Here is a 124,757-nt window from a genome sequence, read left to right on the forward strand (position 1 = left end):
GGTGTGATGCTCCCAGTTAGATGTCTCGTCAGAGCCGGGGCAGGGCCGCTCCAGTGTGGAACCTGGAGACGGAGGCCGCTGAGGCCAGCGCGGGCGCTGAGCCGGGACACAGAGGAGCCCCCTCCCCACCCGGACGGAGCTCGCCCCGGCCACGGGGGGGGCTGCCTTTGCCACGTTTCACCCCTGCTGTTGTCCCCCCAGCCCAGGCCCGGCCCCCTCCGGCGCCCTCCACCCCGGGGCCTAGGCCTGCCTTCCCTGCGGCCCCCCTCCTGCCTGGGGGCTGGGGGCTCTTTCCTGAGGTCCCGTTTGGAAGCAGACTGGCCACAGACGTCCGTTTCCCCTCTGTCCCAAGGCGGGTGGAGGGGGCGGCCCAGCGTCCCGGCCCGATGCAGGCCTGCGGCCCCTGAGCAAGGCCCACCTGGCCGCCCTCTCCTCCGGGGACCTCACTGGCCCTTCTGTAGGACGGTGGCGGGGGAGGAGGGCCTGGCTGCTCCTCTGCCCTGAGACCCCCTGACCCCACCGTGTCGGAGACGCATGCCCCCGAGTGTCCTCAGACTTCAGGGCAGGAGGCTGACCTTTCCTGATGCCCTGCACACAGCGATCAAGGGGCTGTTCAGGCTGCACCCCGGGGTCCTGGGATGGACATCAGGATACCACCCACCCGTACAACGGCGGGGCTGGGGGTGGTCGTGCACCTGCTTCCTGGATTGTCCCAGAGGCGGAAGGAGCCTCCCCTGCCTGGCTCCCCTCAAGGGCCGCGGACACCGGCTGTCTCAGGACACGGGGGCTCCAGGAGGCCCGGATGTGACTGCTTTTTGGAAACAGGGAAGCAGTATTTGCATTTCAAGGCTCTCAGCCCTGGAAGCCAAATATTTTATTTTGGGATCAGGCCAGGTGCGCCACAAGCCGACACCCAGAGCCCACCTGGGGGAGGAGGTGGGCGAGGACCTAGCCGGCCCGTCCCCTCCCAGCACCGACCCCACGGCGGGGCAGGAGGATGCACACCCTGCACATGATGGGAGCCGCCTTTGACCAGCAACCGGAGGACTGTCCGTGAATGGGGCACTGCAGTGGTCCTGGGTCCCTTCCGTGGCCTTAGTGCCTGGCCTGGCCCAGCCTCCTTCACTTCCTGCTGCGCCCCCGCTCGCCCACCCAGCACATCCACCCGGCCGACTTCCCTGGGAAGCCTTCCCGAGAACCCTCTTGTCGGAGTCTGCTTCCGAAAACCAGCCTGACACCGACCTCGACATCCCTGTGCCTCGGTTTCCCCCTCTGCTCCTCCCCAGCTCCGTTGGCCTCTGCACGGCTGCTGTGTGCAGAGACCCACTCCCCACTGTAGCCCGTGCTTGGGAAAAACACCAAGACATAAGTGCCCTGTCCCTCCCGGGGTTGAAGCCGGGTGGGAAAGGGGTGTGCGGTGTGGGTGCTCAGAACGGGGGACTCGCTGGGTCAACCCCCTGAGAGAGACAGCTGGGAGTCCTGTCCCCAGGCTGGGCCAGCCTGCAGCCCATGGTGCTCACTGCGCAGGCCTCAGCAGTGGAGGGGGCCCAGCCCGCCAGGCCACCAGTGGGGCAGGCTTGTCCTGGCCTCCCTCCTCCCAAGTGCCCAGCCTGGGGGGACAGAGTGACCCAACTGATGCTGGCCTCCCCCTGCCTGCCGCACCTCCCCCCAAGCCTCCAAGGAGTCCCGGGCGAGACACCAGGGCTGGGGGCCTGCAGGGCAGAAGACAGACACTCCGTAAAATGCACGGACCTCAGGGCACAGAGGAGCCAGGGCGGCGGGACCGTGAGCAGTCTCCTGTGCGGAGGCCGGCAGCGTCCAGGAATCTGGGTCACGGCTTTCCCGGGCTTTGCAGCCTCCCCACATCCAAGGCGGGGGTGGGGGGAGGCTGTGGAAGACCCCCAACAGCCAGGCCTCCTCTCCCCCTGCTCCCCTCCTCCTGCCCCTGGCCTGCCCTTCTCCGTCTGTGTGTCTACCCCTCCAGCAGGAGGCCCGAAGAGCTGACGGGAGCACCGGCCCCAGCACTTTGCTCCTGTTTTATGGGCCCACGACCACCTCTGCAGCATGAACAGCGACTGGGCCGGTCTTGCAGACGAGGAGATCGAGGCTCAGATGGGTGAGGTGTCCCTGCTCTGGATCCAACCCCCACCTCCATGAGGATTCAGCCTCTGTGTCGGCCCCTCCCTGCCCGCTCTGGTTTCTCCTACAGCCTGGCCGTGCCCTCAGGTCCAGCCCCAGACCTGGACTGACTCAGGAAGCCGGGGTCGGCCTGGAATACCGCCGTGGTCCCGGGCTGGGGTGTGGGCTCTGTCTGTCTGGGCCCCTGGGGTCTGCAAGTCATCACCGGGGCCCGGCCGCCCCGTGCTTTCTCCTGCACCGAGTTGACATTCTGCAGACCCGGCTCGGCCGGTCCACGTGCGGTGCCGCGTGTGGGAGGAAACCGCCAGCCGGCCCCGGGGGCCCCGCCGCCCGGCAGGCAGTCGGGGGAGAGGGACGCGGGGCCCCAGCTTCCCCCGCCTGGCAGGGGGCGGCCGTCCCGCTGCCCAGAGCCCTCCAGCCACAGAAGAGGCCCTAAGATCCCAGCGTCCTGGGCTGCAGGGCCTTGCCAACCGAGGAGTTGATGCGGTCCCGGTGAGGCAAGACACTTTGCCGAGAGCCCTGGGGGGGACCCCGGGCCCTGCAAATGGACAGCCACCTCCTGCCAGCCACAACGGTCAGGGGACCACACACACACACATGCCCTCCCCCCAGCCTGGCTGTCCTATCTCTCCCAGATCCCAACTCAGGACACCCTTGCAGGGAGCTGGGGTGGGGTGGGGTTGGTGCCACCTGGGAATTCTAGAGCAGCCTCTCCCACTTTGCTAGTGCTTTCCGGTGGGAGGGGGGCAGGTGGGGGGCCCCAGGCCGACGTCTTTGACCACCCGAGGAGGTCTCTGCTCCCCACTCTCGACTCCGTGGACTTGGGGTCAAGAGCCGGTGACCACAGGCCAAGCCCCACCTGCCCAGCCGCATGGAGGGGTCGTCACGGGCTCTGGAGGGGCTGGGGACACCTGCTCCCCACCTCCCCGGGCCCACCCCTTAGCCCGCCATTGGTGGGGGTGACCCCAGGGTGTGGGGCAAATTGTGTCCCCAAAACGTAAGTCCACATCTTAACCCCCAGTGCCTGCAAATGGGACCTTATCTGGAGACGATCGAGGGTCTTTGCAGACGATTGAGTTAAGATGAGGTCATCTGGGTGGGCTCTAAGCCAGCAGCTGGCGTCCTTCTAAGAAGAGGGGACTTAGACACACGCCCACAGGGAGGCAGCCGCGTGACCGTGGAGGTACAGGTCGGGTGCTGAGGCCACAAGCCACGGAAGGGCCATGCCGGAGGCTGGGGAGGCAGGAAGAATCCTGCCCTGGATCCTCCAGAGGGAGCGCGGCCCTGGGACGCCATCACCACAGCTCTCCGGCCTTCGGACTTCAAGGTGGCCCCCCCAGGAAGCCCACACCTGGGTCCTCACACTGCTCCCTGTGGCTGTCCCTCGAGCACCCGCCCCCAGCCAGCCTCCCCAGCAGGGACAACACGGTCGGAGCCAAGTCTGGCCCCACCGTGTCCCTCCAACCTGTGCAGCGTCTCGGACACGAGTGGGTCACGGGCTTCAAGCCCAGCGCCCCAACTCTGTCCCTGCCCGAAGACAGCCGGGGGCAGGGAGGCGTCGGGGACAGGGCTTTCCCGGCAGCCTCTCGTCCCCCAGCCAGGTCACCTGTGCTGTCTGCTGGGAGCCCCAGCTGAGGCAAGGAGCCCCTTGGTCAGGGACAGGTGCTGAGCACTGACTGCATGCGGGGCACTGGCCCCATAAGGACAGCCATGCATCTGTCCCCAGAGCATCCGGTGCACTGGAGCCAAACTCAGCCTCACGTACATCCTGACGAGTGACAAGGGTGTAGGAGGGTCACAGTGTGTGTGATGCAGAGCTGGCTCAGTCCAGGAAGACTTTCTGAAGGAGGCAGCCACTCATAACCTCCTGAGGGTGCCTGCAGGGCAGTCCTATCCCCCAGCCCTGCTTGGCATACAGTTGGCGCTCAGAAGGGCCAGCTGGAGACATCCTGGGTGCACATCCAGCGGAGAGCAGGAAACCCCCTGTCAGCCGCCATAACTGGAAGGGGGGCCTGGGTGTCTGAGGCCCTCCCTCCCCGGGAGGGTGGGGCCTGCCCCGCATCTGCAGACCCCGTCTGCTGCCGTCTCCCGGGGCTGCCGTGCTCCCTGTCATCTTGTCCTGTTTAAATATTTAATCCAGTTAAATATTAAACGTCTTCCAAGTCCCAATTACAACTGGATCGATTCTGTGCTGTATCTGGGCTGGCACTCTGCCTCCCCAACATCAGAGGAGCCTGGGGGCGGGGGAGGGCCCTCACCCCTGGGGTGCTGAGCCGGCCACGGTGCCTTCAGAGCCCCTGTTGGAGGCTGGGTGGGAGGCAGCCGGGCCGGTGCCCTCCCTGGGGCTCCCCGAGCTCCCAGGGAGGCTGGACGGCCGGGCACGCGGAGAACGATTCTCTCTACTCGGAACAAGCTTCTATCCTGAACTCCGGCACGTGGCATCACGTGAGCCCACGCGACCTTGCCAAGGCCAGGCGTGGGTGGAAGCATTCCCGCCAGGCGGGGGGTGGGAGCGCCCCACTGAGGGAGGACACCTCTGTTTGAAGCCAGTTTCAAATGATGAGCTATTTCAAGCGGGACCAACAACGCGGAGAATATCCGAGTTCGCCCCGGACCTTCCTCGGAGACGAAACTCTCCCGCAGCACGCCGCATGCGCACGGACACGGGCGCACTGCGTGCACGCTCCGCGAGCGGCCTTTTGCGCTCCACGTGCGAGGGTCACCGGGCAACTCACAAAGGTCTGTTGTGTCTAGGGACCCGCCGCGACGGCTTCCCAACGCTGCCGAGACAACGCGGAGCACACAGTTTGCAAATGCAATAAAACGCGCGGCAGTCTTCCTCGTGGTCCCCCGCGGCCAGCCGTTCCCGGGACGCCCCCCCGCCCCCGCACTCGTCCCGTGCCCGTGCCCAGAGCCCACCCGGACCCAGCCCCGTGCCCCCAGGTGTGTGATCATTAAATCTGGCACGCGGCCCTCCGTCCAACCGTTTGTCACCCTGCACGGGTGATGCTTGCTGGGCTGAGCGTGGAGCGCTCGGTCCGTGCACGGCTCCGCTCCTTGTGCCGGCCGCTTCCACCACCAAATTCTGGGACACGTGACCCTGGCCCACACGGGCCAGCCGCGGGCGGCTCCGGCCAGACACCTGCTGGCCCGAGCGCTCACCCTTGGAGGCCTCCTGCTGGCGGCCCATCCAGCCTCCTTCTCGGGCTTGGCTGCGCAGGTGCCCTGACGACTTCGGCGCGACGGGAAATCCTGGCGTCTGGGCGAGGGGACCGCCCTGTGTCCTTTCCGGGAACGGGCTTGGCTACCCCCAGCCCTCATCCATCCGAGACGTTGTGGGCTCAGCTGGTCCAACTCACTGGACATCCGTTAGGCTCCATGGAGGCGGACGTGAATTTATAGAGCAGTTTCGGCAACATCTCCGCGTCTGCCACGTGGAGGCTTCCCGTCCACGCGGATCAGAGCGCCTGGTTTACTTAGATCTTCTTTTGTATCTTCTTTGAATAAGGGTTTTGCCCTGTTCTGACGTGGGCCCCCTCCCGGCCTGGGCTCGTCTGAGCGGCTTCCTGTCTGCCGGGCGCCCGTCGCGGCCTCTCCCAGCTGATGCCGGCTCTGCGATCTCTCTCCTGCCAGACCTCAAACCGGGGGACTCTCTCTGCCTGTCCCCACGACCTCTCTTCGCGTGGCGTCCCCAGGCGGCGTGCGCTTGAATGTGTTGGGGATTTGCCACGTTTCCGACTCTGAGCCTCCACACCCTTCACCCACGGCTTGGCTACTGCCTGCCCTGTTTCCAACCATGTGCTCTCCTTCCGAATGTCCTTGGAGAGCAGGAATCCGAATGTTCTAGGCTGGGGGGTGGGGGTGGGCAGAGGGTCTCTGTGGCACCTACTCGCCTCTTGGTCTCACCGTCTGCCAGGGAGACCCTGCTCCCAGCGCGGACGGTCTCCCGGCCCATGTGTGTGACGTTTGGACCCTCACCCCCGCCCCTGCCCCCGGATCCTCTCTCCCCCTATTCTCTTCACCGGCATCTCCAGGCGCTGTTGGTGGAGATTTTCAGGTGAACCTCTTCTCCCCACTGCTGCTGCCCTGGGGCCTCCAGCGTGCTCCCCGAGGGTTCCCGCCGCCCTGGTCCGGGGCCCTCAGCCGGCTCTCGACGCCCCCCGAAGACCACGGGGATGGGGAAGCCGTGGCTCCACACATCAGCAGCCCACGCGGGCTCCGGGGACCCAGAACAAGCATTTTCAACCCGACGGGACCTAAAACGTAATCTGTGTTCCAGCCGCTGCGAAAGTAAGAGAGAGGGAGGTGCCAGTCCCGGCAGCGCGAGGAGGTCCCCGGCCAGGCGGCCGCGGCAGCCGCTCAATAAAGCCGCAGGGAAGTTGCAATGAAGAAGACGGCTGGTGAGAGGAAGGCTTTCCCCGGGGACACCTTCCCGGGGCCACAGACCGGGCTCTGCGAGGGAGGCGGACGGCCAGGTCTGCAGGGATGAGTGGGCACAGGAGGCCGGTCAGGCGATGGACCGCCCGTCGGGCAGGGGCCTCGGGACCCTGGGACCGTGACATGGGCCAGGTGGTAGCCCCCCCAGGAACGTGGCCACGTCCTGACCCCTGCAACCTGTGGATGGGACCCCATTTGGAAGCAGGGTCCCAGACGTGAGTGAGTGATCTCGAGATGCGGTCATCCTGCGTTATCCAGGTGGGGCCTAAATCCAACGACGGCGTCCTTAGGAGAGAAGAGGCACACGCTGTGTGCTGCCCCGCCCCCACTAACATCCGTACCGGGGCTCGCTGGTGTGCGGTCGAGTCCGCAAGATTCCCCATACCATCATGACGCCTGCGTGTAAAGACAGTTTTTCTTGTTCCTTCCCATACTCTCAGCATTTTTATGTATCTATTTATTTTTGAGAGAGAGAAAGAGAGCAAGCCCGAGTGGGAGAGGGACGGAGAGAGAGGGAGACACCGAATCCGAAGGAGGCTCCAGGCTCCGAGCTGTCAGCACCGAGCCCGACGCGGGGCTCGAACTCACGGACCGTGAGATCATGACCTGAGCCGCCGTCGGACGCCCAACCGACGGAGCGCCCCCAGGCGCCCCTAAACTTTCAGCCTTTTCTCTCTTGTTGCCTGACGGGCCTGGCGGAGCCTCCAGGACGAGATCGAGTGGAAGTGACCATCCTCGTCTTGTTCCTGGTCTTCCGGGAGAAGCTTCGGTCCTTCGCCATCGAGGGTGATGACTGACGCCTTGATCAGGTCCCGGGTGGGCCACGTGGCCCCGGTGGGAGGCCGCCCGCCCCGGCCCTGCTGTGCCGCATGGAACGAACGGCACCGGTGTCCGTCCGCGGGGCCGGCCGCACGTCCCCAGCGGAGCCTGACGGTGATGGGCTCCGTCCTTATCTCAGTAATGAAGCCACAGAAGAGGCCATAAATCCAGGAAAATTAAAGCGTCGGCATCTGCTGAACAGAAACCCGTGCCTCCTGCAGCTGCTCTCCGGCCAAGGGAGGGGTCAGGAGCCAGAATCGGCATCCGAGAGGATGTGCCCCCCACCCCCACACTGGCCCTCCTGGACTGTCCAGGGGCCCTGTCCCGAGGGTCTTGCCGGTACGGGGGGCGGCCTTGTCCCGGGGCCTCTCCGACGGAAGGGGAGGCCCCTCCGAGGGGCTGTGCTCCTGGCACCAGCCCCAACCTCAGCCTGGGCTTGGCCCCAGCTACCTCTGGCTCCAGCTCAGGTGCTCATATGCTTGTCCTCCCCGCCCCGAGCCCCAGCCTGGGGGTAGCTCTGGGTGCCAGGGAACCCCCTCTTTACGTCGTGAGGTCGTCCCGGACCTCCTCCCTGGAGCGCTTGGTTCCTGACTCCAGCTGGACGCTGCGTGTGGCCTGGCCCACTCTGCCACCTCATGCCCTCCTTTCCCCCGGGGGGTGGGGGTCCCCGCAGGCCCAATCCAGCCTGGCCCCAGCAGACCCCAGTGTGTGCCCCGCAGCAGGCCCTGCCCCTGAGCCGAGGCGGGTCCTCCCCGGGGCTGGGGGCAGGTCCCGGTGGAGACCAGGCCGAGAGCAGGTTCCGGGTGGGGGGCGGGGGGTTCTTCCTGGTTATTCTAAGCACCCAGACAGCTGCTGACAGATCTGAGAGGTGGCTCGGTGATACAGGCTCACGTCTGGAGGGACAACGGGGCAACAGCAGGGACTGGTGGTGTGGGAATGCCCCCTCCCTGCTCCCTGGGCACCAATCTCTCCCACTGGCTGAGAAGCAGGTGCCCAGGCAGGGACGGGAGGTTGGGCGCTTTCTGGGGCTGTGTCTCTGGGCTGCCTGCCTTTGCCACAGGACCTCTGCGTCCTGCACCTCAGCCCTTGCTGTGGCTCCCGTGGGCTCCCATGGAAGGCTGGCGCTGCCTGGCGCTTTCTGAGGCTTGAGAAGCAAGGCTGCCCCTTTCCACCACACGGCGGTGACATTAGCTTTTGAGGGCCACAGTGGGGGCTGGTGTGGTGTGTGCCATGTCACCGTGGCCTCAGAGAATGCAGGGTCCATGCGGGCACCGGGAACCCTGGGGCACTAGTCCAACACTCCCTTATTCCCCGCCGCACCTGCCGGAGGCCTCTCCTGGCTGGGCCTACACCTCCACCTGCTGTCTCCATGCCGCCCCCCCCCCCCCCCCCGGCTAGTCCCACCAGGGTGTCCCCAGGCATGTGGCAAGAAGAGGAGCCTGGACACAATCCAGGCCTTAGCCAGGAGTTGGTGCTGTCCCGGCGAGGAAGCAGGAGGGTTCTGGAAGTCTCCACTTGAAGCTGGAATCCTCTGGCTGCTGGCCTGCCCACAGTCTGGCTTCAAGGACATGGTTTTCTTCAGGGACAGGTTGGCTGTGTCCTGCCTCATCTCCCTCGAGGCCCTCAGGGCCAGACTGCCGCTTGCCACAGCTCAGCTCTCCCAGGCGGGGTCTGGGGCCATCTGAAATTCTCTCCGGGGGAGGCAGGCGTCCCCCGGGGCCGGGCGGGCTGGCGGCTGTGGTGCGTCAGCCTCCCTCCCCATCTAGAACCGAGCCCTGCCTGCCACGTCCCGGCGGGCGGGTGCTGGGGAAGCCAGTGTTAAGGGGAATCAACGGAACATTAAACAAAGCAGGAACGCTTTACCGTAAGTGATGTGAATGCCTTCGGAGCCCCGGCCTCTGCCAGGCCCCCGTGGTGGCCTGGTGTGGGGGCACCTCACCTGCTGTCTCAGTCCCTGTCGCTGCAGCTAGAGCGGGATTCCCTATCCCTGTCAGGAAGGGCTGCTCAAATCTCCATTTAACTGTACAGATTAAAAAAAAAAAATGTGCCCTGGGGTGAATGCATGAAAGGAGACAGGAATCAGAGGCGGCCTGGCCTCCTGGCAGGGTCCCCACCGTCCCTGCAGCCCGGCATCCCCACCCTCCGACCCGACGGCTGAATGAAGCCGCCGGCCCACCTCGGCCGCAGGGCGCTCGTGCATCACCGGCCTGCCCGAGGCGGGCTCACCCTTCACATGTCCCCAGGCAGCTGGTGGCAGCTCCCGGAGGGGCTGAGTCACGCTGGTCTGAGGGGCTCCTGCTGGCTGGGCCATGAACCCCAAGCGCTCGGCCCGCGGGGGTGGGAGGGTGAATCCGGGAAAGAGGTCAGCATGCAGACCACATTTCAGGGTTCTCAGTCCCCAGCGGGTATGAGTCGCCTCTCCTGGGTTCTCGAGGGGCGTCCATAGGGGAGTCACTGCCTGCCAGGCGGAGGAGGGGCTGGCAGTGTTGACCTCTGAGGGTCTCACTCCAAGGCCTGAACTTTGGCGGGGACCCTGTGAGTGAGTCTGCCGGGCCCAGGCTCCTTGCAGGCAGGGGGGCCGGCCGCGCAGGGGGGCCGGAGGAGGAAATGGGGGCGGGGGGTGGGAGAGAAGCCTGACATCTGCCTCGGGTGTCCCGCTTTCCCACGGCCCCATCAAAGTCCTCTGGGGAAGCACCCTGGCCAGTTACCTCCCCCCCTCCCATTTCCTCACCCCACGTCGGCCAAGGCCCCTCCCCCTCGGGTGCGACCTTGTTGGGGGGCACTCCCCCTGGCTCCCCTGCACACCCAGGGGGCTGCACCCCTGGATTCAAGGCTGGGACGCACCCTCCAAGGAGATCCCACCCAAACCACCCAAGAGACGCCCCGACTCCTTCCCGCGAGTCCACCCCTGCCAGATGCTGCCGCAGGGCCGTCTCCCCAGGCCCTAGGCCGCCAATGATCCCAAGGGATGGGCAAGCGCCGGGAGGCCACCCCCGAGGGCGTCAGGTCGCTGAGGACGGCCCATCATCGTGGGCCTCCCTCTAGCCCCGCGGCTTCCGGAGATCCGACTCACTCCCCCCGCGCCGCACCCCTGGAGTGTAGAGCGTGCGGGCGGTTCCCAGCACATTCACAAGGATGTCCGATTCTAGAACAATTCTAGAACATTTCCATCACCGCAAGGACGCTCGTCCCCGTCCCCCTCCCTCCAGCCCGTGGCGACCTCGCTGCGGCTGCGCCTGTTCCGGACGCTTGGTGTAGACAGAACTGCAAGGCAGATGCTTCTCCCACGTCCACCCACGAGGTCGCCGGCCAGAGCCACACTCCTGTTCGCGGCTGAGGGATGCTGCATCGTGTGCATGGTCTCCGTCCCCTCTATCAGGCCCAGGGACCTTGGGGCTCGGGAGACGTTCCAAACCCCTCGGTGGGTTGTGCCCACAGCACGTCCTGGGCAGGGCAGGGCTCCCGCAGACGGGAGTGAGACTCGGGCCTGGAGCAGCCGTGCCCCCCACCTTCTCTCCACCCTCCTGGAGCTCCGCGTATTCGAACAACAGCGACAGGAGGAGGAGAGGGACGGGAAAGGGTAAGCCCCACACGCGGTGATGGTGAGGGTGTGTAGACCCTCCACCACCTTTCAACCCACCTGTAACAAAACGGACAGATTCTGTGCTCAGCTCCATTTAAGACTCCATCATCTAATATGGAAACCTTACCGCTCCCAGTTGAGACTCGAAGCCACATCCGAAATGCTGAGAGGCCCTGGACCACCCCCCCCCCCCCCGCCAACTGCCAGCCAGTCCCCGGGCCCCCGGCCCCGTGGTGCACATGCACAGCTTGGCAGGTGGGTGCCCCAAATCGAGCGCGGGCACCTTCGGCCTCCAGTGGGCGCCCGCCCCTCCGTGCACGCTGTGCGCCAGGCACCTCGCAGCCGCCCCACCTGCTCGGGCTCTAAGCCCCCTCTGCAGCTGTGCACCTGCAGAATGAAGGTCTGGAAGGTTCCACACTTCGGAGTGACCTGCTTGTGGAGACTGGGGGGCCGAAGCCACACCCCACGGCCTCCAGCCCCCCTCCACAGCGACCCCAGGTGACCTGAGCTGGCAGGCCTGGGGCTGGAACCGAACCGTCTGAGCCTGTAGCGTGTGAGCAGGTAGGCGAGGGCCAGCTCGCTGGTGCCAGTCAGGTGCCCCCCGCCCGCCCCAGCACAGCACCCCCTTCCCCGGTGCCTATTTCAGAGTGCACGGACTCCTGGGGTGAGCACCCTGGGGCCCCACGGAAGGCGCCTGACTCAGTCCTCCCGGTCTGCCTCCCAGCTCTGTCACACCTCACCTCCTGCTGCCGGCAGGAAGGTCACCAGAGAAAATATAGAACACCCAGTTACATTTGAATTTCAGACATAAACACTGTTTCTAGTACAAGTACGTCCCATACGTTACATGGGATATATTTGTACTAAAAAGTATTCATTCTTTGCCGTTCCAAGTTAACTGGGCAACTTGTTCTTTTGTTTTTTTCTTAGGGAGGAGAGCGCATGAGCAGGGAAGGGGCAGAGAGAGCCAGAGAGAGAATCCAAGCAGGCTCCACGCTGAGTGACCCTGGGATCGTGACCAGAGCCGAAATGAAGAGTCGGTCGCTTAGCGGACCGAGCCCCCGCCAGGCACCCCGACGACCTGTATTTTAACATGGGAAGCACCTGTCACTGGAGGCCGCCTGGCTGGGCAGGGGCCCGGGCTGCCCGTCCCGAAGGCCACCCTCTGTGGAGCCTGGCCCAGCCGCACGCACAGTAAGGGGAGCACCTGTGGGCCTGGCTTTCGGCGTCGGGCTCGAAGGGGCTGGGGGAGGTCAAGGTGGGTCGGCCGCCTGCCGGCCCAGGCCCCTGCTTGGAGGCCTGAGCTCCCTTCAGCACCCCAGAGGGCTCAGTGGGGCTCACCTCCACTCGTGCCCGACAGCCACCAAGCGGCCGCGCTGCGAGGACCCCGGCCCGGCACACTCACCTGCCGGGTGACCCAGGTGTCACCTCCCCAAGCCTTGGCTTCTGGCCATGGCTCTTACCAATCTCGTGTGGGCTAAGCCCTTCCTGTCCACCCACCTGGGACAGGCACGGGCCAACCCCACGGGAAGCCACGGTCTGGCCCAGAAAGCAAACAGGGCCAGCAGACGGCAAGGTGAGCACTGCAGAGGCAGCTTTGGACAGGCCCCTGAGCTCCGGAGGCTGCCCCCGGGTCCTGACAGAGGTGGCCACACTGCCCCCTGCCCCGCAGCCCGGACTGTCAAAGCGGAGGGCCCCCCAAGGCAGGCGGAATGTTCCACAGCCACACACCTCAAGGGGCTGAGGCCTTCTCCCAGGGGGGCGGAGCCTGTTTCTACTTTCCTCCCACTGAGCTAAGGGGCCATTTCCCCCACACCCCACGCACACGCCAGATCTTTGTCCAGGAAAAGCTTTGCCCTTAAAAAAACAGAGTAAATAGCAAAAAGCAGAACCAAATTTTCCAGAGGCCTGGAGGGTTTAAAAGACAATACATCTGAACACTCTGTACAGTTTAATTAAACAATTTTAATGCCAATTTCCAACTCGTCCTATGCCTCGTGTCTCCTGAACATTCCTTTCCGGCAACGTGAACGTATTACCGTCTCGGCGTTTTCAGCGTCATTTTCCCTCCCGGGCGAGGCTACCCCCTCGTGGGGCAGACCCCCTCTCGCCGATGACGGCCGGCCTCGGCTGTGCTACCTTGAGCGTCATGGAGGCCCGGTGCAAGCCCGTGGCTTCCTGGGGGCAGTCCCGCTGGACGCCGGGAACGCGGGAGTCGGTGAGCACCAGTCCGGGGGACGCAGAGCCTTGGGAGGCCGGTTCTGGCGGGCCCTCAGCTCGGTCAGACGGAGTGGAAGATAGTAGGAGGTAGAAAATGCCCCTTCGAGGGACGGCACGGCCCCGCCCGTCTGTAAACGGGCCACGGGGTTTCTGAAGGCTATGGGCCTTGTCAGGTTACAGATGTTGTCTTTAAAAAATAATGTCTATTTTAAAAAATCCATGGCTCTGCCCTTTCTGCAGACATCCAGAGGACAGAGCGTGACAGAAAAGGGTGACAGTCTGTCTCGTTCAGAATGACATGCAGCTTTCTCCCTGTGCCAAGGGACCCGTGGAAACTGTGCCCTGCCCTCCCCTTCCCCAGCACCCCACCTCAAGGCTGGCCTAGCACATAGGTACCCCAGGCTCTCTCTGGTTTTTTCTACTCCTCAGCCATCTCCTGTGTGCCACAGGGCCTTTGCACAGGCTGCTTGCCCTGCTGGGAATAACCCTCTGTTCCTCTTCTGGCTGCTTTCTTGTTCTCAATATGTCTCCTGCTCCCCATCTTTCTCAGCTCTCCATGGCACTTAACACAGTTTGTAAATGTTTTCATCCTGCATCCAAGGATGTGTTACTGGCTGCCTCCTTGCTGGAATGAAGCTTCGGGGAACAAGAACAGCGCCTGGACTGGTCCCTGTCGCTGGGTCCCCAGTTCCTCCCAGGGCCCGGTACCCATTTGACCTCTCGCTAATTTTTGTCCAGCAAACCACGAAGAGCCTCCAGCTGAAACCCATCTGGAGCTTCCCCCTCAATTGTAAGGAGTGTGGAGAACAGGGGATCCAGGGACCCTTGCCCAAGGACCTGCTTCGGCTTCTGTGTCTGTCCCATCCTTGCAAGCTTCCCTGCAGGGCTGAGGTCTAGGCCCCTGGGCTCTTCCAGAGCCTTCTTCCTCGCGGCCAGAGCCCTAATTGCTGTCTGAGGACTTTAATTACTGGTTGTGGCCCTCGGCCGCTAAGTAGCCACATTAAAATAGAGTAAATCTTTTCCTTTTCCTGAAAAGTTCATATATACAAGAGGGGGTGCCGCTCAGCGGTGAGCAGCCTGCGCAGAGGGCACCGCCTGGGGCCTGCCCGGCAGCTACTGTGGGCACGCCTTCCCGTACCTTCGTCCACCCCACAGAGTGCTGTGCCTTTCCCAGGGCGCAGCTGCCCCCAGGGCCTCCCCGAGACCTCGCACAGCGCCTTCCCCCCCTGCAGGTGGAGAAGCCCAGGGCGGCAGCCGTGCCAGGTCTGGGAGTCCCCAGGTGGCCTTCACTCCCTGCCACCCCAGCAGCCGGTGAGGCCTAAGGCTCCTGGAGCAGCATGTGAGGACCGGCCAGCTGCCTGCTCTTTGTCCGGAGGTGGTGGGGCTCTGCACGCTAACTGGGGTGGGGGGTGGGGGTGGGGGTGGGGGGGCGGGAGGGCTTGGCAGGAGCGAGGGAGCCGCCCCTCCGAGGAGGCTGGCTGGGGGGGTGGGGAAGGTGCTCCCAGAGCAGTAGTCCCATGGTGACCCGTGGTGACCGGTGGTCCTGGTTCTGACTCCAGGCGGGGCACTGGGGTGGGGAGGAGTCAGGAGCCGGCCCGGCCCCCACCCCCTCCGCTGACACCCGGAGGGGAGGTCTCCCTGTGTGCCTGGTGGGGGCCTGCCTTCCTGGTCTGGTCCAGGCGCTAAGGTAGCGACGGTCCCACGAGGACTCCTCTATGGAAGGACCCCTGGAACACAGGAGCTTCAGTGACCTGTTCTGCGTGTGCCCAGTGTGAGAGACTGGGGGCTGCAGGAGGGCCCGGCCCGGCCGCAGGGTCTCACGTGTCCCCACCCAGGAGGGGTGGGCACGGGACAAGTTCGCAGAAACTGCCACATGTATGCGCGCGCGCGCGCGCGCGCGCGCGCGCGGGTGCTGGGGGAGATGCGGCTGCGGGCGCACCCAGAATCCCACCCACGGACACAGCGGCACATCACACGGGCACGGTCACACCCAAAACACACACGCGGAGGGGGAGGGGCACGCAGCCTAGCAGTCACGGCCGCGGCCGCCCACGCCCGCCCGGCCCCGCCCCCTCGGCGACCCCGGCCCGCCTCGCCCGGGTGTAGGGGGCGGTGCGCGGCGGCGGGGAGGGGGAGGGGGAGGGGAGAGCCCGCCTCCGCGGCTCGGGCCGCCCCCGCAGCGGGGGGCGGGGAGCACGTTGGCGCCGCTCCCCGCCCCCCGCCGAGCCTCTCCGCGCGCGCCCCCTGGCGCACCGCGCGCCCGGAGAGGGGGTGGGGGGCGCGGAGGGGTCCAGCCCCGCCCTCCCTGCCCCTGGGAACGGGCGGGTGCCCCCCGCGATGGGGGAGGGTCGGTCGCGCGCGTGCCTCGGGGCGGGGGCGGGGGCGGCCCCTCCCTCTCGGCGCCCCTGCGGCCCCGCCCCCGCGCCGGCCCCGCCCCCGCCCTCCGCCGCTCACTCCGAAGTTTCCTGCGCCGCGCGCGGACACGCTCCGGGCTTGCTCGCCGCCCCGCGCCCCCGCCCCGCGCCCCCCGGCCCCGCGCCCCGCGTCCCCGGCTCGTCAGCCCAGCGGTCCCCTTCCGCCCCGGGGTCGCCGCCGTCGCCGCCGGGCCAGCCGGAGCGGGAGCCGAAGCCGGCGGGCCGGGGCCGGGGGCGCGGGCCGGGGGCGGCGCGCTCCAGCCGGGGCCGAGCGCCGTGCCGGGTCCGCGGTGACCGCGCCGCCCGGGCGATGCCCGCGGGGACGCCGCCGGCCGCCGGAGCGAGGTGAGACACGGCGGGGGACGCGCGCCCCACTGCGCGGCGGGACCCTCTTCAACTTAGCGGAGCCGGCGAGGGCGCCCTTGGGGCCCCCCCGCCCCGGCGATGGGGGAGGGGCGGCCCAGCCCTCGCCGGAGGGAGGGGGCGGGCGGGGGCGGGGGGCGCATTTGTCTCTAATAAGGGAAGACAAAGACATGCCGGCGACCGCGGCTGTTCCCGCAGCCCCGCCGTTCCCCAGGCGGGCGAGGAGTGTCGTTCCCGGGTCGCGGTCACCGCCTGTCACCCCGCAGGTGCTGCCCGTTGCCACCATGACCGAGGGCGCGCAGGCGGCCGACGAGGTCCGAGTGCCCCTGGGCGCTCCGGCCGCGGGCTCGGCGGTGGCGACAGGGGCGTCCCCGGCGAGCCCCGGGGCGCCGGGGCGGGAGGCGGAGCCGGGGTCCGGGGCCGGCGCGTCGCCCCCCGAGAGCCCGGCGGCCGAGCGCGGCGCGGAGCTGGGCGCCGACGAGGAGCAGCCCGTCCCGTACCCGGCGCTGGCGGCCACCGTCTTCTTCTGCCTCGGGCAGACCACGCGGCCGCGCAGCTGGTGTCTCCGGCTGGTTTGTAACCCATATCCTTCCAGGGCAGCCGGGCTGCAAGGCGTGGGGTCCGGAGCGCGGGACCTCCTCTGTGTGGCCCCTGCGAGGCCGGAGCGGGCTGGGCGCACGGGCAGCGTAGGGCACGGGAGTGGGGGCACCAGGGGCGTCCCCGCGTGCCCGAATGGAGTGTCCCGGGTCCAGAGTCCGTCCGGGATGGGAGAGGGTGGGAGAGAAGCGGCGAGGCCATCACGGACTTGGAGAGGAGAGGGGTCGGCGGGGCGGGAAGTCGGAACTCCCAGGGCTCCCGTGGGTGGCGGCCAGGAGGGGAAGGCCGCCCCCGGGGCCGACAGAATGTCCATCAGAGGCGGGACCCTTGTCGGGGAAGGGGAGGGGGAGGCCGGAAGGAAGTAGAGTAAGGGGAGCAAAGTTTCCAGCCTGTGCTTTGCGCCTCCGAGCGAGCGTCGCGGGAGATCGACCGGTGGGGCCGGAGGCGGTGCGCGGCGGCCGGCCCTTTTCCAGGGAGAGATGCCGTGACGTTGGTTGTGAACTCGCCTCTCCAGGCTGAACTCGGTGCTGGGGCTGATTTAAGTCATGCGCAGCTGGGGGTGGGGGGCAGGGACGCAGCTGGCTCTGCACTGTGGAGTCCCTTCTTCTAGTGCTTTCCCTGGGAAGGGGCCCCTTTTCTGTTCTTGGCCAGAGTGGCAGAGAAGGTTCTAGACTGGCGTTGGGTCGGCACTTCTGGGATGCAGATAGCTGGTCTGGTGGCCCCCCAGCAGATGACCTTTGGGGACTGTCTCAGTGGGGTCCTGTCCATCCTGAACGTTGGCTCTTACTGGTGGGAAGTGGTTTCCAGGTGGCCGGGCTGTGGGCGCCCTGCCTTCCTGCCCTTCCACAGGGAGACACTGGGCAGACAGGGTCCGTGGAGTGGGGGACAGGGCCGAGGCCAGGAGGCTGATGGAGGTGGGGACCAGCCTGTAAACTTTCCCTGTCAGAATGGAGACCGAGGTGAAAATGAGCAATGTGTGTGTATATTTTTTCTACCTTGTGTGTTTAACTGTGTAAATATTAAACGTGAAAGAAGAATCTGTACGGAAGAAAAGTAATAAAACCCATGCTCCTCTTTTCCGAAATCTAAACATCGGCTGAGTCCAGTTTACCTTCTGGTTGTCAAGAAGGTCATCATCGTCCCAAGGCCCAGGGCCGGCCTCAGGCATGGCGGCAGGCTTCAGAGCCTGCCTGTGTCCTGCACCCGTGATGGCCTTTGGGGGGCACCCCCCCCCCAGACATCAGGCTTGTCTTCCCGCACAGCATCCGGCCTGGCCTTCTCTCCGGGACTCTGACCTGGAGATGGCCAGGTCACCTCACTTTGCCGGGAGTGGTGGGTGTGGTGGCGGGTTGTGCCCTGAGGCCCTGGTTTGGGACGGGACCGGCTTCTCCAAGCTCGTGCAGAGACCAGCTAGGGAAAGAGTCTGCGAGGCCTGCACTTTGTCTCTTCTGACAGCCCCCGTGCCTGGCTGCGGTGTTCTCTGGAGGCTGACCCCGGGGGTGCTGGGTGTCCCGGGCCTTCAAGGCAGGCTGTGTCCCTGAGGGCGTCTGACGAGGTTGTTTGTGTTATTGGGCGCAGGGAAGGTGCGGTGGGGAGCCGTGCGCAGGTGGGCTGCAGCCCAGAGGGCCGTGGGGGCTGGGACTGGCAGGGCTGGGTTAGTGTCCTTGTGTGTGTGCTCCCCGTGACCACCCTGGAGGGGGAGGGTTTGTCAGCCGGGGGAGCTCACTGTCTCCTCCAACTGTGGGGGGGGGGCGGTCAGGGGTTCAGATCCTGGGATCATTTTACCTCTGTGCAAATTCTGCATCTGTCATGCGGGGTGGGCACATCACGGCCTTTGGTCTCGGGGATGGCCGCTGACCTCCAGCAGATACAGGGCCGCGTCTTGGGGGCGTGTGTCAGCCCTGGGGGGCACTCAGAATAAGCTGGCGCGCTTGGACAGGGGGGGCTCGGTTCTCTCCAAGGGTCTGCGGGGCCTCAGCACGGCTGCTCAGAGCACTTGAGATTCTCTGGGTCAGCAGGGCCGGCCCTGGCCGGACAGTGGGGCGTCCTGTAGCCACGGGGCACTTCCGCCGCCTCCGGCTGCTTCCCTCCCCATCCTGGGGAGCCTCTCACGCTGCAGAGGACAAAGTCAAAGGGAAATGGGGTAATTGGGTTTGCTCTGGGAACCCACACTCCGTGCAGCAGCTTCTCGCTTTCCAGACGCTGGCAGAATCCCAGCTGACGTCCGTGGAGCCCGGGCCGAGCCCGGATCCCGTCAGCGAGTGGAATGCAGGAAGGGGCCTTCCTTAAGCCCCCCGACCTTTTGGGAGCACTAAGTGGATGACCCCGGCGCAAATGACCGCGCCTGATCTGTTTTTGCCTTAAGGGGGCCTCCGACGCAGAGCGAGGGAGCCTGCAGGGGCAGCCCGTGCCCTCATTGATTTACTTTGCTTTTCGAAAATATAACCGTGCTGGAACTTTTGGGGCAAGTGCTGTCTCTCCTACACAGGTTTATTTATAGAGGGAGGTGGGTGGGATCTGTGTGTTGTAGCCCGCGTGGCTGGGTTATGTTCTGCCCGGGCTCCCCCAGGGTTCCTGACTCCGAGGCGCCTGCGACGCGCGACGCAGCTGCTGTGGTCCCAGCACCCAGGCCGGGCGGGGCCTCCGGGGACGCTTACCGGTTGGGAAGGGGGCCCCCGGGGAGGCCAGCTGCAGCCCGGCAAAGGTGTCGAGGGACTAGGCTGTGGTCGAGGAGGCACTTGGGGGCTCAGGGGTGGGGTGCACCTCCAGGGGCCGGGGGCCGAACACACCTCGGCACAGAGCTCAGAGAAGCCAGAGGGACGTGTCAAGGTCACATGGCTGCTGGAGGGCAGAGCTGGGTGAGCCCTGTGTGACTCACAGGTCCCAGCGTTTGGCAGGGGCGTGAGGCCGGACAAGTCCAGCGTTTTGAAGGTGTCTGGTGAACCCCGTGCTTCCGGCTGTTAAACCGCCACCCGTGCCTGAGGCTTATGGTGGGTGTGGGTGTCCTGGCCAGGACACTTGGGGCGTTGACGCGGGGCAGCCCCCCCTCCGTCCCGCAGCCCGCTGTGTCCCCACCAACCTGACGGGAACAGGACAGGTGCACCTTCCTGAGCTTGTGGCTGTGATCCCCTGAGCACTTTGTCTTACGCACACACGGGGCTTTCTGCGTGTGCTCTGGGGATGCAGGCCTGGGGTGCCTCTTCTGAGCTCCTTCTCATCCCAGTGTGCTGTTCCTGGATTCGGGCCCTCGTCTGGCACCAGTGTGTCTGTTTCCCTGGACTTGGTGTGCCTAGGCCGGCCCTTCCAGGGGAACGGGCATCTTCCCAGAGGCCGGGAGGGGTCTCGGACAGGCACTAAACCCGCCTGGGGGGGCAGATGGGAAGGCCATCCTGGCCCGGGTAGAATTAGGGGACACAAAACAGAAATGGTGTGCACAGTGTGGGGGCCTCGCCCCTCTGGGCCGGCCGGGCTGTAGCGTATCTGCCCCAGGCCCACGGTCACCAGCCTGCAGGCCAGGTCCCTGCGGCCCTGAGACTGAACCTCACGGCTCGTGAAGAAGGAGGTCCCGAGGGCATACGTTCACGCCGAGCATCTCTCTGGGGCTGGGCGGAGGGGATCAGATGCAGAGACACCTGCCCTCTCCCAGCTGAGACAGGGGTATCGTGGTGGGGGCTTCACGGGGAGGTGGTGTTGTCCCCGAGACCTGAGAGGGCAGCGGTGGAGAGGCGGATCTCGGAGTACTCGTCAGAGGCAGGGCTGGGGGTGTCATGTTCTTAGTGTGGCTGCTCCTGGAGGGTTTGAGGGGGAGGGCTCTGAACACTGACCTGAGCTCCCGTTTCTCCTAAGTGAGAGTTGGGCCGTAAGGTGTCACCTCCCTGGGTTCTGTGGGTTGCTAAGGAGGGCTTCTTGGAGGAAGTGAGGTTGGCTTGGGCTGTGTGGATGGGTAGGAGCTGGTGGTAGAGAAAGAAAAGGAAGGCTTTTATGGGTTTCTGGTTCCCACAGGAAAGCAGCCTTTGAGGGGGGGCAGGCCTCGGAAGGAGAATTAGTGTGAGTTGAGTTTTGTCCGCCTTCGAGGGACCAGGCCGTGTCCCCATTGCTTTTGGTGCCCTGGGGCTGCCCAGAAAGGGATTCGGCCGAGAGCTTGTTTTCTCTGCAGTGGCCTAGACTTCAGGCTTGTCCAGGGCCCGCACCTCAGCCCTGACGGGGTTTTGAGCTAGGGCAGCATTTGGTGTTGGTTGAGCTCACTGGTGGCCTGATTCGTTGGCGGAGGCCAGGAAGCACAGAGTCAGTGCTGGGTGCGTGTGTCACGGTGAGACCAGGTGTGGCCATTAGCCATTCTGCAGCTGAGTGTGGCTGGACTGATCTCAGTGAAGGCGTTGGGGTGGGTGGGCCAGGTGGAGGCTGTTGGGGCCTGGGGGTCAGGGGCGCGCTAGAAGCTTAGTGGACAGGGACTTGGGTGGGAGGACGTGGACAGGAACGTCCTTGGCTGGGGAGCAAATGGCACAAGCAAAGGTCCTGAGGCAGGGGGAACGTATCCGTGAAGCTTGGAGCCGTTGGGGGTTTGCGAGGAGGCCCAGGTAAGGAGAGGCAGGAGGCCAAGGCTAGGAAAGCCTTGTGGGCATGGCAGGCAGGATGGCGGGCTGGCCTGGGTCTCAGGGAACGGCTCTGCCTCCAGCTGGCCTTGGGGCTTATTTCTCAAGGTCGGGGCAGTGTGGAGACCGGGCTGGGGGAAATGGTGGTGAGGTAGGGAGAGAAGAGCAGGTCCAGAGCGCCCTGGGGGCAGAGGCCTGGAGGCGGGACTGAGGTGAGGGCGTAGCCGGCACCAGCACCCAGACCGAGCCCTTGGACTGTGTGGGTGTCGCATTCGGACCCCCCAAATCTGGTCTGGCCGAGGGAGGCCTTGGGCGCCCTCCCTGGCATGGTGGAGCCCTCGGGGTGGTCCAGGGTCGCTCCCCGCGCCTGCCGGTGGTGCGGCAGGCCAGACAGCGGCCTCCCGGGGTTGCTGGCAGGACTCCCGAGTGCAGAGTGAGGATGTGAAGGAGTGCGGGGGATGGGCCAGCCTGTCTGGCATCCCAGGGGTGGATTCAGGGCAGCCAGGCTGGGCCCCAAGCAGTGAAGGTCGGGGCGTCCAACGTGGTGTCCTGTTTGTGTCCAGAGCCCGCCCTGGAAGGGGGCGGCACAGCCTGGGAGGCCCAGTTAGGAAGGTCCTTTTTCTTTCTGCTTGCGAGTGGGTATTTGAGCGGGCGGGGTGGGGGGGAGCCTCAGAGGAGCCAGATACCCCCTTTCTCCCTCGGTGGTTAATTCTGACACCGCGGCGACACCCAGGAGTTGCGCGGGCCCAGGTCGACTCCCCGGCAAGTGGACCTGGGGGGTGCAGTCAGGCGAAGGCCCCACGCGGTGATCCGGAGCCTTGGATTCCCAGACAGGATGGGGTGCAGGGGAAGACAGCCTGGCCCTCGAGAGCTGGCAGCGGGTCTGGGCACCATCCCCAGAGCGCCGTGCCTGCCGCGGGTGACAGATGGGGGCCACTCTGCCGCGCTGTCTTCCCCGAGTGAGTAGCAGCTCGTTCTGCCCGGGGCGGGGCCGCACGGAGCAGACGCACGCCTTGCGGGGGAGGTGGGGGTGTGCTTCCCTGAGTCGGGCCGCCGAGCCCTCGCCCTCGTCTGCCGCGGGAACGGGCTGGCAGGGCCCCGGGTTGTGATCAGCGGGGCAGCTGATGAGTGTGCGAAGTCAGAGCGTGCGGGGGGGAGGGGAGGCGGAGGAGGGGGGGGCCGCCTGTGTCCTCGCCAGCAGCAGGAAGCTCTGTGTTGTGAGCCGCCTGCGTCTCTGGCTGGGGGCCGCTCCTGGCTCTTGGGGGGTGTGGGCCCTGGACGAGCCCCTTTCCTTGCCTGCGACGCGTGTGAGGACCAGGTCCGTGTCCCAGAGCAGACCTCCCCAGTCCCCGGCCTCCACCACGGCCTTTCTTCGCCAAAGCTGAGGGCAGAAAGGGGACCGCAGAACCCCCTGCCCGGGCTCCTGAGGTTTGGGTGTGGCTGGTGGTCTCCAGGCCTGGCTGCTCACGCGTGTCGGATGGACCCAGGCCAGGCCGCAGCTTCGTCCGTCTGGACGGTTTAGGCCAGGGAGGGAGTGGACGTTCCCGATGCACCTGCCTGTGTGGGCACGCACGCGCACGCTGGTTCTCCTCGGTGGGCGCACGGCCCATCCTGCTGGAACACGGTAGAGCCTGACCCTGGCCTTGGCACAAAGACGCGCCGGGCCAGGGGCAGCAAGCCGGTGTGGTCACGCTGTCCTCTCTGTTCTGGACTCTGTTTGCCCTCCCCCCCTGCTGAGGCTGACGTCCAGGGGAAGTCAGAGTACGGGCACAGTGGGGACATCGGGGTGGACAGGGCTCAGCATCTGTTCTCTGGACCGGACCTCAGTGGTCTTCGGCAGGAGCCCTGTGTCTCAGCTCCTCTTTGGCCTGGGGGCCGCAAGGGCGGGGGGACAGCATCTCTGCAGGGGGCAGGCCTGAAGCCAGTGTCCCCCCACTGGAGGAAGGCCCCAGGGCCTTCTACGATTCCTTGGCTCTCCCTGGCCGCCAAGGAAGGGGGTTAATGGTCCCTTCGTGCAGGTGGTGGTGGCCCCATGCTTTCTTTGGTTTCCCCTTGTGTCACATCTGATCGTCCTTGTTGGTCATTGATAATGTGGGGTTCACTGGGGGCCCCGGATCGGGTGCTGAAGGGCCCAGTCCAGTCTCCGGCTAGCCGACGACAGGGCCTCGAAGACCCTGGACTTGCTCTCCATCCCGTCCCCCGTCTGCACATGGGGTGTGCAGTCTGGGACACGCTAACGGAGGAGGGAGAGGCGGGGGTGTTTCCCAGTAGGCAGCAGAGCCAGTGGTGTGGACGGGATTCGGGTCCTTGGAGTCCAAGGCAGCCAGGCGGAGGTGGCCTCTGAGCCTGGGGCATGGGGTGGGCGTCTCTCTGATGCCAGGCCCCACCATTGTATCAGAGGTGGGGGCCACTTGGGCCACCACCCTGAGACCATCGTCTGGACCACTGGCCGAGTACGGCACGTCCCCCGGGAGGATGCCCGACAAGCCGGCCCGGAGGGACCAGCCCCTCCAGCCCCTGACCCTCCAGGTGGTGGCTGTAGGAGCGAGCCCCCCCCCCGGACCCCCTCCCCCTGCCCCCCGCCCCAGGCTCTCCAACGCTGGGCATGGAACCACATGGCGAGTGTTGCTGGACCCAGGCCCGAGGCCGCCACCCACCCCACCCACTCAGTGCCCCGGGGGCGACCTTTGAACCCCTACTGCTTCTGGGGCAGCCCAAGTGGCCAGCCTTCAGCTGACCTTTTCCACTCGGTTACGGCGATCCCTGTGTTGGTAAAAGGGGTGCGTGCACATCCCTCAGGCCGTGTGTGCGTTTTGGCCTCTGCCCTTGATTCCGGCCTGGGGACGGGTCCTCGCTGGCCCCAGGGAGACCGTGAAGGGGGTGAAGGGAAACAAACACGAGGGCAGCGGTGTTGGGGCGAGGCGAGGAGGCACCCCTCCTGTGCACCGGGGCAGGTGCTCGAGTCGGGCAAGCAGGGTGTGTGCTTACGGTGGGCAGAGGGCGGGCGCAGCGTCCACACTAGCTGGCACGTGTGAGCCGCCGTGCTGGCTTGAATAGCGTCCCCCAAACTCACGTCTCCGGGGAAGCTCGGAACGTGGATATGTGTGCAAGTCGGGCTTTTGCGGTTGAGGTGAATCTGGAGAGGGGGGAGCCCTGGGGCAATGGCTGTGTCCTCAGAACCAAGACTGAGGTCCTGGGAAGATGCAGGCAGATGTTGGGGTGATGTGTCTGCAGCCCAGGGCTGCCCAGGGCTTCCACAGCCATCAGAACCTGGGGGCACCTGGACCCCTCCTCCCTCGTGGTCCCCAGGGCACCTGCCCCAGCTGGCACCCCCCCCCCCAACTGGGCTTGCCTTCTGCGGTCCCCCTGGGGGCAGATCCTCGAGGTGAGGGACGTCTTAGCGGGAGGGAGTCCTTTTTAGGATGAATCACAGTCACCTGTGCCTCGTCAGGCTCTGCAACAAGGAGCCACCCAGGGAGAGGGAAACCCAACAGTGAAATCAGTCATTCTGAGCGATTTGGGGTGGACGGAATATGTGTTCCTGACGTCTGAGGCAGCGAGGCAGGCATGGGCTCCCGGCCTGGGGTGTCCCTCCTGCTGTGGGCCCCACCGTGAGGACGGGCAGGGAGTGGCCGTGGCTGTGTGTTCCTGTCCTCGGGGGCTCCTGGGGGGGCTTCCCCCAGGGAGTGTCATCCGTGGTGTCGAGCACATGCCCTGGACCATCCTTTCCGCTGCTCGGGGCTCTCCCCGCAGGACAAGGGAGACTCTCCGAGAGTCTGAGGTCCCCACTCAGCCAGGGTCCCCCCCCAACCCCGTGTTCTCAGGGGCTCTCGTGCATCCCCGGGGGTACAGTTAGGTCCCACGGCCACAGTGGTGCCGGGGCTGACGGTATCGGGGCCGGATTCCCAGCTGGGGACCCGTTCTGGGGCAGTGGGGATTCTGGGGGGCCTTGGCACATTGTCATCTGAGAAGCCACAGAGTGGCCCTGCCCACGGGGTGGCCAGAGAAGAGGTTGCCTCCGTTTTGGGGTGGGCTCCCACGACCCCAAGAGCCCAGCCCTCACTTCATGGGTGAGGACAGTGCTGCTCCCTGCCTTTCAGGCACAGGACCCCTAGCTTCCCAGGGCCTTGTTCGGGGTGCCAGGGCAGTGCTTGGCTGTGTGGCGGGGGCAGGTAGGTGAGACCCGGGCCCTGCTGCGGCCGAGGACAATCTGGACAGTCCCCTGGGGGAGGGGTGCCTCCGGGTGCTGGGGTGGCCATGAGTAGGCGGTGGGGTCAGGGACCTGGCACAGGGTTGGGGGGCAGAGAGCCCCGGCTGTTCCCTCTAGATGGGGGCGCCTGGCATATATGCGGCCTGGGTGTCCACTGAAACAGCTGGCCCTGCCCACTGCTTCTTGAAGCCCCTGCCCTGCCACAGAGATGGGAACCCGTGTCTGGAAGCACAGAGGGCGTCCCCTGGGCCAGGTGGGGGCCACGCGCCATCGTCCGCCCCGCCGTGCGGCCCTTTGTCTTTGCAGCGGTCGGTCGCCAGCCGGCCGCAGTCCGATGAGTCAGCCTGCATTAGCGCCTCGTGGAGGGGGACTAGGACACGGCCCGGAGCCCGGGCCACTGGCAGGGCGGCCGTGCTGGCTTGGCCACAGGGAGGCACCGTGCGTCCCATGGTGTTGAGAGGGGGACCTGTCTGGCGAGCCCTTGATGTGCCCTCGGGCATGGCAGGCCGGGCGCCTGAGGTTCTGAGCCCATGGGTGCCCTGCAGGTGTGGGCCAGGAATATTTGGTTCAGGGGCCGTTCCAGGACCCAGAGGACACCTCACACAGCCCATCCGTGCGGGGACCTGAGGTGCTGGCGGGGGGGGGGGACGGCAGGAGGAGTCACGGTGAGGAGGACGCCGAAGGTGGGGGCTTGGGGCAGGGACATGGGGCCACCCCCTGGGAACGGTCCACCTGGAGGGTGGGGAGTGTCCTGGGAGCCCCCTCAGCTGTGGTAGTTTGGGGGCTGGGGGCACGTGCCACAGTCTGAAGAATGTGATCGGAGGTCAGAAGTGGCACGGGGGGCGCGGCTGGCTGGCTGGGCCTGCGGCACAGAGGCTCACAAAGTGAAATCTGCCGACTACGGTCTCGTTTTAGAACTGGGCATTCCCGACGCTTCTTCCTCAACGTTCCAGAGCCTTTTTTTTTTTTTTTTTTTTTTTAATCTACCATGAAATCTGGGTCACTTGAACAAGGAGGGGGGATACAGACCCTGGGAGTCTTCAGGCAGAGGCTGGGCGGACTCGGGGAGGGGGTCTGGCCCTGCACGCGCCGAGCCTTGGTCAGGCCTGGTGGGGCGGGGCCCTGGGGCAGAGAGGAGGGGTGTCTGGGCCCTGGGGGCTTGGGGGGGCCCAGGCTGACCCCTCAGCACGCACAGGGGCCACCATCACTACGCATCACGGTATCCTGGTGTCCAGAGTCCAGCGACGTACCGGCCTCCCGCCCGTCCCTGCCGTGTTTGCGATCTCCCTTCGGGGCTGGAGCCGTCGCCCGCCTGCTCAGTGGGACAGAGTGACAGAGCAGCCCCTGGGTGTGTGGCTGCTGATCGGGTCATGGGCTGCACTGTGGCGTGGATGGCGGCGCACGGCCGGAGCGTGGAGCAGGCTGGTGTGCCCCGGGTGAGGACTCTCCCCGTGTGTCTGCCCCAGAGCCGCCTCCCAGACGCGTGCCCCCAGGATAAGCGTTCCGTCTCCCCGTCCAGACCCAGCGCGCTGCGTAGTGGCAGGGGTTCCCTGCACTTGCCGGTGTTCTGGGATGGTGCCAGGACGGGCCAAGGGGAAGACCGCCCTGCACAGCCAGCACGGAGGTGGGGGCCCGTGCTGGGTTGCCAGTCGTGTTCCCACCTGCGGCAGGTGGGTGTGCCCTGCGGGTCAGGCACCGGTCCCCTCTGACCCTGGGGCAAAGGGACAGGGGTGGGGAACCGCCCCGTTTGCTGTGCGGAGCCCCTCGCCGGCGTCACCCGAGTTCTGTGTCCTGGGAGAAGCTGAGGCTCAGGGCAGGTCTCTGCTTGGTCTCCCGAGTTCGGAGCCCAGACGCTCGTTCCTTCACAGACGTGTCGACGTGTAATTTACACCTCACGCACCTCGCGTGCAGAAGCACGGAATTCACTGGTTTTTACTGTCTCTGCAGAGCCGTGCAGCCATCACCATCATTTTTGGAACTTTGTCCTCACCCCAAAAGGAGACCCCGTCCCCTCCGCCAGCCCCCACCGGTCAGCGTTCTGTCCCCAGATTTGCCTCTTCCGGGCGTTTCACAGAAATAGAATCCCTCGCCGTGCGGCCCTTTACATGTTGTTCTGTCCGCGAGGTCACGTCCTCTGGGCGGGTCCACACAGCGGCGCCTGCCAGGGTTTCGTTCTCTTCGGTGGCCGTACCCTGTCCTGTTGTGTGGACGCACCACAGCGAGCCCTGGGGGCCCTGGGGCTGCCTCCGCCTGTGGGCATCGCACGGTCGTATGCGGGTTTCCGTTTCCAGTCTTCGGGGTGCACAACCGAGAGCAGAATTGCTGTGTCCCGGGGGACGTCCCAGGGGCGTGCGTGCTAACCCTCTGCCCCACCAAACTTGGGCTCTCTGAGCCCGAGGCTCTGCCGTAACTTTGGCGGTCCTCCCAGAGGAGGCAGCCGGGGAGCACCTGACGCCCGGTGAAGCAGGACCCTCCCCGCCTTCCTTCCTGCTGATGGGAAGGACGAGCATCCCCTGGGAGGTGGTCTTGGCAGCCCCCCCACCCCCACTCGGGGTCAGAACGACACTTCTGAGCTGGGTCTCCCTTTGAGGGGTCGCCCAGGCAGGGCAGGGCCACTGGGCCCACGCGGGTCCCGAGCGCCGTGTCCTGGCACACAGACGGGCGCACAGGTGGGGTGAGGCGTGTGCTGGTGTGGAGCCCCGGGCGGGGCGGCGCCGGGCAGCGTGTGTGCGTGTGTGTGTCCGTCCGGCTTCCGTTCCCGTTCAGCTCTCTGGAGAATTTCAACACCCACACTTGGAATAAGAAAAAATTATTAATGAGCTTGGTGCGGTTGCCATGGGACCCTGTTGCTAATGAATCTCTGGGGCTCCTTTTACCTCTGCTGAGCTGAGCTGCACTCCCAAACACGACGTGTTTCCCACTAATCAGGTTGCCATGGCGACGCCTGTCACTAATCCCCAGCCGGGCTCCGGTTTCCTGGCCTGGCCCGAGTTACATAAAGCAACTTAGCGAATCTGGTCAGCCCCCGGCCCACCTCCTCGGACGCCCGTCTCCATGAGCATCCCTGCCACCTGCCATCCCCCCTCCCCCGCCTCCAGGGGCCACAAGCGTGGTCCCTCAGCCGTGGGAAATAGACCCCCACGCTTCTGTCTGCCCCAGACCTGGTGGTGGGAGAACGTTCTAGAAGGAGCGTGGACACCTGTATCCTGAGAGGTGGACCACACTCCTCCGAGGCAAGGGTGGGTAGGCAGGAATGCCCACAGTGACCATCCGTGGTCGCACCTCACCCCCAGGAGCCTGCTGCCACGGCCAGCCTGAGGCCCGGGGCTCCCTGTGATGGGTGACCGTGTGGGTGTCCCCGATCCCCTCGTTGGCTCTTCCCCTCGAGTGGGCGTCCGGGGTGGGGGGTCGGTCTCAGCACAGGCATGTGAAGCGGGTGGACTCTGCTCCCGGTAGTCGGGCCATCTGCCCAGGGCTCAGCCATGCCAGGAGGCACCATGTTGCCACCCTGAGCCAGACAGGGAGGCTCCTGACTTGGGGTTTTGGCTCTTTCTTGGGTCATTCTGGGACACCTTTTGGCTGCCTGAGTGGGTGCTACGTGGGGAGGTAGGCGGCTCTGCCCAGGTTGTGTCCCATAGGAGATGCGATGGTGTCGGTAGGGAGGGCTTCCTGGAGGAGGCGGCTCTGGTAGGAATGGAGGTCTCCATCAGGGTAATACCCAGTGTGTTCTATAGGCCCTGATTCCCCCCAGAGTTCCCTCACGCCCTGGGGATGAGCTCTGAATCCCACTCAGCCTTCTCCTGGGGAGCACCAGGCCCTTTAGACTCCTGAGTACACCGTCTTCCAACTCCTGTGTGGGGCTGCCTTGTTTGGGGGCGACCTGGAGCCTCGACCCCTGTATTAATCAGCTGGGGCTGCTGTATGGGGGAACCCCAGACCAGACTCTTAAACCACAGACATCTACTGTCTCTCGATGCTGGAAACCAGAAGTCCGCGGTCCAGGGGAGGCGGGCGGGCTCCTGAGACTCTTCTCCTGGGTGGGCTGGTGCCCGTCTGCTTCCTCTGTCGTCACGTAGTCATTCCTCTGTGTCTGTTTTGGTCTCCTCTTGTTACAAGAGTCCCTGCCCAGCGGCCTCGTTTTACCTGCATCGCTGGTTGGAAGGTTCATCTTCGAGCATGATCCCGTTCTGAGGTCGTAGGAGCTAGGATCTCAACGTAGGAACTTCTGGAAGGCACCTCTCCAGAGCCCAGCAGCCCTGGCTGGGTCCTGCCATCTCTGGTCCCCCTGAAGCACAGGGCAGGGTTCCCAGTGGGGCCGAGCCTCCCTCACGCCCTCCTGACACGTAGTTCCTGGCCCATGTGGACTCCTCCAGACACAAACCCCCCGTCCCCCTTCTGCTACCCGCCTTGGGGCCCCCTGGCAACACCCCGCTCCGAAATACCCTGGCAGTGAGCAGCTAAGCTGCGGGCCTAAAATAGGGCTCACTGGGGCAACACTTGTTCTCACGGCCCCTGCCAGCTGCATATACATTCTCGTGCTGGCCCCAGCCTCTGGGTGACCCTGCCCAGGGCTTGCATTTGTAGAGCATGCCTCTCACGGGGTCCTACTGACCTCGGGTGAAGGGGGAGGCAGCCCTGGGGGCCGGGTGAAGGGGGAGGCAGCCCTGGGGCCCCTGGGGCCCCCACCCACCGAGCAGCCTGTGGAGATGAGCCCAGGCTGAGGCCTCCGGCCCTGGAGAGCCCGCCCCTCTACCCCCCACCCATCTGGGGTGAGCTGACAGGCTGCTTCCGTCCAGGCCTAAGGCTGATGGCTCAGGGGTGCTCAGGACAGCAGAGAGGATGTGGGGAAGGTTCTAGAGAATTGCAGATAGCAGAGTGATCTCCTGATGTCAGGGGGCCACTGGGGAGTGGGGAGCAGAGAAGGGGGGGAGGTGTCACATGTTCAGCTGTCTACGTTGCTGCTGGAACTCTTTGGCCCGTGGTTGCATCGGTCTGTTCAGGTCCCACGAGGCCTGGACTCTCTCACGTTGCGCCAACCAGGAGGCCGTGGGACCTCTGTCCTGAGAAGAGAGGAGGCTGGTGCCTTATCCCACACGCAGTAATGACGGCCACCTGGTGGCCTGTGAGGTCCTGGGTGGTGGAGAAGGGTCTGGATGGATGGGTGCAGGCAGGGAGCAGAGGCACGAGGCCTGAATGGCTCCCTGTCCCCGCCACCAGTCCGCCTCACCCTCAGGGTGTCCTCTCCCTGGGTTGACACCGTGGGCCGAGGGTCGGCCATTAGGTCAGAGGGTGGTCCCCCAGGGGCCTCTCGTGGCCTCGTGCTCCTGGCCGGCTCCCTGGAGTTGGCAGCCTGGTGGCTTCATGCCTGGGGCCACCGGGGCCCCACATCAGACCAGGATCGGTGGGCCAGCTGTACCCTGCTGTCCAGCTGCATCCAGGCGTGCAGGGGGGCCCCGTGGGCATCTGTACAGCCCGTGTTTTCTCACCACTGGGATCTCAGTCCTGCTTCTGAGCACCGTCAGGTTTTGCTTCCGGAAGGAATGTCGACTTCAACTTGCTAAGTGGGCCTTCCGTCAAAGGCGGTGGTAGGTCCTGGGCAGCTGTGACTCCTCTGTGGCCGGGGGGTCAGAGCAGACATTCGGTGAGTGGCCTGAGAATGGGTGTCTCGCGGGGGCCGTGTGGCCCCCCCACACCGGCCTGAGGCGACTGGGTGGCGTTCAGGGCCAGGTCCCTGGCATGCCCCCTGGCGTCTGGCCCCTGTGGGTCAGACCGCGTCCCTATCACGGTTGCTGTGGGCGTGTGCACACTACCAACTGTGGCTGGGACCGATGGGTGTGGGGGGACAGGGGCCCCGCGTAGGGTGTTGGTGAAGAGATTGGAGCAGACGCACCAGAAGTCACCCGGTCCTCGTGCCCTGGGGTAGACTCAGATGCCGGACAGGAGGCTCTCAGAGAAGCCCACCCCCACACCCCGCCTCTCAGCTCCTGACGCGCTGCCTCCCCCCATCTCTGCCTTGGCCCCGGGTCCTCTCCCAGGACCACCCCCAGGAAGGTGGCGGCCCCCCTACCAGCCGCAGTACCCTCCCCTGCCTGCCTCCAGGCCCACCCGCGGGCCCCTGCCGAAGCAGGCGGCCCCCAGCTCAGGGCCAGGCGTCTGGAACTCTGGAGCGAGGCCTTAAGTTCTGCTGTCGGAGGATTGTTCTCCGCCACGGAGCTCCCTCTGTCCCAGAGCTGTGCCCCTTTCCAGGCAGGGCCCCCGCAGGTCCCACTGGGAGCGGGGGGGGGCAGGAAGCCTCAGTGCAGGGGAGCCCCAGGCCGTGCGTGAGCGTGGGAGTCTTTGCCCCGTGCCCACCCAGGCCTCCTCCTGGGCAGAGAGCCGGGCAGTCAGGAGGGTGGTGGTTCCCAGCGCCGTGCCCTCCACCAATGGGCACCCGGTGCCCCAGGCACCTCCCAGGGGGCCAGCTGGAGGAGCCCAGCTGTGGGGCCACGCGCTCCCCTGCCCCTCTTCTTGGGGGCTGAAGGGAGGCCGGGGCAGGGTGGCTTGACTCCAGTGTGCGCGGGGAGGGGGGTGTCCCCAGGACCCCAGCCTGTGCCCCATGGCTCAGATAGTCCTGGCCCCAGGTGACTGAGCTGTGCCCCATCGAGCCCCCTCCCCTCTGCCTTGGAGATCTTGCAGAATTATGTTAGGAAGTTTGGGGCTCCAGGCAGCGGCCGGGGTGTTCCCTGCACGTTTGAAATACGGCCTGCCGGCTGGTGGGAACAAGGGATGTTTTAATTCCTAATTTAGACTGTTTATCTGCAGAGCTCTGGAGGGCGGGCGGGAAGAGACGGTGCCCCCCCCCCCCCACCTCCGAGGGCGCCTCCCGCCTCCAACGCACTGCAGCTGCCTGGTGGGCATGGGGAGGGGGGACCTCGCCTCTGGACCGAGCACCCCCAGCCAGCCCTCCGCCCCCCACGTATCTCTGTGTGGACAGCCAGGCACCACCTGCTCCCTCAAGAGGGGTGGACACCTCCCCATGCCCTCCGGCCCTTTGGGGGTCTGCGGCCTGGCCCCCCAGGAGCAGGGCTGCAGGGGGCGGGCCCGTGGGACCTGGGAGCTTTGAGGAATCTGGCAGCCTGGCCGACTCTGCTGTGGTCTCTGGTCTTGTCTGGAGTTTTACCGTAAAAGAGAGACACGGGGAGGGAGGGGGCGGGGACCAGGTCATTAAAAGCGTCTAAACCGCTCCCCTGAGCAGAGTTCTCTCCAAGTCACCAATGCTGCCCCAGGATCACCGTTGTCTCTCCGACTTTAATTAGGAAATACATTTTTCTCCCGGCGCTCAACAATCTGCTTGAGGCCCCGGCTGGCTTCCTGGTTGCCATGCCAACCGGGTTTGCACCCCTTCTGGTGTCCCCTGCCAGCACATGCTCTGCAGAGGGTTCTTGGCGGGGCTTCGGCAGCGAGAGGGCCCTGGGGCCTCCGGGGCTGGGGCGAGCCGGTGGGGAGGGGGGGAGGGGGGAGGGGGGTGGACACCTTGCTGTCCTGTTTCCTGTGTGGGCGTGCCCAGCCACTGCTGTGTCCTAGCCTTGGGGCGTCCCCCCGTGGTAATAGCGGGAGGGCACTGGGCTGAGGGGGTCCCTCACAGCCACCGGGGGTAGGAGGAGTTGCCCTGGTTCTTGCAGCTCCTGACCACCAAGCCCTGGGGCCACCAGGCTGTGCACTGATTGGGGAAGGAAGGAGCTGCCTCGGTCCCTCGGTGCAGCCCCACGCAGGCAACTCGTGGGGCCCTGCTGGCCGGGTCCCCAGGTCCAGCTCAGCCCCCACCCCCTTCCCAAATCCTCCCCAGCCCCCATCACCCCTACCCAGTGCAGAGGCCTCAGCCCAGCTCTGGCCACCCCATCCTGGTCTCACCCCAGATGGTCCAGAGCTCTCCACCCACACTGGTGCCTGCCCACCCGTTCTCCCCGTGGTGTGCTCTGGGGCCCCGTGTCACCCAGCAGCCTCTTCCTCATGGATGCCTCCTGGACAGCACCCCACTTCTTGTGGGTGGAGGCCCTGGAGGTTTGGGGGGCACCGGTTTCCTAGGGGGGGCGCCCGGGGTGGGGGGCGAAGGCCAGGCCAAAACCAGGATCGGCCCTGGCCAGCCTGAAGCTTTCCAGACCCCACGACGGCCCTTCCCTCAGCCCTCCTGCTGACCTCGGTCCAGCCTCCCTGGTACCTCCACTCCACGTGGAGCCTGCAGCCGTACTGCAAAGCCTCACGCTGCTGAACCTCAGCCTCGTGGAAACTTCCAGAAATGTGCCAGTGGGGTAGGGGGTGTCAGAGCCTCCTCCAAACGTGTCTTCCGTGTCCGAGTGCAAAGAACGGCCCTTGCGTTTCCTCCGGAGCTCGGCATCCCCAGGTTCCGGCTGGTCCCCGCCCTCCGGGCCCCCCTCCCACCCACAGGGCTGTGCCCATCTCCCCCGGGCAGCACGCCATGCGCCTGGCGGCGGGAACCCGGAGACGTGGGCACAGCAGGCGACCACATGCCCGCGCTCCTCAGAGCTCGGGGATTCCCTAATTACGGGATTTATTATGAAAGCACCAGCTTCCTCTGTGCTGGCTTCCTACAGCCACAGAGACAGAGTGCGGCCCTCTGCCGGCAGCCAGCCCTTGAGGCAGGGGTGGGGGCGGGCTGTGGGGCTCCTGCCCAGGAAGGGTCGCCTCAGGGCCCAGCACAGCCAGGGCCTGCCACGGGAAGGGTGGGACCCGTTCCCACCTGAACTCTCAGGCCCAGGCCTGTGGTGCCTGCTCAACCTTGGGCAGGTCTTGGCGGGACGGGGCCACCCTTCCTTGGAGGCGTGGGGACCCCTTTGTGTGGCAACGCGTTCATTCATGTAGCTTCTGTCCCTGTGGACGTCGGAGGCATGTGGTGGCGTGGTCGCCCCTGGAGGCCGGTCGGAACTCACACCGTGGAGGGGCCGGCCACCGTCAGGGGGAGGGTCCCTGAGAGACCAGGGGTTCAGGACCTGGGGGCAGCGCGACCAGTGGGACCCAGCAGGCAGTGGGGCTGGGCCCGAGCCCCCAGCTGGGCGCTGGAAGATGTCCTCTGGCGCGTGGGAGCCCTTGGCTCGAGGTGACTCAGGCCCAGATACTGCGGAGCGTGGTAGCTGACGACAGCGGAGCCACCCTCCGGAGCGGGAGGTCCCAAACCGCGGGGTCTGCAGATGGACCGGCCCGGGAGCCTCTGTGCTGCGCGTGGTCTCCTTATTCGCTTTCCTCGGATTCAGAAGCAACAGATCTGAAAGTCCTCGCGTAGGAATCCGTGTAAAACGGTAAAAACCCGTTACGTGTTAACATAGCGTTTCTTTTGTGACAGCACAGAGCTTTAGCGGGAAGAGAGCGTTGCACTGTTTGGTGAGTCTCGACTGCCCGCTTCCAGAGAGGAGTCCGGGCTCCTTCCTGCTGTTGTGGGGTTAGGTCAGGAGCCCTGCTCCCCCGGGGGATGGGGGTGGGGGTGATCAGGACCCCCGCCTGCCTGGAACAGTGGTGGTCCCCTTCCCAGACGCCGCCTCCTGGGATGGACGTAATGCCTGGGTCCCCGGACGTCCTTGAGAACGTGGACGGCGTTCCCAGGGGCCTGACCACCGCCCGGACCAGGGGCAGGCCCGTCTGTTCATCCCAGCAGCGGGCTGTTGGGCCCATGAGTCTGGGTGGGTCGCTCTGGGCCCTGCAGCCACCGGCAGGCCCCCACTCCTGGGGCCCACCCTTGATTTCTCCACCATCTGTCTCCTGGAGGGGGGTGGGGGGCAGGTGCCATCATGCAGATACTGCCACTGGCGGGCGGCCCGAGTCCCCAGGCAGGCTGACCTCGGGGTGGGAGGAGCTCGGCCAGGCCTCAGAGGGGGAGGGGTGGGGCCTGGCCCTCTGGAAGGGATGACCCGGTTCCTCTCGGGCTGCTGGGGTCCAGCCTTGCTTGCGGCCCCCACCCAGCGGGTCGCCCACCGCCTCCCGGCAAGGGGCAGCAGCAGCCAACGGGGAGGGGAGAGGCGTCCCGTTGTTGGTTTAAAAGAAACGGCTCAGATGATTCACAGAAGCCTTGCCCTTCCTGCTGGTTTCCAGGAACTCTGCTCCGACATAATGGATCGAGTTATTAGGGGGTCAGTTCTGACTCGGGCAGCTGGAGGGGAGCCAGGCTGGGCCGAGTGGCACGCAGCTCAGCCGCGAGACTCCCCAGGGCCGGCCTGCGGCTGGGGCAGGTGGGCAGGCCCGGCCGGGTCGTCTGCTGCGTTGGTGGGCGGGGGGGAAGCTGGGTCACGGGGCACTGGGGACGCGTGCGCCTCTTGGAAGATGAAGCCCTACTGTGTGCAGAAGCCTGCGTCCACAGCCCCGGCTGAGGTGGGGTCCGCTGAATGAGAGCCTGCCGTGTGTGCAGATGTGAGCCCAAGCCACACGTGACTAGAGCCTGTTGAGGGTACGATTTCCTACTGTGTGTCCAGAGGTGTCCTGAGATTGTTCCTCTGTGAGGTGTGAGCACCATGTGCCCTGAGGAGGCCCCGGAGGACCCCTCCCCCCCAGTGGGCCTGTGCCCACCGCATTTACTACTCCTCCTGGCCCTCATCTCCTCCCGCGTCCAGGACCCGGAGCAGTCCCTAACACACAGTAGGTGCTCAGTGAGGCAGAGAGGAGGCCTCTCCTTCTGGAGGATGGGCCCTCGCTTTGGGTTTTGAGGGATGTATAGGAGCGTTCCCGAGGCGGAAAGCCGATGGTGCGCTGCAGGTGGGGGGCCCATCAGGACTAGACCCAGGTGGTCACGTCAGCTAGGCGGGCCCCACTGACACGCACCTGTGTCAGCAGCATCTGGGCCCCCGTCTCCCACCAGTTCCCCCGCCATCACCACCCCTGGCCGCCTGGGCTCTGCCCCCGGGTCCTTGTCCGCAGCTGGCCCGGGGCTGCCGTGCTTTGGGGACATCCTGGTGTCCTTCTAAGGGGGTGGTGCCCCTGTGGCCAGGCCCCTGGCCCCCCGAGCCTCCTCTCCAGTCACGTGGGTGCGTCTCGTTCAGCAGTCTCTGCGTGCGGTGGCCTTGACTTCTTGCAGGTCGGCCGGCTTAACGGCACAGCGGGGCTCTCGACTTAAAGGATTTCAGCCCTTGAAGCATCAACGCCGTGCTGTTTGAAATATTTGTGCCGCCGCTGCCCTGGCTGTTGGCGTCCCGTGTGCCGCTGCACGGAACTCTCATTGCTGCCTGACTGGGAGCTGGCATCACCCGTGGGAACGTGTCCCTCCCGTGTTGTGCCGAGGATGGCCACTGACATTTCAGAATCACCCAGTCCTGGCCCGCGGGGCGATGGGGCACCTGTCCCCACCTGCCTACCCTGGTGGCTTTTCGGAGGCCAACCCTGCGTGCAGCCCGCCTGGTGGGGGGCTTGGGTCTGGGGGGGTCCTGTCTGTAGGGAGCTGCGGGCCAGCCATCTGTGCCCTCAGGCAGCTCAGGGAGCCTGCCTCTCCGTGCACGACCTGGGCTGCTGGGTCTTCTTGTGGGAAGTGGTGACGAGCTTGGTCCCCGGTGGTCCTCCTTGGTCCCCGGGAGCCCTTTGTACCACACCCATCGTGGCAGAACCTGGCTGCTGCTGGGGCCCCTCCCCCACCCCTCGGGACAGACGGGGCCAAAGAGCTCAGAAACTGAACTGTCCCAACCGTCCCGTCTGTCTGGGCATCAGGATCCCCAATGCCACTCCCCAAGTCTCTTCACCACGATTTCTGGAGCTTGGTGGGGCCGGGGCATTGGGGTCAGCTGCAGGGTGAGCCAGGACCGGCCAAGGGGACAGGGAAGTTCCCCCAGGTAAGTGACAGCGCCTGGGGACTTGTGTTTGTGTGCTCAGCACTTCTGTAATGACTACCAGTGACCACTGATCGTGTGGCTCTAGCAGCAGAAGTTTGTCTGCGATCCGGGCGTGGCAGGCCTGCTCTCTTGGCGTGCAGTGGCTGACCCGTCCCCGTGTCCTCTCGTGGCTGTCCCTGTGTTCGTGTCCATCCTGAGCCGCTCTTGTAAAGACACCAGTCGGGTAGGATTAGGACCCACCCGCATGGCCCCATTTTACATAAGTCATCGCTTTAAAATGCCCTGTCTCCAAATGCAGGCACGTTCTGAGGCCCTAGGGATTAGGGCTGCAACATAGGAATTTGGAGGGGACACAGTTCAGCCCCTAGGAAGGCCGGGGGACGGGGCTGGGCAGGTCTAGCGTGGGAGTGAATGGCCCATCGCTGGTGGCTGAGCAAGGAAGCTGGCTATGGCCTGGCACCGGGGACACTTTGCACCTTGACTCCAGGACAATTCAAATGAGCGCGTCCTGCCCTCCCCTCGGCCCAGGCTGGAACGTGACTTCTTATTTGAGATGAATGTCCGTGACCCTCAGCCGCGGTCAGAACCGTGCTGTGCTCTGTCCATTCCTCCAAGCTCAAAGGGACGTCGGCCCTGGGCTTGGGACGGGCTCTGTGAGGACGCCGGCGGTGACGGCAGTGTGGAAATGTCAGGGCCAGGCGATGGGCAGGGGTCGGCAGGGGTCTCTGGAGGCATGGAGGCAGCACCGGGTGCTGAGCTCAAGTTCAGCTGGTTTCACTTTGAAATCTGCATTCTGAGGTTCTGGGCCATCCTTTTTAAATGTCACCGCTATTAATAACGTGGTGGGAGGAGGGCCAGGTCTGAGGCCCGAGGCCCAGCACCCCAGCCTCCGTGGCCAGAGGGCCTCTGGGGTCTGGTGCCGGGCTGAGGGGCTGGGGGAGTGGCTCTCCGTGAGGAGTAAGGGGTGGCTGCCTGGGCCTTCCTGAGGGCTTGGGGCCCGCAGTCGTATGCTTGGCTGAGCAGCACATTTGGGAGGTCTGCTTGGGTGCAGGGGGCTCTCCAAGCTCTAGAAGAGGTGGCCCGGTTAAGACGGGCGACCCCACTGGGCCTTGACCTTATTGTCTGACCAGGAGCTTTCTTGTCCCTGGGTTCTGGGCTCCACCGTGAAACAAGGCGTCAGAGTCCGTGGACTTCTGCCCCTCCGCCCAGGGTGAGCCTTTTCGGGGGTCCCTCTGGCTGCCCTACGGGCGGGTTCTGGACTGTTGGTGCCCTTGGGGGAGGAACCAAGCTCGGGCTGCTTCCAGAGGCATGATTTGAACTCCGGGCCAGGTGCTGGGAAGGCATTCTGCTACCAGGTGTGTCCCTAGCAGGGGCTACAGGGGCCCCTAGAGGTCTGTGTGGGGAGCACATGCTCGTGATTCCTACCCCAGGAGCCCCAACCCCGGGTTCTCTCCAGGAGTCAGAACGGAGGGCCCGCCTGGGTCTCTGTCGTGGGCTCTGGCCAGTGGCCAGCCTGAGCCTCTGCCCCGCTCAGGGACGATTCCCACGGCGGGTGTTTGATCACCATGGGAGTCCGCGCCCTGGCGGGTTTCTCAGGACCACGGTCCTGGTTCCAGATCCTGCTCCCAGTCCTGGGGCCTCCAGCCCCCGAGCCTGGGGCTCTGCCCAAACATCCTCCTCTGGGCAGCCCCGGGGCCCCTGACGAGAAGGCAGGCCCCATCCAGTGGGACTGGTGCCGTGCGAGGGGTCCCGGCTTGACGGGGACGCCTGGTAGTGCTGGTGGATGAGTCACTGAGTGGGCGACCGGCTCAGGAGAGTGGGTGGCCCCCGCGGCTGTCCCCACTTCAGCCCTCCTGCTGGCGGGCTACTTCCTAAACCTGCCAGGGACTTAAAAGCCCCCGTGCCCTGCAGGCCTCCTAACTGTCCTGTGCCTGGGGGCTCTTGGCTACCAGCACATTGGGGAAGGTGCCCTGTGGGCCCTTGGAGAGGGTGTGTCGTGTCTGTTGGGGGGGGGGGAGCTGGACTTGGTCCCTGACCTCGGGTGGGAGGTCTGGGGGCCCTTCCCCTGTTCCAACCCCCCCCGAAGGAGGCCTTGGCTGCCCAGCTGTTGGTGGGGGGGGGTGTCATGGAGGAGCATCTTTTCCTTTTTTTTTAATGTTTGTTTATTTTGAGAGAGAGAGAGAGAGAGAGAGAGAGAGAGCGCGCGTGCACAAGCGGGAGAGGGACAGAGAGCGGGAGACAAGAGACTCCCGAGCATGTTCCTTGCAGTCAGCGCAGAGTCTGACACGGGGCTCAATCCCACCAACCATGAGATGGTGACCACAGCCGACATCGAGTCAGATGCCCAACAGACTGAGCCCCCCAGGCGCCCCCTGCCCTTCCTTCTTAATGCCCAGTTGCCAGGCAATGCCTGGGGGGAGGCTGGGATTTTCAGGGAGGGGCCGGCTGGCGTGGGCAGGGTCGTGGGGACAGTCCTGCTGCGGGGGCCCCTTTGCCAGACTCCCATGTGTGCAGAGATGTATATCTGCATGTGATGCCGTGGTCACTGCACGTGTCGGGTGTTCGTGGGACCGTGAGGGGTTGGCCCTGCCCTCCGTGGGGCAGAGCTGGGGAAGCCAGGCCCCACCCGTGGGCTCCCGGCCTCCGGGTCGGTCACTGCTGGGGTGTGGCCCCGGGCTCTTGCTGGAGGGAGCTGCCTTCAGCCCCTACACACCCTGGGGCCGTGGTCTCGGGGCCGCCTGCCGGCTGGGGGTGGGGTAGGCGCGTTCCCCAGGCCGAGTTCCCAGGGAAGGAGCGTCCAGTCCCCCGGGGTCGCTAATTCGGGCCTTGGGCAGCTGCGCACTGGTGCCGAGGCAGTTATTTCTGGCCTGGAGAATTCCTGCCCAGAGCAGGCCCCGAAGCCCTGTCCCCATGGGCGGTCTGTCCTCCTCCCCGGGGGCCCTCCTGGCTCTGTGCCCCCCCCACCCACGCCTTTCCCTTCCAAGGTCGGGGGGGGGGGGTGGTTATGCACAGCCCCCTGCAGGGGGCCCCAGCCTGCGCAGAGGAGCCTCGCTGGGAAGGAGGCTTCACGTGGCAAGGCCAGTCCACCCGCCTTCTGCATCCAGGACAAAGCCAGCCCGAAGGGATGGCCGGGTCCTAGGAGTGTTCAAGCCCTCAGCTGCTCCAGCAGGAACCGAGCCAGAGCTGTGACGTGGAGATCCATCAGGAGAGCTTGAGATACAGGAAAGGAACGGAGCTGGGGGCTAGCTCCCCTTTCAGACGGGAAAATGGCCTGGGAGGGGGGCTGTGGGCCTCCAACTCACTCTCACATGCCGCCACCAAGTGGCTGGCAGGGTCTCCATGAGGGTCCGTGGCCAGCACAGTCAGGCTTCCTGCGGGATGATAATTGGAAGTGGAGACGGGGTGCTTTTCCACTCAATTATGCCTTGAAAAAATCCGAAATCAAGCTCCTTATTAAGAGCTAAGCAGAGACATTAGCGCGCTTCCTAATTAGCATGGTCTTTAAAATCGTGCACAGTTAGAGGGAGCTGTGGGCATGTGCTCGGGCTCCAGGATGTTTGTGTAAATGAGCGTTTCGCTTTGTCTGGGGTGGGGGCGCTCTTTCTTCCGGAGAAAAGCCAACCTCCAACCCCCCTCCTGGCAAGGTGAGCTCGGCTGTACGTGTCCGATCGTGTTAGCACATCTTCTGCTCCGATCTTCTGCCCGCACATCTTCTGCTCCGATGCACGTGTGTGGGGCATGCACGGCACACAGGAATGGGTAGTACACGCACCTGAGCGGACACACGCATGCCCAGACGCTGGTCTCCAGTGCTCAGTGCACAGGCACGCCACGGGCACAGACTAGGTCTCTTGCCAGGGTCTGGCTGCCCTGGGCCCTACTCGGCCGGGGTCCAGGGGGCTGCTTCGGCGGCAGATGGGTGTGGATGCCGCTAGGGCGAGGACAACACGGTGCCCAGATGAGCTCAGAAATTAGGCTGGCAGCAGGGGCGTCTGTGCCACGAACTGCTCAGAACAGAACCAGGCACTGGGCTCTGCTGGGCAGGACGTGGGCCTCAGCCCTGGATGCCCTGGGCTTCGCGGGGGCAGGCGTGCCCAGGGGTTAGGGAAGGGGGTTCATTGCTGGGTCAGAGCTGGCTTCCTGGGGAGTCCCAGAGCACAGCTCCGGAAGTGTCCAGGGCCACCGGTACAGGGAGAAGCTCTCAGAACAGAGAAAGAATGTTCCAGTGGCCGGAGGTGTGCATGGGTGGGGTGATGAGCTCCTATCACGGGGTGGGTGGCCGGGGTGGGTGGCCGGCTCCGATGGGGAGGGGGCCTACAGCCTCTTGTCTTCCCAGGGGAGGCGATCTCCCGGGAACGGCCCGGCCCCCCTGAACTCCCCCCACGTGACCCTGAGCCGCAGGCCCAGAGCAAACAGCTCCATGTTTGGCCAGCTCTCCTGGCTCCCCACCCCAGCTGAAGCTCAGTGAGCATGAGTCACACCGGCCTAGGGACGGGGCGAGCGGATGAGGACGGGGACAGAGTGGGGAGGAGGGCTCCTTGCAGCCTGAGTCTGGCCAGAGGGGAAGCAGCAGGGGGCTGGGGCTCGGAGCAGAGGAACCATTTGGGAGAGGCCAAGGGACAGGCGGGCACAGAGGCTGTCAGGGCCCATGTCAGATTCGGGGGGCGGGTACCGCTGCCCCCCACAGTGGCTGTGGCAGATCCTGTCGCCAAGGTGCTGGGTGAGCCACGTCCAGGGAGTTCTTGATGGGCCGGCAGACCTGTGGTTCCCCAGGGCCCGTGTGGCTGGCTGGGGCAGGGGTCCTGTGTCCCCACGGGTTGCGTGAATGGGAGTTGGCCACAGGGAACCAGGGCCCTTCCTGTGCAGCGTGGACGTGTGTGGTGGGGACAGGCTGAGAAGGCCACTGTGTCTCTGACTTCGAAATAGTCTGCCTGCAGGCGCACCTGGCCTGAGCCCCTAGGCCCTCCCCTCATCGTCCCCTTCTTCCCAGAAGCTGACAGGATCTTCGGGACCCCACCCCCTTCCCTCACTTAAAATTCTGCGGTGGTGGCCTAAGGGGTGGGTGGGGAGGCTGGAGACCGGGGGCTGTTGGAGGGAGTGAGCTGGGGGGGGGCCCTTCCCAGAGCCCCCTCCTTACCTTTTCAGCAGCCTGTTGTCATGGCAACAACCTCAGGCAGGAGACAAACTTCCTTCATGGTGAGATCTGGAGTGGCTGCTTCTCCCTCCTCAGAGAGGCCCCCACGTGAGACTGCAGCACGGGGTCTGTGCCCCTGTGGGCATCAGGGTTGGTGGCACAGAGGCCCTGCTCCAGGAGCCCCGGGGGCATCGTCCGTTCCCACAGCTGTTAGACGAGGCGCCCTGGCATGGTGGCAGGTGCCGGGTAGCTGCTTTGTCCAGAGCATCAGGCCCCCCCCCCCCCCCCCCCCCCCACCCCGTCCTCCACGGGTCTCGGCCACACCGGCTTCATCACTCACCGTCAGTCCTGGTGAGGGGTGCTGGGCCTGTGCAGCAGAGGTCTGAGCGGCTGAGCCCGAGCACTGCTGAGATGACCGAGATGTTCCCTGGGGGCCCAGCGTGTGGGAGCCCAGCCCGGGCACACCCGCATTCCTGTTCAGTGCCACCACCCCGAGGCCCCCTAATCTGCAGTTGAACATCCCACCCTGGGCTGGGCCCCGTCACGGCGGCTGAAGCCTTAATCCGTTGATTCATCGCTAGTTAATTAAGCAGGAGTGTTTATGGAATAATCATCACCGGGAACCAGGGAAGGTACATCTGCCCGGGGTTTGGGTGGGGGCGTGCTCTCCCTTCAGGTGGTGCCTGACCCCCCAGGCTGGGGCAGAAGCGATAAGACTTCGGGGGACCCACTGATGACAAGGTGGATGCTGGCGGCAGGAACATGGATGACCACCACAGGGTGGTTCACACCATAGGGTGCAGGCGGGGCCCCCAAAGGTCTCCGCTCCACACCTGCTGGCTGAGCAAGGGGGCCTTCAGGGCTTCAGAGAAGGAGTCGGTCCCAGGAGACCAGGGTCCCCCAAGGGCAGGGGCCCTGCCAAAACCCCTGAGACCAGGGAGCAGACCCCTGCCTGCGGCTCCCGCCAGGCCTGAGTCCCCACAGGCTTTGGGCTTCATTAGCAGGTGCACAGGTGTGGACCTGCTGAGGCCCTGCGGTGTGGGGCTGGAGCCCTGGACCCTGCCGGGACCAGGGGTGGCCAGGCCAGGTTTTTGAGAGTCAAGGGTGTCCCTGGGCTACAACAGCCCAGGGCGGATGGCAAGTGGCTTTGCCTTAGTACCCTACTTGGAGGAGCTCCTGCTCTGCCTTTGAAGGGTCCCAGGGGCCCGGCTACCCTGGTCCGCTGTGAGCTCTGGGAGGCGTCGTTCAATGCCATCCCCACGGGCAGCTGGACCCACGATGGGAAGCCACCAGGGGGACCCTGGAGTGCTGGGGAGCCCATCTGCGCAGAGCTGGGGGGTTGCTGCGCCCTGCAGGGAGGGAGGACACGTGGCGGAGGAGCCGGGGGGGGGGGGGTCCCTCCATGCCCGCCCAGGTGCCGGTCCTGAGTCTCCGCCTGGATTTGAGGGACAGCAAGGACAGGTTGGAGGCTCCAGCAAGATGGAGTGGTCAAAAAGAATCCCCAGAACCCTGTGTGTTTCAGTCACTGAGGTGAAACGCACACGTCCTGGGGAGTTCAGTGTGTTAACGGTGCGGTGCAACCTCCCGCTCTTCCTAGTTCCAGAACATTCCATCACCCCACAGGGAACCTGTCCCCACTAGCTCTCACTCTCTGCCCCCCTCCCCCAGCCCCTGGCAGCCGCTAGTCCATGGTCTGTCCACATTTGCCTGTTGTGGACACAGGCAACACAGGTCCTGGAACCAGGTCCCACAACCCTCGTCCTCTTCCGTTGGCTTCTGTCCCCGAGCGCCCCACCCGTGCCATTCACCCACGTGGTAGCAGGTGCGGAGGTTCCGCTCCTCTTCTCTGCCAGAGGGATGTGTCACTGTACAGATGGGCCACCCCTTGTTTATCCGCGTGTGTGTTAGTGGACGTTTGGGTTGTTTCCTCCCGTGGGCAGCCGTGAGCCCGTGCATGTCTGTCAGAGGGCCCTCCTCTCTCCGGGGTGTGCCGAGCCATGTGGGGACCTGATGGTCTGAGGAACTGGGGTGCGCCTGGGTGGGAGCTGCGCCCACATGGGGTCCGTGGTGCTGCCAGCAGCCATCTACGCTCCATGTGGAACTGGCCGTCTCCAGAGGGCCCTGACGCCAAGCTCAGCCCTTGTCCGTCTTTCCCGCCCCGCCTGGAGGGCTGGATATGGTGTCCGCGTGTGGTGCAGAGGAATGGGGGCTGCAGGGAAGCGTCGGGGAAGCCCCGTCATGCGTGTATCTCCGGTAAGAACACGCAAGATGCGTAATCACACAGACTGAACTGGGGGACCGAGAGGGCACGGGGGCGGGGGTAGGGGGCAGCAAAAGTGGCCTCTCGACTCCTGCCAGCCCCATCAGCCCGGCCCCGGCCTGGACCCTGTCTCACTCCCTCCCCGTGAGGGTTTCTGCCGGAACTTTCCCGTGTCTTCTCGTACACGTGTGTCAAGCCACGTCCTAGAGGAGCGAGCCTCCACGTGGTGGCTGTTTTCATGAATGGTGGCTCTCCGTCTGCCCAGGATGTGTTTCTGCGCCAGTGCCGGCGGCCCCGCTGCAGCCTCGCACCCTGTCCGTGGACACGGTCTGATGTTCAGGGGCCCCGCGTGGTGCTTCCTGGCTCGCCGGGCCCGCAGCCTCACTGGTTCCCAGGAACTGCCCGGCTCTCAGTGGGTGTGTGGGTGGAGCGCCCGGGAGGGGCTGGACTCGGGGAAGGCCACGCCGTGACTGAGACGTGGGCTGGTTCTTGGGGTCTCCCGTGCTGCCCACGGGGCCCCAGGGTCTGGTCTGCGGCTGGCTCGGGCCTGCGTGGGGTGTTTCTTCCGGCCCCACAGCTGTTCTGTCTGCAGCCACCCACTCAGCCGTGTGGGGTACAGTAGACGTCTGCTCTCAGTGGCCCAGAATTGTTTTCCCTTGTAGGATGGGCTTTCTCCCCCATGAATAAACATACGCTTTTCTCCTGGAGCAAAATGGAAGAGCAAGCTTGAATGCTCAGGAGAATGAAGGCTGGGGGGCGGGGGCGGCAGGCCCTGTGTGCACAGCGGCACGGAAGGCCCCACACCACCTCCCCCAGGGCTGGGAAGGGCCTGCCCCGTCAGTGGTCCAACCGGAGTGGGGCCCTTGGCCCAGCATGTGGGACCTCCATCGGCCGCTGTGTGTCTGCGGCAGGCGTGTGCACCTGTGGAGCCCCTGGACTGGCTGAGCTGACCCCTACGCCCCATGTGCCCGTGCAGGCCACTTGTCCACACTACCCAGGAAGACTGAAGGCCCATTGGGGTCCGAGGCTGGTGTCTGAGGGCCTCGCGTGCGGGTCTGGGCTGAGCACTCCCCGTGTACGGGGGGGATCACAACGGCCCAAGGCTGCCTCTCGGCTGCGGGGGCGGCTGCTGTGGGTCCCAGACAGGCAGACGGGGGACCTGACCTGGCTGAGGCCATGGTGAGGAGGGGGCTCTGGCCCACCCCACCCTGGGCCCCCTGCTTCCTGCTGCTCCTGCCCCGCTGCCCCCCCTCCCCCCAGACACGAGGACACTCACGCCAAGCTGTCGTGGATTTGGTCTAATGGAGCTTAGCTGGCTGAGCAGATTGCTCTGGAGGGCGGTGGGCGGGGCTGGGCTGCACGGGGCTTTCTCATCTTCCGGAGACAGAGCTTTGCAGATCTATCCGCGTGATCTCCTGACAGCCCCTCAGGGAGCCCAGCCTGTGGGATCAGGGCCTGGTCCCCACATGCCCTGCAGAGGGGCCCCTCCAGCTGCTGGGTTCCCCGTTGGTGTGTGTGTCTCAGTGAGGGGTGTCCAGCCCCCTGTCCCTGTCCCTCTGGTGAAAACACCACATCCCCTCCCTCCTCGTGTGTGGGGCCGGCCAGGGGAGCTGAAGTGGCATTCTCAGGATGAGGGAGGGTAGGGGGGACATGGAGCCTGCTGGATGCTCCCACAGAAGGTAAGGAATCTGGGTGCTTCCCTCAGCCCCTGAAATATAGCTGCCACACTCCCATCGTATGGGGGTGGGGGGAAGCCGAGGCTCAGAAAAGAGGAGGGGCAAGCAGTGGTATTGCTGGCGTCAGGCTCTCGTCCTCTGGCTCAGAGCTGGGCACGGGGAGAAACGGCCCACCCCCTGGGTCTGGGGCCTTGAGCCAGCTGGGTGGCCATGGGGAGCTGCATGTTAACAATGAGGCTTTGGCTCGGGGGTCCAGGACCACCCTTTGGACCACACTGCCCCGTGCCGTGCAGGCGTCTGCGGGGAACTCCACCTGCTTCCGGGACCCTAGAAACCATGGTCACTGGGGAGGGGCAGTGTCACGGACTATCAGGGTCCCTGATGGCAGTGAAAGTGGGGGGCTGAGTGGCCATGAGCCCCTTCTGGCTTCCAGCCCTGTTGGGGTCACCCCCGCTGGGGTCACCCCCGCTTCTGGGACATTCCCACCCAGTGCCCACGCCCGGGACAGGAGGAGATGGGGCTCACAGGCTAGTGCCATCTTCGAAGACTCTCTTGGTGTGCTTTTCTTAACCAGCTGGGAGTCTGAGAATGAGGAAGGCTGGATTGATGGAGCGGTTCCCAGCAAAGCCTCAGTCCCTCAGGCGAGCAGCATCCCCCGGGCTGTCCAGCAAGTGGCCCAGCCCTGAGCAAGCCCCGGCAGGGCCGCTTCAGCACCACGGACAGCGGCCACCACCTCCTCGCCACTGCGGCCTCGCATTGGGGTGTCTGTGTGGGGTGCACTGGAGCCATGGTCGGAGAGGTCAGGAAGTTGGCACCGAGAGCCTCAGGACAGGACTGGGCCCCTCCTCCACACCCGCCAGGGGTGGGGGGCCAGCCGTGGCGTGGCTGCCAGAAGTGGGGAGGTGGCGCAGCCTTGGTTCAGCAAAGGCCTGAAGGGGAGCGGGGAGGTATGAAAGGCTGGCGTCAGGCCAGGCTGGGCAGAATATACTGGAAGGGCTCTGAGTGCGGAGTGTGGGGCTCACAGCGTGGGCATGGCGCCTGAGGGGTCTCCCGACAGACGGGACCTCTGCCCCCGCTGCTGGTGGGGTCTCCAGCCCTGAGGGAGGCCCTGGGACCAGGGCGCTCAAAGAGTGTAGGTCAGAGGGCTCACTGCTGGCCAGACAGAGCCTTGCTGGCTCTGGGATCCTGTGGGCAAGACCATCTCATTCAGCTTTGGACTCAAGCCCCCGGAGCCTCTGTGGCCAGGCCCCGGGCAGCACTGTGGGCCCCTCCCTATGCAGGAGTGGCTGCCTCCTCCTGCTTGCGCATCAGCTTGGCTTCCTCGGACCCATGGTGGAAATTGACTCTAATTTGCAGAAGTTGGTTCCAAACCTAAAGGATTTTTAATTAAAATCCAGAAAACCCATCTGTGTAATTAAGTCTCCAGAAGTCACTGGGCTCTGGATGGGTAGCTGGGTGGCACTGCCTGTCCTCAGCTACCCACTAAGGTGTGATTGGGGAGGAAGGTGGCCTTGCTGTTGCAGGGGGCTGATTCATCCCTGTGACCCCTGTCTCGGGGGAGCCTCCTGGCTGTCCACAGGACCTGTGCTGCCTGTGAGGACCACACACGCTCCTGTGCACCTTGCTTTACACGGACCGAGGCAAAGTCTCGGGGCCCCGGTGCAGGACCCTAGGATCTCTTCCCTCCCAGGTGTGTGTTTGGGGTTGTGGGGAAGAGAGGCAGAGGCTATAGAGGCTGTATCACTAGCATAGTAGCCCCACAAGGGCGAGCGATCTCAGTGATGGATGGAGAACTTTCCAGGTGCTGGAGCCATGCTGACCAGCGTGGTTATCCCAGCCACACACGCACGCGTGCACACACACACACGCCGATAGTGTCCCACTTCTTGGATGAACCTGTGTTCATGCCCTCCAGGATGGGTACCCAGACTCCTGCCCGAGGGGTCTTGAGCCCCAGGACATGCCTCATGGGTGGGGCAGGCGGGCCAAGGCCCACAGGAGCAGCACCGTCAGGAGGAACCTGAAGCGGGTGGGCGGGCATGGCTTGCCAGCAGTTTGGGAAGAACAGGGGAGGTAGGACCCCAGCTCAGGGGCCCCCAGGAGAGCTGTCTTTTCAAGTTCCTGGGGGCCTGGTTTGTGTCTCCTCCTGGGGAGTGAGGGCCCTTCCCAGCTCCTGGACTGAATAGTCTGCCTCCTGCCCACTGTTGACGGTAGATGTCCTCCGCTTTGCCTGATACCAGCTCCGGGGTCTAGATCAGGTCCCCTCCAAGAATCCCCCAGGCCAGGAGATGCCTGTACCTACCCCTTCATTCCCTACCTGGCCCTGTGCCCCAGGGTCCAGAACGGGGGCCACACCACAGCTTGGTGGGAGTGGCTGTGGCAGTGCTGATTAGGGGCTTGGGGGTAGCCGGTGGGTTTGTTCTGGGACAGGTGCAGGGCCACCATGCACATTCATCACCTCATTGAGGACACCTTCCCTGGTTTGGATGTTCCTACAGGGGGGTCTCCAGGGGGATCTTGAGTGAGCACTGGTGCAAGCCTGGGAGAAGTCAGGCAAGCAGGCTGGAGAAGCAGGATTCCCAGGTTGGGGAGGCAGCCCAGCCTGGGAGAGCTTGGGGTGCTGGGACAGAGAGAGGGGGTTCCCGGTTCCAAAGAGGCAGACAGTCCCCACACCTGCACGGGTGGCTGCACACGCACATTGGGGGCCCCAGGCTCGTGTATGCTGCCTCCCTGCCAGGTGGGGGTGGGGCGTGCACCTGCAAGACCCAGGGTCTACCTGGGTCAGGGAGGAGGGGTGGGGTGGGATGCACTCCCTCACACCATCCCACTGTCGCCTGCCCGGAGCAACCTGCCGTGCCTGTTGGGGGATGTGGGGCTTTGTCTCCCTGCAGGCCGGTCTGCTGAGCCATTCTGTGTCACTGACCACAGCCCTGTCCCCATGACACACACACACGCGCGTCCTATCCACGCGTGAGCTCTCCACAGAGCTATTACCGCAGCAGTGGAGGGACAGAGGGGTCGGGACGCCAGCAGAGTGGTGCCTGAGGGGTGGAGAGGACCAGCACCCATGTGCAGCCTCAGCACGCTGTGACAGCATGGGACCCAATCTGTGCAGGGGGGGTCCCCAAGATCCCCAGATGGATCCAGGCTTATGCACAGTAGGTGCACCCTGGCTATTTGGTGCTGCCGTTAGCCCAGCTGTCTGAACCCCCCCCCCCAACCCCCCAGGGTGTCAGCCTGTCCTTCCCGGACAACCCATCATGGGGCCTGGGGGCCAGGGTGCCGCCTTAGCAGGAAGCTGATTTCTGTTTTTCTGCAGCCAGACCACAGCAGAAACACTTGTTACTGCTGAACCCATTAACTGTAATTATGGCGCTCTCGGCGGGAACATAATTACCCTGGTGGCCTGGCACCGTGCCGGACTGTGCCCTGCTGGCCCTGACCCGCTCTTGCCCCTGCACTGTGCCTTGCTGGCTCTGCCCCTGCCCAGGAGGCTGGGGGAGACAAGGGCACGGGCTGCTTCCAGCCCCTGCAGAAGAGTCTCCTTCATGCCCTGTGTCTCTGACCCCGTTCAGCTCCCCAGGCCTTATCCCCACCATGCCCCAGGTTCTGGGCACCTAGGCCATTGCTCTCCTCCCTTTGTTCTCCAGCTCAGGCAGCCCCACAGAAAGCCCACCTCAGAGGTGGGTCCAGGGATTCGTGCCATGGGGATGACATGGGGTGGGGCGGTGCACAGAGTACCGCCAAGCCCTCCGGGGCCACGAGGACTGAGTGCGTGCGTCCACAGGGTTTGTGTGGAGCCCCCGTCCCCTGTGCTGTCTGGCTCTCTCCCCATGCCTCACACAGGGCTCCCTGAGTTCCTGGGGATCCAGCTGGGCTGGGTGTAGGGATGCACCCCTTCGCAGAGACAGCTACGGTGGGCCAGGCCACTGTGCAGCCTGCGTGGGGCCCCAGCGCCACCTGGTGGCTGCTCTGAGAATGCCCGGGAGTTCTCGCCCGTCTGGGTGGCCGAGGTGCAGAGTACCTGGGGGTGGCTGCTGACCCAGCTCCCGAGGCCCCCACGCCACCTGGACGCTCTCCTGCCAGCAGGACACTCTTGGAGGTGGCCGGTCGCTGCAGGCCGCTTGGGGTGGCCTCCCTGGCCCCCATCCATCCAGGCGCACAGGAGGGCTGCGGGTCCTCCACGCACAGTCGCTGAGCTGAGCTAAAGCCCGCGTCCGTCATCCCAGCTGCTGTGGTCAGGGCACCCCGCGCCTGCTGGCATCACGTGGGGTTTAGCGTGGAGTCCCCCTCATGGTTCGTGTGCGTCCGCAGCATGTGTTGGTGTCCCGGCTGGGCACCGAGTGTGTGGCCTCACTCTGGAACACCCGAGCTGGGGGGGGAGAGCCTGGGCAGAGGGGCCGCAGCCGTCATCCACAGCGCGGGGGGTGGCAGCAGTGGCCCACGCGGGGATGCAGCGGTCACTGCGCGCGGTGGCCAGCGCCAGGGCTCTGCCCCTTGAGGCCTGGCCGACGGGGTGGGCACGGGGGCTGTTGAGGGCTCGGCACGTGACGTGCCTGTAGGCACCGTGGCGGCCGTAGGGGTGCCCCCGCCCCCTGCCCTGCCGCCCCGCGGCCGTCTCCACCTCCAGCGTCCACCCTTAACTCGACCGCCTGCCGCACGTGGTTCGAGCACGTCAGCATGCTGGTCATCATGCTCAACTGCGTGACCCTGGGAATGTTCCGGCCCTGCGAGGACGTCGAGTGCCAGTCGGAGCGCTGCAGCATCCTGGAGGTGGGCCCGTGGTGGGCATCCCCGGGTGCGGGCGTGCGGGGGCAGCCCCTGGGTGCGGGCGTGCAGGCCCCGCCTCCCAGGCCCCGCCTCTCAGGCCCCGCCTCCCGCCAGGCCTTCGACGACTTCATCTTCGCCTTCTTTGCGGTGGAGATGATCATCAAGATGGTCGCCCTGGGGCTGTTCGGGCAGAAGTGCTACCTGGGCGACACGTGGAACAGGCTGGATTTCTTCATCGTCATGGCGGGGTACGGACCCCCTGGCCCCCAAAGCTAGGGCTGCCCGGCGGGTGGCGCCAGTGCCTGACCGAGCCTGGCTGGGAGCCCCTGGGGCCCACCAGGAAGGGGGATGGGCGGTGCCCTCTGCAGGCCCCCCCCCCCCCGCCCCAAGCCTAATCTGGGAGGAGGCTGAGGGTGGGGAGCCTCTGCCAGGGAGTGGGACGCGGTCCTGGGGCTCCCTGTGCTGGCAGTGGGGGTGGCAGGACAGGCAGATGGGGTGAGCGGTAAGGGGCCCCAGTGGTGACCCAGGGAGGCTCGGCGTACAGCTCAGGGACCGGGTCCCCAACGTGTGGTCAACCTGCCCTGGGCCTCTTGGCCTCAGCTGGCGGGTGCCCTGGAGAAGGGCTGTGCTCACCTCTGTCCCCGGGGCTGTGGGCACCCCCTGAGCCTCTGTGTCCCGCTGCCCCTCCACCAGCATGATGGAGTACTCCCTGGATGGACACAACGTGAGCCTCTCCGCCATCCGGACGGTGCGTGTGTTGCGGCCCCTCCGCGCCATCAACCGTGTGCCCAGTAAGTGATCCCTCCGTGGGACAGGACTGGGTGTCCTACCGGCCTTACTGACAGCTCTCAAGGGTCCCCTAGGGCACACCGCCTGCTTCTGGACTCTCTGGCCCCAGCACAGACCCTCGTCCTGGGGGAGGAGGGCCCTGGAGGATTTGCGCCTTCTGGGGAGAACAGAGCCGTCCTGGACCATGTTGGGGGTGTGACAGGCAGGCAGTGTGGGGTCCTGGCTCCCCACAGTGTGGCGGGGTGACCGGACGCTCTGGGCCTCGGGCTTCTCATGTGCACGACATTTGGGTCACACTGGGGGCATGCCACTGACTCTCTCTGGTCCTGTCTCCGCCAGAGGCATCTGGTGCTTCAGGACAGCGTAGAGAAGCTTCCGGGAAGTCACGTGGGTGCTTGTTTGGAAAGCGGCCCGCCCTTACACAGGTCACCTGCCCATGCGGGGGAATGGTCTGAGTCTTTTCCGGTGTCGCGTCTGAACTCAGCCGTTCCTCTTCCTGGGCAGGAGGGCAGTGCCCGCGGTACCACGTAAGGCGTGTGTGTACGTGTGTGTGCACGGGTCTGCGCGTACCGTGTGCACACAACCTCTACAGCGGGGAGGCCTGAGTCCTGGTGGCCTCGGCACCCAGGCCTGTCCCACAGCCCCCCGAAGGGTGTGCCCCCCCCCCCCCCGCCAGGGACCAGTACCCCCCCTGCCACGGGCCCGTCAGCTCCACCAGAGGGCAGGTGTCACGGAGTTGTGCTGTGCTGGGGGACCCCTGGGTCTTTTTCCCGCCTGCCCAGCTGGCTCTGTCTTCAGGGTTCAGGTGGGGCTCAGGTGCTGTGTGAGCCTGGGAAAGGTACTGACCTCCCTGAGCCTCGGTTTTCCCAACTGTAACAGCGGGACACTAGTGGTACCCCCCCCCCCCCCAGGTGGCTGTGAGCGTGAGGGAAGCTGGTGTGTGTGGCTCTCAGCTCGGTGCCTGGCATCCACCACGTAGTCTGCTCACCTGGGTCCACCTTTGAGAGCAGGGAAGCCACAACACGGCCCATTTCTGCAGAACTCACTTTTCAGGCTAAATGTCTGCAGTGTCCAGAATTGCTCCCAGCAGCCTGGCCTCCCTCTGGGGACATTTCCCTGTCCCAAACTGCATACCTCCCCTAGGCGGAGTTGCATCTCACTGGCTTCCTGGGGTCCACTCTGATCCCTGGATCACATCTGTGGCCCTTTGAGCCAGTTCACGTCTGGCTGCGTGTCCCACAAATCTTCCTCCCCGTTGGGGCCCCTGGGTGGCTCAGTCGGTTGAGTGGCCGACTTCGGCTCAGGTCATGATCGTGCGGTCCGCGAGTTTGAGCCCCGCGTCGGGGTCTGTGCTGGTGGCTCGGAGCGTGGAGCCTGCTTCAGGTTCTGTGTCTCCTTCTCTCTCTGCTCCTCCCCTGCTTGTGCTCTGTCTCTCTCTGTCTTTCAAAAGTAAATAAATGTTAAAAAAAAAAATTAAAAAAATCTTCCTCCCCGCCACTTCTGAAACTTCCATGCCATTCCTGGCTATGGTTCACCCCCTGTGACCCCAGGTGCCCGTTCTGCCATTTGCCACTTCACAGGTGCTGCTCTGAGGCCTCGGCACCTGCCCCCCTCCCCCACCCCCTGGCCGAGGGTGCTGTTTGCTGCCTGAGCCTTGGCCCTTGCTTGTCTTACCCTTGTTCAGGTCTGGGAGGGGACAGGTGCAAGTGAGTAGAGGGTACACAGGGCTTGGGTGACTGGATTAACTTACCCTGTCACAGCCCCCAGCACCCAGGCAACAAGGGCTTCAAAACTCTCTCTGGAAAAACCACCACGTGCCCTGGGTGTCTGTGCGGCCCCCCCTACCTCCCTCCAGTGCAGGGCCCATTTCTGCATGGTTCCCGCAGAGCACGGAAAGAAATGCTCCCAGCCCTGTCCCCATTGCAAGACCCCAGGCTCCTGAGGGCTGGAGGCAGCCCAAAGCCTGAGCTGCTGGGGCCCCTGGGGCTCTGGCAGTCATTCAGGAGGAGTGGGGGGGAACCCATCAGCCTCGAGACCTAGGCCCACAGCCCTACTGTCCTTTATGTAGGTCTGATCCACGGGGGTCCTTGTGCCTCGCCCGCTGAATGTGTAGGGACACAGTGCAGGTTCCCCCCACCCCGAGTCGCTGATACCCATGTATGAACAGCTGGAGGGTGCAGGGCCCACAGGAGGGGTGGGCGCCTAAAGGAACCCCAGGAGAGCACCGCCCTGCTGACTTGTTTCTTTGCCACCTGCAGGCATGCGGATCCTGGTCACGCTGCTGCTGGACACACTGCCCATGCTCGGGAACGTCCTTCTGCTCTGTTTCTTTGTCTTCTTCATCTTCGGGATCGTGGGCGTACAGCTCTGGGCTGGTCTGCTTCGCAACCGCTGCTTTCTGGATAGCACCTTTGCCAGGTGGGTGGCCCTAAGGGCTCTTGTGGGTGGTGCACCCCCAGCAGGCTCCTCCCCTTCCAGCCCAGCCCCAAGTGCTCCGCCCCCCAGCAGGCTCCTCCCCAGCCCAGGACAGTGCTCTGCCCCAGCAGGCTCCTCCCCTTCCAGCGTAGCCCCAGATGCTCCGCCCCCAGCAGGCTCCTCCCCCGCCTGCCTGGCACCTGATGCTCCATCCCCAGAAGGCTCCTCCCCCAGCCCAGGACAATGCCCCGCCCCCAGCCCAGGATAAGACTCCGCCCCAGCAGGCTCCTCCCCCTGTGGCCCGGCCCCCCCCTGATGCTCCACCCCCAGGTGGCGTCTCCCTCTCCAGCCCAGAACCTGACGTTCTGCCCCCAGCCCAGGACAATGCTCCACCCCCAGCAGGCTCCTCCCCTTCCAGCCCGGCCCCAGATGCTCCGCCCCCAGCAGGCTCCTTCCCCCAGCCCAGGACAGTGATCTGCCCCCAGCAGACTCCTCCCCTTCCAGCCCAGCCCCAGATGCTCCGCCCCCAGCCGGCTCCTTCCCCCAGCCCAGGACAATGCTCTGCCCCCAGCAGGCTCCTCCCCCGCCTGCCTGGCACCTGATGCTCCATCCCCAGAAGGCTCCTCCCCCAGCCCAGGGCAATGCCCCGCCCCCAGCCCAGGATAAGACTCCGCCCCCAGCAGGCTCCTCCCCCTGTGGCCCGGCCCCCCTGATGCTCCACCCCCAGGTGGCGTCTCCCTCTCCAGCCCAGAACCTGACATTCTGCCCCTATCCCAGGACAATGCTCCGCCCCCAGCAGGCTCCTTCCTCCAGCCCAGGACAGTGATCTGCCCCCAGCAGACTCCTCCCCTTCCAGCTCAGCCCCAGATGCTCCGCCCCCAGAAGGCTCCGCCCCCTCCTGCCTCGCACCTGATGCTCCACCCCCCAGCAGGCTCCTCCCCCAGCCTAGGATAGTGCTCCGCCCCCAGTCCGCTTCCAGTCTAGCACCCAATGCTCCACCCCCAGAAGGCTTCTTCCTCTCCAGCTTTAAGCTCTAGGAACTTGCCCTTTCTAGACTATTTCTGGTTGGGGTTCTGGTTTCTTTGTTTTTAGGTGTGGTTTTGTTTTTCTGCTAATCCGCTTGTGTTTCACTGTTTCTGTCCGCCTGTTTTCTTTCACTGCCTTCATGTTTCCCAATTCTGTCTTTCATTGTTTTCTTGCTTCTGTGTCTTTCTCTCTCTGTGTCTGTCTCTGCGTGTGTTCCTGCGTATCTTGGCTTCTCTCTCTCCATCTCTCCACATCTCTCTGTGTCTCCCTCTCTGTGTCTCCCTCCCGCCCGCCCGCCCGCAGGAATAACAACCTCACCTTCCTGCGGCCGTACTACCAGACAGAGGAGGGCGAGGACAATCCCTTTATATGCTCCTCGCGCCGGGACAACGGCATGCAGAAGTGCTCGCACATCCCCAGCCGCCGTGAGCTGCGCGTGGAGTGCACGCTGGGCTGGGAGGCCTACGGGCAGTCGCAGGCCGAGGGCGTGGCTGGCGCGGGCCGCAACGCCTGCATCAACTGGAACCAGTACTACAACGTGTGCCGCTCGGGCGGCTCCAACCCCCACAACGGCGCCATCAACTTCGACAACATCGGCTACGCCTGGATCGCCATCTTCCAGGTGGGTCCCGGCTCTGCGGCCCAGGGCCTGGGCCTCGGTTTCCCCATCGAGGGGGTGCACCGAGCGTGGGGGGGCCCCGGGGGGTCGGTTCACTTGCCCTACCGGCCCCACGGTGGGCCCCCGAGGGGACGCAGGCGAGGAGGCCCCTGCCACCCTCCCAGGGCCATCCGTGTGTGCAGCCGCCTGCCCCCCCAGGTGATCACGCTGGAGGGCTGGGTGGACATCATGTACTACGTCATGGACGCCCACTCTTTCTACAACTTCATCTACTTCATTTTGCTCATCATCGTGAGTGTGGGCGACGGGGCGAGTCCTGGGGGCTGGGCAGGATGTCTGTGGCCGCCAGCGCTAGCGGGTGGAGGTGCCTTGTGTCGTGACAGCTGACCGCAGACCCCTCAACTCCCCTCTCGGTGGACGTCGCCACGTCCTCAAGGCTGCGCCATCCGAGCCTCTGCTGACTCCCTCGGGGACCCTGCACTAGGCGAGCTGCAGGGCGGGCCAGAGCAAAAGAGACCCAGGGCTGCCCGTGCTAGGGCCGGGGGGCTTCCGCTGAGCTCCCGGCGGGAGGTGGTCAGAGGAGAAAGCCCACCTCCGGGAGGCCTCGTCAGGCCCTCCCACGGCCAGGTCCCGTCTGGAGGCTGCAGAAGACTCCGGACCGTGTCTTGGGGTCACGGCCCTCCACGGTGTTCACGAGCCTCCGGACTCAGCTCCCCGCAGAACAGGTTGCCCCCAAAGGCATGGCTCTCTGGAGCGTAGGTGCCCCACCAGGCACAGCTCCCTACGGTGGAGATGGGCCTCCAGACATCGTGGTGTCCGAGGCAGGGTCTGTGAAGACCCTGCTGTGCACAGAGACAGGCAGACGCCCTGCCCTCGTTTCTGACCACAAGTGTGAGCAGAGGAGAGCATCGCGTGGTGACCCTGCCACGGAGGGAGTGAAGCTGAGGGGTTTTGGAAAGGTCCGCCCTGGAGAGGCGGGCGGTGGCCACGGTCGAGAGGGTCTCGTCGGGAACAGAGCGAGTGGGGAAGGGGGCGAGCCGTGCAGGTGACGGGAAGGGGGGTCTCTCCCACCCCTCCAGCCGCCGTGTCCTCCACATGTGCGCAGATGGGGGCAAGGGTCCGTGCAGCCCGCGGTGGGTGCTGGGGCTCGGCGTCGCATCAGCAAGGACCCCATCCATCCTGGGGCGCTCCCACCAGCCTCACTCACAGCTGGGTCCTCGGCCACCGTGCGGTGGCTCTCCCGGCGTCTCCCCCCGGGGCTCGGTCTCTGTCGTAGGGGCACCCCGCCCGACCCCGACAGCCCGTGACCCCCTCCCCCACGGCCTGGGTCAGCGGCCGGGCCACAGGAGGCTCACCCCTGCCCGCCTGCTGCAGGTGGGCTCCTTCTTCATGATCAACCTGTGCCTGGTGGTGATCGCCACGCAGTTCTCGGAGACCAAGCAGCGGGAGAACCAGCTCATGCGGGAGCAGCGCGCACGCTACCTGTCCAACGACAGCACGCTGGCCAGCTTCTCGGAGCCCGGCAGCTGCTACGAGGAGCTGCTCAAGTACGTGGGCCATGTCTGCCGCAAGGTCAAGAGGCGCGGCCTGCGCCTGTACGCCCGCTGGCAGAGCCGTTGGCGCAAGAAGGTGGACCCCGGCGGCGCCCTGCACGGCCAGGGTCCCGGGCGCCGGCCGCGGCGCGCGGGCAGGCACGCGGCCTCCGTCCACCACCTGGTCTACCACCACCACCACCACCACCACCACCACTACCATTTCAGCCACGGCAGCCCGCGCCGGCCCGGCCCCGAGGACACCAGGCTGGTGCGGGCCGGAGCGCTGCCGTCGCCGCCCTCGCCGGGCCGCGGGCCCCCCCGATGCCGAGTCAGTGCACAGCGTGTACCACGCGGACTGCCACGTGGAGGGGCCGCAGGAGAGGGCCCGGGTGGCGCACACCCGCGGCCGCGGCCGCCGCCGGCCTCAAGCTGGCCACGGGGCTGGGGGCCATGAACTACCCCACCATCCTGCCCTCGTCGGTGGGCGGCAACAGAGGCGGCACCGGCCTCGGGCCCAAGGGGAAGCGGGCCGGCGGGCCTCCGGGCGCCGGAGAGCACAGCCCCCTGAGCCTGAGGGGCCCTGATCCCTATGAGAAGATCCAGCATCTGGTCGGGGAGCACGGTAAGGACCCCGGGCCCGGCCTGTGGAGAGGAGGTGGGACCTGGGCCCGGTGAGCCAAGAGGAGGCGGGACTCTCACATCTGCCCTGCCCGTGTGCTCCCCGGGGAGGGCCCCGGGCCCCCTTGGGCCGTGACACGACCGGTGGCAGGGGGACAGCACCTGGTCTATAGCGAGCCCCACGTAGCCTCAGTGCAAGTGCCACACCAGCATTTGCCCACGAGGGTGTGAGAATTTGAGGCTGACAGAACCCCTCAAACCTCAAGCCTGTGTCCTTTTGCCGCCCCCCTCCCCCACCCCCGGCCCCAGGAAGGACCACCTGCCCATGTCTAGGGCTGACCACTTTGGAAGAGCATCTGGTCCCCTTCTAGGTGGGGGGTGCTGGGGCAGGGGGAGGGAGGGAGAGATCACGGAGCCCCCGAGGGCCCGGGGATGTCCCCTGACACACTCACGGTCCCTCCCCACTGAGCTCCGCGGCACCCACCTCGGATAGGCAGGTGGAGGGACACCAGGTCCCCTGCAGACTGCAGGGCCTTCCCAGGGGGTGCGTGCAGGGTGCGGGCCACGGCACATCCGGAGCAGGCAGGGCAGGGCCGCCGGGTGCCTCCCGGGAGTGTGGAGCCGCGGTTGAAGCTGCAGGGTGAAGTCGGGGTGAAGCCGCCCCTGGGTCCCAGAGACTCAGCACAGGAGAGCGGTGTCACGGCTCCTCGGCGACTGTTGTGACTCTTCTGTGTCACAGTGACGGAGGTTCAGATAGCAGTGACTCGGGACGCTGCAATGAATTACGCCTCGCGAAGTCCGAGACCGTGGCTCGCGTTCTGTTTGCGTGGGTGGCCTGGCTGTGGGGCCCATCGGCCGCTCTGCTGCTTCGAGGCCCTACCCTTGGGTGTGGGCGGAGTGAGCGCGGGGTGCGCGTGCGTGCGCCGTTCACCCCGCGGAGGCCTCCGCCGCAGGGGCGGCCCGGCAGCCTGACCCCGCCCGCGTCCTTCCCCCCGCAGGACTGGGCCGGGCCCCCAGCCGCCTGTCGGGCCTGAGCGTGCCCTGCCCCCTGCCCAGCCCCCAGGCGGGCACGCTGACCTGTGAACTGAAGAGCTGCCCGTACTGTGCCAGCGCGCCGGAGGACCCTGACTTCGAGCTCAGCGACTCGAGAGCGGGGGCTCGGAAGGCAACGGGGTCTACGAGTTCACGCAGGACGTGCGGCACGGGGACCGCCGTGACCCCATGCGGCCCCCCGCGGCGGCGGACGCGCCAGGCCAGGGCAGCGCGCGGCAGCGGGCGCGGCGGCGGGCGGCCCCGGGCGAGCGGGGCGGGCCGGGCCGCGTCTGGGCCGCCTTCGGTGGCAAACTGCGCCGGATCGTGGACAGCAAGTACTTCAACCGCGGCATCATGGTGGCCATCCTCACCAACACGCTGAGCATAGGGCGTCGAGTACCACGAGCAGGCAGGTGGCCGCGGGGCCCACCTGAGGGTGGGGGCGGGGCCAGGGACGGTGGCTGCTCAGTCGCTTGACAAACGCTCCTGTCCCTCTCTGGGACTGGGTCCTCATCGAGTGAGCACGGACACGCGCCGTGCCTCCCATGTGGAGCTTCTACCCATCTGGGGTCCGCGGAGAGCACCACAGACCTAGCAGAGGCCAAGGGCGTTCCCCAGGCCACCTGGTGGCTCGTCTGAGGATGGGCTCAGCTCCTGCAGATCAGGGCTCCCCTTCCGTGAGCCAGGCCCGCTGGGATGCTCCTCGTGGCCACGGGAGCCCAAAGTGTAGAATGGCTCCCGGGAGCCCGTGGTGGGGTTGTCTGGCCCCCTAGCAGCCATTGAAGCCCTCCTCACCCCCCTGCCCTGGACCGAGGCCTTTGCAGGAAGGGCGGCAGCCGGGGTCTGGCAGGGAGAAGGCGTCCTCTTTAGGGACCAGGCTGGTTCACTCAGGGTGACCAAATGGAGTTCCTCGTGTCCCATCCTTCAGGCTTTTCCAGGGGTTTACACGGCTTTTCTCGTTCTGGAGGATTTAGGGAAAACCCGAGCAGTGGTGGCTTTCCGCAGGCCCCGTGTGGGGAGGCTCTTTTCGGGAGGGTGAGAGCCAAGGACAGGGACGTGAGCAGACTTCAGGGGACCCCTTGGTAAGGAAGAGCCTCTGCACACGTGGACACGTGCACACGCCGGTGTGTGTGGTTATGTGAGTGCATGTGGACATGTGTAAGACCTACCCGTGCAGATGGGAACACGGGTATAGACACGTGTCGTGTGTGCACAGGCGTGCTCACGTGCGTGGGAACATATACATTAGCTCAGGCACACACACAGATAAGTCAGCAGGTCCCCAGTAAGAAGACCTCTGGAACCTCCTGCCAGCAAGAAGGGGTATGCAAGGCCCCCAGACGCCAGGGAAGCAGGTGCAAGGCAGGTCCCCCACGCCTACCCTGGAGCTGGTGCCCCCACGTTCCCGTGGCCTCCATTTGCTCCGGTCTCAGACATGCTGGCAGGGCCTAGGGGAGCCAGAGACGGTCAGGGCGGGAGGGCCAGGCAGGCTGGGATCCGCTTCCTCCTCCAGATGGCAGCCAGTGAGGTTGCTTCCAAGCCGCTGCATCAGTGTAGTCGAGCCCGCGCTCAGATTCCTGGGGGCAGGGAGCCTTCCTGCCTCGGAGGGGTGGGAGCCGTGGGTGGGGCGTGACGGCCTCCCCACTGCCCGCAGCCTGACGAGCTGACCAACGCCCTGGAGATCAGCAACATCGTGTTCACCAGTGTGTTCGCCCTGGAGATGCTGCTGAAGCTGCTGGCCTGCGGCCCGCTGGGCTACATCCGGAACCCCTACAACATCTTCGACGGCATCATCGTGGTCATCAGGTGGTCCCCTGTCTCCCGCCTGGGCCACGGGGCCCGGGACCGCACCCCCGCCCCGCCCCGAGAGCAGAGCCCCAGTCGGAGGGAGAGGGCTTGCTGGCAGTGTTTCTGGCAGGCTACAGGGTCACACATCGTGGGCAGGGCGGGGTCCCCTCCCTGGGACCAGGTCCCTTCCTACTGGCGCTGCCAGCTGCACGCAGTCCACCACGTTTCAGAATGTTTCCAGAATGTGGTGGAGCCGTTGCCTGTGGGGACAGCGTAGACCCTCGGCGGCCCTTCTGCCTCCTGGCTGGAGTCCACTCAGGGCTCCGTGCCTGCAAGGAAGGCCAGCTTCCCTCTGGGATATCTGCTGCATGGCGTCAACATGGGAAGGAGTGGGAGGATCTGGGGATACCTGTCTCCCCCAGGAGGAAGCAGGGCCTTCGGGAGTCAAGGGGGTCCCCCCTGGCGGGGACAGGGTTGAGTGGGAGCAGACGAGGTAGGCAGAGCTCGCTGTGAGAGGCACAGGATGGGGAAAGGGCCCCGGATGGAGAAGTTTCTGACCAGATCAGAGCCCAAGTTCTGGCAGCTGCTGGGGGGGGGCAGCCACCAGCGACAGCAGCTATTTAGATGGCGAATCGCACTCTCCCCCCCCCCCCCCCCCCCCCCCCCCCCCCGCGGGGCTCTAGTCGCCTTGACACAGCTTAACTTCTCCTCAGCCACTGAGGCTCCCGGGCTGGCATTCCTGCTTTGGGAAGAGTAGGGGCCAGGGGGCGTGGCAGGGGGGTGTGTGTTTGGGGGGGGGGGGGGGCCCAAGGCGGGGGCGTGGTCTTCGTGAGGAGGGGGCGTGGCGCTGGGGAGGCGGGGGCGGGGGCGTGGTCCCAACGCGGGCCCCTCCTGACCCGCCGCCCGGCCCGCAGCGTCTGGGAGATCGTCGGGCAGGCGGACGGCGGCCTGTCGGTGCTGCGAACCTTCCGGCTGCTGCGGGTGCTCAAGCTGGTGCGCTTCATGCCCGCGCTGCGGCGCCAGCTGGTGGTGCTCATGAAGACCATGGACAACGTGGCCACCTTCTGCATGTTGCTCATGCTCTTCATCTTCATCTTCAGGTGGGCCGGCTGCCGGGGAGCCGTCCTCCCCCTCTGCGGGGCTGCGTGGTCGGGACCTGGAGCGCAGGACGCGTGCCGGGCACGGCCCGCCCACCGCTCCGCCCACCGCTCTGCCCCCTGTTTGCGGAGGCTTCGTCACTGGTTCTCTGTTCAAACTTCATTGGCTGGCCTTCCGTGTGCTGGCAGGACCTGTGGGACCCCAGAGTGGGCTCCACTCTGCAGGCTCGCAGCCGGGTGGGGGGATGGGCAGGACCCCCAGATGGATGGATGAGGATCTGTGCCCCAAGGAAATCAGGGAAGGAGTGGGAGCAGCCTTCACCTGCTGTGTGCTGAGCACCCACTGTGTGCCAGCCTGGCGTGGGGTCAAGCCTCAAGGATGGGCTGGGGCAGAGAACGGCCCAGGCAGGCTGAGCGAGACAGGCCCCGGTTTCTCCCACCCCGGTCTCCGTCTTCCCACCTGTAGGATGGAGGTGGCTAGGCCATGGGCACCGGCAGGGAGGCCCCTGTAAAGCAGGAAGCTGGGGACTGGGCCAATGGGGAAGGCGTGGAAGGGCAACCCCTGGGGGCAGGGATGGCCACGTGGCGCTGCACCTGCTCACTTGCTGCCCGCCTCCCTGCCATCCTGTCCTGCCCTTAGCATCCTGGGCATGCACCTCTTCGGGTGCAAGTTCAGCCTGACAACAGACACCGGAGACACGGTCCCCGACAGGAAGAACTTTGATTCCCTGCTGTGGGCCATCGTCACCGTGTTCCAGGTACAGCCGGGGTGGGCAGGCATCCCCTGACGGGAACGGCGGTCCCCGGGAGAACCCCCCACCCTGCTCGGGGCAGCCCCAGCATGTGCCTTGGTCTGTCTGAGGCCAGTGCGGTGAAGCCGCCCCCCAAGGCTCCCCGGCATCTCCAGCCCCAACCGGCCCCTCTCCGCAGATCCTCACCCAGGAGGACTGGAACGTTGTCCTCTACAACGGCATGGCCTCCACCTCCTCCTGGGCGGCCCTCTACTTCGTGGCACTGATGACCTTCGGCAACTATGTACTCTTCAACCTCCTGGTGGCCATCCTGGTGGAGGGCTTTCAGGCAGAGGTGAGGGGCGGGCATCCCACCAGACAGACATGGAGAGCGAGCGTCGTTTTGCCACCACACCTGCCCTTGGCAGTAATCTCGGGCCGAGCCCTCCCGGCTACGCCCAACTCCACGCCAGCCTAGCCCAGGGAGGAGGCCTGCGTGGGGGTGTTTGACGCAGATGGTTCCTGTCCCAGGGGAGCCTCACGTGTGTCTTCTGTCTGCGGGCACAGGGTGACGCCAACAGATCCGACACGGACGAGGACAAGACATCTGCCCACTTGGAGGAGGACTTTGACAAGTTCCCAGACGCCCGGGCGACGGGTGAGCGTTTGCACCATGGGGGTCGAGGGGGTGCCATTCACCCCATCCTGGCCTAGCACGGGCTCCCCGTGGGCAAGTTCTAGGGGGCACGTTCGCTTCCTGGAAGCTCTGGGGGTGCAAATCCCCGCCTCCTGTCTTGCAGAGGTGAAGATGTACCCACTGGCAGTGACCCCCAACGGGCACCTGGAGGGCCGAGGCAGCCTGCCCCCTCCCCTCATCATGCGCACAGCGGCCACGCCCATGCCCACCCCCAAGAGCTCCCCACACCTGGACCCGGCCCCCGGCCTCCTGGAGTCGAGGCGCGGCAGCAGCAGCTCTGTGGACCCCCAGCTAGGCGACCAGAAGTCACTGGTAGGGACCCTCCCCTGCCCCGGCTCCAGGCTTCACCCACGCGGGTCCTTGGGGCCTTTCCCAGTATGAGTGTGGGTCCAGTCCCACCCCGTGGGTCCCCATCCCCGAGTGGAGGAGACAGGCGCTCCGTTTTCCCGTACCTGGAGCCAGAGCGGCAGCTCTTGCAGACGGAGCGGGAGCGGAGCACACGTGGGAGCGCGTGGCAATCCCTTCCTCCCCGGCCGTTCATCTTCCCGACCGAAGTGAAAGACAAAAGCCGGTAGAGCACAGGACATACCTCTGGAGGGCAAAGGAAAGGGACAGCAGGGAGGGGACACACGATAGAAGCCGGGGGGTAGGGGGGACACATGATAGAAGCTGGGCGGGGGCTCCCCATGCAAACCCAGGAAACGCCGCCCCAGCAGACACAGTCCACCCTGCTTCCAGAAGGCAGGGGAGGGGCGGGTGGGGGGGCAGAGTGGGAGAAGCTAGCCGCCGAGGGGAAGCCAGGGGTGGGCGGGGCATGTACACGCAGGAAAGTCGAGGCAGAGCAGGAAGATGGGACGTAGTGTGGCCATCACCGAGAAGCACTCAGCCGAGCAGCAGCATAGCGGCCTGATTCATCCAGCCTGGATGCTGGGGACCGAGGGAGGGGGACAGGCAGCGTCGTGCTGGCCCCGGGAGGTAGAAGTGAGTAACAGCGGAGAGGGCAAGGAGGCAGAGGCAAAACCCCTGTCTCTTCTGAGACAGCAGCCCAACAGTTGTACAAGTCCAACGGTGGCCAGTTAGGAGCTGATTTGGGGGCCCACCCAGCAGCTCTACCAGTGTCTGAGGATGTCTGGCCCAGTGCTGGTGCCAGGCTTGTTGATAAGCACCCCTACCTGCTCTCCAGGCCAGAACGGTCAAAGTTGCCCAGTCCCAATCCCAACCCGGCCCCGGCCTCAGCCCGGGTCAGCCCAAGCTCAGCCCAAGCTCCAGCCCCAGCTCAGCCCCAACTCAGCCCCAATTCAGCCCCAGCCTCAGCCCCAACCCCAACCCAGCCCCATCCCAGCCTCAGCCCCAACCGGGCCCTGGCACAAGCTCCGGCCTCAGCCCCAGCCCCAGCCTCAGCCCAGCTCAGCCCAAGCTCCAGCCCCAACTCAGTCCCAGCCCCAGCCCCAGCCCCAGCCCAACTCAGCACTCCCAACACTCACTGGCTGTCTCAGGCTCTTCGTTGACCGGCTTTGTGCCACAGGCAGACCACTGAAAACGCAGTCTGCTCGCTGGTAGGGTTGTGTGCGCGTTACAGGAGGTGATCTACAGACAGATGCCGCCTACAGCGTTAGTAGTAATGCAGCTGGTCAGGAAAAGCCCCTGTGGCCAGGTGCCCAGGGCCTGGGATGTCTCGGCGGGGGGCTGGCCCTGCTCACTCCTCACCCCCCCCCCACACACACAGTCCAGCCTCCGAAGCTCGCCCTGTGCCCACTGGGGCCCCAACAGCGCCTGGAGCAGCCGGCGCTCCAGCTGGAACAGCCTGGGCCGCGCACCCAGCCTCAAGCGCCGGAGCCAGTGCGGGGAGCGGGAGTCGCTGCTGTCCGGGGAGGGCAAGGGGAGCACGGATGAGGAGGCGGAGGACGGCAGGCCGGGGGCGGGGGCCTCGCCGGGGACGCGCACCGTCCCGCTGCGCCGCGCCGAGTCCCTGGACCACCGCAGCACGCTGGACCTGCGGCCCCCGCGGCCAGCCGCGCTGCTGCCCAGCAAGTTCCACGACTGCAACGGGCAGGTGCTCGCCCTGCCCAGTGAGTTCTTTCTGCGCATCGACAGCCACAAGGAGGACTCGGCCGAGTATGACGACGACGTGGAGAATGTGAGCGGGGCCGTCCTCCACACCTCCCTCCTGTTTGGGTTTGTTCTCCAAAGCAGAGTCTGAGGCGGGGACCCAGGGCACGTCACTCGTGGGGTCTCCTGGTGCCCCAAGACAAGTGGGTGGGGAGAGCAGGACAGGCTGAGCAGCCCTTGATGCCGTCCCGGGACACGGCCTCAGCTCATCCACCGGAGCCCTGGAGCAGATTGGCCCCGGGCTCGACCCTGCGCCCACCTGAGGGGTGGTTCCGAGCCCCGAGCAGGTCAGCCCCTGGCAGGCAGCTCCTCAGATGCAGAGGGCAGGGCCACCTTCTCAGTGAGGCCCTTTTTCAGGGTGGTTCTGCAGGATGGGGGCCAGCTGGGGGAGGGGTCCCCTGGACTCCCAGCGGGGGTCTCTGTCAGTGGGTGGGGAGGACCAGGCTGGAACTGCTGGGACCCCAGAGACAGAAGGATGGGGCTGTGCCTAAGGAGGAGGCGGGCCCTGAGTGTGGGAGGGCCCGCGGTGGGGGGCGGGGGCAGGCTGGGAGGGGCCCTGAGGACCTGCGTCCTCTGCCCCCAGAGCTGCTGCCTGCGCCTGCGCAAGGTGCTGGAGCCCTACAAGCCCGCGTGGTGTCGGAGGCGGGAGCCCTGGGCCCTGTACCTCTTCTCCCCGCAGAACAGGTGAGGGGCACGCGGCGAGGGGCTGACTCCGCCCCCTGGGTTCCTGCGCTCCCTCTACGCAGTGAGCGTCCCTGGGCCTCGGGGTCTCTTGCGCCCGGAGCTGTTTTCTCTGGGGCTGTAGCAGCCATGCTGTCCCTGGAGCGGGTCACGCTGCCTCACGTGCCCAACCGCCCAGGTTCCGGGTCTCCTGCCAGAAGATCATCGCTCACAAGATGTTCGATCACATCGTCCTGGTGTTCATCTTCCTCAACTGCATCACCATCGCCCTGGAAAGGCCTGACATCGACCCCAGCAGCACCGTGAGGCGCCCTTCTGGCCCGGGGGGGTGGGGGCACGGCTGAGTGCCGCCGGCCCCTCTCACCAGCCTGTCCTTGCAGGAGCGTGTCTTCCTCAGCGTCTCCAACTACATCTTCACGGCGATTTTTGTGGCTGAGATGATGGTGAAGGTACCAGCGGGCCCAGCAGTGTCCAGTTTCTGTACTTGTCCCAGCCCCCAATTGAATGTGCCCCCCACCTGGGCTCCTCCTCTGCGCCTCCCAGGTGGTGGCCCTGGGCCTGGTCTCCGGCGATCACGCCTACCTGCAGAGCAGCTGGAACGTGCTGGACGGGCTGCTGGTCCTGGTGTCCCTGGTCGACATCGTGGTAGCCATGGCCTCCGCCGGTGGCGCCAAGATCCTGGGCATCCTGCGAGTGCTGCGCCTGCTAAGGACGCTGCGGCCTCTGAGGTGGGCGGGGCCTCGGCCGAGCCAGGGAGGGGTGGGGCCTGGAGTCAAGGAGGAGGCAGGGAGAGGAGGAGTGGGGGAAGGGGCGGGGCCTTTGCCGGGTGGGGGTGGGGTTGTGGAGGGGCGGGTCCTGGAGTCAGGGAAGCGGGAAGGAGGGGGGGCATGGGGGATGGGGGTTGGGGGCTGGGTTCAAGGATGGGCCCCTGCTCTGCGTCCAGGGTCATCAGCCGTGCTCCAGGCCTCAAGCTGGTGGTGGAGACTCTGATATCGTCACTCAGGCCCATCGGGAACATCGTCCTCATCTGCTGTGCCTTCTTCATCATCTTCGGCATCCTGGGGGTGCAGGTGCGCACCCTGCTTGCCCGTGGGTGTCCTGGCTGTGGGATAGTGGTCTGTGGTCAGCAGCAGCCCGGCAGCCCTGGGAGGGCTGTGCGGGGCGGGTCTGGTGGACTCGTGGGTCCGCCCCCGTGAGTTCCGACCCGGTGGGAAGAGCAGGCAAAGCCGTCAGAGTCAGGGTCTTAGGGAAGTCCCGGCCGCCTTGGGAGCCAGGAGGGCGGGGCCCTCCGGATGACCCCGACGCCCTGGTCAGCTCTTCAAGGGGAAGTTTTATTACTGCGAAGGCGCCGATACCAGGAACATCTCCACCAAGGCCGAGTGCCAGGCGGCGCGCTACCGCTGGGTCCGGCGAAAGTACAACTTCGACAACCTAGGCCAGGTGGGCGGGGCGGGGCTCTGGTGGGGGATGGGCAGGGCAGGGATGGGGTGCAGGCAGCGGGTGCAGGCTGCCCTCCTCCTTCTGGGAAAAACGGAAACCCCGGACGGCAGTCACGGTCAGGTCTGTCTGCGCCGGAGACCATCAGCGGGGGGGTCGTGTGGTCCCTCGGGTGTCTCGGGGCGAAGGCAGGGCTGTGGTGACCACCCTTGCTCCGGCCCCGCAGGCGCTGATGTCCCTGTTCGTGCTCTCCTCCAAGGACGGCTGGGTGAACATTATGTATGACGGGCTGGACGCCGTGGGCATAGATCAGCAGGTGCGGGGGGCGGGGGGGCAGGCCTGGCCTCCCGGGACCCACTTCTCCGTGTCTTCTGGGTTGTCTCGGGCAACATGACCCCAAGAGGCTGCCTTTGGCCTCGGAACTCGCGGCCGTGTGGGGCCAGAGCTCTCCCAGGCAGCCCCGTCTCGGATCCTGCCGTGCGTGGGCCGTCCTGGGGACAGGTGCCCTCTGGAGGACGGGGACCCATGTGTCACTTGTGTGCCGCAGCCGGTGCCCAACCACAACCCGTGGATGCTGCTCTACTTCATCTCCTTCCTGCTCATCGTCAGCTTCTTCGTGCTCAACATGTTCGTGGGCGTCGTGGTGGAGAACTTCCACAAGTGCCGGCAGCACCAGGAGGCCGAGGAGGCGCGGCGGCGCGAGGAGAAGCGGCAGCGGCGCCTGGAGAGGAAACGCAGGAGTAAGGCGCTCCGGGTGGCGGTGGGTGGGCCCCTTCCACCCGCGGGAGCCCCGTGCCCGTGGGACTGCGGAACGGCTCAGGCCGGGTCTCCCTCCCACGCGGGCCCCAGCAGCTTCTCCGCGGTGGGACCGGAGTGCCCCGCCTCGTCCTGGGCCTGCGTGGGGGCCGGACCCCCCCCCCCCCCAAGGAGGGGCCAGGACAGGGGAGGGCGCCGGGGACAGGTGGCGCGGGGGTCTTCTCCCAAGGGGCACAGGACACGAACGAGACCCCCGGTTTCCAGCGCCCGTCGCCACAGCGGCAGGTCCGTTTCCCGAGGGAAGAGCGAGCGAAGCCGTCAGTCAGACAGGGTCTTAGGGGAGTCCCAGCCAGCTGGGGAGCAAGGAGGGCTTCTTGCAGGAGGGGGCCTGCTGAGTGTCCCCACCTGCCCCGCCCCGTGTGGAGTGTCCATGCCCCACCCCCCGAGGCCAGCTCAGACCATCTCCTTGTCTTTCCAGGCACCTTCCCCAGCCCAGGTATCTGCCCCCCGCCCTGCATGTCTTAGCGCCCCCCGCTTCGGCCAGCCAGTGCACGGGGCTACGGGCTGGCCTGGGCTCCGTTGCTCTGTTGCTGCCATGGGGACGGGTGGACATTGCAGGCTGGTGCCGGGCCTGCTGGGGTCCATCGCGGGGTGGGCCCAGGATGGCTGGGGGGTGGGCGCCAGGCATCGGCGGGAGGGAAGATCCGCTGGCTCACCTGCCTGGTGTCCGTGTTGCGGTCTCCAAGCTCGGGTTCGTCCCTCCACCTGGCTGCCTGCATGGCTGGAGCTCTCCTGCGTCCTGGGGCACCTGCCAATCTGTGGCCGCTCCCCGTCCCCGGCACTGGCCTGTCCCGCCCGGCTGTTTGCATTTTTGGCTTTGTGAGCTAAGCCAAGCTCTCTAGTGACTGCACGCCAGCCCAGGGAGCATGAGGGTCCCGGGGAGGGGTCGGCTCCCAGCAGCCCTTGCTCTCCCAGGCCCTGGGCCATCTGGCTCGGGCCGCCATAGCTCTTGCCACCCTGGCCATGCCTGTGCAGGGTGCTGTGGCCCAGGAGTGTGTCTGTGTGCGGTGGGGGCAGCTGTGCTTTCACTTGGTGCTCAGCCGACACCAATAAGCTCTAACGGGGTGACTGCAGGCAGCATTTAGTGCAGGCAGAACCGTTGGAGGACGCATGACCCCCGCCCCAGGTCGTGGCCATCAACCTCAGATGGACCAGAGGTCCGGCAGAGCCCAGACAGCAGGCGGTGGCCACTGGCCCCTTGGAGGACGAGGAGGGAGGGACTCTGGGCCTGGCGACCGGGGCCAGCTCATGCCCGGAACGAGAGAGAGAGAGCGCAGGGGGTAGGCCAGCCTGCCCTGTGGCGGCTGGGGTCGGGGATGGACTGACCCTGCCGCCCGGGAAGGCCCTTGTCTGCTCAGGCTTCCTGGTCAGGGCGTTTGCACTGGTGTTTGTCAGCCCAGGAGGGCCGACGACGAAGCCCAGCTTGGGAGCCCCCGGCAGGGTGGGGACTGAGCGGGGCCCCAGGGCAGGGCCCAGGTGGGGTCTCGGCTGCCAGGCCCACTCCTAGGCCCTGCCCTGGGGTTGGGGCCCCCTGATCAGATGGGCGACATGCTCCTGAGACCCAGTCCCCCAGGCCTCCCCTCCCGTGGTTCCAGCCGGCAGCAGGAGCCGGACGCGCAGGGAGCCACTTCTTGCCCCAAATGGTGCCCCCTTTCTGGGGAGAAACTCTCCCCCAAGGCTCGCGCAAACCCCCGTGTCTGAGCCCAAGGCCCTTCCCCAGCAGCTTGCACACCGCAGTTTCCGAGCAGACGAACGGGGCCATCTTGGTGCCGCGGGGCGCAGGCAGCCCCCTGCCCCAGCTCACGGCACCCTCTCCCTGCAGAGGCCCAGCGCCGGCCCTACTATGCGGACTACTCGCCCACCCGCCGGTCCATCCACTCGCTGTGCACCAGCCACTACCTTGATCTCTTCATCACCTTCATCATCGGGGTCAATGTCATCACCATGTCCATGGAACACTACAACCAGCCCAAGGTGGGGCTCAGTGCCTGGGGACTCCCGCTCCCCCCGCCCCCCACCGCCGTCCGCAGGACCAGTGGCGAGGACGCAAGCCCTGGGAGGGCCGTTGGTGGGGTCTGACGCTCAGCGGGGTGGACCTGGTCAGAGCCAGGGGCGGGGGTCCCACGTCTGCAGACTTTCCCAAGCCCTCGCTGGGGTCGGTGGGGTACGTGAAGCTACGGTTTGAGCAAAGCGTCCTTGTTTTCCTTTTTTTAGAACTGGTTGAACCTCCCTGGGCCGTGTGCCCTGGGGGGCCCTCCCCCTCTACCTCCATGGTGCCATCTGCAAATGAGGAGGGCCCTCCCCCCAGTAGTGCTGTCTGTGGGAACATCCAGCTGCCCAGGCGTCAGCTGGGCAGGGGACGGGCAGGGGGAAGGCAGTCGGCTTTTTATTTCACCCTGATCTGGTCTGCGTCCCCATTTCATCAAAGAAAGGACAGGTGTCTTTCTCCTGCAGAGGAAGGGACGAGAACAACAGAGCCTCCCACCCTGAACCTACGTGGCTTTCCTTGAAGCCACGCCGGGTGTGGCATGGCCACGTCCTGGGATGTGGGTAGGGGTCCACTTGAGGCTGGGCCAGCGGTCTGGGCTTGGGAGGGACCGGTGCCCTCGGCCCAGAGGCTGTCCACGCCGCCAGACCAGGCGCTGCCCTGCATACAAGGGCTTGTTGGCCAGGCCCGAGGTACGAGGGTCTGCTGGGGCGGAGGGGGGTGGGGCTGGCACACAGGCACCTCGGGCGGGCCCTGCAGCCTGACGCTCTCTTCACAGTCCCTGGACGAGGCCCTGAAGTATTGCAACTACGTGTTCACCATCGTCTTTGTCTTTGAGGCCGTGCTGAAGCTGGTGGCTTTTGGGTTCCGGAGGTTCTTCAAGGACAGGTGTGTGGGGCGGGCCCCGGAGCCTGGAGGACCCTTGGGGCACGGGCGGGTGAGAGCCACAGCCCTGCGCCCCGTGGTCCCGGCCCGAGGCCCGACGACGCGGTCCTGCCGCGTAGCGGTATGGGACGCAGCCGGGGCGCCGGAAGGGGGCCCTGAGCCCGCCCGCCTCCTGCCCCAGGTGGAACCAGCTGGACCTGGCCATAGTGCTGCTGTCCATCATGGGCATCACGCTGGAGGAGATCGAGATGAACGCGGCCCTGCCCATCAACCCCACCATCATCCGCATCATGCGTGTGCTCCGTATCGCCCGCGGTAGGCCGCCCGCCTGTCCCGCCCGGGGACCCCTGCCCGTGGCCTCCGCGGCCCGGGCCCAGCGTCCTTCCTCGGCTCGCCCTGCGGCGTCCCCCTGGGCTCGGTCTGGGGGCCGGGGAGCGTAAGGGATGGGGGTGGGCCCGGGGTCTCCGGCAGCAGGGGAGGGTCAGACTGGCCCAGGCGCCACGCCCCCCACTGATGCTCGGCTCCTGGCCCTAGTGCTGAAACTGCTCAAGATGGCCACAGGCATGCGGGCCCTGCTGGACACGGTGGTTCAAGCCCTGCCCCAGGTAGGTCAGCAGCTCCTCGACCCGGGGCCCGGGTCCGCTTCACGGCCCTGAGGTGGGCATGACAGCCGCCCCCAAGACCACAAGACGCGGGGGGGGGGGGGCCTCACTCGATGCGATTCATTCGCTAACACGGTCAGCGGTCTTGCAAAAGCCACGGTAACTGCCCCACGTGTGCAGGGAACGCCTCTGCTGTGCTGGCAGAGAGGAGGGCTGTGTCTCTCTGGGCCTCGGTTCCTCTGGGAAAGACTGGAGACCAGGGCGCACCTCCCCCAGTCCGATTCTGGATGCAGTGGGCAGAGGATGTGGACCAGAAGGACTTGTCTGAGTTCAGAGGACTGCATCCAGGGCGTCCGTCCACCCCTGTGTCCTTCTGTCCGTACGTCCAACTCTCCACCAGCCATCCATCCGTCTGTCCATCCGTGTCTTTCTCTCCATACATCCCAACTCTCCACCAGCTGTCCGTCTGTCCATCCACCCATGTCCTTCTGTCCATACATCCAACTCTCCCACCAGCCATCTCTCCGCCTGTGTCCTTCTGTCCATTTGCAGGCCTCCCACCAGCTACCTGTCCGTCCACCCCTGTGTCCCTTCTGTCCATCTCTAGCCCTCCCACCAGCTATCTGTCCGTTCACTCCTGTGTCCTTCTTTCCGTACATCAGCTCTCCCACCAGCTGTCCGTCCACCCCTGTGTCCTTCTGTCCATCTCCAGCCCTCCCACCAGCTATTTGTCCGTCCACCCCTGTGTCCTTCTGTCCATGTCCAGCTCTCCCAGCCAGCTGTCCGTCTGCTAGCCCAGCACGTTCCTATCCAGCCGCTCGCTCACCCCCACAGCCCCTCCTCTCCAGCCATCTGCACACCACACACCCCCTCCCACCTTCGGCCAGCCCCCTCCTGTCCCCTCTGCGGCCCCTGAGGCCCGTGCCAGCAGGAGTGATGGGGGGAAGGGGTGGAGGAGTCAGGGGGATGGGTGCTAGAGAAGGAGCGGCACGGGTCACAGGACGCCAGGGCGCCCTGCCAAATGCGGCATGTGCCAGGGCTGGGCAGGGGGCAGGACGCCCTAGGTCTGCATAGCTAGTCCCCAGTGGGGTCCCTGAGGCTGGAGGTGGCCTGGGGCTCTGAGGAGCAGAGGAGCAGGGGGCGGTGGGGCCCGGGGTGCAGGGTGGGTGTGAGGAACTGAACCGAGGAGGGACCGAGGTGGGGGTGCTGGCAGAGGGGCCCCCGGGGGCCACAGAGCTCCAGGGCCTGAAGGGACGGGTGGAGAACAGGGCTCGAAGGCAGCCTCGGGAGCCTGGCCAGGAGCGTGGGTGAGGGCGGCGAGGTGGGGCGCCGAGAGCCCAGCGGGTGGGGGCTGAGGCTGCCCCTGACCTCACTCTGCTTCTCTCTTCGTGTAGGTAGGGAACCTCGGCCTACTTTTCATGCTCCTGTTTTTTATCTATGCTGCCCTGGGGGTGGAGCTGTTTGGGAGGCTCGGTGAGTGTGCGCGGCCTCGCCCACGCGCATGCGGTCCCCGGGCACCGGGTGCCCGCCCGGCAGACACCGGCCACCTGCCTCCTGCCCCATCTGTGTCCTCACCCAGCCGCCGCCCCCATCAGCCCTCTCTGCCCAAGACCCGCCCGTGCATCGGCCTCACACAGGGGCATCCGCGCATTCGCAGGAGCGTGGTGCCAGACCCCTGACACGCATGCACACACGGACGTGCACGGATACACACGTGTTCACGCCTAGCCAGGAGGACGGGGCCATACGTGAGCGTGAGGAAGTGTGCGCGTGCAGATACGCACTCGCAGGCACATGCACCCGTCTCCCCGCTTCTTGTGGTCCCCGGGATACAAACGCTGCCCCGTGTCCTTTTTAATGGTCACCGGGGATTCTTTCCACCCCCCAGGCCCGAGGCTCTGGCCAGCGTGGGCAGGGAGCAGGTGGGGCTTTCCAGGACAGCCCAGTCCCTTGGGATCTCCTCAAAAACACCCGATGTCACTGAGTGCTTAGTGGCTTCCGGCAGCCGCCAGCGTGGACTTGTCTATAAGGCGGCGGAGGTGGCCGTCACAGCTCAGGGTCTGCCCAGAGGGGATCCTGGGACTCGGCAGCTGGTGCCCCAGACCCCAGCCCCCTATTCGGGGTGCTTCCTATGCCCTGCGACAAGGCAGCCGTGTCCGTCCTGGCCCTGGGGCCCGAGGGCATGCTGACCTGAGAGGCAGGCCTGGGGAGCAGGGGTGCCCTCTGCTGGGGCTCAGCCAGAACCGGCTGCCACGGAGGGCTTGGCCTGTGTACCCGCAGACCGTGTCCACCTGGAAAGTCTCACATGTCGGGGTGGGGCTCCAGGCAGCCCTGTTCCCCTCCCCCGGCCTTGAAAGGACACGGCCCCCACAGAGGCCAGCACCCACCTGCCAGGGCCCCCGAGCTGCGCGCGGGTCCTTTTCCCCAAGAGAGCGCGATCTGCTCCCTGGGGGAGGGCAGGGCTCTCGGTTGGGTCCGGCGTGGCCCTGTGTGGCCTCGGGGCCCAGGGTATACACCGCCCTGCAGAGCCCTCGGGCTGACCGAGCGAGGGTCTCCCCGGCAGAGTGCAGTGACGACAACCCCTGCGAGGGCCTGAGCCGGCATGCCACCTTCTCCAACTTCGGCATGGCTTTCCTCACGCTGTTCCGCGTGTCCACGGGGGACAACTGGAACGGGATCATGAAGGTAGCACCTGAGCCGTTGCGGGGGGTGGGGCGCCCAGGGGATGGGGGGGAGGGGGGCGGGGGGCGGGGCGCCCTGCAGTCGCCTGCTCTGCCTCCGCAGGACACGCTGCGGGAGTGCGCCCGCGAGGACAAGCACTGCCTCACGTACCTGCCAGCCATCTCCCCCATCTACTTCGTCACCTTCGTGCTGGTGGCGCAGTTCGTGCTGGTCAACGTGGTGGTGGCCGTGCTCATGAAGCACTTGGAGGAGAGCAACAAGGAGGCCCGCGAGGACGCCGAGCTCGACGCCGAGCTGGAGCTGGAGGTGGCGCGAGGCCCCCCCCGCCCGCCCCAGGCCCGCGGCCCCACAGAGCCCGGACGCCCCCGGCCTCCTGGTCGTGCGCAAGGTGTCTGTGTCCCGGATGCTGTCCCTGCCCAACGACAGCTACATGTTCCGGCCCGTGGCGCCCGCCTCCGCCCCACACCCTCGCCCGCTGCCGGAAGCGGATGCGGAAACCTGCTCAGGTAAGGCCCCTGGAGGCGGCCGGTGGGACGGGGCGGCCGGGCCTCCGCCAGGTGGCCGAGGCTGCAGCGTTCTCACCTTCCTGCCCCAGGGCCTGCCCCGGGTCTGTCCACCTCTGCACACTCCCTGCCCACGGAGCCCTGCACCTCCCTCCGGGTCTCTTCGGCCGCACCGTCCCCAGCCAGGGACAGCGACGCCCTCGGTGCCCTGTCCCCTCGGGGCGCAACCCGCTCCCCCAGCCTCAGCCGACTGCTCCGCAGACAGGTAGGAGAAGCCCTCCGAGTCCCGCGGCCCAGGCCTGGGGGCCCCACCGTGGTTCCCTCCCGTTTGAAAGATGAGTAGCGGGGACACCAGGGGAGGGGGGCACGTCCCTGCAGTCTGGGACGACGTACAGGGCCCAGGAACCGCGTCTCCTCGGGCACTAGTCTCAGTCCCGTGCAGCGCAGCACCCCTGAGCCTCGCCCATACCCTGAGAGCACTCTCCACCTGCCGCGGCCTCAGATCCTCTCTCTGCCACGTGCCCTGTGCTTGGGCTTCCGGGCCCTGCTGGCGCTGTGCAGGGTGGGGGCTCTGTGCCCAGCGGGGCCTCCCGGGCCACAGCAGGCTCTGCCTACGGGAGTTCAGGTCCTTAGTCCTCTGTCCTCGCTGTGCCCCCAGCACGAGCGGTGCGTTCGGCATAGGTGGGGCCGGGGGACGGCGTGTCCGCTCGCCCTGGGGAGTCTCGGTCCTACTCTGCGGGTGGGGTGGGGGTTCCCGCGCCCCTGGCTGCTGCCTGGGTCCTGCCCGGCCTCCTTGGTCACTTGACCCTGTATCTTTGCAGGAGGCCGTGCGCACCAGCTCCCTGGAAGGGCAGATGGCCGGCCCCAGGGATGGTGGCCCAGGCTGGGCGGAGCCTGGCGGGAAGACCCCCGTGAGGCACGCGTCCCTGGGGGCCTCCGTACGGTCCCCACCCCGTTCCCCGAGGCCCGCCAGCGTCCGCGCCCGCAAGCACACTTTTGGGCAGCGCTGCGTCTCCGGTAGGCCGCCGGCCCCAGGAGGGGAGGAGGCCGAGGCCCCGGACCCTGCTGACGAGGAGGTCAGCCACATCACCAGCTCGGCGCAGAGCCCCTCGGCCTCCCCCGATGCCCCGGGAGCGGGCGGTGAGCCGGACCTGCACGGGTTCTGCGGCATCGACGCCCAGGGCTTCCGGGGGCAGCCGGGCCAGGCGGATGAGCAGAGGCGGCCCTCGGCGGAGCAGGGAGGAGGGGACGGCCGCTCAGAGGTCCGGGAGGTGAAGGCCCGGGTCCCGGAGGCAGAGCCCCCCTCAGGGGCCCGCAGGAAGAAGAAGATGAGCCCCCCCTGCATCTCCGTAGACCCCCCCGCAGAGGACGAGGGCACCGCGCGGCCCCCGGCGGCAGAGGGCAGTGGCACTCTGAGACGACGAACCCCGTCCTGTGAGGCCACGCCACACAGGGACTCCCTGGAGCCCGTGGAGGGGGCGGGGGCGGACGCGGCCGCCAAGGGGGAGCGGCGCGCACAGGCGGCCTGCCGCGCAGAGCACCTGACCGTCCCCAGCTTCGCCTTTGAGCCGCTGGACGTGGGGGGCCCTGGCGGAGACCTGTTTGCGGACAGCGGCCACAGCGTGGCCCCTGAACCCAGAGCTTCCCTTTCGGGGGCCACAGTGCCTCCTGAACCCCACAAAACAGAGCCTCCCGTGCTCTCCAGCGACCCCCCAGAGAAGGGACGGGGGCCGCACCTCAAAGTTCTCCAGAGCCCCCCAAAGAAAGCGGGGTCCCCCCCGGCCACCCCCATCCCGGGTGACCACGTAGACAAGCCCGTGTAGCTGAGGGCACGGTGCCACACAGGTTTTAGCACTGGGGTTGGGGCGCACCCGGCAGGGTGGTGGCCCCGGGCAGGGCTGTGCGTGGACCCCAGCTCGGGCCCTGCCGAGGCAGAGGAGCCCAGGAGGCCGTCCGCCCAGGGAGAGGGAGGCAGACGCCGGGTCTGGACGAAGCAGAACAGGGGGTAGCCGTCGGCCTGGGAGCCTCCGGCCGGTGCGCTCGGGTTTGGGTTTTCCCAGCTCCGCCAAGGCGGTCTGAGGCCTGGTCAGCGGTCCCCTCGCGACCGCTGCATCCCTGGGACAAAGACCAGAAAACGACCAAAAAGAGGAAGTCGGAGGCTGTCCAGCAGAGCCCCGTCCTCACACCCACTTACTTTTCTAGGGAACACGTGCTCGGGGCCACCTGTGCTCCGGTTGGTGGCAGCTCGGTCCCCGAGGCCACCACGGCCACGCTTCACTGTTGCTCACGGTCTGAGTCCTCACCTGTTTGTCCCCCCTCCTCGTCCCCCTCTGTCCGCCTCCGCTCCTGGGCCCGCTGCCCAGCATCTGTGTTGGGGCGATCGAGGCACGCTCGCGTCCACAGGGAGTGGGGTCCGTGCAATAAGCCGGCGTCTCTGCTGGCGGCCCCGCCCGGGCTGGGAGGTTGCAGCAAAGCCCCTGCGGTTCGCGGACGTTTCTTTGACAAATTCAGGTTAAACGTTGCAATAATCTGATACAGGAAATTTGGCTGCTTAATGGAAGGGGGAAGGGGGAAGGGGGTGGGGGGCAAAGCAAAGGGGAATAAATATTAACTTATTTAGGAAACGTGTTTGGTTATCGCCTTCGGGACCCGCACCGCTGCCAGGAGCGCGGCGGGCCCGTTGCCTCACCGAGAGTGGGGCTGGGTGATGCTCCCGGGCCGGCCTCGGAGTCTCCACGGAGGCTTGGCCCGGCCCCCCTCTGGTTCTGGAAGAAAGAGCCAGGCTCACGAGAGGGGAACCAAGTTCACACGTGGGCATTCACACTCTGGGGAAAGTTGGCCAGTTTTTGCCAGGGCTCCCAGCAGGACTGGGTGCTGGGGGGCAAGTTGCTGAGGCTGCGCCGTCTGCCCACTCGGTCCTCTTCCTGCCCCGAAGACTCTGGCCCTGACCTTTCACCTCCCCAGTGCCCCGCTGGCCTCCCAGGGCTCCTTCCCAGCATGAGAGCGGGTATAGACGGGCCGGGACAGGATAGGACTTGGGATGGCTCCAGAGTCTTGTGGGTGACAGCTGTGACCACGCTGGTGGCTGAGGGTAGTGCAGACCAGCCCCGGGGCCAGGTCCAGGCCCTTCCTGCCACACGGCAAAGCAGGACCCCACCGTGGCCCCCCGGCCACGGCCGCCTCCAGGGTAGTCTGTGTGGTGGGAGGCTCCTCCTGGCTGACGACAGAGCTTATGTGCTGTGACCCAGGGGGACAACACCCGGTCTGGGGCCACGGTCCAACCTAAGCTCTCTGACACTGACCCCAGTGGGCAGAGGACACACAGTGAAGGGCCTCAGGCTCAGCCACTCCTTGCTTCACCCCAATCTCTCGGGGGCTCACAGCCTCCCCGGGGCCAGGGCCATGATGTGTGTGCACTGCAGGGTTGGGGGTGCCCTGAGCCCATGTGCCCGGCCAGGGTGGGGCAGGGAGGGCCCATTCACCTGCTGTGCAGGTGGGAGGAGGGAGGAGGGAGGAGTTGAGGGGCAGGCTCCGTGGCAGGCCCCACCTGCTCCTTCTGGGCACCGGCAGCTATGGCTGTCCCCACCATTTATGCCCCGTGGATGCTGCCCCCTGGACTAAGTGGCCGGCTCTGGGCCGCACAGGCCACAGCAGGACCAGGGCAGCCCCGGGTGGCCTGTCTGTAAACCCACGTTTGTTTTTCCTCGTCACCCGGACAGGGGTGGGGATGGGTGTCCCCCACCTCCAGGAAGCCCTCCCCGGTTCCCGGGGGGCACACTGGCTCGTCTCCTCTGTCCTCCAGGAGTCGGGTCTTCGGGGCCATCCCGGAGGGTCCCAGCTCGAGGCCCAGAGTGAGCCAGGAGACAGGCCCTCGTGACAGGCGTCTGTGCCAGCCCACGCTGCCCACGTCCCTGCCTCCGTGCCCGCTCGGGGTCCCGTGGTCTTCACCGCAGATCAGATGGGCACAGCCCCCAGCTGCCCAGCTCAGAGCAGGCGCTTCCTAACCGTTTGCTGTGTGGCCAGGGCCTGATGACAGAGCCGATTAGGGGCCCTGGGAGGGGGCTGGACTTGTCTGCACCCGGCCCCGGCTTGAGACAGAAACTCTGAGGGCCATCTGTGCCCCCCCCCCCAATGTCTCTGGACACGGTGCCGTTTCTGCCCCCTATTTGACAGGAGAGCAAACTGAGGCACAGGGAGGGGGGTCCTGTCCCTAGGTGCCTTCCTTCTCTGGCCCCGGGGATGCTCTCCCAGCCTGCTGGGGTCTCTGGTTGCCCAGGGGACATGGGTCACGTGGGCCCACTTGGTGGCCTCTGCAGGGGGACCCCTCCTCCTTGCCCCCACGCCCACACTAGCCGCTGACTCAGCTCTGGCTGCCCTCGGCCCTGACCTTTCCTGGTCTCGGCTGTGTGGGTTTGATTTCCAGGCACACGGGAACCCCCCACCCCTGCCCCGCCCGAGGTGCGCTTCATCTCTGATCTGCAGCTCTGGGCATGAAGGAGCCTAGTCCCGTCTTTCCACCCTCACCCTGGCCCCTCGGAGCCTTTCCTTGCGAGACGGGCCTCCATCCACACCTCATCTGGCCCGACGCCTACCCAGGCCTCAGAAAGTTCTAGAACTCATCACCCCAACAACGGACAGTGACAACCCCTGGGTGGGATGAGGGAAGGAGGAAGGAGGACAGATTTCTTGGTTTTTTCTGTTTTTTATCTTAGCACGTCAATATCCGCCAAGAGTTTCCAGGGGGCGTGTACTACACTTGTCATAAAAATAACTTCCGGGTTAAGAAGAAGGTGCGGCCTCCCTGCCCCCCTGTGACCCCCTGCCGCCCCCACACGCCCTGCCTCACGGGCCACCGCTGACCCTCCCCCCCCCACGCAGGGTGACTCCGGAGGACCCCCGGTCTGCAAGGTGAGGGGCACCCGGCTGCAGGTGGGCGTGGTCAGCTGGGGCGATGGCTGGGCTCAGGCCGACTGGCCAGGCATCTACACCCGGGTCACCCACTACCTGGACTGAGTCCACCGGTATGTCCCCGAAGAGCCCTGAGCCGTCCCCGGAGCTGCCAGCCCTCTGCTGCCCCCGATCGCTGCTTCGTCCCCGCGCCCTGCCCGGAGAGCAGGCCATGGGCGCTAATCCTCTTACGGTGCCTGCAGAATACATGTGGTTGTCGCCGTGGCTCCGGTTGTGGGGGGGTCACTGAGGGAGAGGGAAGGGGGCGCAGGGCACGGCCGGGTGCAGCTGCGGTCACCGTGGGGTCCCCAGCCCCCAACCACCGTGCCCTGCCCAGGCCCTTGTACCCAGGGCCGCTTCTCAGCTCACTCGCTTGTCTCTTTGGTGAGTGACATCATGCACTTGGGGACAGAGAAAGCAACCAGGACCTTGAAAAGACATTTCTGGGGACCCCCAGGCACTGAGACGGGGTTGAGGTGGAGGTTGAGGGGACGTCCCGCACCCCCGTCCCCTCCTCCCCCCGTGAGACACCCCCCGAGCCTCGCGTTTCCCTGCACGCCCTCACCTCTCACGGCCGCGCTCACCCCTGCTGTCCAGGCTGCTACGGGGGGCGTGGGATGTCCCCATCCGGGGTCTGAGGGCCGGGCGGCTGTGGCCCTTCCTGTGTGCACGCCCGAGCTGGACAGGCCACGTGGGCCACCTCCCACCCGCAGCAACGGGGAGAGTGGCCGGCCGACCCCACCCCGCAGACCACCGTGCTGGTCGGGGGTGGCACCTCGTTAAGGTTTTAATTCGCATCTCCGTGAGTTGTGACCAGAGGGGTCCCTTGGGCGACTGGAGCCCTCGGCCTCGGCACAGGGAGCGGAACGGCGGTCCACCTGCAACACCGGACAGGGTCCAAGGGCCCCACTGCTGGGTGTTCCAGTTGCGACCCGTCCCGTCTTCCCTCTGGGCACCTGGGGGTCCCCCCCCGCCCCCCCGTCACCGCTCACGCCAGCACGGAGACTGGCTTCTAGGTGGAGCGGCCTTGCTGTTCAGACGCTGCTCAGCACAGACGCCCCCACGGAGATGGCTCCCTGGGCCCCCGGCCGTTCCTGCCATCCTCAGCCCCCCTGCCCCCTGCCCCCCCGCCCCCCTCCCCCCGCGGGCCCTGCCCCGCGGCCGCGCCGGGAACACAGTCACTCGAGCAGACTGCTCCTGTCCTCTCCCAACTGAGCAATTCTAGTCGCAGACTGTTTACTCGTTTCCAGGTCTTTCTATGAGGTAGACAGCGCTAACCTTTGCCTTTGAGTCTGTGGTCTCCTGGCTGTTCAGACACAGCCATGTGCCCGAACACACAGAGAATGACATCACCACCGTCCTTCGGGGAGTCTTCTGGGCTCTCTGGGCCAGAAGGAGCTTTCTAGATCAACATTCACCTCTCTCCTTCCGGTTGTCAGACACAAACACATGCATTTAATCTAAAGTCTCTGTCCTTAGCGGTGAGATTCTGGAATGGTCCACCAGGTTCCTTCTACAGCCCACCCTGACTCCTGCAGCTTGCAGAGGGTGGGGGACAGAGAGGTGCAGGGGGTGGGGGTACTAGGGGCAGAGGGAGCTGTGGGGGGTCCAGCCCTCCCACCGTGCTGGTAGGGCCCTTCCCAGAGGGCCACTGTGTCCGCCGGGCGACAGGAGACCCCAGCGGGCCGGGAGGGTATCCCCAGGGCCAGGGGAGGGAGGCACCTAGAGCCAGGACACCCCTCCCTGCGCCTCACTTTGCTCTCAGGTCAAATGGGGGCAGAAGCGGCACGGCGCCACAGAGACATCAGGGGCCTCCAAGGCTGGTGTCCAGGTTCTCTCTCGACAGACCCAGGTGTCCAGGGAAGCTGAGGGCTCTGCGGGGAGCCACGCGAGGGGTTATGGGTGGGGAGAGGGGTCCCTACTGGTGGAGCCAGCACAGGTGACGGCCCCAAAGTCATGCCTGGGGGGACCTGGGGGTGGTGCCTGGGTGTCTCCAGACCTGCCCCTGCACTGGGTGACATCAGGCCTCCTGGGCCTGACCCTGCCGCCCACCCCAACCAGGCTGATGGGCAGGTCACCCCTTCCCGAGGCTCACCATCTGGCGTGTGGCCATGATGGCCTCAGCAAAGGCCCCAGCACACAGCTGGTGTCACTGTCCTCATTCATCAGGACAGATGACAAACATGTCTTTTGAACCAAGAGCTGGCAGGAGACACAAGTCTGTGCCCCGAGAACCCTCATCCTGCCAGATCATCAGGCAAACCCCCTCATGCTTCAGTTTCCCCACACCTAAAGGGTTCACTGACCTAGAGGGTCTCAGAGGGACCCTCCCACCTGGTCTGCGATTTGGAGCTGGGCCGGGAGCCGGGGCCGGGTGCAGACAAGTCCAGCCCCTTCCCAGTGCCCCTAATCGGCTCTGTCATCAGGCCCTGGCCACACGGTTAGGAAGCGCCTGCTCTGAGCTGGGCAGCTGGGGCTGTGCCCATCTGATCTGCGGTGAAGACCACGGGACCCTGAGACGGGCGCGGGGGCAGGGACGTGGGCAACGTGGGCTGGCACAGACGCCTGTCACGAGGGCCTGACTCTCCTGGCTCATTCTGAGCCTCGAGCTGGGACCCTCCGGGGCGGCCCCGAAGACCAGACTCCTGGAGGACAGAGGAGACGAGCCAGTGTGCCCCCCGAGAACCGGGGAGGGCTTCCTGGAGGTGGGGGACACCCATCCCCACCCCTGTCCGGGTGACGAGGAAAAACAAACGTGGGTTTACAGACAGGCCACCCGGGACCGCCCTGGTCCTGCTGTGGCCTGTGCGGCCCAGAGCCGGCCACTTAGTCCAGGGGGCAGCATCCATGGGGCACAAATGGTGGGGACAGCCATAGCTGCAGGTACCCAGAAGGAGCAGGTGGGGCCTGCCACGGAGCCTGCCCCTCAGCTCCTCCCTCCTCCCTCCTCCCCGATGCACAGCAGGTGAATGGGCCCTTGCCCCACCCCAGGCCCGGCACATGGGCTCAGGGCACCCCCTAACCCTGCAGCGCACACACATCATGGCCCTGGGGCACCGTAGCCTCCTGCTTCACCCGGCTGTGCCTCGGGCGAGACCCAGCGTGTGGTGGGGGGAGGGTAGGGGGTATCTGCATATCCTGGGAGACTCCCCCAGTGTGGCCGGGCCGCCCGCTCTGGGGCAGCCCAGGAAAGCACACCCATGTTTTGGCCTCCTCCTGCCCCCCTTGAATCCTATGGCATCGTCACCCCTTTGCTCCCCGGGGTCTGAGCGTCAGCTCTATCGAGACAACTCCCGGCTTCCTTTCTCAGCCTCCAGCCCCTCACCCGGCTGCTTACGGGGCATTTCTCCCCGGCTGCTGCCCAGCACCTGGAGCTCATACCCAACCAGGGCCTCCCAACCTGGAGCTCATACCCAACTCCCCCTGGGGAGCCAGCGAAGACCCTCACCTGAAGGTACCCAGATGGGCAAGCACATCCCTAAATGGGAGGACAAATTGGCATCATATCCAGGTCACTTTTGTGTGGCAACTGGTTAATTCCCAGAAGAGACCTTGCCTTACGAGAGAAGTGGGATGGACAGATGGATGGTTGGAAGGATGGGGGATGGAAGGAGGAATGGATGCAAGGTTGGAACCACGTGGTGGCCTCCGGTGCAGGACAGAGCTGGGGGCTGTGGCCGCAGAGTGGAGCCAACCCTGAGAACCTCACTCTCCCTTGCCAAGCCTGGTAGGACACCAGCCCCAGCGCGGCCCCCTGTACCTCGGGGCTGGCCGACACGCTCCCACGGAGAGCCCACTCCACAGAGACTGACCGCACTCTGGTCATTCCTCAAGCTCTTTAATTTGACAGACAGCACAGCGAGGCACCCTGGGCCCCAGGGACTTCCCGACCACCCCTGGCATCTTCTTGCTCCTTCCCCCAGCAGTCAGGGAAGTCCCGGACACTGAGGAGGCAGAAGCGAAGGCGGAGCCCAGGCCAGGGACGGGGGCGCAGAGGCTGAAGCAGCAGGCTCTGGGGGGAGGAAGGCGTCGGTCCTCCGGGCCCAGCCGGGTGGACGGCCAGGAGGCCCTGGTCAGAGGCCCCTCCCGATTTGCTGCATGATCCAAGGCACGTACGTCTCGACGCGAGTGTAGACCCCGGGACAGTTGCTCAGGGCACAGCTCTGGTCCCAGCTGACCACTCCCACCAAGTGCCAAGCACCCGTCGTGTTGCACACCAGAGGGCCTCCGGAATCGCCCTGAGGAAGGAGAGAGAGCACTGAGCCCCGGCTGGCCTCCAGCGCGGGGTGGGGGCCGGGATGGGCTGGGACTCACACCTGGCAGGAGTCCCGGCCCTCGGTCCCCGCACACAGCATGTCGTCCTGGATGATCTTCCTGCCCGCCAAGCGGTGGCTGGTGGCGTTGTGGTACTGCTGGTCACAGACGGCGTTCGCCACCACGCTCACCGCCACCTGCTGCAGACGGTAGGGCGGAGGCAGCACCTCTGGGGGAGAGACGTGACCGGAGGCTGGAGCGGGGCCCCCGCTGTCGGCCGCGAGCGTGCGTTCCCGCCCGGATCGCTACCGTGGGGACCCCAGGGTGCAGGGTTCCCATCTCCCTCTAAATTCTTAAGACCCAGAAGGTGGATTCTGCCTTTAGTTGGAAGGACCGGAAAGAAAATGGGGGGGGGTGAGGGTTTCTGCCCGTCCCCCAATATCTTCCTATAAGTTGGAAAAAAACTAAGAATATGAATTTCCTCGTCACAGTGTTGGGTCCCGAGCTCAGTTGTGCTTCAGGGACCCTTCAGCCTCTGGGGTCGGATCTCCCGATTGGGGCGCACACGGGGTGGGTGGGGGAGGGTGTCGGAAGGCGATTCCTTTCCAGAACCTGCAGCCGCCCACCCGCCAGGACTTCTTCGTGTGGCCAGGTCTGGAAATGCCTCACGCGGCCCCCAACCCCTCCCAACCCCCACCCCGTACACACGATGCATCATGATGTTGCCCCAGCCGGTCACCCAGCACTCGTCCTCTGGGGTGACCTCAAGCGGGGCCGACGGGAGCCTGACAGGCCTGACGTTAGCCGTGTATGTCACAGAGTCTGACAGCTGGAGCAGGGCCACGTCCGCACCCAGATGGACGTAGATGTAGTCGGGGTGGACGATGACTTGGGTCACATTCAGCAGCGTCCTCCCCCCGTAGAGGTACACGTCCCCGGCATGGATGCGGTAGGCTGCCGGGTCGGCGTCCTTCCTGGGGTCGCAAAGAAGCCACGGAGGCGGGTCCTTCGAGGGCAGCCCCCTCCGCCCCGCGGGGAGGTCAAACCCGGCCTGGAGCCCGGATTCCCACACCTCCTGATTCACCCAGAGCTGGACGGCAGCGAGCAGGACTCACCGGACGAGGCAGTGGGCGGCGGTCAGCACCCACTGGGGGTGGATGAGGGAGCCACCGCAGATGTGCACCCAGGAGGCCCAGTCATAATCGTAGATTTTCAGGCTGACCTGCCATGGCCACTTCCCCTGGGGGGCACTGTGGCCCCCGACGATGCCCACCAACTCGTTTTCAGGGAGGGAGGCTAGGAAGCAACATGAGGGAGGAGGGAGGCCAGGCAGCAACATGACGGGGGGAGGGAGGCCGGGCCTCGGGGCCCGGGGCCGAGCCCCGTCCCCACCTAGGCCTCCCCCGAGGGCACGGACAGGCAGCCCCAAGGCCCCCCAGTGACTGGAACTGGAGACAAGGTTACAAGAGCCTCTGGGAAGGGAGGACCCCCGTGGGATCAGGACTCACCTGGGCTCCCCACGACGCAGGTCCCCGAGAAGAAGGGGGTCAGAAGCAACAGCCACAGCATCTGCGAAGAGAGAGGGCATGGAGGGACAGCTCAGGGCCAGAGGGGGCCAGGGGCCTCTGCAGATGTGTGAGAGGGGACAGCGCCCCTACCTTGCCAGGCTCCACGGGTCTCTGCTCTGGGGGCCCCCGAGGTCCTTTATCTTTTGGCCACAGGAAGTGGGCGGGCGACTTGGGCAGTGCTCCATTTGGGGGGGGGGGGTGGAGGTTGGGGAAGAAAGGCAGCCGGGTGTCAGGCTGAGCCCGGGGGCGGCTGCCACCTGGATACGCCGTCTCCGGCCCAAGCCCCACCTGAGACTCGGCCGCCCTCAGCCACGCGGACTGGCCCCCACCAGTGTCTCCAAAAGAGGAAGATCCCCGCAAGCCCCAAGGCAGGCTCCTGCCTCCCCGGAGGCCGGGGAGGCACCCCTCCTCACCCCCAGCTCGGAGCACGGGTCCCCAGGCCTCAGGCATGTGGTGACACAGTGGGCAGACCTTCTCCCCCAGGGTGGGCGGACTCCCAGGGCCCAGGACGCCCCCGCCCCGGCCAACGTTCCTACTTCGGGCGCTTCCAGAAGGAGGGAGACCTTTGCTCCTCTGAGAAGGCCGCCAAGCATCAGCAGAGTGTGTTCACGGGGGTGGGGAGCTGGTTCCCCATCACACACCCGGGAGGCCAGACTCCCACCCTGGCCGCCCACCCTCGGCTGACTGCGCTTCTCACGGCACGTCTGAGCACCAGAGGCCGCAGAGCCCGTGGCAGGCCCGGCCCGGGGCGCTGTCCACCCACCCTGCCCCGCTTCCGGCCAGTGCAGTCACGTCTCTTCCCCCGCGTTGGCCCGGCCGTCAGGGCCACGGACGGATCCCCGCACGTGGCACAGGGTCCCCGTCCCCTGGCCTCCGCCCCATCCTGAGTGGACAAACCCGGCTTCACAGCCCACCTTCCCAGCTGCCACCAATAGTACCCATCCAGGTGGCCTCCAAGGGGGCAAAAGATGCAATTTTTGTGGCGAGTCACATGGTGTCCCCTAAAGCTCCCCCTGATGCCATACTGAGGCATGGGGAGGGCAGAGGTCCATGGTCTGACATAGGTTCCTTCGACACCACCCAGGAGAGTTGGGTGTAAACGTACGGCTCCTTCTACATCAGCAAATCCAATCTACATCAGGGACCCTGAACCCTGTGAGCCCCTTTTTCCTTCCAGCTTAGGGAAGCAGCCAGCCCTCCAGCCAGCCCTCCAGCCCTCCAGTCCTGGCTGGGCCACCAAAGGTAAACGTCTGGCTGTCCACATGCTGCCAGCCTTGCTTTAGCAAATGTCAATATGAGCAGCTGCTGTACGGGGGATTCTCCTCCATTGTGATCAGGGCCTGGGACAAACCATGACGAGCGAGAGAGAGACAGGAGTGCCCTGTGCTCCTGGACAGGGCTGCATGCACAGAGAAGATAGCCTGAAGCCTGGGGAGTGGTGGACAAAGAGACAGGTAAGGCGAGAGAAACTGGATGAGTGATAGGGGAATGGGGCAAGACCGAGAGAGTGAAAGGAAGAAACACAGAGAGGTTGGTTAGAGAGAAACAGAGACAAAGAGGAAGTACAAGGAGAAAAGTGGAGACCTGGTCCAGGTACATGGACGGGGCGAGATGGGCCAGGGGAGAGGGGATGTGTGAAGTGGCTCTGAGTGCTGGGGCAGAAAGGGCTAGTATCATGGGCATCATAGTTTCATGACTCTAAGACTCAACATCCCTGGGGCCAAATTATGTTGTCCTTAAGCACAAGTGTAGCTATCCTGTGAAAGCATGCAACAGTATTATTACAGGATGGACTCTCTTCCATTGGCTGTCCCTTGTATCCCTAGGCTCATTCATTCCATAGCTGGAAGCCGGTCTCTCTCTCTCAAAGGTGTCCATTCTTTATCTAACCTACACACTTAGGTGGTCAACACCATTACCTCTTGTTCAGCATGTGTAATTTGGCGGTCTATTTTTCTGGGAACATTGCTTAAAGCATTACAAATGATGTCATTACGTTAATAAATTCGGTTTCATTCTTCACTCACAAGAAAGGAGAAGGAAAAGATTTCTTTGTGTCCCAGGCCCTGTCACTAAGACCCTTCCCAATGTGGAGAACAGGCTGGGTTGCCCAGGGCACCTTCGGTCCCTCAGCTGAGCCCCCAGGGCCTTCAACATTGCAGGAATTCCCATGATGACCAGCAGAGAGAGCTCGAGCACCACAGACCCGGAGGGGCGGGTTCCTCTGCCTGGGCAGTGATGGCCAGCAGAGGGCGCACCATCGGCTTTTCTGACCCAGGACACCTCAGAGCAGGAAGGGCTGCTGTTGCTCCCAGAGGACTCAGGGCCTCTTGTGGCTGCCTCAGGACAGAGAGCAGAGCTGCCTTTCCAGCGCGTTCTGCCGCCCACCCCAGGGGAGACCTTGGGAGCTTTGCAGCAACTTGGCATCTCCTGAATCGCCACAGAGGAGCTGCCTTGTTGTACTGAGTGCTGAGGAGGGGACGCTGGGTGGCTTCCCTGGGCAAGCTGGTTGCTGGGCAGCACAGGCCCTTGCATTTTCTGGGCTGTTCCCGTGTTTCATTCCTCCCCTTCCCGGACAGTATTTGAACAAGACATATTTTACTGAAGGACTCGTGGATTGCGGGGTCCCACGACATCACCTCATCGATGCAGTCGATGGTTTGTTCCAGATTCAGGCTCGTTTCCGGGAAGAAACCCTGACAGAAGTTGAGAAGCACGGGAGCTGCATTCCGTTAGGACGTGAACACATGAAATGCTCGTCTCAGGACCTTCTAGAAGAATGAGCTGGGACCCAGTTTCTGCATCCTGCTGGAACCAGAGACGGAGGTAAGGGCACAACTGTCCCCCACATCATACATGCTTTTTTAAAAATTTCATGGTTATTTTCCAACCTAGTGAAGTGATTGAAAACTACAGAAAACCTGGTTCGTACCTGTCATTAATCTTAGGTTATCTTTTAATTTAAATTCCAGTGAGTGAAGACCCAGTGGAATAGTGTCCGGTGTGCAATATAGAGTAACCCTTGCACGCGTCACCTGGTGCTCATCCCAGGTGCACTTCTTAATCCCCAGCAGCTGTTTCACCCATTCCCCACCTCGCTGTGGAAGCCCTCAGTTTGTTTCCCAGTTTGTCACTGTGTCCTTCACTCCCCCCCCCTTTGTTTTGTTTCATTTTCACGTGTTAGTGAAATCACCTGGTATTTGTCTTTCTCTCACAGGCTTTTTTTCACCCAGCATAACATTCTGTCGCTCCTCCACCTCGTGGCAAATGACAAGATTTCCTGTTTTTACGGCTAAATAATATCACATTCCATATACTACATCTCAACTTATTCATCAGTTGATGGATGCTCGGGAAGTTTCCATAATTTGGCTGTTGTAGAAAATGCTGCTGTAAACATCAGGGTGCATGTATCCCTTTGAAGGATTATTTTTGTATTCTTTGTGGAAATACCTCGTAGTGAAATCGCTGGATCGTAAGGTAGTTCCATTTCCATTTTTTTTTTTTTTTTGATGATCTCCGTGATGTTTTCCAGTGTGGCTGCCCCAGTTTGCATTCCTACCCACAGTGCAAAAGGGTTTCTCTTTCCTCACATCCTTGGCAACACCTGCTGTTTCATCCTTCATTGATTTTAGTCATTCTGACGGATGTGATGTGTTATCTCGTTGTACTTTTGAATTGTATTTTCCTGAAGATCAGTATTGTTGAGCATCTTTTCACATGGCTTTGGCCATGTGTATGTCTTCCTTGGGAAAATGTCCATTCGTGTCTTCTGCCCATTTTTAATCGGATTTCTCCTTTTGTGGGTGCTGTATGACTTTATTTGTTTTGGACACTAACCCTTAATCAGATGTCGTTTGCAAATAGTATCCTGTAGGTGTTTCAGTTTTGTTGATTATTTCCTTGGTGACAGAAGCTTTTTATTTTTACGAAGTCCCATTATTTTTGCTTGTGTTTCCCTCCACTCAGGAGATCTATCTACAAAGACGTTTGTAAAGCCAATGTCAACTAAGATACTGCCTGTGTTAATTATCCTCTGGGATTTTTCTGGTTTCAGGTTTCACACATAGGTCTTTATCCATGTTGGATTTACTTTTGTGTATGTTGTAAGAAGGTGGTCCGTTGTTGGTCTTGTTTTGTTTTGCAGGTTGCTGTCTAGTTTTTCCAAAACCATATGTTGAGGAGATTTTCTTTAAGTTTATGTATTTATTTTTGAGAGACAGAGAGAATGCAGAAGAGGGGCAGAGAGAAATGGGGACTGAGAATCCCACACATGCTTTGCACTGCCCTGAGATCATGACCTGAGCTGAACCCACAATCACACGCTTTGCAGCCACCCACGTGTCCCCAGATTATCTTTTTTTATTCCATTGGATATGCTTTCCTGCTGTGTTGAGAATTAATTGACCATATAGGTGTGTAAGTTCATTTCTGCGTTTCCGTTCTATTGATCTCTGCATCTGTGTTGTTGTTGTTGTTGTTGTTGTTGATGATGATGTTGTTTTTTGCCAGGACCATACTGTTCTGTTCAGTACAGCTTTTTAATACAACCTGAAGTCTGGAATTGTGATGCCTCCAGCTTTAGTTTTCTTCTTCAATTTTGTTTTTGCTGTTTGGAGTCTTTGTCGTTCCATACAAATCTTGGGATTATTTGTTGTAGTTCTGTGACAAATGTTTTTGTTAGTGTGAAAGGGATTTCATTACATATGCAGATTGTTTTGAGGAGTGTAGACATTCTAACAGTATTTTCTGCTTCCCATCCATGAGGGTGAAATCTATTTCCTTTTCTTTGTGTCCTCTTCTGTTTCTTTCATCAGTGTTTCACAGCCTTTAGAGCACAGATCTTTCACCTCTTTGGTTAGGTTCATTCTAGGTATCTTGGGGTATTTGGTGCACCTGTCAATGGGATGGATCCCTTACTTTCTCTTTCTGTTAATTCATTATTCATCTACAGAAATGGAATAGAATTCTGTACATTGATTTCTGTATATTGTGATTTGTCGAATTCGTATATCAATCCCAGCAATTTTCATTGCAGTCTTTCCTGTTTTTTATAGAGAGCATCATGTCAGTTCCAAACAGCGAAAGTTCTGCTTCTTCCTGGCCAATTTGGATGCCTCGTTTCTTTTTTTGTCTGATTGCTGTGGCTAGGACTTCCTGTACTATGTGGAATAATAGTGGTGAGAGGGGTCATCCCTGTCTTGTCCCTGACCTTGGAGGAAACACTTTCAGTTTTTCCCCATTGAGGATGAGACGAGTTGTGGGTTTTTCCTAGATGACTTTTATGATTTGCAGGTAGGTTGAGTCTCAATGTACTTTGCTGAGGGTTTTTATCGTGAATGGATGTGACATTTTGTCAGATGGTTTTCCTGCGTCTGTTGAAAGCATCATATTGTTCTTATCCTTTCTTCTATTACTGGGGTGCATCATGTTGATTGATCTGTGAATGTGGAACCACCCTTGCAGCCCGGGAATATATCCCACTTGATTATGGTAAATGATTCTATTCATGTATTGTTGACTTTAATTTGCAGGTATTTTAATGAGAATTTGTGCATACATACTCATCAAGCTATTGGTCTGCAGTTTTATTAAAAAATTTTTTAACATTTTTTAAATGTTTATTTCTTTACTTAGAGTACATAAAAGTGAGGTAGGGGCAGAGAGACAGGGAGAGAGAGAATCCTGGCCATGCCCCACACTGTCAATGCACGGTCCAATGTGGGACTCGAACCCACGCACCGCAAGATAATGTCCTAATCCAAAATTAAGAGTTGGACAGTAAACCTACCGAGCCACACAGGAGCCCCGGCAGTTTTCGGTTTTGGTGGAGGCTTTATCTGGTGTTGGTATCAGGGTGATGATGGCCTCAGAAGATGAATTTGTAAGTTTTCCTTCTTTTTTACTTTTTGTAATAATTCGAGGAGAATACATATTACCTCTTCCTTAAATGGATGGTAGACTTCATCAGGGAAGCCCTCTGGCCCTGAACTCTTGTGTTGGGGGAGATATTTTTTTTTCTTACTACTTTGATTTCTTTCTGTTTTCAGATTTTATGTATCTTCCTGTTTCAGTTTTGGTAGTGTTTGTGTTTCTAGCAATTTGTCCATTTTTCTCAGAGTGTCCAATCTGTTGCATATAGGTCATAATATTATCTTCTAACTGTATTTTTGTAGTGTTGACTATTGTTTCTCCTTTCTTATTTGTGATTATTTATTTGAGTCCTTTCTCTCTTCTTTGTGAAAACTCTGCCTAGGAGGTTTTCATGTTGATTACTGTTTTCAAGGAACCAGCCCCTGGTTTCATTGATTTGGTCTAGTGTCTTCTTGGTTTGTATATCCCTTATTTCTGCCTTAATGTCTATTATTTCCAACCACACTCAGATATCGCCTCGCGCCAGTCAGAGTGGCCAAAATGAACAAATCAGGAGACTATAGATGCTGGCGAGGATGTGGAGAAATGGGAACCCTCTTGCACTGTTGTTGGCAATGCAAACTGGTGCAGCCCCTCTGGAAAACAGTGTGGAGGTTCCTAAAAAAATGAAAACTAGACCTACCCTATGACCCAGCAATAGCACTGCTAGGAATCTACCCAAGGGATACAGGAGTACTGATGCATAGGGGCACTTGTACCCCAATGTCTATAGCAGCACTCTCAACAATAGCCAAATTATGGAAAGAGCCTAAATGTCCATCAACCGATGAATGGATAAAGAAATTGTGGTTTATTTACACAGTGGAGTACCACGTGGCAATGAGAAAGAATGAAATAATGGCCTTTTGTAGCAACGTGGATGGAACTGGAGAGTGTTATGCTAAGTGAAATAAGCCATACAGAGAAAGACAGATACCATATGTTTTCCCTCTTATGTGGATCCTGAGAAACTTAACAGAAACCCATGGGGGAGGGAAAGGAAAAAAAAAAGAGGTTAGAGGGGAAGAGAGCCAAAGCATAAGAGACTCTTAAAAACTGAGAACAAACTGAGGGTTGATGGTGGGTGGGAGGGAGAGGAGGGTGGGTGATGGGTATTGAGGAGGGCACCTTTTGGGATGAGCACTGAGTGTTGTATGGAAACCAATTTGAAAATAAACTTCATATATTGGGAAAAAAAAAAAAAACTAACCTCCAGAAAGCGTTTTAAAGTATTACCTCTGAGTTTCTGAAACTGAAGGGATGATTAAAAAAAAAAGTAAAAACAAAAATCTCTATTATTTCCTTCCTTCTGCTGTTCTTCTCATTCCTTTAGTTGTAAGTTAGGAGTGTTTAATATTTTTCTTGCTCTTTAAGGTAGGCCTGTATTGCTATATACTTCCATCTCAGATTGCTTTTGCTGCATTCCAAAGGTTTTTACCAGCGTATTTTCATTTTCATTTGTTTCAGTGTATTTTCTCATTGATTTCCTGTTTGACCCATTCATTTCGTAGCATGTTATTTAACCTCCCTTTATTTGTGGCCTTTCCCTGTGTGTGTGTGTGTGTGTGTGTGTGTGTGTGTGTGTGTGTGTGTGTGTGTTTGTGTGTGTGTGTGTATGAGTGTGGTTAACTTCAAGTTTCCTAGCTTTGTGGTCAGAAAAGATGCTTGGTCTGAGCTCTGTCTTTGGGTACCTGTTGAGGTCTGATTAGTGACGTAGAATGTGATCATTTCTGGAGAATCCCCCATGGGCGCTTGAAAAGAATATGTACTCTGCCATTTTAGTATGGAGTGTTCTGAATATATCTGTTAAACGCATCTGGTCCCGTGTGTCATTCAAAGCCATTGTTTCCTTGTTGATTTTCTGTTTACAGGTTCTGTCCATTGATGTGACTGATGTGTTAAAGTCCTCTATTTTCGTTATATTATTATACATTCCTTTATGGTTTTGTTAAGTGTTTATATATTGGTGATTGCATAGTGGGCGCATCAAAATTTACAATCATTGGATCTTCTTGTTTGGCTGTCCCCTTGAGCATGAGATAGTGTCTGTCTTCATCTCTTGTTACAGCTTTATTTATTTTTTTAATATAAGTCTTAGTTGACATGTAGTGCATTCTCGGTTTCGGGAGTAGAATCCAGTGATTCATCCCTTACATACGACACCCAGTACTCATGACAACAAGTGCTCTCCTCAATACTCGTCGGCCATCTAGCCCAGGGCCAACACATCTCCCTCTATCAACCCTCACTCTTCTTCTCTACGGTTAAGAGACTCATGTGGTTTGTCACCACTCTTCTCTTTTCCTGCCCCCTTCCCATGTTTTCATCTGTTTTGTTTCTTAAATTCCACACGAGTGAAATCATATATGTGTCTTTCACTGATTGACATATTTCACTTGGCATAATACATTCTAGGTCCATCCACATCGTGGCAAGTGGCAGGATTTCATTCTTTTTGAAGCTGAGTTACATTTCATTGTATGTACATATGTATATATGTATGTGTATATGAGCATACACGTGAGTACATATGTGTATACATGCACACACACACACACACACCACAAGTTCCCTATACCTTCATCGGTTGATGGATAGTTTGGCTACTGTTGATAATGCTGCTATAAATATTGGGTGCATGCAATTTTACTACTAGGTATTGACCCAAAGGGTTCCAAACTACACTCTCGGTTTTAAAGTTTATTTTGCCTAATACAAGTTTTGCTACTGGCTTTCTTTTGACATTGTTTTCATGATAAATGTTTTTTCATTCCCTCCTTTTAAATGTGCAGGTGACATACGTCTAAATAAGGCTTGGTAGGCAGCATCTAGATATGCCTTGTGTCTTTTTGTTTTTGTTTCTTTATTTTTTTTTTGTTTGTTTGTTTGTCCATTCTGACACCCTATCCTTGTCTTTTGATTGGAGCATGTAGTCGATTTACATTTGGAGTAATTACTGATAGGTATATATTTAGTGACATTCTACTAGTTGTTTCGCCATTGTTTCTTGATGTTTTCTCTGATCCTTTCTTGTCTGTAACACGTTTGGTCTTTCATTTCCACTCCAAGAGTCTGATTTAAATATTCTTTTCTTTTGACTGGTAGTACATTTCTTTACTTATTTCTGTATTTCTTCTTTGTTAACATTTAAGCCCAATTTAGTTACCTTGTAGTGGAATACAGTTTCAGGATTAGAATTTAGTGATCCATCAATTACAAAATATATCCAGTACTCATCCCAAGTGCTGCCCCCGCCCGAGTGCCCATCACCTGTTTAGCCCATACCCCTCTTCAGAAACCTTCCTGGAGTCCTGAGCTTCTTCCCTCTATTTAACAGTCTCTTATCATTTGACTCCCTCCCTATTTGTATCTTATTTTTGCTCTCTTTTCACTATATTCATCAGTGTATTAAATTCCACACACAAGAGAAATCATATGATGTGTGTCTTTCTCTGACCTATTATGGTTAGCATAATAAAGTCTGGTTCCATCCACCGTGTTGCAAATAGCAAGATTCCACTCTTTCTGATCGCCGAGTAATAGTCCACTGTATGAATATACCACATCTTCTTTATCCATTCATCTCCCAGTGGTCATTTGGGCTCTTTGCATAATTTAGCTATTGTTGATAATGCTGCTAGAAACATTGGAGTGCATGTGCCTTTTCGAGTCAGCCTTAGTGTATCCTTTGGATAAATGCCTCTTAGTGCAATTGCTGGGTCGTAGTGTAGTTCTCTTACTGTTTTTTGTAACGAATCTCCATACTCTTTTCCAGAATGGCTACACCACTTTGCATTCCCACCAGCGTTGCAAAAGCGTTCCCTTTCTCTGCATCCTTGCCAACACCTGTCGTTTCCCGAGATGTTAATTTTAGCCATTCTGATAGGTGTGAGGGGATATCTCATTGTGGTTTTGATTTGTATTTCACTTATGAAGAATGAGGTTGAGCATCTTTTCATGTATGACCAATCTGGATGTCATCTTTGTTAAAGTGTCTCTTCATGTCTTTTGCCCATTTCTTCACGGGGTTATTTGGTTTTTGGGTGTTGAGTGTGATATGTTCTTTATAGATTTTGGATAGTAACCCTTTATCTGATAGGTCACCTGCAAATATCTTCTCCCATTCCATTCAGTTTCCTTTTAGTTTTGTTGATTGTGTCCTCTGCTGTGCAGAAGCTTTTTATCTTGAGGTCTCAATAGTTCATTTTTGTTTTTATTGCCCTTGTTTCTGGAGTCTTGACAAGCAGTATGTTGCTGTAGTCAGGATCAAAGAGGTAGGTTGCCCTTTTTCTCCTCTAGGATTTTGATGGTCTCCTGTCTTACACTTAGATCTTTCATCCCTTTTGAGGTGTGTGTGTGAGAGAGACAGAGAGTCAGAGGGAGAGAGAGAGAGACAGAGAGATACCCAGAGTTTAAGAACATAGTCCAGGTTCATTCTTCTCACTGTCCATTTTTCCCAGTACCATGTGCTGAAGAGACTCTTTTTTTCCTATGGATATTCTTTCCTGTTTGGTCAAAGATGACTTGGCCATAATTTTGAGGGTCCATTTCTGGGTTCCCTATTCTGTTCCTTTGATCGATGTGTCTGTTTTTGTGCCCGTCCCATACTGTCTTGATGATTGCGGCTTTCTGATGCACCATAAAGTCCAGAATTGTAATCTCTCCAGTTTTGTTTTTTTCTTTTTCAACATTACTTTGGCTCTTTGGGGTCTTTTCAGGTTCCATACAGATTTTAGGATTGTTTGTTCTAGCTCTGGAAGAATGCTGGTGTTATTTTGATAGGAATTACATTGAATTTGTCCATTGCTTTGGGTAGTATTGACATTTTCACCATATTTGTCCTTCTAATCCATGAGCATGGGATGTTTTTCCATTTCTTTGTGTCTTCTTCACCTTCTTTCATAGATGTTGTATGGTTTGTTCTTTTAATTTTTTTAATGTTTATTTATTTTCAAGAGAGTGAGTGAGCGAGCAAGAGCCCGTGAGCAGGGGAGAGGTAGAGAGAGGGAGACACGGAATCTGAAGGAGGCTCCAGGCTCCAAGCTGTCAGCACAGAGCCCGTCACAAGACTCAAACCCACAAAGGCGGGATCATGTCCTGAACCGAAGTCGGCACTTAACCGACTGAGCCACCCAGGCGCCCCTCTATTGTTTTAATGTACTGATCTTTTACCTCTTTGGTTAGATTTATCCCTGGGTATTTTATGCTTTTCAGTGCGGTTGTAAGTGAGATCAATTCCTTAATTTTCTTTCTGTTGATTCATTATTGGTGTATAGAAATGCAATCAACTTCTGTATATTGATTTTATATTCTGAGACTTTCCTGAATTCCTGTATCAGTCCTAAAAGTTTTTTGGTGGAGTCGTTTGGATTTTCCACGGAGAGCATCATATCTGTGAGGGGGGAAGCTTGACCCCTCTTTGCCAACTTGGACAGCTTGTATTTCTTTTTGTCGTCTGATTGCTGAGGCTGGGACTTCCAACAGAATGGTGAATAACAGTGCTGAGAATGGACATCCCTGTCGTGTTCCTGACCTTAGGGGGAAAGCTCACATGTTTTCCCCATTGAGGATGTTATTAGCTGTGGGACTTTCGTATCTGGACATTCTCATATTGAGGCACGATCCTTCTATCCCTCCTTTCATGAGGGTTTTTTTTTTTTTCATCAAGAAAGGATGCTGCTGCATTTTGTCAAATGTTTATTTTGCATCTATGGAGAGGCTCATGTGGTTGTTATCCTTTCTTTTATCAACGTGATATATCACATCAGTTGATTTGCGGATATTGAATCGGTTGTGCATCCCAGGAATAAAATCCACCTCATTGTGCTGAATAATTCTTTTTGTGTATTGTCGGATCCAGTTTGCCACTTTGTGTTGAGATTTTTTGCATCCATGGTCATCAGGGAAATTGGTCTGTAGTTTTCCTTTTTAGTGGGGTCTTTGTCCAGCTTGGACTCAAGGCCATGCTGGCCTCATAGAATGAGTTTGGAAGTGTTCCCTCCATTTCTCTGCCCATGACCTTATCTTGTTCTTTCATTTGGGGTGCCTTCCTCTTGTCTTGGAATTTTGGTTGAGTGTGTGCCATCTCTGTGTTACCAAAGCTCATTGTGTTACCTGCCTGTGAGTTGAATGGTTTTATGAAGAAGAGGTCATCCAATGTCCAGGGCCTGGCACTTCACGGAGTGTCTGTGGCGTGTGTTGCGTGCCCTGTTTTGTGTTCTGGCTGCGCTATCCTTCAGGGCAGTTGTATGGGAAAGGTAGGGTCCTTGGCCAGAATGTGGTGAGTCTGATCTAGGTCTGCTCTGATCTGCTTGCTAAATGGCCTTGAAACGGCTGCTCCTAGAAGTGAAGGCCTGCACAACTCTTTGGTCAAGAGAGGTGGTGTGGTCATGGGCTTCACCTGGTCTTCTGGGGAAGGGGCCAGCTCCACTGGGACTGAGGCAACCTTGAATGACCTAGAAGGCCAGTCTCGCCAGAGCACAGGAAGGTGGGGTTGGTGTAAGCAACTTAGGCAGCCAGTGTGGGAACTGCCTTGTTTCCAGCACGTCCTTCTGCCGTGTCGGCTCGAGACCCGCACCCGTCTCGTTTCTGGCCACGATCGGAATCCCCTGCGCCGCCCGGGGGGTGTCTCCTTTGGTGGCCCGGTGCCTCTTCGTCAGAGTTCTGGCCTTCTCCTCATTCTGAGATTTTCAGCCAGATGCGTCAACACTTTCTTGTCCACAGTTGGCGCAAGCCGTTTTGTGTGCTTTTTGAAAGGGCGGGCCTACGCCAGCCGACTCCATCTTGTTTTGTGTCTTTCACCTTGACCACGCCTCCTCCCCTTGAGTAATCTCCAGCTCACCTGCCTAACAGGACTCCAACCCTTACCCAGCCAATCGGCTGAGGCCACAACCATTACCTCACCAACTGCCCCTAGGCCCCAGTAAAACCTTTGTTCTTTTGAAACTCGCTCTCTCTCCAGGGTATCTCACCACTGCGTCGGTGCAGGTAGGGGATTGAGCTCGAGCTAGCTCGAATAAAGGCTCTTTGCTTTTACATCGGACTCGGCTCCCTGGCAGTCTTTGGGAATCACGGATTCTGGGCATAACATTTGGGGGCTCAACCCGTGGTCCCCAAGACCCCCGAGGGACCCCTGACCCGGAGAGCCTGACTGGCCACGGTTAATGTCTGTTCGTTCCGTCTTTTCTGTGTGAGCTCATTTCTAGAATTCTGGTGGTGCCCGACGTGGTCTAAGTGGATACACTGGAGGACCACGGGCCGGGAGTTTCGGAAGACGTTCCGATCCTCCCTTCTGGAGGGACGCGGAATCCCCTCATCGGTTTTGGAGGGACGTGGAATCCCCTCAAAGGTCTAAGCTAGCTTTCAGTTTTGCTTCCATGGTGTTGGAAGACTTTCTAAGCGCCCTCCGTTTGTCTGTTTCTGTGTTTCTCTGTTTTGTTCTGTGGACTTACTGGACGGACGTTATGGGACAGACTCAGACTACCCCTCTACCCACCCTCTTGGCTTAAGCCCTTCCTAGCCCCACTCCCTCTGGAGCCAAAACCCATTCTTGCTTTGCAGAGGGGGATTGAAGAAGAATTAATTTTCCTCCCCCATATAACACCTCTAGGATGCCAGAAGAACACCATCCTTCCCCTCTGGGGGAGGCAGACGCTGTTCCGAGAGCGGGAGGTGGAAACGCTCCAGTGGGAAGCCCACCCCTTACCAGACAAAGGGCTCAGAAGGAACAATCCACCTCCGCCGCCGACTCCACCATTCTTCCCCTGCGAGCCACCGGACCCCCAGACGCGGAGGGGAATCGGCCCCATCACTATTGGCCTTTTGCCACTAGTGACCTCTACAATTGGAAACCTCCGAATCCTAAGTTTTCTGAGAAACCAGCAGGGCTTATTGATTTATTAGACTCTGTTCCTTTTACCCATCAGCCCACGTGGGACGATTGCCAGCAGCTTTTGCAGGTCCTGTTCACGACTGAAGAAAGAGAAAGAATCCTCAATGAGGCCCGAAAACTACTTCCGGGCACAGATGGGAATCCCACCACCAACCAGGCTCAGATAGATGCCTCCTTCCCCACCTTAACTCGGCCCCAGTGGGATTTCAACACAGCAGAAGGTAAGGAGAGGCTCCGGGTCTCCAGACTCTAATGGGGGGTCTCCAGACTCTAATGGGGGGTCTCCGAATGGCTGCTAGAAAGCCAACCAATTTGGCCAAGGTAGGAAATGTACAACAGGGAAAAGATGAATCTCTGGCTGCCGTTTTAGAACGGATCATGGGGGCATTCCGTACCTATACCCCCTGGATCCAGAGGCTCCGGAAAGCAAGGCAGCTGTTATCATGGCCTTTGTAAACCAATCGGCCATAGACATTAGGAGAAAATTACAGAAAATAGATAGAGTAGGAGAAAAAGTCTGCAGGGCTTACTCGTGGTAGCCGAAAAGGTATATAATAACCGGGAGCCTCCTGAGGACAAGCAGGCTCGCGCCACGGCGGCTCTCAGCAGTAAGCAGACTCGAGACCTGGCCAGAATACTACTAGCTACCACTGCTGACTTCCCCGAGGAATGATACCGCCGTCTCCGGCAGCTGGCAGACGACGCAAGAAAAGGTAAAGGAACCTCCAAGGGGCGGTTGGGGGGGGGGGGAAGCAGAGGCTGCAGAAGGATCAGTGCACATACTGCAAGGAGATAGGGCATTGGGCCCCAGATTGTCCAAAAAGGGCCGGCGGGAAGGGAGGCAAGACTGCTCGAGTAAACGTCCTAGAGCTACATGAACTGAGTGATTAGGGGAGTCGGGGTTCGGACCCTCTCCCCAAACCCAGGGTAACTCTTAAAGTGGAGGGGACCCCTGTTGACTTCCTTGTCGACACCAGAGCACAACATTCGGTCCTCTGCACCCCACAAGGAAAACTAGCCAGCAAGAAGTCCTGGGTCCAAGGGGCAACTGGTATGAGCCAGTATACATGGACTACCAAAGAACAGTAGATTTGGGAACGGGCCGAGTGTCCCACTCCTTTATGGTAATACCAGAATGCCCCTACCCGCTGTTAGGACGGGACTACTGACCAAGATTGGAGCTCAGATAACTTTCAGACAAGGGGGGCCTCAGGTCACCGATGGCAAGGGCCACCCCATCCACGTCCTGACCATGAAACTGGAGGATGAATACCGCCTCCACCAGGAGGCGCTCCCGAGAGAGGATAATATAGACAGATGGCTTCAAGAATTCCCCTCGGTTTGGGCAGAGACGGGGGGGGGGGGCGGGTATAGGACTAGCCACTCCCAGGACCCCAGTCCTGGTAGAGCTCAAGCCAGGAGAGAGTCCGGTAAGGATCAAACAATACCCCATGTCTCAGGAGGCCCGGAAGGGGCTCCAGCCACACATCCGGAGACTACGAAGCCTAGGGGTACTAGTTCATTGCCAGTCTGCCTGGAACACCCCCCTACTGCCGGTCAAAAAGCCTCACACAAATGACTACCAAACGGTACAAGACCTCCGGGAAGTAAATAAGAGGGTCAGGGACATACACCCAACTGTTCCCAACCCATATACTCTCTTGAGCTCCTTGGCGCCCTCCAGGGTCTGGTATACGGTACTAGATTTAAAGGACGCCTTCTTCAGTCTGCCGCTGGCACCCTAGAGCCAACCCTTGTTGGCCTTCCAGTGGCATGATCCGGAGGAGGGCCACAGTGGGCGACTCACCTGGACACGGCTACCTCAGGGATTCAAACATTCCCCCACCGTCTTCGACGAGGCACTACACGAGGACCTGGGTGAGTATAGAAGGGAGCACCCTGGCCTCGCCCTCCTACAGTACGTAGATGACATCCTGATTGCTGCCGACAAGGCCAAAGACTGTGAGCGAGGGATCCAGGACCTGCTGGCTACCCTGGGGGCCTTAGTGTACCAGGCATCCGCGAAGAAGGCTCACATACGCAGCGAGAGGGTTTTGCTGAGATCGCCAGGCCCCTATATGAAGCTACCAAACAGGGGAAAACATTTAAATGGGCTGAAAAACAAGAAACTGCCTTTAATCAGTTAAAAAAGGCCCTCCTAAGTGCCCCAGCCCTGGGCCTACCAGACAATACGAAGCCCTTCCACCTCTTTGTAAACAAACATCAGGGAATAGTAAAAGGGGTTCTAACTCAAGCCTTAGGCCCTTGGAATCGCCCGGTGGCTTACCTGTCCAAGAAACTCGACCCAGTGGCTGCCGGCTGGCCGCCATGCCTAAGAATTATTGCGGCGACAGCACTCCTAGTCAAGGACGCAGACAAACTGACCCTAGGACACGAGATCTGGATCACGACCCCACACGTCATTGAAGGGGTCCTGAAACAGCCTCCTGATAGATGGATGAGCAACACACGTGTGACTCATTACCAGAGCCTCCTACTCAACCCTCCACGTGTGCGGTTCCACCCCAGTGCAGCCCTCAATCCTGCAACCCTGCTGCCCAACCCTGACCTAGGTGCTCCACTACATGACTGTGCGGGAATCCTGGAACGAGTACATGGATTCCGGACGGACCTGACCGACCGGCCCCTTCCCGAAGCCGAGGCTACTTGGTTCACTGATGGCAGCAGCTTTGTGCGAGACGGACACAGGTATGCGGGTGCAGCGGTGGTCACCGAAACGGACACCGTATGGGCGGAGGCTCTACCCTCCAGAACGTCAGCCCAGCGAGCAGAGCTCGTCGCCCTCACCGAGGTGCTAACGGGAGCTGGACAACGGCTCAACAACTATCGGACTGGGGAGACCCAGTTTTACCAGACCAGCCCAAATACTCCCAGGAGGAGTTACAGCGGATCAAGAAACCCCCCATGGCCCAGGAGATAAAGGGACGGTGGTATACACCTAACAAGGAGCTCGTGCTGCCAGACCGGCTCGGAGTCACAATATTAGAGCACATGCATCGGTCTACTCACATGGGGGCCCGAAAATTAAAAGACTTAATCCGACATGCCGGAATCAAGATTCACCAACAGGACACCAGAATAGAGCAAGTTGTATCTGCCTGCAAGACCTGCCAACTCACCAACGCGAGGGCCACATCAAATAAAAAAGGAACCAGGCTCAGAGGCACCAGACCGGGAGCCCAATGGGAGGTCGACTTCACTGAAGTCAAACCAGGAAAGTACGGTTATAAATATCTTTTCGTATTTACGGACACCTTCTCTGGCTGGGTGGAGGCATACCCAACCAAGCATGAAATGGCTCAGACGGTGGCTAAGAAGCTACTAGAAGACATCTTACCCAGGTATGGTTTTCCTGCCATGGTAGGATCAGACAGTGGACCAGCTTTTATCTCGCAGGTAACACAGGCAGTAGGCAAGGCGGTGGGGGCAAACTGGAAATTACATTGTGCTTATAGGCCTCAGAGCTCAGGACAGGTAGAAAGAATGAATCGAACCCTAAAAGAGACCCTTACCAAATTAACCATGGAGACTGGTGGGAACTGGGTGACTCTCCTACCTTACGCCCTTTACCGGGTTAGGAACACTCCTTACACTGGGTTTTACTCCCTACGAAATCATGTTTAGCAGGCCACCCCCTATTATTCCCAACCTTTAGTTTAAAGATCAAGAACCTTTTCTTTCCTTGAGAGGGCTCCAAAGGTCGCATGAGGACATTTGGCCGCGCCTCCGTGCCATCTACGAGGCTGGCCCGACCCCAACAACTCATCAGTACAGGCCAGGAGACTGGGTCTACATTAAGAGGCACCACCAAGAGACCTCGAGCCGCGCTGGAAAGGACCCTACATCGTGGTGCTGACAACCCCCACCGCTCTCAAAGTAGACGGCATCGCGACCTGGGTCCATCACACCCACGTTTGGCCAGTGGACCCCTCCTCGATCCGGAAGCACTTTGTCACGCGATGAGCCATCAATCGGGATAAACACAACCCGCTCAAGCTCACCCACCGAATATTCGTAACTCTATTAACTCTGCATGTCATTGCTCATGCTGCTGGGAGTCCCCACGCCCCCAAAACACCACCTGGCAGATCATAGACACCGGCTCAGGGACACTACTTAATCAGACCTCCCAGAGCCACCCCAGGGACACTTGGTTCCCAGAACTTTGCATAAACCTCCAAACTCTGTTGCCCTTGTCACCATAAATGCAGCCGGTCCCATGATTGGGTCAGAAAGCTACATGACAAGGGAGGAATGAAAGGGCCTATGCCGGCCAACTCCATCTTGTTCTGTGTCCTTCACCTTGACCACGCCTCGTCCCCTGAGTAACCTCCCGTTCACCTGCCTCACAGGACTCGGACCCTTCCCCAGCCAATCAGCTGAGGCCACAGCCATTACCTCACCAGCTGCTCCTAGGCCCCAGTAAAACCTTTGTCCTTTTGAAACTCGCTCTCTTTCCCTGGTATCTCACCGCTGCATAGGTGCAGGTAGGGGATTGAGCTCGAGCTAGCTCGAATAAAGGCTCTTTGCTTTTGCATCGGACTCGGCTCCCTGGTGGTCTTTGGGGATCACGAATTCTGGACATAACATTTTCGCAGTCAGAGGTGTTTGTGCGTGTAGACTGAAGATTTCTCGGTTGTTCACACACGTGCGCTCTACTCCTTCTAGAACTGACCTCACATCAAGGGGGGCTGTGGAAGAACCGAGGCGGGACCTTCCCCTGGTGCGCGTCGAGCCCTCAGGGAAGGGACCCAGCGAGGGTAGGGGCCAGAGGGGCATCGGGAGACCGGGCCCCGGCTCTGCTCATCAGACCACCTCGGCTGCAATATGACGTGAGACCTCGCCACAAGGGGGCAAGGAGGCTGCACCTTCTTCTTAACCCGGAAGTTATTTTTATGACAAGTGTAGTACGTGCCCCCTGGAAACTCTTGGCGGATATGGACGTGTCAAGGTAAAGAAAAGAAACAACCAAGAAATCCGTCCTCCTTCACCTTCCCTCATCCCACCCAGGGGTTGTCACTGTCCGTTGTTGGGGTGATGAGTTCTAGAACTTTCTGAGGCCTGGGTAGGCGTCGGGCCGGATGAGGTGTGGACAGAGGCGCGTCTTGCAAGGAAATGCTCCGAGGGGACAGGGTGAGGGTGGAAAGACAGGACTAGGCTCTTTCACGCCCAGAGCTTCAGATCAGAGATGAAGCGAACCTCAGGCGGGGCAGAGGTGGGGGGTTCGGGTGTGCCTGGAAAACAACCCACACAGCCGAGACCAGGAAAGGTCAGGGCCGAGGGCAGCCAGAGCCGAGTCAGCGGCTAGTGTGGGTGTGAGGGCAAGGAGGAGGGGTCCTCCTGCGGAGGCCACCACGTGGGCCCACGTGATCCATGTCCCCTGGGCAACCAGAGACCCTAGCAGGCTGGGAGGGCATCCCCGGGGCCAGAGAAGGAAGGCACCTAGGGACAGGACACCCCTCCCTGTGCCTCAGTTTGCTCTCCTGTCAAATAGGGGGCAGAAACGGCACCGTGTCCAGAGACATTGGGGGGGGGGCACAGATGGCCCTCAGAGATTCTGTCTCAAGCTGGGGCCAGGTACAGACAAGTCCAGCCCCCTCCCAGGGCCCCTAATCAGCTCTGTCATCAGGCCCTGGCCACATGGCGGACGGTTAGGAAGCGCCTGCTCTGAGCTGGGCAGCTGGGGGCTGTGCCCATCTGATCTGCGGTGAAGGCCACGGGACCCCAAGCGGGCACGGGGGCAGGGACGTGGGCAGCGTGGGCTGGCACAGATGCCTGTCATGAGGGCCTGTCTCCTGGCTCACTCTGGGCCTCGAGCTGGGACCCTCTGGGGCGGCCCCGAAGACCCGACTCCTGGAGGACAGAGGAGACGAGCCAGTGTGCCCCCCGGGAACCGGGGAGGGCTTCCTGGAGGTGGGGGACACCCATCCCCACCCCTGTCCAGGTGACGAGGAAAAACAAACGTGGGTTTACAGACAGGCCACCTGGGGCCGCCCTGGTCCTGCTGTGGCCTGTGTGGCCCAGAGCTGACCACTTAGTCCATGGGGCAGGATCCACGGGGCACAAATGGTGGGGACAGCCATAGCTGCAGGTGCCCAGAAGGAGCAGGTGGGGCCTGCCACGGAGCCTGCCCCTCAGCTCCTCCCTCCTCCCACCTCCCTCCTCCCCCCTGCACAGCAGGTGAATGGGTCCTCCCTGCCACACCCTGGCCCGGCACATGGGCTCAGGGCACCTCCTAACACTGCAGCACACACACATCATGGCCCTAGGGCACCGTGGTCTCCAGCCCATCACCCGGCTGCCTACGTGGCATTTCTCTCCGCCTGCTGCCCAGTACCTGGAGCTCATACCCAACCAGGAGCTCCCAACCTGGAGCTCATACCCAACTCCCCCTGGGGAGCCAGCGAAGACCCTCACCTGAAGGTACCCAGATGGGCAAGCACGTCCCTAAAGGGGAGGACAAATTGGCATCGTATCCAGGTCACTTTTGCGTGGCAACTGGTTAATTCCCAGAAGAGACCTTGCCTTACGAGAGAAGTGGGATGGACAGATGGATGGTTGGAAAGATGGGGGATGGAAGGAGGAATGGATGCAAGGTTGGAACCACGTGGTGGCCTCTGGTGCAGGACAGAGCTGGCGGCTGTGGCCGCAGAGTGGAGCCAACCCTGAGATCCTCACTCTCCCTTGCCAAGCCTGGTAGGACACCAGCCCCAGCGCGGCCCCCTGTACCTCGGGGCTGGCCGACACGCTCCCACGGAGAGCCCACTCCACAGAGACTGACCGCACTCTGGTCATTCCTCAAGCTCTTTAATTTGACAGACAGCACAGCAAGGCACCCTGGGCCCCAGGGACTTCCCGCCCGCCCCCTGGCATCTTCTTGCTCCTTCCCCCAGCAGTCAGGGAAGTCCCGGACACTGAGGAGGCCAGAAGGAAGGCGGAGCCCAGGCCAGGGACGGGGGTGCAGAGGCTGAAGCAGCAGGCTCTGGGGGGAGGAAGGCGTCGCTCCTCCGGGCCCAGCCGGGCAGACGGCCAGCAGGCCCTGGTCAGAGGCCCCTCCCGATTTGCCGCGTGATCCAGGGCAGGTACGTCTGGACGCGAGCGTAGACCCCGGGACGGTCTCTCTGTCGCCCCAGCTGACCACTCCCACCAAGTGCCAAGCACCCGTGGTCTTGCAGACCAGAGGGCCTCCAGAGTCGTCCTGAGGAAGGAGAGATAGCACTGAGCCCCGGCTGGCCTCTAGCGTGGGGTGGGGGCCGGGATGGGCTGGGACTCACCTGGCAGGAGTCCCGGCCCTTGGTCCCCGCACACAGCATGTCGTCCTGGATGATCTTCCTGCCCGCCAAGCGGTGGCTGGTGGCGTTGTGGTACTGCTGGTCACAGACGGCGTTCGCCACCACGCTCACCGCCACCTGCTGCAGACGGTAGGGCGGAGGCAGCACCTCTGGGGGAGAGACGTGACCGGAGGCTGGAGCGGGGCCCCCGCTGTCGGCCGCGAGCCTGCGTTCCCGCCCGGATCGCTCCCGTGGGGACCCCAGGGTGCAGGGTTCCCATCTCCTTCTAAATTCCTAAGACCCGGAAGGTGGATTCTGCCTTTAGTTGGAAGGACCGGAAAGAAAATGGGGGGGGGGGCGTGTGTGAGGGTTTCTGCCCGTCCCCAAATATCTTCCTATAAGTTGGAAAAAAACTAAGAATATGAACTTCCTCGTCACGGAGTTGGGTCCCAAGCTCAGTTGTGCTTCAGGGACCCTCCAGCCTCTGGGGTCGGATCTCCCGATTGGGGCGCATACAGGGTGGGTGGGGGAGGGTGTCGGAAGGCGATTCCTTTCCAGAACTGCAGCCGCCCACCCACCAGGACTTCTCCGTGTGGCAAGGTCGGGAAATGCCTCGCGCGGCCCCGAACCCCTCCCAACCCCCACCCCGTACACACGGTGCACCATGATGTTGCCCCAGCCGGTCACCCAGCACTCGTCCTCTGGGGTGACTTCAAGCAGGGCCGACGGGAGCTTGACGGGCCTGAGGGTAGCCGTGCATTTCACAGAGTGTGACAGCTGGAGCAGGGCCACGTCCGCACCCAGATGGGCCTTGATGTAGTCGGGGTGGACGATGACGCGGGTCACATTCAGCAGCGTCCTCCCCCCATAGAGGTACACGTCCCCGGCATGGATGCGGTAGGCTGCCGGGTCGGCGTCCTTCCTGGGGTCGCAAAGAAGCCACGGAGGCGAGTCCTTCGAGGGCGGCCCCCTCCGCCCCGCCTGGAGCCCGGATTCCCACACCTCCTGATTCACCCAGAGGTGGACGGCAGCGAGCGGGACTCACCAGACAATGCAGTGGGCGGCGGTCAGCACCCACTGGGGGTGGATGAGGGAGCCCCCGCAGATGTGCACCCAGGAGGCCCAGGTATAATTGTAGACTTTCAGGCTGACCTGCCACGGCCACTTCCCCTGGGGGGCACTGTGGCCCCCGACGATGCCCACCAGCTCGTTTTCAGGGAGGGAGGCTGGGAAGCAACATGAGGGAGGAGGGAGGCCGGGCAGCAACATGAGGGGGGAGGGAGGCCGGGCCTCGGGGCCCGGGGCCGAGCCCCGTCCCCACCTAGGCCTCCCCCGAGGGCACGGACAGGCAGCCCCAAGGACCCCCAGTGAATGGAACTGGAGACAAGGTTACAAGAGCCTCCCGGAAGGGAGGACCCCTGTGGTTCAGGACTCACCTGGGCTCCCCACGACGCAGGTCCCCGAGAAGAAGGGGGTCAGAAGCAACAGCCACAGCATCTGCGAAGAGAGAGGGCATGGAGGGACAGCTCAGGGCCGGAGGGGGCCAGGGGCCTCTGCAGCTGTGTGAGAGGGGACAGCGCCCCTACCTTGCCAGGCTCCACGGGTCTCTGCTCTGGGGGCCCCCGAGGTCCTTTATCTTTTGGCCACAGGAAGTGGGCGGGTGGCTTTGGCAGTGCTCCATTTGGGGGGGGCGTGTGGAGGATGGGGAAGAAAGGCAGCCGGGTGTCAGGCTGAGCCCGGGGGCAGCTGCGACCTAGATACGCCGTCTCTGGCCCACGTCCCACCTGCGACTCGGCCGCCCTCAGCCACACGGACGGGCCCCCGCCAGTGTCTTCAGCAGAGGAAGATCCCCGCACGCCCCAAGGCAGGCTCCTGCACCCCCGGAGGCTGGGGACGCACACCTCCTCACCCGCAGCTCGGAGCACGGGAGCACGGGTCTCAGGCCTCAGGCATGTGGCGACGCAGCAGGCAGATCTTCTCCCCCAGGGCAGGCGGACTCCCAGGGCCCAGGACTCCTCCGCCCCGGCCACCGTTCCTACTTCGGGCGCTTCCAGAAGGAGGGAGGCCTTTGCTCCTCTGAGAAGGCCCCCGAGCATCAGCAGAGTGTGTTCAGGGGAATGGGGAGCCAGTTCCCAATCGCACACCCGGGAGGCCAGACTCCCACCACGGCCACCCACCCTCGGCTGACTGTGCTTCTCACGACACGTCTGAGCACCAGAGGCCGCAGAGCCCATGGCAGGCCCGGCCCGGGGCGCTGTCCACCCACCCTGCCCCGCTTCCGGCCAGGGCAGTCACGTCTCTTCCCAAGCGTTGGCCCGGCTGTCAGGGCCACGGACGGACCCACGCACGTGTCACAGGGTCCCCATCCCCTGGCCTCCGCCCCATCCTGAGTGGACAAACCTGGTTTCACAGCCCACCTTCCCAGCTGCCACCAATAGCACCCATCCAGGTGACCTCCAAGGGGCAAATGACGCAATTTTTGTGGCAAGTCACACGGTGTCCCCTAAAGCTCCCCCTGATGCCGTATTGAGGCATGGGGAGGGCAGAGGTCCATGGTCTGACATAGGTTCCTTTGACACCACCCAGGAGAGTTGGGTGTAAGCATACGGCTCCTTCTACATCAGTGAATCCAATCTACATCAGGGACCCTGAACCCTGTGAGCCCCTTTTTCCTTCCAGCTTAGGGAAGCAGCCAGCCCTCCAGCAGCTTTTGGGTCCTGGCTGGGCCACCAAAGGTAAACGTCTGGCTGTCCACATGCTGCCAGCCTTGCTTTAGCAAATGTCAATATGAGCAGCTGCTGTACGGGGGATTCTCCCCCATTGTGATCAGGGCCTGGGACAAAACATGACAAGCAAGAGAGAGACAGGAGTGCCCTGTGCTCCTGGACAGGGCTGCATGCACAGAGCAGATAGCCTGAAGCCTGGGGAGAGGTGGACAAAGAGACAGGTAAGGGGAGAGAAACTGGATGAGTGATAGGGGATTGGGGCAAGACCGAGAGAGTGAAAGGAAGAAACACAGAGAGGTTGGTTAGAGAGAAACAGAGACAAAGAGGAAGTACAAGGAGAAAAGTGGAGACCTGGTCCAGGTACGTGGACGGGGCGAGATGGGCCAGGGGAGAGGGGATGTGTGAAGTGGCTCTGAGTGTTGGGGCAGAAAGGGCTGGTATCATGGGCATCATAGTTTCATGACTCTAAGACTCCAACATCCCTGGGGCCACGCGCTGCAGAGGCCATTGCAATTGAAAAGATGGGCATCCGTCACCTCTCGTGGAATTGCGGGGCTCAGCGTTATGTTCTGTCATGGAGAAGGATGTCTTCAGGGAGAGTGTGCTGCTCTTTGGCAGGTAAACTCCAGAGCCCGCCCTGTGGGGAGGCGTCCCGGGGTCATCTGCCTCACTGCCCCAGCCCCTGTGGGATTTCCCCCCTCCCGCCACCAGCTGGCGTTCCTCATGTTCTGAACCCAGGCATGAGGCATCGTGTTGCCCCCAGGTCTGGTAGTCTGGACCTGGCAGAGTTGAACTGCTGATATTGATAAAAAGTGTTTGACAAGAATGTCCATATTCTCCCTCTGGAACGAGCGGTGTGCATCCAAATCGTGGGTTGCTAGCCTCCTGTCCACAACCAATCTGAGGATTCTAGAAGGTAAGTGAACGCTTTAAAACACCATAGTCTTCTCTTACATCCTTCAAAGACAATTCCTTTTCCCAGCTTTCTTTTCATTTTGAAGAGATGGCAATTCCTAATTGAAGGCATGATGGTCCTATAGAAAATTGACCTACATGACTGATGGACATTATTTCATCCATCTGTATCCCTAAAGCACATGTCATTGGAAATATAAGCCACGAATGTATGTCGTAAATTCACAACAGATGTGTAGCTCCCTGTAAGTTGCATGCTGACCTTGTCACATATGTGTCATCAGATATTATTAGTGACTTTTCAGATAAGCTCTAAACATCAAGATGATCATGTTAGAGAATCTGGTATAGATGGAATTTCACAGATTCTAAATTAGGAATGATTTTTCATTTTTAATCTTACTTTTTTCTTTTGTGAGAGAGCCCGAGCTGGGGTATGGGGGAGAGAGTGGGAGATACTGAATCTGAGGCAGGCTCCAGGCTCTGAGCTGTCAGGACAGAGCCTGACATGGGGCTCAAACTGATGGGCTGCAAGATCATGACCTGAGTGGAAGGCGGACGCTTAACCAAGTAAGCCACCCAAGCGCCCCAGGAATGATAGCTTATTGGCAAAGAAAGAGAAATTAAAGATAGCATAAAGGATGTCGACTTTTAATTGAAATATTCTTCACACATTTGTTGTATTCGTTTTAGGCATACATTGTAGTCCTTCCATATGTCTATAAATTATGTTGTACTTAAGCACAAGTGTAGCTATCCTGTGAAAGCATGCAACAGTATTATTACAGGATGGACTCTCTTCCATTGGCTGTCCCTTGTATCCCTAGGCTCACTCATTCCATAGCTGGAAGCCGGTATCTCTCTCTCAAAGGTGTCCATTCTTTATCTAACCTAGACACTTAGGTGGTCAACACCATTACCTCTTGTTCAGCATGTGTAATTTGGCGGTCTATTTTTCTGGGAACATTGCTTAAAGCATTACAAATGATGTCATTACGTTAATAAATTCGGTTTCATTCTTCACTCACAAGAAAGGAGAAGGAAAAGATTTCTTTGTGTCCCAGGCCCTGTCACTAAGACCCTTCCCAATGTGGAGAACAGGCTGGGTTGCCCAGAGTACCTTTGGTCCCTCAGCTGAGCCCCCAGGGCCTTCAACATTGCAGGAATTCCCATGATGACCAGCAGAGAGAGCTCGAGCACCACAGACCCGGAGGGGCGGGTTCCTCTGCCTGGGCAGTGATGGCCAGCAGAGGGCGCACCATCGGCTTTTCTGACCCAGGACACCTCAGAGCAGGAAGGGTCGCTGTTGCTCCCAGAGGACTCAGGGCCTCTTGTGGCTGCCTCAGGACAGAGAGCAGAGCTGCCTTTGCAGCGCGTTCTGCCGCCCACCCCAGGGGAGACCTTGGGAGCTTTGCAGCAACTTGGCATCTCCTGAGTCGCTGCCTTGTTGTACTGAGTGCTGAGGAGGGGGCGCTGGGTGGCTTCCCTGGGCAAGCTGGTTGCTGGGCAGCACAGGCCCTTGCATTTTCTGGGCTGTTCCCGTGTTTCATTCCTCCCCTTCCCGGACAGTATTTGAACAAGACATATTTTACTGAAGGACTCGTGGATTGCGGGGTCCCACGACATCACCTCATGGATGCAGTCGATGGTTTGTTCCAGATTCAGGCTCGTTTCCGGGAAGAAACCCTGACAGAAGTTGAGAAGCACGGGAGCTGCATTCCGTTAGGACGTGAACACATGAAATGCTCGTCTCAGGACCTTCTAGAAGAATGAGCTGGGACCCAGTTTCTGCATCCTGCTGGAACCAGAGACAGAGGTAAGGGCACAACTGTCCCCCACATCATACATGCTTTTTTAAAAATTTCGTGGTTATTTTTCCAACCTAGTGAAGTGATTGAAAACTACAGAAAACCTGGTTCGTACCTGTCATTCACCTTAGGTTAACTTTTAATTTAAATTCCAGTGAGTGAAGACCCAGTGGAATAGTTTCCGGTGTGCAATATAGAGTAACCCTTGCACGCGTCACCTGGTGCTCATCCCAGGTGCACTTCTTAATCCCCAGTAGCTGTTTTACCCATTCCCCACCTCGCTGTGGAAGCCCTCAGTTTGTTTCCCAGTGAAGAGTCTGTTTCTTTGTCACTGTGTCCTTCACCCCCTCCCCCCCTTGTTTTGTTTTATTTCCATGTGTTAGTGAAATCACCTGGTATTTGTCTTTCTCTGACAGGCTTTTTTCACCCAGCATAACATTCTGTCGCTCCTCCTCCTCGTGGCAAATGACAAGCTTTCCTGTTTTTACGGCTAAATAATATTACATTCCATATACTACATCTCAACTTATTCATCAGTTGATGGATGCTCGGGAAGTTTCCGTAATTTGGCTGTTGTAGAAAATGCTGCTGTAAACATCAGGGTGCATGTATCCCTTTGAAAGATTATTTTTGTATTCTTTGTGTAAATACCTCGTGGTGAAATTGCTGGATCGTAAGGTAGTTCCATTTCCATTTTTTTTTTTTTTTATGATCTCCGTGATGTTTTCCAGTGTGGCTGCACCAGTTTGCATTCCTACCCACAGTGCAAGAGGGTTTCTCTTTCCTCACATCCTTGGCAACACCTGCTGTTTCATCCTTCATTGATTTTAGTCATTCTGACGGATGTGATGTGTTATCTCGTTGTACTTTTGAATTGTATTGTCCTGAAGATCAGTATTGTTGAGCATCTTTTCACATGGCTTTGGCCATGTGTATGTCTTCCTTGGGAAAATGTCCATTCGTGTCTTCTGCCCATTTTTAATCGGATTTCTCCTTTTGTGGGTGCTGTATGACTTTATTTGTTCTGGACACTAACCCTTAATCAGATGTCATTTGCAAATAGTATTCTGTAGGTGTTTTAGTTTTGTTGATTATTTCCTTGGTGACAGAAGCTTTTTATTTTTACGAAGTCCCATTATTTTTGCTTGTGTTTCCCTCCACTCAGGAGATATATCTACAAAGACGTTTGTACGGCCAATGTCAACTAAGATACTGCCTGTGTTAATTATCCTCTGGGATTTTTCTGGTTTCAGGTTTCACACATAGGTCTTTATCCATGTTGGATTTACTTTTGTGTATGTTGTAAGAAGGTGGTCCGTTGTTGGTCTTGTTTTGTTTTGCAGGTTGCTGTCTAGTTTTTCCAAAACCATATGTTGAGGAGATTTTCTTTAAGTTTATGTATTTATTTTTGAGAGACAGAGAGAATGCAGAAGAGGGGCAGAGAGAAATGGGGACTGAGAATCCCACACATGCTCTGCACTGCCCTGAGATCATGACCTGAGCTGAACCCACAATCACACGCTTTGCAGCCACCCACGTGTCCCCAGACTATCTTTTTTTTTTCCATTTGATATGCTTTCCTGCTGTGTTGAGAATTAATTGACCATATAGGTGTGAGTTCATTTCTGCGTTTCTGTTCTATTGATCTCTGCGTCTGTGTCGTTGTTGTTGTCGTTGTTGTTGATGTTGTTGTTGTTGTTGTTGTTGTTGTTGTTGATGTTGTTTTTTGCCAGGACCATACTGCTCATCTCAGTACAGCTTTTTAATACAACCTGAAGTCTGGAATTGTGATGCCTCCAGCTTTAGTTTTCTTCTTCAATTTTGTTTTTGCTGTTTGGGGTCTTTGTCGTCCCATACAAATTTTGGGATTATTTGTTGTAGTTCTCTGACAAATGTTTCTGTTAGTGTGATAGGGATTTCATTACATATGCAGATTGTTTTGAGGAGTGTAGACATTCTAACAGTATTTTCTGCTTCCCATCCATGAGGGTGAAATCTATTTCCTTTTCTTTGTGTCCTCTTCCGTTTCTTTCATCAGTGTTTCACAGCCTTTAGAGCACAGATCTTTCACCTCTTTGGTTAGGTTCATTCTAGGTATCTTGGGGTATTTGGTGCACCTGTCAATGGGATGGATCCCTTACTTTCTCTTTCTGTTAATTCATTATTCGTCTACAGAAATGCAATAGAATTCTGTACATTGATTTCTGTATATTGTGATTTGTCGAATTCGTGTATCAATCCTAGCAATTTTCATTGCAGTCTTTCCTGTTTTTTATAGAGAGCATCATGTCAGTTCCAAACAGCGAAAGTTCTGCTTCTTCCTGGCCAATTTGGATGCCTCGTTTCTTTTTTTGTCTGATTGCTGTGGCTAGGACTTCCTGTACTATGTGGAATAATAGTGGTGAGAGGGGTCATCCCTGTCTTGTCCCTGACCTTGGAGGAAACACTTTCAGTTTTTCCCCATTGAGGATGAGACGAGTTGTGGGTTTTTCCTAGATGACCTTTATGATTTGCAGGTAGGTTGAGTCTCAATGTACTTTGCTGAGGGTTTTTATCGTGAATGGATGTGACATTTTGTCAGATGGTTTTCCTGCATCTGTTGAAAGCATCATATTGTTCTTATCCTTTCTTCTATTACTGGGGTGCATCATGTTGATTGATCTGTGAATGTGGAACCACCCTTGCAGCCCGGGAATATATCCCACTTGATTATGGTAAATGATTCTATTCATGTATTGTTGTCTTTAATTTGCAGGTATCTTAATGAGAATTTGTGCATACATACTCATCAGGCTGTTGGTCGGCAGTTTTATTTAAAAATTTTTAACATATTTTTAAATGTTTCTTTCTTTCCTTAGATAGAGTACATAAAAGTGGGGGAGGGGCAGAGAGACGGGGAGAGAGAGAATCCTGGCCATGCCCCACACTGTCAATGCACGGTCCAATGTGGGACTCGAACCCACGCACCGCAAGATAATGTCCTAATCCAAAATGAAGAGTTGGACAGTAAACCTACCGAGCCACACAGGAGTCCCGGCAGTTTTCGGTTTTGGTGGAGGCTTTATCTGGTGTTGGTATGAGGGTGATGATGGCCTCATAAGGGGAATTTGTAAGTTTTCCTTCTTTTTTACTTTTTGTAATAATTCGAGGAGAATACATATTACCTCTTCCTTAAATGGATGGTAGACTTCATCAGGGAAGCCCTCTGGCCCTGAACTCTTGTGTTGGGGGAGATTTTTTTTTTTCTTACTGCTTTGATTTCTTTCTGTTTTCAGATTTTATGTATCTTCCTGTGTCAGTTTTGGTAGTTTTTGTGTTTCTAGGAATTTGTCCATTTTTCTCAGAGTGTCCAATTTGTTGCATATAGGTCATAATATTATCTTCTAACTGTATTTTTGTAGTGTTGACTGTTGTTTACCCTTTCTTATTGGTGATTTTATTTATTTGAGTCCTTTCTCTCTTCTTTGTGAAAACTCTGCCTAGGAGGTTTTCATGTTGATTACTGTTTTCAAGGAACCAGCCCCTGGTTTCATTGATTTGGTCTAGTGTCGTTTTGGTGTGTATATCCCTTATTTCTGCCTTAATGTCTATTATTTCCAACCATACTCAGATATCACCTCGCGCCAGTCAGAGTGGCCAAAATGAACAAATCAGGAGACTATAGATGCTGGCGAGGATGTGGAGAAACGGGAACCCTCTTGCACTGTTGGTGGCAATGCAAACTGGTACAGCCCCTCTGGAAAACAGTGTGGAGGTTCCTCAAAAAATGAAAACTAGACCTACCCTATGACCCAGCAATAGCACTGCTAGGAATCTACCCAAGGGATACAGGAGTACTGATGCATAGGGGCACTAGTACCCCAATGTTTACAGCAGCACTCTCAACAATAGCCAAATTATGGAAAGAGCCTAAATGTCCATCAACCGATGAATGGATAAAGAAATTGTGGTTTATTTACACAGTGGAGTACCACGTGGCAATGAGATAGAATGAAATATGGCCCTTTGTAGCAACATGGATGGAACTGGAGTGTGTTATGCTAAGTGAAATAAGCCATACAGAGAAAGACAGATACCATATGTTTTCCCTCTTATGTGGATCCTGAGAAACTTAACAGAAACCCATGGGGGAGGGAAAGGAAAAAAAAAAGAGGTTAGAGGGGAAGAGAGCCAAAGCATAAGAGACTCTTAAAAACTGGGAACAAACTGAGGGTTGATGGGGGGTGGGAGGGAGAGGAGGGTGGGTGATGGGTATTGAGGAGGGCACCTTTTGGGATGAGCACTGAGTGTTGTATGGAAACCAATTTGAAAATAAACTTCATATATTGGGAAAAACAAACAAACAAACTAATCTCCAGAAAGCATTATAAAGCATTACCTCTGAGTTTCTAAAACTGAAGGGATGATTAAAAAAAAAAAAAGGTAAAAAAAAATCTCTATTATTTCCTTCCTTCTGCTGTTCTTCTCATTCCTTTAGTTGTAAGTTAGGAGTGTTTGAGATATTTCTTGCTCTTTAAGGTAGGCCTGTATTGCTATACACTTCCATCTCAGATTGCTTTTTCCGCATTCCAAAGGTTTTTACCAGTGTATTTTCATTTTCATTTGTTTCAGTGTATTTTGTCATTGATTTCCTGTTTGACCCATTCATTTCGTAGCATGTTATTTAACCTCCCTTGATTTGTGGCCTTTCCCCGTGTGTGTGTGTGTGTGTGTGTGTGTGTGTGTGTGTGTGTGTGTGTATGAGTGTGGTAACTTCAAGTTTCATAGCTTTGTGGTCAGAAAAGATGCTTGGTCTGAGCTCTGTCTTTGGGTACCTGTTGAGGTCTGATTAGTGACGTAGAATGTGATCATTTCTGGAGAATCCCCCATGGGCGCTTGAAAAGAATATGTACTCTGCCATTTTAGTATGGAGTGTTCTGAATACATCTGTTAAACGCATCTGGTCCAGTGTGTCATTCAAAGCCATTGTTTCCTTGTTGATTTTCTGTTTACAGAAAATTAGCTGTGGGACTTTCGTATCTGGACATTCTCATATTGAGGCACGATCCTTCTATCCCTCCTTTCATGAGGGGTTTTTTTTTTTTCATCAAGAAAGGATGCTGCTGCATTTTGTCAAATGTTTGTTTTGCATCTATGGTGAGGCTCGTGTGGTTGTTATCCTTTCTTTTATCAACGTGATATATCACATCAGTTGATCTGCGGATATTGAATTGGTTGTGCATCCCAGGAATAAAATCCACCTCATTGTGCTGAATAATTCTTTTTCTGTATTGTCGGATCCAGTTTGCCAATTTTGTTGAGATTTTTTGTATCCATGGTCATCAGGGAAATTGGTCTGTAGTTTTTCTTTTTAGTGGGGTCTTTGTCCAGCTTGGACTCAAGGCCATGCTGGCCTCATAGAATGAGTTTGGAAGTGTTCCCTCCATTTCTCTGCCCATGACCTTATCTTGTTCTTTCATTTGGGATGCCTTCCTCTTGTCTTGGAATTTTGGTTGAGTATTTGCCATCTCTGTGTTACCAAAGCTCATTGTGTTACCTGCCTGTGAGTTGAATGGTTTTATGAAGAAGAGGTCATCCAATGTCCAGGGCCTGGCACTTCACGGAGTGTCTGTGGCGTGTGTTGCGTGCCCTGTTTTGTGTTCTGGCTGCACTATCCTTCAGGGCAGTTGTATGGGAAAGGTAGGGTCCTTGGCCAGAATGTGGTGAGTCTGATCTAGGTCTGCTCTGATCTGCTTGTTAAATGAGACTTGAAACGGCTGCTCCTAGAAGTGAAGGCCTGCACAACTCTTTGGTCAAGAGAGGTGGTGTGGTCATGGGGTTCACCTGGTCTTCTGGGGAAGGGGCCGGCTCCATTGGGACTGAGGCAACCTTGAATGACCTAGAAGGCCAGTCTCGCCAGAGCACAGGAAGGTGGGGTTGGTGTAAGCAGCTTAGGCAGCCAGTGTGGGAACTGCCTTGTTTCCAGCAGACGGCTCTGTGTTTATGCTGGGGGGCAGGGGGCAGGGGGCAGAGCAGGGAAATGGCACCACGCAGCTCCTCTGTCCTAGCTCTTTGTCGCCTCATTGTGAACACTGCCTCTCAGGGATGGTCTCCACGATGAGTGTATAATCTCCCCACTGTGTGCACCAGGCTTTGTCCAGATCACTGTTTCCTTGCCATCTGCCTGCAGGTTGATGGCTGCCTTCTCTTCACAAGTAGGCCAGTGCCCTCAGGGCTGTGTCCCAGCCAAGGCTTCTAAGCTTTGCAACTCCACATTCTCGGGGTGTCTGGATGGCTTGTTAAGTGTCTGACCTTTGATCCTGGATCAGATCATGACCTCTTGGTCGTGGGATTGTCTCTTTCCCTCTTGTCCTGCCCCTCCCTTGTGTGTGCTCTCTTTCTCTCTCTGTCAAAATTAATAAACTTAAAAAAATTAGGGGCATGGAATACCTTATTTATGCAAGAATGCCTCTCTGAGGGGAATGGCAAGGATCTATGAGATGTACTTCTAGCACTGGCTAGGAAATTCTTTGCTGACTGGTTAAAGGTTACATTCCTACACGAATGAAATTAGGTTTAGTGACATGGGACCTTAGCATAAGTAACTCCATGGTGGGCCTGTGATTTTTCTTAACATTCCAAAGCCAAATTTTATGTATGCATTTTTTATTACATGTGTAGCCCTAAATAATATTTTAGCCATCTACTGCCGGCCCGATGATCGTATCCTGTGACACTGTAACTATCTCCTAATCATAGAGGAAGATCAACTCTGTGGCTCTAAGATCTTTGTGGCTCTAAGTTACTTTGATCTATGTTACTAAGATCTTTGTGAGTCTAGGTTACTGTTGGCCTTTCGAGGTCTTTCACCCAGGGACCGACCCCCAGCGAGGTTGCTGAGCCATCATTTAGGCACAGAAGCACCCTTTCCAAGTCACCTCTCCCTAAAGCGTTGTCTTTCCCTCTGGTACTTCCGGGACCTACCCTTTGGCAGGTCACATACCCTCATGCAAACCTGTCAAAGTGGACCAGAAAAAGCTGCTTGCCTGTGACTGCCACTTCATGGTCACATCTTATCCTTCTGAAAACCCTCGAATTCCCTATTGTTCTTCCAGTCTTTGAATATCTCTTTGATTTGGAAACATTTGATTCTCTTGTATTCCTGATAAAAAATATGTGTGAAAATATTCAACCAAGGATTCTTTACAATCAGTGAGCCAGTCACAATGATTCCTCTGGCCGTGTGTACATTTTTAGTTTTGACAGTGTTCAGGCATGAAGTGAAGTATATCCTGTAAAATCTGAGTATCATTCATTATCCAGGATAACCACCTTTATGGAAAGCCTTTCAATGACATGCTCGTTGAAGATCAGAAAAACACTTAATTTACATACCACATAATAGAGTGGTATATACATACATTATTATCTTAAAGTATGTAAAGTAGATGTTTCTATGAAGTGTTTGTCATGCATTCAGTTTTCTCTACCGTGAATGCTATTATTTCAATTAAACAATAGTAAGAACAACAAGAATAGGTACATGGCCATCACTAGTAACTAATATTAGAACTAGTCATATAATATCATGTGTTGCAAGCATAAAACCATGATTACTAATAATCTTTTCATTCGTGATGGGTTTCTAGCTACCAGAAAAATGGGGAAGATATTATTGAGTCTCTACATACAACAGACTGTTTTCTGACTATGGATGTCATACGAGTTGGTACATGATCGCAATCAGTATCCCGAAGAGATATGGTAGTATTAACTAAAGTTTATATTTGTGTTCAGATTGCTTCGGTTTGAACCTCTTCTGTCCCAGACTCATCCCAGCTGGCACATTAGAGTCATCCTGTCTCCTTAGGCTCCACTTGGCCATGACGATTTTTAGATTTTTCCATATTTTACATAATCTGCAAAGTGTTGAGGGTACGTTTGTAGGATGTATTTTGTAGAATGATCCCTGGTTGGGATATGTCTGACGTTTGTTCAAATGCTTAGGCCAGAGTTACCGTGTTTTGGAGCAGAAGATCCAGAGGCATAACGCCATCCATAATTACCACTTCCCATAAAGGTTGTTCACTCTGAAGATTGGGGTCTTTTGTGGTTCCATACACATTTTAGGACTGTTCTAGTTCTGTGAAAACTGTTGTTGGTATTTTGATGGAAATTGCATTAATTGTGTCCATTGCTTTGGGAAGTATAGACATTTTCACTATGTTTGTACTTCCGACCCATGAGTATGGAATGTCCTTCCATGTCTTTGTGTCATCTTGAATTTCATCACTGTTTTATACTTTTCAGAGTGTAGATCACTCACCACTTTGGTTACATTTATTCATAGACATCTTATTATTTGGTGTACAAGTGTAAATAGGACTGTTTTCTTAATTTCTATTTCTACTGCTTCAGTATTGTTTTCTCCATTTACAACAGATTTCTCTACAGTGATTTGTATCCTGTGACATTGCTGAATTCATTTATCAGTTCTAGCAGTTATTGGGTGTACTCTTTAGGGTTTTCTATATACAGTGTCATGTAATCTGCAAAGTGTGAAAGTTTCACTTCCTCCAGATTTGGAGTTGTGTTTTATTTTATTTTATTTTATTTTATTTTATTTATTTTATTTGTTTATTTTATTTTATTTATTTTATTTATTTAATTTTATTTTATTTATTTATTTATTTATTTTATTTCTTTATTTTATTTTATTTATTTTATTTGATTTTATTTATTTATTTTTAATTTATTTTATTTTATTTTATTTCTTTATTTTATTTTATTTTATTTTATTTTATTTTATTTTATTTTATTTTATTTATTTCAGTTTAGTTCCATTTCGTTTGTCTGCTGGCTGTGGCTAGGACTTCCAGTAATTTATTAAAAGTGGTAAGAGTAAACATCCTTGTCTTCTTCCTGCCTTACAGGAAAACCTCTCAGATTTTCCCCATTGAGGTGGATTATAACTGCAGGGTTTTCATAGATAACCTTTATTAAGTTGATGTATGTTTCCTGTAAACCTAGTTTAGGGGGTTATAATCCTGAGTGGATGTTGTACTTTGTCAAATGCTCCTTTCTGCGTGTATTGAAATGACCGCATGGTTCTTTTCTTTTCAAGTTTATTAATCTTGAGAGAGACAGTGCGTAAGCAGGGGAGGGGCAGAGAGAGAGGGAGACCCAGAATTCGAAGGAGGCTCTTGGCTCTGAGCCTTCAGCACAGAGTCTGACACGCGACTTGAACTCACGAATTATGAAGTCATGACCTGAGCTGTTGTCAGACTGTTAAAGGATTGAGCCACCAAGGTGCCCCGATCGTGTGGTCCTTATCCTTTCTCCTGTTGATGTATTGTGTCACGTTGGTTGATATGCAAATATTGAACCACCTTTGCAGCTTGGGAATAAATCCCACCCAATTGTGGGATGCATTTACACTTGTTATATCTTCTTTTTGGATTGTACCCTTTACTGTTATATAGTGTCCTCCTCTGTCTCTTGTTACGTACTTTTTTTAAGTGTATTTTTTTCTGATACAAGTGTTGCTACTCCAGGTTTCATTTGACATTAATGTGTGCAATGTTTCTCTATCCTCTCACTATCGTTCTTGAGGTGTAAAGTGGGTCACTTATAGGCATACAAATCGGTTTTGTTTTTTCATCCGTTCTTACACCGTACGTCTCTAGATTGGAGCATTCACTCCATTTACCTTCAAAGTAATGATCGATACGTACGTACATATTGCCATTTTACTGCCTGTTTGGCTGTGGTTTCTAATGATTTTCTCTGATCCTTTCTTGCCTTTCTTTCATGTTTTGCTTATTTTCTTTAGTGATATAGTTTGATTTCCTTATCTCTATTCTTAGCATATTTATGATTGGTTTATCATATGGTCACTGTCAGGTGTTTATATAACCTCTTCTGTATTTGGCAGTTCTTATTAAGTTGATGGTCATTAACCTTCACACCCATTATTTTCTCCTCCCTAGGTTTTTGGTAGAGGTTATTACAATTCAAATCCATTTCTCTGAGTTCCTTAACTGATTTTTTTTTTTGCAGACATATTCATTTTTTACTTGATTTGTGTCTTCTGTCTCTAAACCGTCACTGTTGGTCTCTCCTTTCCACTCGAAGAATCCCTCTTAACATTTCTTGCAGGACGGGTTTAGTGGTACAAACTCCTTTAGTTTTTGTTTGGGAAAGTCTGTGTCTCCTTCCATTCTGAAGGATAGCCTTGCTAGATAGAATATTGTTGGCTGCTGATTTTTCCATTCAGCACTTTGAATATGTGATGTCGCTAGCTTCTGGCTTGTCGAGTTTCTGTTCAGAAATCGGGTAGCTCGCCTTTTGGGTCTTCCCTTCTGAGTTAAGGTCTTTTGTCTTGCTGCTTGTAAGAGTTTTTCTTTACTGTCACTGTAATTTGCAAGTTTGGTTACAATATGTTTGTGTGTTGGCCTGATTTTGTTGATGTTGATGGGAGTTCTCTAGTCTCCTGGATGTGGATGTTTGTTTCCCTCGCCCAATTGTTGCATCCACACGACTCCTGAAACAGAATGCTACGGGCACCAGTGACAGTTGCAACAAAGTTTATTACAACGAGAGGCAAGGCTGACCGATCGGGACCAACACTCTTCACAAGAGTGTGGCCAACCGATCGGGACCAACACTCTTGTTAAGAGTGTGGCCGACTGATCGGGACCAACACTCTTGTTGAGAGTGTGGCCGACCGATCGGGACCGACACTCTTGTCAAGAGCGTGGCCCCGAACAGCCGGAATACAGAGTTTTTAAAGCCGATCACATCATTTTATCGTTATCTGGGAACAGAACAGAGAAACAGTTCCCAGATGAGTTAGAAACAGTTGCCAGATGAGTCAGAAACAGTTATCGAATGAGTTGATTATTTTAGACTTTCTGCCACTAAGTTTCAACCAGTGGATCTCCTTGACCTTGTCTCTGATGCTCTTTTTGAGGTTTTGTTTCCTTCATTGGTAAAGCCTGATTCACAAGAGTATGAAGTATGATTTACAAGAGTAAAAGCAAGGTTGTTATCTTTTGACCTTCAGGGTCAGAACAAAGTTGTTATCTTTAAGCTAAGCGTTAGCCCTACAGTACAATTTAACCCTTACACAATTAGGGACGTTTTCAGCTATTATTTCCTCAAATAAATTGTCGGCCCCAAATTCTCTTCCTTCTGGGAGTCCTACAATATGAATATTATTATCTTTCCTGTAGTCACTGAGTTCCCTTAGGCTCATCTCACGTTGCAGAATCCTGTGCTCTCCTTGGTTCAGTGTGATTCATTTCCAACACTCAGTCTTTGAGGTCACTGGTTTCTTCGGCTGCTTCTTCCATCCCTCTGTTCATTCCAGCTAGCGTGTTTCTCCTCTATCGTGTCCTCGATGTGTACCGTGTTATTTCTTATCTCTATGTCAGGGGTCTCACTCTTCTACTTATTTCACAACTCCAGTGAGTATCCTTATGATCATTGCTTTCAATTCCGTATCAGGTATGTTACTTCATCTCTTTGGCTTAGATCTCTCGCTGTGACGTTGACTAGGTCTTTCCTTGTGGATAAATATCTCTGTGTGTCCATTTGTCTGTCTCTCTGGGTCTGTTTCTCTGTGTTAAGAAAGTCAGCTGTGCCTTCTGATCTTGAAAGCAAACAAAAGGACCTGAGCACAGTTGCAGACAACCCTGAGCCATATATACAAGTGTTCCAAAACCTAACCCAGGGTGTTTGGGAGACAAAAAGACACAGGCCATCCCTAACAAAGGGGAATCTAACACCCTATTACTGTTTTTCCTAATACATTCCGGTTACTGTAACTGTATGGGGGAGGTACTCCCTCGTTCGTTTCCTGGGTCAATGATTATGGTGATTAGAGCCGGCGGTCTCTTGTTGGTCTCCCTCAGAATGGAGGCTTTCAGGAATATTCCCAAGCCGCTGCCAAAACTCCTTTTAATCAGTGGAAGTTCTCTGTCTTCTCTGTCCTGACATGGACTAATTCCACTTGTTGCTGGAAAAAAACCTGGCGTCTGCTCAACTGTTCAAGTTGACAGACTTTAGGACCAGGAGACCTCTCTCTTTCTGCCCTCAAGGCTTTTATGTGCCCTTGACACCTCATCAGCCTCCACCTGGGATGAAAACCCCTCACCCCACCCCTGCCTCACCCCCCACCTCACTCCCCACAGCCCGCAGCAGAGGCCCTGTGGGCTGGTTCCGACACGAGTCCACAGATACCCCCTCTTAGCGAAGGCCCATTCAGAAACCCCTGCCCCTGGCCATACACCCTGCTTGTCCCTACCTTACTCAGGACGGGGTCTCCGTTGCCCTGTTGCAACGTCCAACTCTCGATTCAGCTTGGGTCACGGTCTCGCGGTTAGTGGGACGGAGCCCC

At 60.3% G+C, this 124,757-nt stretch overlaps 3 protein-coding genes, 3 long non-coding RNA genes and 1 pseudogene across 6 annotated transcripts; 5 read left to right on the top strand and 2 right to left on the bottom strand.

Moving 5' to 3' along the window:
• The first annotated feature begins 15,418 nt into the window (after positions 1-15,418).
• LOC128774695 (translation initiation factor IF-2-like) lies at positions 15,419-50,630 on the top strand. The gene is made up of 2 exons (XM_053893789.1): positions 15,419-15,957; positions 50,335-50,630. The coding sequence occupies exons 1-2, from the start codon at positions 15,536-15,538 to the stop codon at positions 50,441-50,443; spliced, it is 531 nt and encodes a 176-aa protein (XP_053749764.1). The 5' UTR covers positions 15,419-15,535; the 3' UTR covers positions 50,444-50,630.
• On the top strand, positions 42,657-48,033 carry LOC128774696 (uncharacterized). Its single transcript, XR_008419092.1, has 2 exons — positions 42,657-46,248; positions 46,820-48,033. It is a non-coding gene; the product is annotated as an uncharacterized LOC128774696 (long non-coding RNA).
• A 295-nt stretch (positions 50,631-50,925) lies between the features above and the next one.
• On the top strand, positions 50,926-77,597 carry CACNA1H (calcium voltage-gated channel subunit alpha1 H). The gene is given in 37 exon segments (XM_053894247.1): positions 50,926-51,263; positions 51,709-51,806; positions 51,914-52,006; positions 54,063-54,222; positions 55,549-55,867; positions 56,063-56,155; positions 57,239-57,580; positions 57,625-58,021; positions 59,016-59,159; positions 59,162-59,436; positions 59,438-59,458; positions 60,704-60,855; positions 61,752-61,937; positions 62,575-62,692; positions 62,865-63,020; positions 63,233-63,323; positions 63,466-63,674; positions 65,089-65,499; positions 66,055-66,155; positions 66,331-66,454; positions 66,533-66,601; positions 66,696-66,880; positions 67,096-67,222; positions 67,467-67,592; positions 67,816-67,905; positions 68,137-68,329; positions 68,824-68,841; positions 70,228-70,379; positions 71,171-71,280; positions 71,459-71,592; positions 71,812-71,882; positions 73,274-73,352; positions 74,443-74,564; positions 74,664-74,902; positions 74,904-75,067; positions 75,157-75,329; positions 75,886-77,597. Coding segments are annotated over 37 exon segments (6,882 nt in total). The 3' UTR covers positions 76,888-77,597.
• Positions 77,598-83,833: 6,236 nt separating this feature from the next.
• On the bottom strand, positions 83,834-85,886 carry LOC109261614 (serine protease 29-like). The gene is made up of 5 exons (XM_053893894.1): positions 85,774-85,886; positions 85,381-85,561; positions 84,974-85,239; positions 84,328-84,494; positions 83,834-84,249 (listed from the first exon to the last, which is right to left on the bottom strand). The coding sequence occupies exons 1-5, from the start codon at positions 85,832-85,834 to the stop codon at positions 84,085-84,087; spliced, it is 840 nt and encodes a 279-aa protein (XP_053749869.1). The 5' UTR covers positions 85,835-85,886; the 3' UTR covers positions 83,834-84,084.
• Positions 85,887-100,755: 14,869 nt separating this feature from the next.
• LOC128774709 (uncharacterized) lies at positions 100,756-104,301 on the top strand. The gene is made up of 2 exons (XR_008419116.1): positions 100,756-101,688; positions 102,716-104,301. It is a non-coding gene; the product is annotated as an uncharacterized LOC128774709 (long non-coding RNA).
• A 2,148-nt stretch (positions 104,302-106,449) lies between these two features.
• Positions 106,450-108,536, bottom strand: LOC109261595 (serine protease 29-like; annotated as a pseudogene).
• Positions 108,537-109,339: 803 nt separating this feature from the next.
• Positions 109,340-112,369, top strand: LOC128772515 (uncharacterized). Its single transcript, XR_008419115.1, has 3 exons — positions 109,340-110,273; positions 110,419-110,575; positions 112,140-112,369. It is a non-coding gene; the product is annotated as an uncharacterized LOC128772515 (long non-coding RNA).
• Positions 112,370-124,757: the final 12,388 nt, after the last annotated feature.

This window comes from Panthera pardus, unplaced genomic scaffold (assembly GCF_024362965.1).
Source record: "Panthera pardus isolate Hobbes unplaced genomic scaffold, ASM2436296v1 HiC_scaffold_4, whole genome shotgun sequence".
Classification (NCBI taxonomy): Eukaryota; Metazoa; Chordata; class Mammalia; order Carnivora; family Felidae; genus Panthera; species Panthera pardus.

Coding starts and splice junctions, on each gene's coding strand:
- LOC128774695 (XM_053893789.1), top strand. CDS start 15,536: ATGGGGGAGGGTCGGTCGCGCGCGTGCCTCGGGGCGGGGGCGGGGGCG. Junction 15,958..50,334: donor CCGCCGGCCGCCGGAGCGAG/GTGAGACACGGC, acceptor TCCTGCCAGCAG/GACACTCTTGGAGGTGGCCG.
- LOC109261614 (XM_053893894.1), bottom strand. CDS start 85,834: ATGCTGTGGCTGTTGCTTCTGACCCCCTTCTTCTCGGGGACCTGCGTC. Junction 85,240..85,380: donor GCCGCCCACTGCCTCGTCCG/GTGAGTCCTGCT, acceptor TTGCGACCCCAG/GAAGGACGCCGACCCGGCAG. Junction 84,495..84,973: donor GGGCAACATCATGATGCATC/GTGTGTACGGGG, acceptor TCTCTCCCCCAG/AGGTGCTGCCTCCGCCCTAC.